Source organism: Vitis vinifera, chromosome 5 (assembly GCF_030704535.1).
Source record: "Vitis vinifera cultivar Pinot Noir 40024 chromosome 5, ASM3070453v1".
Lineage (NCBI taxonomy): Eukaryota > Viridiplantae > Streptophyta > Magnoliopsida > Vitales > Vitaceae > Vitis > Vitis vinifera.
Genome location: NC_081809.1, coordinates 23,734,755 through 23,877,709, shown reverse-complemented (window position 1 = coordinate 23,877,709; position 142,955 = coordinate 23,734,755). Strand labels below are relative to the sequence as shown.

General features: G+C 34.2%; 11 protein-coding genes across 47 annotated transcripts; 6 read left to right on the top strand and 5 right to left on the bottom strand.

The window, feature by feature from the left end:
* The first annotated feature begins 2,240 nt into the window (after positions 1–2,240).
* Positions 2,241–3,481, top strand: LOC100259476 (tetrapyrrole-binding protein, chloroplastic-like). Its single transcript, XM_002265216.4, has one exon. It carries the CDS (start codon positions 2,554–2,556, stop codon positions 3,358–3,360), a length of 807 nt encoding a protein of 268 aa, XP_002265252.1. The 5' UTR covers positions 2,241–2,553; the 3' UTR covers positions 3,361–3,481.
* A 701-nt stretch (positions 3,482–4,182) lies between these two features.
* On the bottom strand, positions 4,183–18,347 carry LOC100254357 (uncharacterized). 2 transcript variants are annotated; one of them, XM_002264767.5, is made up of 12 exons: positions 18,126–18,347; positions 13,505–13,581; positions 12,100–12,175; positions 11,897–11,969; positions 11,733–11,784; positions 11,317–11,378; positions 10,840–10,903; positions 7,796–7,856; positions 7,613–7,699; positions 6,211–6,304; positions 4,950–5,054; positions 4,183–4,388 (listed from the first exon to the last, which is right to left on the bottom strand). In XM_002264767.5, exons 1-11 carry the CDS (start codon positions 18,224–18,226, stop codon positions 4,962–4,964), a joined length of 840 nt encoding a protein of 279 aa, XP_002264803.2. In that variant the 5' UTR covers positions 18,227–18,347; the 3' UTR covers positions 4,183–4,388; positions 4,950–4,961. The 2 variants fall into 2 exon arrangements, with proteins under 2 accessions (XP_002264803.2, XP_010650559.1); XM_010652257.3 differs by having other exon boundaries at positions 4,183–4,399; positions 18,126–18,337.
* An 8,143-nt stretch (positions 18,348–26,490) lies between these two features.
* On the top strand, positions 26,491–27,174 carry LOC100264652 (uncharacterized). The gene has a single exon (XM_002265016.4). It carries the CDS (start codon positions 26,586–26,588, stop codon positions 26,955–26,957), a length of 372 nt encoding a protein of 123 aa, XP_002265052.1. The 5' UTR covers positions 26,491–26,585; the 3' UTR covers positions 26,958–27,174.
* A 16,172-nt stretch (positions 27,175–43,346) lies between these two features.
* Positions 43,347–58,547, top strand: LOC100264644 (protein SEMI-ROLLED LEAF 2). 6 transcript variants are annotated; one of them, XM_059737132.1, is made up of 23 exons: positions 43,347–43,466; positions 43,610–43,671; positions 43,767–43,830; positions 44,033–44,192; positions 44,657–44,731; positions 45,246–45,361; positions 47,337–47,451; positions 48,012–48,140; positions 48,521–48,568; positions 48,728–48,936; positions 49,040–49,236; positions 49,356–49,648; positions 51,018–51,167; positions 51,246–51,602; positions 51,716–51,865; positions 52,877–52,952; positions 53,465–53,592; positions 54,166–54,363; positions 55,359–55,499; positions 55,594–55,722; positions 56,781–56,981; positions 57,689–57,865; positions 58,193–58,547. In XM_059737132.1, exons 4-22 carry the CDS (start codon positions 44,058–44,060, stop codon positions 57,842–57,844), a joined length of 3,003 nt encoding a protein of 1,000 aa, XP_059593115.1. In that variant the 5' UTR covers positions 43,347–43,466; positions 43,610–43,671; positions 43,767–43,830; positions 44,033–44,057; the 3' UTR covers positions 57,845–57,865; positions 58,193–58,547. The 6 variants fall into 6 exon arrangements, with proteins under 6 accessions (XP_059593115.1, XP_010650557.1, XP_010650556.1 ...); XM_010652255.3 differs by lacking the exon at positions 43,767–43,830; XM_010652254.3 differs by lacking the exon at positions 43,767–43,830 and having other exon boundaries at positions 43,610–43,679.
* Positions 58,548–59,819: 1,272 nt separating this feature from the next.
* On the top strand, positions 59,820–71,930 carry LOC100242365 (ATPase family AAA domain-containing protein At1g05910). 20 transcript variants are annotated; one of them, XM_010652248.2, is made up of 14 exons: positions 59,867–60,017; positions 60,656–60,709; positions 61,021–61,144; positions 61,261–61,285; positions 62,425–62,707; positions 63,372–63,476; positions 63,614–65,452; positions 65,538–65,726; positions 65,809–65,954; positions 66,709–66,951; positions 67,679–67,865; positions 68,767–68,832; positions 68,909–69,158; positions 71,424–71,930. In XM_010652248.2, the coding sequence occupies exons 5-14, from the start codon at positions 62,483–62,485 to the stop codon at positions 71,828–71,830; spliced, it is 3,657 nt and encodes a 1,218-aa protein (XP_010650550.1). In that variant the 5' UTR covers positions 59,867–60,017; positions 60,656–60,709; positions 61,021–61,144; positions 61,261–61,285; positions 62,425–62,482; the 3' UTR covers positions 71,831–71,930. The 20 variants fall into 20 exon arrangements, with proteins under 20 accessions (XP_010650552.1, XP_010650555.1, XP_010650550.1 ...); XM_010652243.2 differs by having other exon boundaries at positions 60,612–60,709; XM_019219992.2 differs by having other exon boundaries at positions 59,871–59,993.
* A 573-nt stretch (positions 71,931–72,503) lies between these two features.
* On the bottom strand, positions 72,504–97,488 carry LOC104879453 (uncharacterized). Of its 11 annotated transcripts, none has more exons than XM_010652236.3 (13): positions 96,777–97,488; positions 95,495–95,673; positions 94,083–94,599; positions 87,730–87,880; positions 87,159–87,269; positions 85,682–85,841; positions 85,425–85,589; positions 85,224–85,340; positions 78,380–78,631; positions 77,571–77,640; positions 74,401–74,573; positions 73,696–73,762; positions 72,504–72,804 (listed from the first exon to the last, which is right to left on the bottom strand). In XM_010652236.3, the coding sequence occupies exons 2-13, from the start codon at positions 95,630–95,632 to the stop codon at positions 72,647–72,649; spliced, it is 2,079 nt and encodes a 692-aa protein (XP_010650538.1). In that variant the 5' UTR covers positions 95,633–95,673; positions 96,777–97,488; the 3' UTR covers positions 72,504–72,646. The 11 variants fall into 11 exon arrangements, with proteins under 11 accessions (XP_010650538.1, XP_059593112.1, XP_010650537.1 ...); XM_059737129.1 differs by having other exon boundaries at positions 78,380–78,628; XM_010652235.3 differs by having other exon boundaries at positions 97,056–97,483.
* A 1,185-nt stretch (positions 97,489–98,673) lies between these two features.
* LOC100268015 (endonuclease III homolog 1, chloroplastic) lies at positions 98,674–106,183 on the top strand. Of its 2 annotated transcripts, XM_002264439.5 has the most exons (11): positions 98,674–98,835; positions 98,963–99,087; positions 100,165–100,228; positions 101,548–101,616; positions 102,095–102,213; positions 102,400–102,466; positions 103,539–103,630; positions 103,851–103,988; positions 104,083–104,187; positions 104,951–105,034; positions 105,844–106,183. In XM_002264439.5, exons 1-11 carry the CDS (start codon positions 98,712–98,714, stop codon positions 105,985–105,987), a joined length of 1,131 nt encoding a protein of 376 aa, XP_002264475.3. In that variant the 5' UTR covers positions 98,674–98,711; the 3' UTR covers positions 105,988–106,183. The 2 variants fall into 2 exon arrangements, with proteins under 2 accessions (XP_002264475.3, XP_010650536.1); XM_010652234.2 differs by lacking the exon at positions 98,674–98,835 and having other exon boundaries at positions 98,975–99,087; positions 100,151–100,228.
* On the bottom strand, positions 106,138–112,090 carry LOC100247502 (protein farnesyltransferase/geranylgeranyltransferase type-1 subunit alpha). Its single transcript, XM_002264351.5, has 5 exons — positions 111,718–112,090; positions 109,173–109,282; positions 107,768–107,888; positions 107,510–107,605; positions 106,138–106,825 (listed from the first exon to the last, which is right to left on the bottom strand). The coding sequence occupies exons 1-5, from the start codon at positions 111,949–111,951 to the stop codon at positions 106,391–106,393; spliced, it is 996 nt and encodes a 331-aa protein (XP_002264387.1). The 5' UTR covers positions 111,952–112,090; the 3' UTR covers positions 106,138–106,390.
* A 57-nt stretch (positions 112,091–112,147) lies between these two features.
* On the top strand, positions 112,148–124,036 carry LOC100252610 (gamma-secretase subunit APH1-like). Its single transcript, XM_002264270.4, has 6 exons — positions 112,148–112,413; positions 113,658–113,813; positions 115,130–115,215; positions 116,678–116,803; positions 117,077–117,204; positions 123,624–124,036. Exons 1-6 carry the CDS (start codon positions 112,301–112,303, stop codon positions 123,762–123,764), a joined length of 750 nt encoding a protein of 249 aa, XP_002264306.1. The 5' UTR covers positions 112,148–112,300; the 3' UTR covers positions 123,765–124,036.
* A 534-nt stretch (positions 124,037–124,570) lies between these two features.
* LOC100257747 (uncharacterized) lies at positions 124,571–130,112 on the bottom strand. Its single transcript, XM_002264192.5, has 8 exons — positions 129,898–130,112; positions 128,812–128,990; positions 128,550–128,612; positions 127,703–127,769; positions 127,455–127,555; positions 126,364–126,408; positions 125,459–125,929; positions 124,571–124,994 (listed from the first exon to the last, which is right to left on the bottom strand). Exons 2-8 carry the CDS (start codon positions 128,944–128,946, stop codon positions 124,824–124,826), a joined length of 1,053 nt encoding a protein of 350 aa, XP_002264228.1. The 5' UTR covers positions 128,947–128,990; positions 129,898–130,112; the 3' UTR covers positions 124,571–124,823.
* A 2,376-nt stretch (positions 130,113–132,488) lies between these two features.
* On the bottom strand, positions 132,489–134,810 carry LOC104879452 (uncharacterized). Its single transcript, XM_019219786.2, has one exon. The coding sequence runs from the start codon at positions 134,001–134,003 to the stop codon at positions 132,699–132,701; it is 1,305 nt and encodes a 434-aa protein (XP_019075331.1). The 5' UTR covers positions 134,004–134,810; the 3' UTR covers positions 132,489–132,698.
* Positions 134,811–142,955: the final 8,145 nt, after the last annotated feature.

Sequence of the window (142,955 nt, the reverse complement as noted above, 5' to 3'; positions counted from 1 at the left end):
ATTGCTGGAAAATTTAAGGAAATATGTGAGAGAAAGAAAATAAGGTGAAAAAGTGAAAGGAAATAATAGGTAAAGAAAAAAAATGAAAAATAGATTTAAAATCGAATAAATTATAATTTTTATATTTCTTCAAACCCATATTACTTATTTTCATCTATTATATAAATATTAAATAATTTTAAAATGTATAAATTTATAACTAATTTTAATTAGATTTATTTTTTTCGTATTTTTTATATTGAAACCAAACAAAAAAAAAAATCATTTTCCTTAATTATTTTTTATTTTTTTTTAGTATTTTTCGGAACCAAAAGTAGCCTTAAAATTTTACATATAAAAAATAATAACAAACTTTACAATAATGATAATAAAAATATATCATTGTCAAATAAATTTTTCTCTCATGGTTGTAATTCTTATTTTGATTTTAAAGTTTGGGATGACAACAAGGCAAGTTCAGGACAAGTCGCCTCTATCCCAACCTTACTCATTGAAAAAATTAAATAGGGTAGACTCCACCCCACGTGTTTAACCTTTTTTTGAATTTTTTTTAAAAATATTTTTAAATTATTTTAATTATATCAAAATAAATATACTTTATAAATAATTAAAATATTATAATTTTTTATAACTTTATTTTATTAAAAATTATTTTATTTTTATTTATTTATATATTAAAATATAAAAATAAAATTTGAATTAAATTTAATTGATTTTATAAATAATGGGTGCGAGGTAGGATAAAGTAATACTAATATTCAAGCTCATTTCAGATTTTAAAAAAAAAAAATCAAATTTATCCCTAACTCGTTTATTTTAATTTCACATCAAGAAGAGATGAGGTAGATACCCGAAAAAATCTGCCTCATTGTCATTCCTACTTGAAGCTTTGAGAATGTTTAACATATCGAAGAAAGTTTGAAAATTTAAAGACAAGTGTCTATCCATAAAAAAAAACAAAGTTCTAGAGCCTCTATTTAAGGGTGTCTTGTGTTGTCATAGTTAGCAGGTATCAGTTTGGGCTTAGTTTAACCCTCGGCCCATTGAATATAACTAAAAAATTTAACACGTATGGGTTGATTCTGCTTATTTTGACTCCTGGCCCATTACACACAAACTTCAAAATATTTCATGTTGGGCTAACTGGGCAGTCTGGGCTTGTCCACATCATCAAATTTTCATTTTTTTTCTCTCATAATTACTCTAATAATAAGGGGGAAGTGTGTTTTGACACACACTTTTGGAGGAAATTTTGGAAAAAAAAAAGCCCATCATTTTTAAAACTCCAAATGTAATGCATTGAATTTCGAATAATTAGGCTTTCATATAAAGATGATACGGAGATACTACATTTCAATGATATACATACTACATTTTATTTGAATAAGTATCATCTTTTACTAAAAATAACATAAAATTTGAATTATTTTTTAGAGTTTTCCTTTTTGCTATTTCTTTTAAGTATATATATCAAAACACTATTTTCCTTAATATTAATCAAATGGTAAGAGTTATACATTATAAGAGTGTGTTTAAGAGTATTTCTACTCAAAATGTTTTTAGTGGAAGTATTTTTAGGAGAATCATCTATTAAATGTTTATCTGAAAAACATTATAAATGGTTTTTTAGCATTACAATGATTTTAAAAATTTTTAAAAGTGTTTTTTAAATTTTAAAGTCAATTTAAGTAATTAAGTAACAAGTATTAAGATTTATTAAACACCCTCTTAAAATCAACTTTAAGTTATTAACTAATAAGGATTAGTTTTTACCGAAGCAGTATTAGAGATTTCTTAAACTAGATAAAATAAATAAATATATAACTTATGTAATTACGAGATAAGAACTCATATCATCCATATGTTTGTCACATGGGTATTTTCTCTATTAATTTGTGACAAAAAATTCTAATAGAAAGGTTGCAATATGAAGTTCATATGATATAAAAACATCTTTTATCTAATTGCTTCCATAACCAAAATTTAGTCAAACCAAAATCAATTTGATATGACTCAACCATTGCCACTTCTAGTTGGAAACACTAGCACTTACAAAAAGAAAGGGATCACTCATGACATGGTATCTAAAGAGGCCCCATTTGGAGATTTTTTTTAATTTTTTTAATTTTTAAAGAAATATTTTATTTGCTTTCAAAATATTATTAAATTGAAAGAGAAACCTCTGTGGTCACAAGCCAAATAAGTTGTGCCACTTGTGTTTCTTAGCTGGAGAAACTAAATAGTGGTAGAGAACTTCATTTATTTTTCTGCATGTTTTGGATCTAGTGGGCCAAAGCAAGATGGAAAATGAGGTGAGAAAAATGAAGGAAATCAGAGGAAAATCTGGCCTCACCCACACCCACCCAATCAACATCCTATATGGCAAGGATCTGCTGAGCCTCACCCACGCTTGGCCAATCAAAATCCCTCGTTGTAATCTTGTCGATGAACCCCACTTTCCCTCTTCACCCATTTCTTATCTCCCAAACAACCCCCATCTCCCTTTGCACTCAAATAATGCCCTCCTAAACTCACCACCATCTCCACTCACAAATGGCAACCAACTCACTCCAATCCCTCAGCAACCACCACCACCTCCTCAAGCACTACCACCACCACTCCATTGAGTCACACCCATCGACATTCTCTTCACTCTTCCTCAAACCCACCACCAATACAAACACAACCAACCTGTCTCACACACTCACAACCCCACCAACAGCCACAACAACAACCCCTTTTGCTCTTTCTTCCACCACCTCCTCCACAACACCCTCAACCTCCCAAGCCATTTCCTATGATGTGCTCCAACAACACCTCTCCTCCAAGAATTATAGGCAAGCAGATGAAGAAACCAGGAGGCTGCTGATAGTGTTGGCAGGCGAGGCAGCAGTGAAGAGAGGGTATGTGTTCTTCTCTGAGGTGCAGTTCATACCAGAGGCTGATCTCAAGGCCATTGATGAGCTGTGGAGGCAGCACAGCAACAACAAGTTTGGGTACAGTGTGCAGAGGAGAATATGGGAGAAGGTGAACAAGGACTTCAGCAGGTTTTTCCTCAAGGTTGGGTGGATGAAGAAGCTTGATACAGAAGTTGAGCAGTACAACTACAGGGCCTTTCCCACTGAGTTCATGTGGGAGCTCACTGATGACACCCCTGAGGGTCACTTGCCATTGACAAATGCACTTAGGGGGACACAACTACTCAACTGCCTTCTCGGCCACCCAGCCTTTCAGGGAAATGAGGAGGAAGAAGAGGAAGTTGCAGAAGAGAAAGGTAGTGTTAATGGTGGGTTGGGGGTTTTAAGAGATGGGTCAAAGCCATTGAGCAAGAGTGTCTTCAAGCCAGACTACAGCTTTTAAATATTGGCATATAAAGCATACACAGAGCTGGATTGGAATGTTTGCTTCCTTATCAATTACATGTATTGAAAACTTGAAGGTGGTTAATTGATTGGAATAGTTTTTCATTTTTCCCTTACAAGTTCTTGCCCCTTTTGCATTGGATTCCATTCCATTTTCATTTCCCAAATGTTAAACTGTTTTCCCTTTAAACAATTTTTTTTTCAAAACAAAAGAGAGAGAATGTGAGAAAGGTCTCTACCATAAGCAGGGAAAAGCCTCACCTTTTGTCTTTTTGATTGTCTTACATGCCATTTCATGCTTTCGGCTTGCTGGGAATCTGAATGGAATAATGCTAATTAATGGCAATTTGGAGGCATTCAAATGACTTGTTTTGTCAATACTGTTTGGCTTCATACCAAAAAGATCGCTGGGTATATTCAGTGATTTTTTAATGACAATGACCACTGCTCTGAAACCCATCATTTTCCCCAGCCTTTCCTCTCCAAGCAGATGAAGAGTTCAGAAAGTGTAGATTATTAGTCAAAATAAATGAGTTCTGAATATGAAACTCTTTGGGATTCCCATTTGGCTCAACCTTTCAAGTGTTTTGGTTTTTCCAAAAAGTTCTATTATAATTGAAACATTAAAAGTAAAAAATTTGACATTTGAGGCTCTTTTCAATGAGAATTTTCAGGACAGTTTAGAGTTTAATTTTTTTCTTTTAACTTATTAATTGAAAACCTTGCTCTACAGTATCTTTTCAAAGAATCACTTCACAAAAAGTTAACAATTACCTAATCTAAAAAAGGGTATTCTATACTGAAATGGAAATTCTCATCATTCAGGAGCATTGAAACAAAATTAATTACATAAGCACGAGTCCATGTAACATTTCTGCCTGTTTCAGTGCAGTATTAACAAAACTAATTACATAAGAGTTCATGTAACATTCTCCTCTGTTTTGTTATTGTTTCGTCAGTGACTATGTCAACAAGAGCCGATTACGAAAAACCTCCATGGCTGTCCATGCCTGTTGGTGGCATTTCCTGCACATAAACTAAATGTTAGATAGGTATGGTCCCTGTTTTAAGGGTTCAGGGCACACACAAGGAGCTAAAGTATATGCTTGGCTGTCATTCTCAAACAAAGGCCAAATAGATACAGATGTGTGAGCATTGCATGGAATACAATATATTGGTCATTGTAGAAATCTAAAGATCCTCCAACTTTAATGGCTTCATTATGCTGACAGTATTGGTTATTGAGGAAGCCACCCATAAGTTAAATAGCATGATTCCAAGGAAACAGTAAGTTGAAAGCTATGGCTGGCATGAAATGCTAATAACAGCAGATAAAAACCAAGTCATTTTAAATCAATGTGATTCATGAAAAGAAAAAGGATCTTAGATCTAATGACGTTTTGAATTTTTGGTCTTGACTATGTTAGGAAAAAGAAGAGGCCCATGGAATTCTATTTGCAAGATGTATTAATAGAATGTATATCACAAAAGTTCCAAAAGTTGACATGGGGGTTTCTTGAGATTTTCATCTTGACTTTTACCTTTTGAGACTGAACTTGGAACCCATGTTAAGAATGAAAAACTCACCAAGTTAATAAACTATGCACAGGGGCATAGTCTCCTTGTATGTTGATGTGAACCATCACAAGAAAGAATTGTCTGTGTTCGAGTGTACAAGCATGCTCCAGGATTCTGAAAAGCATAAGGCAAACAAATCATACACAAAGTTGAATGAAAATTTTCCTCAAAACATTAAGACGAAAATTGATATGGAAGCATTGCCCACATTTGATCAATTACAATTTATCTTCTTGATTCTAAAAAAGTTAAATATGGTAATGCTCTGGTTTATTGTCTCATTTACATTTGCTTCCTTGGGGACAAAGTTAGGAAAAGAAATGCATCCATGCTGTTCCATGTCATTGTTAAAATAATAATGGGAAACTATAAAAACAAGGAATTTGTTCAACATTAGTTTTACCCAAAAAAAACATAAAAAAAAGTGGTATTACCTAATCCACGTATCATCATTTTGCAAATGTAGAATTCTCATCAAAAGCTACCTACATCAATGTACTGCCAACAATTTCCCCGGGGTTCCCAACTATCATTTCCAGCACCTATGTTTCTCAAATATCAAAAGCCTAAGTTTTATGCTTATGCTCCTGGATTCTTAAAACAAAGGTTCAAAAAGATACCGCTAAAATTGTGCATGTAGGAGCTACTTCTAAAAATATGATATCATCATTTGTCCCTCAATTCCATGAAACTTCTCTAAGATAGAAAATAGAAGAGTCAGCAAATCTCCATGCTGGAGAATGTGTTCTATAGTCACTCTCTGATTAGTAACACTGTCCAAAGACCATTCTCTGTCAATAGATCTAATTAGTTTGCAGTATAATCCTTGGTTTGATGCATATATGATGCCCTGATTTGTGCATGATAATAACCATTTCTTCCATACACATTGGTATTGCACAAGTTAAAACACCATAGCGTTCCTATACAGTTTCAGCATAGTCTCAATTTACTAGTAACTTCATTTTTTTTCCATGTATAAGATCATAAATTAAAAAGAATAAGAAGAGAACGATAAAACCTGTCATTTGCAGTCCAAAAAAAGAAGAAAAAAAAAATCCTCCTGGCAATACTAGATTTCTTTAATGGTGAAAATACCACCATAGTGTGACTAAGCCTTTGACAGTAATGCTCAGAGGCACTACTTAATTTCAACAAGCTATTGCAACTTATAATTTTATTTTCATGAACCACCCAAGGACCAGTAAGATAAATTCCAAAGAACAGGTGTTGACAACAAAAAAACAAATGCACAAGCAAGCAAGCATACCAGATGTCTAGGGGCATCATCAACGACTTCAGCAGGTTGATCAGCTCCAATGCTTGCCAAACATGCTCCTTTGCAGCTCATATATTTCTGCATACTATATATGATACAAGGAATTTTAAAATTTGTAAAAGAATATGATGTTGTGAGAAGTAAGAAGAATAATCTCAAAAAATTCAAATGCAAGTTATATCACAATATCTCCATGATGAAATTTCCAAATAAGCGATCCTGCAATGTCTCCAAAAACTTTTCAGCAATGAATATTGTATTATTCACAGGTAAGTACTGCCACTTGAGAACCATTGCTCTTAATCTCCCATATATCCCTACATTAAGAGAATGTATAGATCTTTTAAATGGTTCTCTGACAGACTTACAAGCATATTATTTGATTTTGTAAATCAAAGGCATTATGTGATGTCTATTGTTGGAGAGTTTGTTTGGTGAAGCAGTTCAGCAAATGCAGCATTGCTTCTCCAACTGCCCCCAACCTCCAGCCCTCTCCACCCCGAGAAAAGGGGAAATAAGGAAAGAAAAAAGTGTGTGATGGGGGAAAGCCTTTTAAAGTTTATTCAAGGAAGAAAGTGAAGACCTAAGTAAACTTTAAGTAGGATTACTATTAATTAGAATTGAATTGGGATTGGTATTTGTTGGAGTCTAATTAGGATTAGCTAGTTGAGTTATAATATAATTAGAATTTGAAGAGTCCTAATAGACTTTGGATGTTATAATTAGAATTAGAATCATAATAGGTTATTAGAGTCCTAGTAGACTTTGGATTTCTTAGAGAAGCCTATAAATAGGCTAATCAATGTAAATCAAAGGGATGAATTTGATAAATAATATTATACTTTCTTTCATTGCAAGGTTGCAATGAGACTCCATTGATTTTCTTCTAGGTGAGACTCCTAGAAGGCCTTAGTGAGACTCTAAGGTTTTCCATCTTTTCTTCATTGTTTCTTTTTTCTCTCTATTTCTTATCTTATAATTTTCTCTACCATCAAATTTATTCTTTGTTCCTCTCCTTACACCCTAAAAGTAAAACCCTAGCCCACCTACCCTTGAGTGTAGGCAACCATCCTAGGGTTGTCCTACATCAGTGTGCTCCCAAGCTAAGCATATCCAGAACTCAGAAAGCAAGCATGCATCTGTTAGCAATTAAATTGCATGGAAAGCAGCAAAAAATTGCCTAATTTACAGCATAAACCCAGCACAAGTATGCTTCCAGAGAACTTGTTAACTTTTCATCAAGAAGATAAATAACCTAATTCCAAATAATTGCATGAAGCCTATTAAAAAGAAAAATATTTTACTAAGGAGATATTTCAATTACAAACTACAAAAGAAATATGATTAAATAAATAAAGACAAGAAAATATAGTGTCTAAAAAATCGAGCTCACATTTCGCATTGATTAAGCACCGAGAGCTTGCTTGGAACACATGATTGCCCATTTGATTTGCAAACGGAGTCACATGACTCTCCTTGCCTGTTTCCCATGTATAAGAAGTTGAGAAAATAACCAACTGCCAGAAGTTTAAAATATAAAAGTGACAAAACAGAAAAGATTTCCATGATAACTCACCTTCCAACAACAACATGAATGCCATTCAATCTTAATTCTGGGTTTCTATCAACACCCCCAGCTGTAGCAGATATTTAAACATGCAAAATTAGTGTCATTTATAATACTGAACTGAATCCAATCAGACACAAATCCTTATGTCCAAAATTAGAGTGAGACTTTGTAAAGAGCAGCAGAATGAAATATAGAAATGCTATCTACATGGTAATGGCACTGCATTTCCGAGGACTTCCTTGTGGAGCACATACCATCTTTGGCATAACCCTCTCATGCTTGATAGGATGATATGGGTCACATGGAATAACATCTCAGCCTTGCAAGTAATCAGAGACCCAATTATATAATGAATCTGAGAATGCGGACAACATCACAGTGTGATAGGTACTTCATCAACTTAAATAAACCCCATACTTTCACAATTTCAGACCTACCCTTAGGCATGATTTGATTTAGTGATTTTCAGATCCTTTTGAGGATTGTAATTCAAGTACTGAATCTCAAAGGTTGCTAAAACAGATAGGAAGATGATTTTCATTTTAATTTCCAATTGCTTCTAGAGTTTAACAAAGCATTAATAAAGGTAAAGTGAAATCAAAGAATTAATAAATAAGAAAATAGGTTCTCCGTGTGACTAAGTTTCTTTTATTTTTCAATTAATCAGAAACAAACATTTTCACTCATCAATCAATTGATAAAGACAAGAAAGATAACCAATCCTTCAAAGGTGTAAAAAACTATGGAAGAAAGTAACACAGAATTAGAACCACAAAAACTAGCCCCTTCTCATAAAAACCCACATATATACAGGAGAACAATCATTGGACACTCAAGGGGGAAGGAAATCTCCAACAAAGGAGGTCATATGCTGTGCTCCTCCAATAGTTCAGTATCTAATGGATCTTTCTGTTCTAATACTCCATCCAAGAGTTATCAGTATTTATCAAATTTGTTCCTATCTAACGCAAGACTATTGTATCAAATGACAAAGAGATGGCTTTTCCTAGATGAAATGAAAATTGGATTCATGTAACAGGATAATTTCTCACACCTTAGCCAAAAAGATATGTGGCCATGAAATAGGGATTAAGTGGAACAGAACTGTCAGTGTGGTAGAGCCGTGGAAACACTTGTTTCTTCCATATTTTGGACCTTAGCTCTATGGAACAATATGCTACTGCTGAAACATGGAAGAATTGAAACTTTAGATCAAAACACTATGTATGGTATGAATTGCCTAAACAAGAATTCTTGAACAACAAACAACCATAGCTATTACTACTCACTATATCAAAAAATTTCCATTAATGATCTGCAACCTGGCTAACATCTGCAACCTGGTTAGCCAAACGAGGAATCCAAGAAAAAGAACAACCCTACTCATTTACAGTATCTATGATTCTGCACATCCAGTTGTCAAACTTCCATGAACCCTTTTCCTTTTTATTCACCCAAGATATTGCAATGGCAGAATCTCCCTCTACAATTAGAAGATGCAAGTGTGACTAAATTTCTTCTTGCTTTTGAAGATGCAAATTCCACCAGGTCTTAGTCTGGTTTGTAGCTTGTTCATTTTATTGCCTCAATCTCTCTGAAATTTACATGGAGTGAGGTAATTTTATGAACCATCTTATTTTCTTTATCTCTCTTAAACTTGCATGGAGTGAGGTAATTTTCTGAACCAAACCCATCACTATCAGTTCAGTTCAGCAACACCTATCATCATTGGTTTGACAATGCAAAATAGAGTTTTTGTCCTGTCAACAGGAGGGGGCACCTATGAATAAATAGAGAAGTGAACCCATCTGTAACAAATATATTTTCATTCAAAGTCCGAGAAAGGGTACTAGAAACTACATCAGACACACCAAAAAACCCCAAAGGTGCAGAAAGCTCTCCCCGGTCAGCTCCACAAGTTATTCCCCAGTCATCTCATCAATAAAATCCCAAAAAAAGCCATAAGGACATGGATCCAAACAGAACAGGTGTCAAGATAATTTCGTTGGAGTTCTTCCCAAGGACTTCAACAGCCTCAAAGGTTTGTCTATTTTTTGCTCATGCCATAATCCCAGGCTATGAATAAAGGAACTGCTGACTATGCATTCCTTCTCTTCCTCCCCCACAAACTTACCATGCATGCTAGCCATCAATTGCTTCACTATCTTCAGAAAAAGCCCATTCCAAGAGTTAGGAATCAAAGACCATGCCTCCCCTGTCATCAGACAATGAATCAAAAGATGGTCCACACTATCCCCATTCCTTTCCACATGTGACATTTTGCCCAACTTGCTTTCCACACAAACAATGGCACCATAATAGGAACTCTGGAATCCAAATTATTTGGCTGGGAAACCAATTTGGCTGAGAAATTTTTTCCTGTTGATAGTAACCAAACTGGAACATCATCCCTACTTGAATACAGCTCCAACCCTCTAAATATAATCCAAAAGGAGTAGAACCCACCAAACCAAGGAATTCTGACAAATCCATGATGCCATCATTCCATTGTATTCACTTGGATCCAGTGACCCACCATTTAAGCTTCACTATTCTCTCTGGCCAAATAAACCCAAAAAACTCTCTAGATTTTAGAGACCAAATCACCCCCTACCACATCCCCCCCCCCCCCAAAAAAAAAAAAACAATCCAATGGGAAGAGAGAGAGCAAAAGAAAAAGAAAAAAGGAAAAAAAAAAAAAAACCACCATAGCTATAAATACTCAAGTTACATTGTTTCTTAATATAATAATTTTAATGTGTCTTGTTTAACATGTCTTTTATGGGCATCACACTAACAAAGCAGTACACTGTAGTTATATAATGTGAATCTGTAACTAATAAAAATAGGTAGTGAACATGATCTTAGTGGATTAACTGACATGGTTCAAAAGGAGTCAACATTGCATAACAGTGGTTACTAATGTAAGTTTGTGACTAAAAAAGAAAAAAAAAATTAGCCAGTCACCAATATCTCAGTGGATTAACTAATAATGGTTCAAATCAAGCAGTCAACATATTTTCTAAGTACCATGATATATCTGGACACACCTGTAGAATTTGATGGCAGAGAAAAGCAGTGATGGAAATCGCTAAGATAAGCATTTTCATGTACCTGAAAGGTTCAAACTTAGTTCAGATGATAATGCACAAAACATAACAAACTGATTTGCAACATAATCAGTGTGCTACATATTATTAGCATTATTATTGTTGTTGTTAGTGGTGGTGGTAGTGATGGTGCTGGTATTTTTTTGTTCATGATTATGTTTCAAAGGACCAGGGGTTGATGTTTAAAAGAAAGAGGGCCAAGGCCCATGCTCCTTCATATACCATGTAAAACGGGAATCTAAATTAGGTTTAAGATCCCAAATTTCTCCATTCATGACCCTCAGCATGCCCAAAATTTGTTCATACACAATTCAAATTATAGCATGAAATAAAATTTATTGAGCACAAGTTGCAGACAGTCATTAACCACCTTCACTGATGAACAAATACAACAGGAACAATGGGATGATTACATACCACACTCTCAGAATTATGACGGCACCTCCCAGTACAGAAATCAAAAACACTTGCATAAGCCCCTGCCAGAAGAATGATGGATGTGTCATCCATAAAAAGTTCCATCTGCAGGAAAAAAATATACTATAGAGGCAGCCTAGGCTTCCCACTTCACTTATTTCATACTCAAACACATACAGGCAATAAACAGCCATCATTGAAGATTAACATTACCATCCAAATTCTCAACATCACTTGGAAAATGTCAAATTTTCACTGGCTTGTTCAGGTAGGAACATGATCTAATCCGGTTAAATTTTACCTCAAAGATACCCTCTATGAGATCTACAATGACAGTTACAAACCCACAAATGGATGACTTTACAAATGTGTCTTTACTAAACATGCAAGGTTTCTACTACAAAGTAAAATTTTACCTGCAGTTACTGGCTTGGCCATCTTCACCTTAAGTGCTAATTCCTTTTGAGTCTATTCCATCATGAAAGCACATTTCAAATTTTATCATTCTGAGTAAGAAGGGTGTGTGTGTGTGAGAGAGAGAGAGAGAGAGAGTGAAAGAAATTGATCCATAATGAAATACCCGTGCTGGATTCAGGCAGCATGAAACACAAAATTCATAAGAATTGCAACACTGTGAAATGAGGTTGCATCCACTGCAAGGAAGAAAAAAGACTGTTAACAACTATCAAATATTTCTGCACAAAGCGAGAACTCAGGAGCACCCATTTAAAGATTTTTTATTTTTTATTTATTTTATCAGAATCCATTTTAGAGATAACTCACTGACAAGAGAATTGCTCTCTCTTTCCAAAGCAGCATCCAGACTGTGGGTCCATCGATAGAGCATCACACACATGGCCTACAATAGGAAAAACTAGTTCTGGAAGCAGTATAAATGGAAAGAAATGGAGCCTTCCATAGATATAGGCACAGTAGCAAACTCTGGCAGTGTTGGCATGTATTTATATATAATAAAGAACTTCCAGCACAACTCAAACCAGAAGGTGTACTCAATTGGATGGCCAAATCCCAAAGTTCAAAGTCAGAAGCCAATTGCAACCATAATAAACACAAGGAAAAGGGATTTCATTTTCAAAATCTGAGGGAGGTGGCATTAATATCAATTGGTAAAACATTACAAAATATCCTATTGATAAGTTATAGTCTGATAGATGCAGAGGATGAAAGGGCCTATATTTCCTAAGTGGATCACCAGAAACCTAATCCACCTTAAGTTCACTCACATATGTATAACTCTCATATCTACGTCTAACCCAAGTTGTGGATTATCTGTATATAAAGGAAGAGCAAACCAAAAATCCCATCAGCAGTATTGTGAAGGTATTCCCTAGAAAACATCAGTGAGCCGACCAGGGAATGATATTCACAGGTGAGACCCATTGAACTTCACTGCCTATAGTATTGAGATTTTAAACTCAACACCGTGTTATGCCTAAGCAAATGAGCAAACTGAGGCCTCAAAATTTCTATCTTTCAGCTGCATTATTATTATTATTATTTTTTTTATAGGAAACGACAAAGGAATATATTGATAAAAAGGTCTATCTTTTAGCTGCATTATAATAGTTATTATGATTTTCTCACTTACGACTGATATTAAACCATGTTTCAAATTCAAGCTATGATTTTCAAATTTCTATTCAAACTATTCCTGAATCTATTCTTAAATTTGCCAAGGCACTTAGAGATGGGCTGTGATCTTTAAGCTTGAAAACCAATAAACTAGATATTATTGCAGAATTTCATAAAAATAAAAATAAAAAGATTATTTCTTTTAAGTAGATGAGGATGATTTAAACATGTGAAAGGATTCAGCTTAAGGTTCTGGAACTCATGAGCTTGGCAATGCCAGTAAAAGATGCAGTAAATGCAAATATTCTGCTTGTAAAGATTTCCCCTAGTTCCTTTATTTACATTTTCTGTTTTTTTTTAATAGATAATCACAAATATATTAAAGGGCAAAGGCCACAAAGCATACAGGGAGTATACAAATCAGCCTAAAACAAGAACACAAAAAACAAGCACCCTCACCCACCCTTAAGTGGCCGCTAACCACTCCAAGAAGCCTAAGAGCGAAAAGGACTCCTCTTCTGTTGCACCCAGTGAAAATAATATAAAGCATACATGGGCAACAAGAGATCAAAAACTTGAGGAAAGAAACACATACCATTATCATCAGTTCGAAGGTATCTTCCTTGGACTGTAGTTCTGCAAATTCGTTTCTCTAGAAGGTTGGGATCTTTCCTGCATTGCAAGAGAGAAATCAAAATAAAAAAATTAAAAAAAGGAAAGAAAAGAACCTAAAATACAAAATTACCACATAACGGGAAGAAAAAGTTCAGAGACATTTATAAAAACCGAAGCAGAAGCTACATTAGAAATTCGAAAACAGCATTTGTGTATGAAAATAAAAAAGGTGCAGTTTCTAGCTAACAAAAGCACCAAATTAAAAGAAAACACTTAATGAGATTAAATAAAACATGTGCTAGATTATAATACAGTGGATTCACTTTCATTATTTTACAATACCCTGAAACAAGAAAATTGGTGACTCTACTAGCAGTGGCCAAATATGAAAAAGAGCACCTTTCAAGCACAGCCTTGTACATGCCAGCCCCTAAAAATAGATAAAATTTTTAAATTCATGCCACTTTCCTTCCCTGGTTATGTTTCTTTGTCCCAACTCTAGCCTCAATATTAAATTTTAGATCTGATGGTATTCAACAATCTAAATACACAGCGAAAGTCAAGACTGAGGAGTATGGGAACCAAAATAATCAAAAACATAAACTCATGCAGTACCATCAGAAAGCAAAAGCAACAGGCTTGGACAGTAGAAATATAATTTAAATTATATAACTTTGGATATGTAGCTATCCTGGTTAATAGTTGTTTTACAGGGACTCAAGGCACCAGCCAGGTCCTAGTTGTATCTAAGTGTCACTCAGATTTGTTTATTCCTTAGAACTTAGCACAAGGAGATACAACAAAATAATTTAATTTCCATTTTTTCTTTAATTTCTGGTTCTATTCTCTGAGCCCAATTAGAGTGAATAACTAAGACAGACGTCAAACATGAGTCCAATTTGAATTTATCTTCTTTTTCTTTGTTGAACACCTCCAGTACATATTTTACCAATAGGCATGTCAAACACATATGTTGATAGAGTGGATAACTAAACCCTTGTCATGTAATTTCCAACCCAAGTTCTTCAAATACCTAAAAATGTCTACGTAACACATGTTGATAGAGTTTCAAAATATGGGATATAAAGCAAGTTATTTCAGTCCACCCCATACAACTAGTTGCAAGGTCCACCACAATGGATTCTTTTACTTGCTTTTGGAAGAGATTTGAGCTAGTATAATATATTTTACACAAAAATTCTCAATTTAGTGCTTAGTAACTACAATTTTGAATGATGTGACAAAACTATAGTCACCAACTATGGTTTTAAATATAACCCTAAAACCATAGTCACTAACTATGGTTTTGACTTTTGTTTAAAACCATATTGCTGACTTTTTTTCTCTTTTGATAGGTAAAACTATATTGCTGACTATGGTTTTGGGCTTATTTAAAATCCAAACTTAAAACTTACACTGCAGTTTTTTTGACTTTTTATTTTTATATAAATTTTTTGTTGTGTTATGCGAAATTATTTTAACTTATTTTTGTTCATATAAATTTAGTATAATGAATTTATGACATTAATTGTTTATTTTGCATTTATTAATATGCCAGTGGTTACTAATTTATGTGATAATTTTTTATTTTTTTATTTTTAATATATGAACTTAAATGATTTGCTTCATGTATATTATAATATGTAATCATATTTATCATATAATTTTTGAAGTGTGATTTCCAGACTTTTTAGTTCTTTATAAGATTTTGCTTGTATTTTAAAAAAGTTTGGGTACTTTTTATTTTATGTAAAAATATTTTCGTTTATTTTTGTAAAAAAAAAATTGGCATTATAAATTTATTACATTAACTATTTATCTTTTTTTTTTTTTGATAAATAAAGAGATTGTATTAAAAAAACCACCAAATCAATGGCTAAAAATACATTAACTATTTATCTTTTATATACTATAATGTAACTGGTGTATAATATCCAAATATATAAGTTCAATTTAAGTTTAAAATTTATAATATTTTCATGTGGCACATATGGATTCCCTTTCATAGAAGGAACTTACACATAATTATAATTAAAAACTATGGTTTAAATCTTAAGCTTTGATTTTAAATAGGTCTAAAATCATAGGCATCAACTACAGTTATAAGCTTGAATTCAAAACCATAGTTGGTGACTGCGATTTTGTGACCAAAAAAAGAAAACAAAAAAATCTCAAGCCACATGGATGTCCACATGATTAAGAAGCACTATTTCTCAGCCACTAGTTTGAGAATTTTTTTTATTGAGGAATCTACTTTGTGGATTTTTTATTTAAAATATATCATATCTATTCCATACTCCTTTTGGAAATTAAATATTCATTGTAGGGTTAGGTTATCTAGTAAAAGTCTTTTTTCTCTTAACCAGGGCTCTAATTGGTAAATGGTCATTGGTAAAAAGCCATTTTAGGGAAATATGAGGAAGCAGAGGGTAGGCAATGCTCTAAGAATGGTTCTAAGAAAATGGAATTAACCTTTGGAAAGCAATTACAAGATGGTAGGTTTCCTCCCATCTAGGACTAGCATTTCTTTCAGGCATGGGCATAAACATGGTCCAGAGTCATACCATCAGTCGTTCACTTGGAAAGTCCTAAGGTGAATTAGTCTCAACATATCGAATCAATATAGGGTGAAGATGTAATATGCTAATTAAAACACTCAAAAAAATCTTCAAAAAAAATTGAAAGAATCCAAGAATATCATTAGAATTAGATTGACTCACCAAACTAATAACAAAAGCATCTATTACATTTGACATTGTTTAAATAGTTAAGCACAAGCATGGGTTGGTCTATAATAGTATTATTAATTGAAAACTCTTACATATTACCATACTTATTTTTGTACTCAATACTAATGTTCAATGATTTTTATTTCAAAAAATAAAAAATGTGATTCATAACAAATTAATAATTATTTCAAACTAAGTTATTTTGAATTTTTGTTCCTAGTCATGGACTAAGAGCTTTTTCTTGATCGATGTAAGGAATCTTTGAAAAAAAGCAAAGCTTTTTTTTTTTTTCCCATTTTCATCGTATTTGAGTTGCAATATTGTGACTCTGGGTCATCTAGCAAGTCAATAATTCAAGAGAATCCTATCTAATTAGGGGTTAAATTGTTTCTAAACCCCATAATACTCAACTTGAGTCTAGGGCTTATCTCGACCAAAGTCAAGATGGTCGAGTCATATCAGTCTCAACCGACATTTCAAGTCCACAATGTCTTAGAATGATGCTTGGTGTAGGATGACCCTTTCAAGATAATCTTTTCTTTACTTGTTTACTATTGCTTTTAATAGAGACCCTAAGTTAGTGGACCTCTAGGTAAGGGAGAGTGTTCAAGCCTCAGGGTCATTGGAATTCTTTCTTCTTGAGGAGGTTTCATGAGTAAGAGCTGAAGGTGGAGGTGGTGCTTCTTAATCACATTATGCCAAGGTGTATTAGGGCTGATGTGGAGCATTCTCATCTTGAAGGTTGCAAAGCATGAATATTTCTCAACTGAGTCATTTTGTAATTCTATCAAGACAGGTGTTTATGGCTCTTTTTCTAAAAAAAGGAGATTTTGTTCTTATTAGCCCCTCCAAAAGTTACCACCCTTTTTTGGGAGGCGGCCTGGAAGATCCTCACTACCACTTAGCTAATGAGGCATAGTTAGTCTTTACTCTTTAGTCAACAAGCACTGTTTATAAAGAAAGACAATGAACTGACTAGTCATATCTTAATCCATAGCAAGATGGATAGCTCTTTGTGATTGGTGCTCTCTTTGTTTGGGATTTCCTAGATGCTTCTCTTGTAAAGTCAAAGTGAAGTTGTGAAGGAGGTATGATATTTTTGTAGCTCAGAGACAAAGGACAGCGTGAAGCATTGTCCCTCTTATTCGATTTTGGTGTTTGTGAAGCGCCAGATCAGCGGACTTTTATGGTTCAGAGAACTCATTCATTTCGGTCAAATATCTTTTCATGAAATCCTTCTTGTCAGTCTCATTACACGTCAGGGTCAGCTGCATTCCTTCCTTAGATTTCCTTGATAATTTGGATAGTTCTTATATTCTATCTTGGCACTCTAGATATACTTCTCATGTGCTAGGGTTGTGGCCCCTTCTGGTTAGGGCTTTAGATATTAACATATTTTATCTTGCCTGTCAGAAAAAAATGATTTTCTAAATGATTTTAAACAGATAGACGTCTACAAATTCTTTCCATGGTCCTTCCATTGAAAGTTGGGAAATTTGAGTGGTTGAATTCTTATAAAAAGGGAAAGTTCTTCAATGAATTATTAAATGCAGAGAGGCTACCAAAAAAATAACCCTAAAACTATAAGATTACAGCGAGATTAGATAATTGTCAATCCTACAAATGCCCAAAAACATTTTTCTTACAATGCAAACAAATTATGATGTTCGGTTGCAGAGAAAGTGTGTGATCATGAAAAAACAAAAAATCTATACATTACGAATTAATTTTTCGGATTCACTAAGGTAAGCAGTTCCCGTTACAAAGACCCAATAAACCAAACAACAAGAAACATCACAATCTGAAAAAAAAAATTCCTGCTTTTCTAAATTTTCTGATGAACCAAACAAAATCGAGAGAGAATATTCATACCTGATAGCTGAAACTCTGGATAGAATTTGAATGATGAGAATAAACCGGAATAACAATGACAGAATTAACCGGGAATTAGACATTCTCGTCCCGAATAACATCAATGCTTGCGATTCTAGGGTTTTGTTAACAGACTGTAGATGCCACAGAGCCACATTTGTTTGAGAATTGCAACTTGGGCCATTGGGTGGCCCTAAAGCTCAACCCAAGTTCAACAAATATGGCCATTTTTTTCCTCCAAAAATAAATATATGGAATAAATTTTAGTTTAAAGAATTTTTTTTTTTTTTTGAAAGTATGTGAAAATTGAATTCTAAAATCATTGTGTAATTTTTGGAAAATTAAAGAAGATTACTAATGTTTAAAATATCCTATAAAACAATTTATACGATAAAAAAATAATTATTTTCTATTTTTAAGAAAAAATATTAAAAAACAAAGTTTAACTCTTAAAAAATATTATACATAATATATTTTAATTATTTTCAATTCTTTTTTTTAAACTTGTTTTGAAAAAACAAGAACGAGACAGGATATTCTACAACCATGTTGAACTTTATTTTAGAATTTTGTATTATATTCATAAAACTAATGACTCATATAATTGATATTTTTATAAAATTAACAATCAAATAATTAAAGATAAATTTTTAGTTTATTTAGTTTATGTCATAATACATTTTAATAAGGAAAAAAAGTTAAAGAAAATAGTTTTCTCATATTTAATTTTATTATGAAAAATATAAAAAAATCATTATAAGTAAAATTTGTTAAAATTTTATATATTTTAAAATTATTTCATCTTTATTTAAAAGAGTTAAAATAATTAAAATAAATTTGAAGTAATATATAAAAATAATTTATTGATAGTTTTTATTCATATAAAAAAAATTTATTTACATTAAATCCATTTTTTATCTTCTTTTGATTTTTATTTAGTTCTATTTTTTTTTTTTATTCCTCACAGAGAACAAAATTTAGCCTTTTATTTCTTTAAAAAAAAAAATTAAGAATTTTTTTAATATTAAGTCTCCAAAAATTCTTAATTCTTTAATAGAAGTTACCACCATATTTGATTTTAAAAACATAAAACAAAAAGTGTATTCAAATTGACACTTAATTTATTTGATTTTTATATAAATAAATAATATTTTATAATTTATTATTGTTTTTAAATATAATTTTTAATTTAATGTGAAAGTGTGAAAAGTTTGTAAAAAAAAAATAAAACAAATAAAAAAATAAAATTAAAAAAAAAAGTCAAAAGTCATGAATAGTAGTGAATAGTAGAATTTGTCTACTTTTGTTTACTACTTTACTTTGCAAGCAATGTGGAGAATGGGAAAGCAAAGAGAATTTTTTCTCTTCTCAAGTCTCTTACAAGGAAAATAAAAAATATTCTCCATCTACAGACTTCATTGCTACAACTGTCTCTACACATGGTGGATTTCAAAATTTTCAAGATTGAAGATTCAACATAGATTCAAGTCCGACTTCATCATCTATAAATAGAATCATATCTCTCTTCATCAGGCAGAGGGCAAAAGAGGCAAGAGAGCTTGAAGAAGTGAAAAAAATAGAGCTTGAGATAGTGAGAAATTGAGAGTTCAAAAAATTTTCTCGCTTGTAATTTTCCTCCTTCACTCTGTTGTATTCATCAATCTAAGTCATCCTTCTGCTGTCAGCCAGCTTTTATTCATCAACTCTTTGTAATCAAGGTATATTTTCAATAAACAATATTTTCATATTCAAATATCTATGTTTTTATATTTAAATTTCTGCAATAAATTAGACAGAATTAGACATTAAATACAGTTCATGCACGCAATAATTAATTATGTCTAATGACCTCCAAGCATAAAAACGGAAATGTTTAATGTCTAATTCTATCTAATTTATTGTAAAAATTTAAACATAAAAACACAAATTTTTGAATATAAAAATATTGTTTATTAAAAATATACCTTGATTACAAAGAGTTGATGAATACAAGCTGGTTGACAGCAAATGGATGACTCAGATTGATGAATACAACAGACTGAAGGAGGAAAATTACAAGAGAGAAAATTTTTAAACTCTTAATTTCTCACTATCTCAAGCTCTCTTTTTTTTCACTACTTCAAGCTTTCTTGCCTCTTTTGCACTCTGCCTGATGAAGAGGGATGTGGCTCTATTTATAGATGATGAAGTCAGACTTGAATCTATCTTGAATCTTCAATCTTGAAATTTTTGAAATCCATCACGTGTAGAGACAGCTGTAGCAACGAAGTCTGGAGAGGGAGAATATTTTTTCTTTTCTTTGTCAAAGACTTGAGAAGAGAAAAAATTCTCTTTGCTTTCCCATTCTCCATGTTGCTTGCAAAGTAAAGTAGTAGTCAAATTCTACTATTCATTACTATTCATTAGTTTTGACTTTTTTTTAAAAATTTTTTTTTACAAACTTTTCACACTTTCAGACTTTACATTTTTTTTTTTACTGGATAAATACAAATGTACAAAAGATTCTTAATATCTCTTAACTGAGCATTTCTAAGAGATATTTTTCAAAAGTTCGTCGAGCTTCTTATTCAAGAACATATTCCTTTTTGTACTTATCAACAAGATAAGTAAATTGAGTCTGGAAAAGAAGAAGGACTTCTGGAAGATTAGTTGAAGAAATGATTTTTTGAATGTTATCTTCAACAATGAGATTATAGTTAGAAGAACTATAAATCTCAGAATCAAGATCTATTGAAATCATTTTTGACCTCCAATGATTTGTTTTTTGAGGCTGAATTTAGTACAAGGCCAAGGGCTCTCTGTACCAAACAACTGATGTTTTCTTTGATTGGCTTTGAGAAGGATGAGGTGTTGAGCAAGGTAAACTCCTCCATCATTCAACCATTCAAGAGGTTTGCTTTCTATAATGAGTTCAACTGATTTAAAATCTCTGATGAAGGCATTTAAAACACAAACTGCTAATTTTATTCCAAATCCATCGGTTTGATCAGGATGAGAGAAAATTAATTGACAAAGAATTCCATAATCCATGAGAAGAGAAGGAGTTAGTTTTATTGACTCATTGTTGAACTTAATGATTATTGGTTTGTAGTTGTCTAGGTCAATATTGGCTTTGCAAATATTGTAACTAAGAGCATACTTACAGTCATGCCTTTCTAATGGAATTTCCTTACAAAGGGATCGATCTTTGGACAATTATTGTAAGTGTTGTCATAATGAGAAATCCAAGTGAAGCTCATACCTTGAATAGTAATTCCAAAAGTGCTACAGTCAGCAAGAAATTGCATGATATGTTCTTGCTTTGCTTCCCCTGTAGCTTGAGCCTTTACACTATAGCAAGAAATTGCACGATCCAAAATATTTTGCTTGAAAAATGAAAATCTAGAAATTTGAAATTCTTAGCTTTCCTCAGAAAGTTTTGGAACTTCATTTTGATTTGAAAATTCCTTTTGAAAAGATTTTGAAAATGTAGCTTTATATTCTTTTGCTTTTTTCCTGCAAATGAAATTTTCAAGATATGTATCCATTGGGATGCAATGTATATCAGAAGTTGAAGTGTTAGAAAAACTTTCTAATTTATCATTTAACTGTTTAAAATGAAAAGATAAGGCATTTAAAGCTTCCAACTTTTGAATATCACTTTTTGTATTTCAGAGGTTGTCTAAAATGCATTTTTGTGATATGTCTACTCCTTCTATATCTTTATGAATCCTGAATGACAGATTACTTTTAGGAATTACTGGAAGATTAAATTTCCCAAATGTAATCCTTTCTTGCTCCATCTGTAGAGAAAATTCAAATTTTAGTATCTCTTTTAAAAAACAAAACAAATATTTAATGTTTTTGTCTTTATCATACCAAATTTGAAAATATATTGAGTTTATGAGAGACACATAATTTCGAATAATGAGATTAAAAGAAGATTTTGAATATTTTGAAATCACATTTATTGATTTATATGAGCATGCACAAATACCATCACAATCTTTTTGATTATTTGATTCTTCTTCTAGACTCGACTCTTCACTTGATATTTCTTGTGTTATTAGTATTTGATTATCTTCTTCTGAGTCATAATTTTCACTTGATTTTTCATTTTCTTTATCAATCATTAATCCTATCATTAAATTTTTAAGTTTATCACTTATTTCTAATGAATTGATCTCGTTTTCTAATTGATAATCTTTAGAGTAATGTCCTACTTTTCCACATTTATAACATGTGGGTGTTTTCTTTTTTAAAGTTGCTTTATTTGAAGATTTTGATTTATTAGGAGTAGATTTTACAAATTTCTTTTGAAATTTTGAATCTGTGTATGGTTTTTTACCTTTTATTTTATTTTGTTTATTTTTTCTTTTTGAATGAGCAACTATTGTATCATAACCATAATATGAACAAAATTTTCCTAATTCTTTTTTACTGTTTTTTTTTTTTTCATTTGATTATTTAATTTGAGATCTGTACAAAGAGCTAAACCTTCATTATTGACAAAAGTAATTAGTTCTCCATATGTTAATGACTCATAAGGAATTCCACCATTATGAATATTTCTTATTATTTGTCTAACTTTTTCTGCAAATAAAGTAGGTAAACCAGATATAAATTTTTCTTTCCAATAATGACTTCCACAATCATGTCTTGTCATAACTTTGACCAAAAACATATCTTTATACCACTTGAAATCTTAAATTGTTGGGCATCTAAGATTATTAAGGATTTCAGAAGTTCTTTTTTGAAAATAAACTGGATCTTCTATAAAATGTTTTGTTATTGCAAATATTAATGTATTGACAGCATCTTCTTCATAAGATTGGACTGACATTCCTTCTTATTTGACTATTGTCTTTTTTGCATTTAATATATATTCTCTATCACTTTGACTCAAATAATGATCCCACCAACCTTTAAGTAAACCAGTGAATCCTATTACTAAGGCACCCGCAGCATGAAAGTCAGAGTTACTAGTCTTGATTCTATAAGCATTAGCAGTCATCATCATTTCATGAAGTAAATTAATTATTTGATGTTCACTCATTCCATCTATATTCCATTCATAAAAAACTATTTCCATCATAACTAACAGCTAATTGATAATTTCTTTCTTCTAATTGAACATCAGGAAAAGAGGGTTTTGAATAATAATTTTTTCTACTTACAAAATTATTAGAAATTGCATTGACTGTTGCAGGGGGTTTTTCTATTGAATCAAGAGACATTTTGAATTGTTCTACTATTTTATTTATTTCTGATTTTCCTTTTGTTATAGTTTGAATTTGATTTTTATTTTGATTAATACCGTTAATATTGAGTTTATTTAATCTAATTTGTAATTCTTTTAACATTGTTTCTGTTGGTGTGACTAATTGAATATTTGATTTTGCAGCATTTATAGGAATAATAAAAGGTTGTTCTAAAGATTTGGAAGATGATGATGATGATGATAAAGTTGAGGAAATTTTTTAGGATTTTGATGTTAGTATTTCTGTTTCTCCTATCTTCCCTCCCAGGGCAGAAGAAAACAAAAATTTATAAATTTTTGTTGTTTGTTGACTTAAATGTTGAAGAGAATGATTTGTATAATTTAATTGTTGTTGAACTTGTCTAATATCCTTGTAAATTATGAGACTTTGTTCATCTTTGGTTCTTGGAATTTTGAAGGGTGATGCAGAAATTGAATTATTATCAAAATTAAATTGATGATTATTTAAGGGTGGTTATGAACCTAATTCTGAAGTTATTGTTAAAATCCTTTTTTGAACATTTTCTGAGTGTTTTATTGCTAATTGGTGTCCTTCTTTATATCTTAAAGTTATAATTTGTTTTCTTTGTTTTTAAAGTTTGAAAAACCAATAGAAAAAAGGAATAGTAATTTTCTTTTGATTCATATATTTTTCATATTGTTTTCTTAATGCGTTTCTAGTTTGAGGAGGAAATGTTTGAAAATAAGCTCTTTTAGTATTATTATAAGGGGCAAAATAATCTGATTTTATCCATTCTACATTAGGAGTAAAATGAGTCTTTTTATAATTTTTATTGTGAATAATATTGACTTGATTAGGATACATAGCCGAATGAGTAGGTGACGCAGGAGGAGATTCTTGTTGTTGATATACAAGAATAAGAATTTTTTGAGTAAAATTAACACCATTTAGACTAGGATTTGAAGTAGAATGTCTTGTATATATAAAATCTTGATTAAATGAATATCTAGAAGTTGGACTAAATTCTATTTGAATAGTACCATCTGTATGTTGTATAATATTTGAAGGAGTTGTTGAATGTTTAATTGGTTTTGGAAAAGTTAAATCTTTTAATTCCCATTAACCTCCTTGAGTAATTTCATTTCATTTTAATTTTTTAGGAACAAAAGCTTAAGTATTATTAGGATTATATTGTAATAATAATGTTTCATCTTTGATGACATATAGCTCTAGGATTTAATTGGGTTGTCATGACTTTATAATATATCCTATAAATTATTGTTATAATTTGAGCTTCTTCTACAAAATTCATATTTTTGGTTTTAATGTTTAAGGTTAAACTTAAAAGAATACTTAGGTCATTTATATTCATGGAAAAGTTTGGAAAACAATTAAAATAAACAGGACCATTGACAAGGTTTGAATCAATCATGCTAAGGACAGAATCAGTAAATCTTGTTGACCTAGCGTCTCTTAAACAAACAAAAATAGGAATATCTAGACCTAAACGAAACAAAGGTTTTATGGCAACTTGAACTAATCCTATATGAATATAATTAAATTTCTTCCTATGATGATTAATAGTGTTTTGACTCAATAATTGAAGACTTTCTAAATTTTGATTAAGAAATATAGTTTTTTCTTCAATTTTTATTGAATAATTTTGACTAATTTCAAAATTTCCTTGTTGATATATTGTATTAATTTTCATGTGAGGAATTGACCAATTATTTAATTGATTTTCTATTTGTGTTATATTTATTTCTTGACTATTAACAATATTTTGTGCAAGTGATATATATGCAGAATTATCTGATGAAGATGCAGAACTATCATTAGACCTAAGAGATCTGGAAGAACTACCTCTACTTAATCTCCTTATAATATTACTCATTGTAACATAAAATAATTACAATTTTATCCTTAATCAATTCAGATAATTTCCTGAACAGGGACCATCACAAGTGGATCAACACGAGACTTATGCTCCTTCTGTCCTTAAACACCGCTATCATAGACTGACCAATCCATTCATAGGAAATTCAACCCGAACTAACTCAGGACTAAATTTGTGATTAATTACTGTTCCAACTCGTAACACCACTCGGTTCTCAAGTATTATTTAATCTTTATTTAAAAGAGTTAAAATAAATTTGAAGTAATATATAAAAATAATTTATTGATATTTTTTATTCATATAAAAAAAAATTATTTACATTAAATCCATTTTTTATCTTCTTTTGATTTTTATTTAGTTCTAATTTTTTTTTATTCCTCACAGAGAACAAAATTTAGCCTTTTATTTCTTTAAAAAAAATTAAATTTAAGAAATTTTTTAATATGAAGTCTCTAAAAATTCTTAATTCTTTAATAGAAATTATCACCATATTTGATTTTAAAAACATAAAACAAAAAGTGTATTCAAATTGACACTTAATTTATTTGATTTTTATATAAATAAATAATATTTTATAATTTATTATTATTTTTAAATATAATTTTTAATTTAATGTTTGATATTCTACATTCAATCTATCATTAAATATAGAAAAATTTGAAACTAATATAAAATTAGGTTAAAAAAATTGTATTTTATTATGCTCAAAACTATTTTTAATTTGTAAACCAATTGAATCCTTCAATTTTTTATTTTGTAAAACATATTTTAAAATTTATCTTAAAACAAAAACAAATTTATTTATTTTTGTTTTCAAAAATTGATTTAGGAAACTATTTATCTTTATTATTATAAATATCCATTTTACAGTAATTTTAGGAAGCAAATTAGGATAAAAAGTGTTTATATTGTAAAAACACTTTTTAAAATTATTGTCACAATATATTTAGAAAACATTACAAATGATTTTTTTAATACTATAAAGTGATTTTTAAAATTTTTAAAAGTGTTTTCGTAAATTTTACCAAATATGTAATGTTTTTTAAAAAACACTTTTTATGCTAAAAGCATTTTTTAAATTACACCATAAAAAAGCGTTTATGAATTATTGATTCTATAAAATGTTTTTAATATTTTTAATACTTAAATAATAAAAAATTTCATGTATTAGAAATATTAAAAACGCTTTTAAAATCACCGCCAAACAAATTCGAAGACTTTAACAATGTTTTATTTTTATTTATTTATTTAAGACTATGAATTTAACCAATAATAAATTTGAAATTGCTAAATCAGCCTTCTAGAATTCTACAAAGGAATGAACATTACATCAACTGACCCAAGCGACATGTGCTCCGCAAAATGGAGGGTCAGCATCACCATCTCCTCCGCCTAGTGCTCTCCTGCAGAAAACTTACAGCGCAGGTCACCAGCCCCAGAACCGACTCCATCGTGGCCATGGCCTCCTCCTCCGAGAACGAGTTCCTCGCCCAGTACCGCGCCAAGCTCCACCGCTTCCCCAGATCGCACAACTTCTGGGACGCCAAAATCGCCTCCCGCATCGGGGAAAAGCTGGGCCTCCGCCTCCGCGACATCGGTGTCTCCGACGTAGAGATCGACATCCACGAGGAGCTCTCCCGCCCCATCCATCACCGCAGAATGGTCATGCCCCTTTTCGAATCGGTCCGCCGCGTCGGCATCTCCGTCTCCGGCGCTGAGAAGTTGGAGTCTTAGGGTTTCGCAAACGAACGGCCAGGATTTGTTGGGTATACAATTTTTCTTCTGCCCGATTTTACTTGAGCAATAATGGGAAAGGTCATATGAATTTTTTGTTATGACCAAAACTGTAATTTTAATAATTTTAATTCTCTTATTTTGAGTAATAATCCCCTATATTTATTTGTAGAATTTTTCCTTGATAAAACATTTCATAATTTTTCCTCGCGTTAAATATATTTTAATCCCTTTTAGCCAGTTTAGTTGTAATGGACAACAAGTTTCCATCAGAAATTACTGGTTGTCAGAAGTGGTTCTACTTGAAATGTTTTTAATGAGAATGTTTTTTATCCTATGAAGTGTTTTTCTAGAAAATATGTGATTTTTTAATATTATAAATGATTTTTAAAATTTTTAAAAATGTTTTATAAATTTTACCAAACATTTAAACTTATTTAACATTTTATGAAGTGTTATTAGAGTCAATTTGAAAGTGATTTTAAAAAATGTTACCAATATTTTTAGCACTTAAATTTTTTTTATCATTTAGTGTTATAAATATTATGAACTTTTTTAAGAAATGTTTATAGCATTTTTAAGTATTAAAAAAATTAAAAATACTTTTTAAAAACACTTCTTAAAATCATTGTCAAGCAGATTCTTTATGAAGTTTTTTTTACAGTGATTCTATAAAGTGTTTGAGTTTAAAAAGTATTTTAAGTCAATAAAATTTAAGAAATATTTTAAAAATTATGAAAAAATCATTTATAGTGTATGAAAAATTATCATGTTTCTTGATAATAATTTTTTTTAAAACACTTTTAAAGAAAATACTTTCAAAAGTAAAAACACTTAAAACCCATAAATAAAGCAATTAATGTTATTCCATTGTGAATATTTATTGCATCTACTCATCATAATCATTACTATAGCAGAAAATTAATTAAAAAAATATTTTAAAAAATAAAGATATAAAAGGGAAAGGAAAATATATTGAAGGCCACTTTTGTTATGGGCCTTGATCCTCATCTAAAAAATATTGCAAAAGCATTTATAAAATTAAATTAATTTTCATCTTACATAAATTAAGTTGGATTGAAAAAGTTTAATACTTACCCAACTTGAATATTAAAAATGATTAGAAGGAAGAAATTATGTCAATATAAAACTATTTCCTCCACTAATTTCGTCATTAAAAAGGATCAAAAAATAATATTTTTAAAACAAAAAACATCACTCTTGTAGATGTGAAAATGTGTTGAATCAATCTTTTCAAATTATTCATGACCTTTAGTGGAAATAAGAATTTAGTTTAATTAAAATGATTTATTTTCTTTATTTTTATAGACATTAGTTTTTTTAATAAATTAAATTATCTCAAAATTGGTATTAAAAATTGTCATTTCCCACTTTAATAAATTTTTGGTTGGATGAGAGATGGCTCACGTACATTTGATATGTGACATGTATTTAAAAGATAATATATGACGAAATTTGAAAGAGTACAAAATTTAATTTTGTAAATAAAATCAACTCTTTCGGTTGAGTAAAAAAAGAATTAATAAATAAATATTCTCTTGTATCGGTTATTACTAGCAAATTTAGTTTTGCTATCATTGTCCCCCGTTTGTTTGTTTTTTTTTTTTAAGGTTAAAAATAAAACCCTTTAATTAATTTATAAAAGTTAATTATCTTTCAAATATATGGGCAATTAATTTTAACATACTTTCATTTGGGAAATCTCCTACTTCTAAATTAGAATTCAAAACATTACAATAAATAAATAACTATACATACATACATACATATATATATATGTTAAGGGCATGTTTGATAACTGTTTTCGATAACAGATTTATATTATCCAAAAAAAAAAGAGAAAAATATGTTTGACAATCAAAATAACATCTTTTAGTTGTTTTATATTGTTTTCACTTATTTTCTGATAATTGTTTTATAAACTATTTATACAAATGTGTAGAATGATTAAAAATAAAATACTAGACATCAAAATTATTTTTAAAACTAGTTAAAACATTTTAAGTTTTCAAACAAACTTTTGTTGTGCAAAACATCATAAAATGGTTTTAAAAAATTATTGTAAATTTGTTTTTCATAACTATTGTAAAAAACAATTATCAAACATGTTATGAAAGAGTGAAGTTTAAAAAAAATCACAAAAATATATTTTAATTAGAGTAATTAAATGTAGGATTTGCTTTATATATCACAAAAAATCACTCTCCTATTTTGGTTGATGTTTTAATTTAGTTTTCATTTTTTTCTTCAATATTCATCATAAATTATATTCAAATATCTAATAAACCATTATATTATATTATATTATATTATATATATATATAGATCATTTTTTTTGTTAAAAAAAATAGTGAAAGTTTTTAGTTGAAGCAGTTTTTGTCATTTAGATGTTTTCATCTATTTTCTGTTGTTTTCTCGTGATCACCCAAAACAAAAACTAGACATATAAATATAACATAGAAAAACATGCCTTCTTTTCAACAGATTGGCAACAAACCCGAGTCCATTTTTTTTTGTGTTGAATAAGGTATGAATCTTCTAGAGCAATAGAGGGAAACCACCATTTCTGTAATCTCTTCGGTGATGGGAAGCGGAAGAGAACGTTTCTTGTCTATTCAAAATTACAATAATCAATAGACACCAACCTTATGAATTCCTTATATCCTCTATGCCTTATGGACCATTCCCTTTGAATATTGGGTCATATGTGTCTTAGGCCCATCATCTGAGACACATATGGTATTGGGCTCTAACATGAGGTGGCCCATACTTTAGAACAAACAGAAATTAAATATATATATGCGAATAGCTTAATCATAAACTATGCTCCATATGTGAGTCCATAGTTATTCTAACAATCTCCCACTTGAACCACATATACTACCGAACAATGTTCATGATAGTACTTTATTGAGCTCATCTTTGTTATTTTATCTAAATATCATTAAACAATCCGGTCTACTAATTATGCTAACACAGGATTAAAGCGACCTTCATTAATCATAATTATAACTAAACCCATCAATGATCACAACATTAACAAAATTAGCAACATGGATCAAGTATGGATGTGTAGCATGGAAATTACATAGAATGTGATCTTTAATATGTCTATTTCCAATTGGTCCTACTTTATGACTAAAAATAGTCAAATTCCACTTTCAACACTTGATGCTAAATTGCTTCTGAAAGTTATCATTTCAATTCAGAGTATTCAAACATGATAGTCTTTAAAACCAAGGTTTGTACAGATAACACAAACATAACAATACATCAAGAAAACAAACACAAAAACTAAATACAAACTCCCAATATACTATCACATCATTAATATGTACAACACCCATATGTGTGACATGCTCATGATATACTTTGGGTGGCAAACCCTTAGTGAGCGGATCCGCAATCATGGAGTTTGTGCTTATGTGTTCAATTGATACTTGAAGACCCTAAACTCTTTATTTCACAACCAAGGATTTCATGTCAACGTGTTTAGACTTTGACGAACTTCGGTTGTTCTTAGAATATAATTTTGCGGCCTTATTATCACAGTTGATTCTCAATGGTTTTTCAATCCCATCAACAATTCGCAATTGAGTGATAAAATTTCTCAGCCATATCCCATGGTTTGATGCCTCGTAGCAGGCTATGAATTCTGTCTCAATGGTGGAAGAAACAATAAGTGTTTGTTTAACACTTTTCCATGAAACTACTCCTCCAGCCAACATGAAGATCTAGCCTGAAGTCGATCTCCTACTGTCAAGACATCCCACGAAATTGGAGTCCGAATATCCCATGATCTCTAAATGACTAGATCTTTGATATGTGAGCATATAATCTTTAGTTCTTTGTAAATACCGCATAACCCGTTTTGCCTTTTTCCAGTGATCCATACCTGGGTTACTCAAATATCTGCCCAACATTCCAACAATGTACGTAATATCTGGACCCGTACAAACTTGTGCATACATGAAACTTCCTACTGCCGAGGCATAGGGAAACCTCCCCATATCCTTCTTCTCAAGTTCATTTTACGGACATTGGTACAAACTAAATTTATCGCCTTTTGCTACAGACGTGTCTCCTGGTGCACAATTACTCATGCCAAACCTACTTAATACCTTATCGATGTAGGAATTTTGTGATAGCCCAAGTATACCTCTTGAACAATCCCTATAGATCTATATACCCAGCACAAAAAATGCATTACCAAGATCCTTCATGTCAAATTTATTGGATAGAAATCGCTTGGTTTCATGCAAAAGTTTCACATCACTACTTGCAAGTAGAATATCATCTACATATAGCACCAAGATAATGAATTTGTTCCCACTGAACTTGAGATATATGCATTGATCAACGGTGTTCTCCTTAAAACCAAATGAAGTAATCACCTGATCAAATTTTCGGTACCATTGTCGAGATGTCTGCTTTAAACTATATATAGACCTTTTTAATCTGCATACAAGTTGCTTTGAATGATTAGACTCAAAGTTCTCCGATTGCACCATGCATATTGTCTCATCAATGTTGCCATTAAGAAACGCAGTTTTAACGTCCATTTGATGTAGCTCTAAATCATAATGAGCCACAAGTGCCATGAAAATTCTAAAGGAGTCCTTTGACGAAACCGGCGGAAAGGTCTCCTTATAATCAATGTTTTCCCTTTGAGTAAAACCTTTTGCGACTAGGCGTGCCTTATACCTAACAATGTTGCCTTTTGAATCCCATTTGGTCTTAAAAATCCATTTACAACCAATCAGTTTTATACCTTCAGGCAACTCTACTAGGTCTCAAACATCATTGTCTTTCATTGATTTCATCTCATCCTTCATGGCTTCTATCCACTTTTTAGAGTCAGAACTTTGTTTGAATTGACTAACTGAAATGGGATCATCTTCTAGACCCATGTCAAACTCATGTTCTTGGAGATATACAACATAACATCTGAAATTGTACTTCTCATTTCTCTAGTGGATCTCCTCAGTGTCACTTGTTCTTAAGGTTCTTGAGGTTGTTAAGTTACCTCTTCATGAATTTGAACTGGTTCCTCAACTTGAGTAGGAGGAATTTCAGGTGTGTCTTCAATCTCTGTTATTGGTTGTACATTCTGGATAGTGTCATCAAACATAATATGACCATGTCCAGTTGCAATAATAGGAATACTAACAAATTCCTCTTCAAAGACCACCTTTTTTAATGATTCTTTCCCACTTAACTCAACATCCTCAGTGAACTTGGCATTGCCCGTTTCAAAGAAAGATCTAGTTAAATGGTCATAAATCTTGAAACCTCTCGACCTTTCAGAATACCCTACAAAGTAGCAGCTCACTATTCTGGAGTCCAATTTCTTTTCATTTGGTTTGTAAGGCCTAGCCTCAACTGGACAACCCCATACATGCAAATGCCTAATACTAGGTTTCTTGCTAGTCCATAACTTATATGGGGTTTTGGCTACTGCTTTGCTTGGGACTCTGTTTAAAATGTAAACTGCAGTTTTGATAGCTTCGGCCCAAAGTGATTCTAGTAAGGTGGAATGACCGATCATACTTCTTACCATATCCTTAAGAGTACAGTTTTGCCTCTCTGCTACACCATTTTGGCTTGGAGTCCCCAGCATGGTGTACTAAGGAATGATACCACACTCCATCAAATATTTGGCGAATGGCTCTAGACGTTGTTCACTGGATCCGTCATATTTACCATAATATTCACCTCCACGGTAAGATCTAACGACCTTTATTTTCTTGCTTAGTTGATTCTCAACTTAAGCTTTAAAATTCTTGAACACATCCAATGACTGAGACTTCTCATAAATAAAATAAAGATAGTCATAGCGTGAGTAATCGTCAATGAAAGTGATAAAATATTGTTGTCCATTCCAATAAGGGGTAGGAAATGGACCACAAATGTCCATATGTATCAATTCCAAGACGTCACCGTACCTATTGGCATCCTTTTTCCTCATATTTCTTTGTTTACCCTTAATACACTCTATACAGACTTGAAAGTTTAAGAAATCAAGTGGATCAAGAATTCTTTCTAACACAAGCCTTTGAATACATTGCTTTGAAATATGACCTAAATGCATGTTCCATAACATTGATGAATTCTCATTTGTTAATTTTCGCTTAATGCCATAATTACTTGAATGCAAGGTTTCATTACCATTAGAGGCTTTTATGTTCAATTTGTATAATTTGTCTGTTTGACTACTGCTACCAATAACATTTGAATTTAGATAAAGACTAACAATTCAATTTCTAAATAAACAATAATATCCACATTTGTCCAAACATGAAACATAAATTAAATTTTGTCTAAACGACGGTACTACAAAAGTCTCTTCCAAATCCAAAGTAGATCTAGAGTCTAATTGTAACCTAAAAAGACCAATAACCTTCACTGCAACCTTGTTGCCATTTCCCACATAGATGTATCTTTCACCATCAATTGACATTCAACTCCTTAGGCAACCCTGCATCGTGACACTTATGTGAGTAGTTGCACCCGTATCTATCCACCAAGTGTCAATAGGCACTATAACTAAATTAATTCCTAAACAAACAAGGTTAAGAAGTGTACTTTTCTTTTTTCGTCAAGCGACGTATTTGGAACATGTCTTCTTCATATGACCAGCCTTCTTGCAAAATAAACAAGTGGTCTCCTTATCTTGTTTCTTCTGCACCTTTTGCTTAGATGTCCTAGAAAATAAAGTTTTTTTTCCTTTATTGTCCCTCTTTCTTTTCTTGCTGGTACCAAATCCCTGAGATATGGAATCCAAGTGAGCACTTTCTATCTTTTCTTGTTTCAATCTCTTATCCTCTTGTACACACTGAGCAATAAGCTCATTCAGAGTCCATTTTTCCTTTTGTGTGTTGTAACTGATATTGAATGGACTAAATTGTGTAGGCAGAGAGATCAAGACAAAGTGCACGAGTATGTCTTCTGACAACTCTAACTTTAGTGTCTTAGGTCTAGTCACAAGATTGGACATTTTCATTATGTATTCCTTTATATTCTCTTTCCCTTTGTACCGCATAGAGACAAGCATACTAAGAATAGTGTTTATCTCAACCTTTTCGTTTGCAGCGAATCGTTTGCTATCTGGTCTAAGAATGTCTTGGCTCGGGTCTCCTCAGGTATTGCACCCTTTATAGCTTCTGGAATTGAGTGTTTCATTATCATTTGACTCATGCGATTGGATCGCTCCCATTTTTCCATAACAGCCCTTTGCTCAGCAGTGCTGGCACTAGTAAGGTCTAGAGAGCGATCATGTCTTTATGCATAGTCCAAATCCATGCACTTGAGCACAATTATAACGTACTCCTTCCATTTCTTGAAGTTTGTGTCATTAAGCACAGGAATGTTATTAACATTAGCAGATATAGAAGATGTTGAATTCATAACATTAAAGCTCACAATCAGTCACAAAAAAATATCATACATATATGAATAAATAAATAACAAATTAACATATATATATGTATGTATGTGGGCCTATTACAATATATCTAGTACAAACATTAATATTCAATCTTTGGACAAAAATATCAACTTGTAATTGGTATCCTTTTTACAAAGTTAATTCATAAATATTGACAATAAAACCAAAGCAATATGTTTGTTTTTGAACTGACATACAACAAGTAAGGTAAACTTTATATGTCACATATTTATGACTACTTTATTTATTATTATATTAAAATAACCTTCCTTTGGGTTGATTGTTTTATACAATAATAACATGTTTACATATTTTAAAATAAATGGAATTTATATAATATAAGTTACTTTGGAAACAAATATACATAACTCATTTATTTTAAAATATTAAACACAAACGTAACAAGAAATGGTAAATTCGTATATTTAATGTGGTATGGAAAAGAGAATACAAAAATTTATCAAAATCATAATTTTATTGGTACAAAATCATAAACAAACATAAGGGTCCTGTAGCTCAGTTGGTTGAGCGTAAGGCTCTCAACCTTGCCCCATAGTGGGCATTTTTATTTATTTATTTATTATTATTATTATCTCTATTTTTATTATTATCATTACAAAATGGGCCTCATGGCCCAGACTTGCCCACAAACTCATATTGAGGTGCAGACCCAACAACGGGTAAGGCCTTGGTTTGAAACCCATGGGCTGAGCTTCATTTCCCGATTCAAACTAAAGTCCTATTGAGTGCTAACATGGGTTAGGATTGGGCCTGATTGAATTAAAATTAAGGACCTTTTACAAGCCCATCATTGGGCCATATAGGGTTGGGCTTGGAATGGTTGGGTAGCAAGGGTGGCCTCAGTGGTGTGGGTGTTGGCTTGTCCGTTCCAAGAGGAGTGGTTCCTAGAGCGAGGAGGGCACTGCCAAATGACGCCAAAAGATGCCAGCAGCAGCACCAAAACGATGCTAGAACGATCCTTAAACGACGCTTGGATGGTGTCGCCGATTGTAGGAGACTATGCCGGCAGCGGAGCCCACACTGAAGCAACGCCGATAGTGGCGCCGAAAATCCAGAGACGCCAAACAACACCAAAGCGTCTTTACGATCCCCTAAAACGGCACCACAATAACGCTCTTCCAGGCGGCGTCGCGGGGAATGCCTGTAGCAGTGCCAAAACGATGTTTTTTTTATTGCCAAGCGACGCGTTGCAGCGGCGTAGGGGGAACGACGCCTGCAGCGCCTTCTCTGACCACAAGACAGACGCTAAAACGGAGGGAATGCCACGCCAAACGATCGGCGAAAGACGTCGACAGCTGCGCCCACATCAAATTAGCATCGACAGTGGCGCCACAACGCTCTTCTCCGATCGGTGAGTGCCAACGCCAAACACAAATGGTCTCTGTTTTGTTTCGATTTTCTGTTGTTTCCCTCCGCACGCTCTGGTTCTTTTGTTTGTGTTTTAAAATGTGTTTTCTGAGAAGTGCGTGTGGGTTCACACCCCACAGCCAGCACCATGTCCGATTATTGGCGGATCTGTGCCCTCCCTGGACCCGTGATGTCAATCTTTATTAATTTATTATTGACTGGTTGAATATATTTAGGTCCTTCAAAAGGGTCTTGGATTTGTTTGATTCCCAATGAGAAAGGGAATAACCAGAATACAGGTTTTGGGGAAAATGCGAACCTTCATTAATGCAACAAGGCTCTGATACCAATTGTTGTTTTCTCATGATCACCCAAAACAAAAACTAGATATATAAATCAAACATAGAAAAACATGCCTTCTTTTCAACAGATTGGGAACAAACTTGAGTCCATTTTTCTGTGTTGAATAAGGTATGGATCTTTTAAGGCGATAGGAAGAAACCACCCTTTCTGTAATTTCTCTGATGGGAAACGAGAGAGAACGTTTCTTGTCTATTCAAAATTACAATAATCAACATACACCAACCTTATGAATCCATCATATGTATATATATGAATTCCTTATATTCTCTATGCCTTAGGGACCATTCCCTTTGAATATTGGGTCATATGTGTCTTAGGTCCATCATCTGAGACACATATGGTGTTGGGCTCTACACATGATGTGGCCCATATTTTAGAACAAACAGAAATTAAATATGTATATGCGAATAGCTTAATCATAAACTATGCTCCATATGTGAGTCCATAGTTATTCTAACATTTTCATCATAAATTTTTAATAGAATGATGTGTTGTTATTAGATATTTTTAGGATTGACATTATTGTAAACAAAGGTTTAAGACTAAATTGGAAGGGAAATAAAATGTGCAAATATGATTTTTAGGATTGCTGGAATGTTTTGAAAAGTTATTTTCAAATAACAGTTTTTAAAAATAAATTTTGAAAAATAGTTTAATGATATTTTATATAATTAATTAGTTAAGAGAGATGAAATAATCCACATGTTTATGAATTTAACCTCTTTTATGTTTTTTTTTTAAGTAACAAATTTTTGACATAAATATCATTCACTATTTCAAATATTTACAAGCAAATTTTAAAAGAAATTATTATTTTTATAAGAAAATAATGAGAATATTTTTATTAAAATGTGGCAAAAAGCGATGAAGGGTTAGAGTTTTAAAATTGGGTTTCCAATGGCATTTTTAATAAAAAAAAAAAATCCTATTTTATAAAATCAAAGTATATTTTGAAACTTGAAATGTTTTAACTTGTTTTCTATGTTTTCAAATATTTTTTAAAAATAAATTTTTATATATTAAATGTTTTATTTTCAATTATTTTGTACATTTTTCTCTTTATTTTTTTAAATAATTATAAAAAACAAGTAAAAAATAGTTTAAAATAATTAAAATATCGTATTTTTATTTTTAAAAATAAAACATTATTTTTATGAATTTTTGAAAAATAGTTAACCAAGATGCCCATATAGTTTCCCTCTATGATACAAATGTGTTTTTAGTGGCTTCAATATGGAAACAATTTGGAGGTTCCAAGGAGGAAAAGGATATACACATCTACCTTATGATGTTGGCCATGGTTGGGTTTTCCACCATCATTTCACAAAGCAATAAATGAATAAATAAAGGAGAGAAAATAATAAATAAATAAATAAATAAATAAGGAGGGAAAGAGAGAGGAATCAATGGGGGATACACTAGTATTAAATTTGGCACTTTTTGTTGTTGAAGACAAAATCAACCTCCAACTCCTGCAGACATTAACGTAGAGGGTCTAAGATAATAAACAACTTCACCTAACTTCTAGCCTTCATGTGGGGTTCAACCAAAATAAAAGAACTACATTTTGACAATGACCATTATGTCCTTTTTCTCATTGTATTCATTTTTCAAATAATTTGTAAAAATATTATTTTATGTAATCATAATATCTATCATAGATTTCTTTTGTAATAATTTTTGTATGTTAATTTTTTTTTTCTATCTGATGTGAGAAATCACTCTCAATGCAAATATGACATCCTTATCATGCCATATGGGACAACTTATAATGACTCGTTCTTAACCATATTTAATTTTTTTTTTTTAAATTAGATATTTTAATATATTATATTTAAAAGGCAATTTTAAAGCTTGAAGTTGTTTTAATTTTTAGGTTATATTTGGTTTTCAAGAAGGTAAAAAATGTCAAGAAAATTATTTTCTTATACTTGGTTTTTCTATGGAAAATGTAAAAGATAGTCGAATATAATTAAAATTTTTAAGAAATTTGTATATTTTAAAATTATTTAATTTTTATATAGAAGAGTTAAATAAGTTTAAAAAATTTAAAATAGTTGTGAATTTTCTATACTCATCTCATTCCATTAATTATTTTATTTTTTCGACTAGATATAAATAAATGGAAGAAGTTGGAATGGAGATGACCCATCGGAACGTGTTATGTTGCCATCCAAAAACCACTTGACCAATTAGTAAATATGGAAATCATAAAGGAAGTGATGGATACATGGAAGTAGTTTATTTCCATTTTTGGCTTCTTTTGATTATGAGAAGACAATATGAATCAACCCCATCACCTCCCCCACACATTAATGGGGAGGCTTTTAGAGTTACTACTGCACCTAACTCTTCAAGCTTCCTTATGAGGATCACCAAAAATTAAAAAATTAAAAAATTAAAAAAAATTAAAAAAAAATTTTGACCAAAATACATTATGGGGTATCACATTTTCAAAATAACCCAATTCTCCTTTTTTTTTTTCTTCTCAAAATTAAATAATCTATGAAAGAAAACCATATGGGCATCACATTTTCAAAATGACCAATTTCTCCTTTTTGTCAAAAACATTTAATTAAAAAAACAAAAAACAAAAATATGTTTTCTTGTTTTTGACTCATGTGGGACAATAAAAAATCTTGTATGATGTGTATCAAAAGGATAGAATCAAGCATAAAGCTCTTTCCTCCTAGATGACAACATAGGGATAAAACAAAGAAGGAAACATCCAACTCTCATATTTAATTTGATCACAAATGTGATTTTAAGGTGATTGAAGTGATTGAAGACAAACCCATGTGAATTAGAGTGATAATAACAACAATAAACATCTATTTTATTAAGTGAAGCATCAATTATGGTTATTTAAAAATGAAATACCCAAGTGTCAATGTCCTCTTGACTTGCATCTTTAGTCATATAAATTATTAAAATTTATAAAAAAAAATAGGTGAATTTACAAACACGGATGAGAAAGAATTGTTGGCCGACAAACCAAGTCATGATACATATTGAATAATTGATTTTCCTAAAAGTTTAAGTTTTGTTGGGTAACTATTTTTGAAAATGATTATGAAAAATAATTTTTGAGAACAATTTTTAAAACTATTATCCGATGTTTTGTAAAATAAAAGTATGCTTGGAACCTAAAATATTTTTAAACAATTTTTAATATTTTTAAATATATTTTAAAAATAATATTTATATCGAATGTTTTATTTTTAATCATTCTACATGTTTATATAATTATTTTTTAAAACAACCCTAAAAAATAACAAAAATAAGTTATATGAAAACATTATATTTTATATTATTAAGAATATAAAACATAAAACAGTTTTTTATTATCAAACATGTTTTTATGTTTTTTTGTTTTGAAAAATAAAAAATTGTTATAAAAAACAGTGCCAAACAAATCTTTAAACTTGTAGGATTTTAACTCGATATGTTTATTATGATGCTTAACATGATGAACTTTTGATCAATTATTTTTTTGAGAAAAATTTTGAGAACAAAATTGAGGTAGTTATTAGTTTTTTTTTTTTTTTTTTTTTTTTTTGTGGAGTATTATGAAAAATAATAGAATGCATTGGTGATATATATGAGATTTTATAGAGAATAAGATCAAAAAACTATTTTTTTTAAATAATATGCTTCTAGTGTAGACCTTAAAACATGATGATAATAAATTATACAAACATAAATTATTTATGGTGGCACCCACCATGCAAATGAATGAAGAGTGCAATAAAAATATTATTTTTTTAAGATTCAAGGTTAAGACAAAGACAATGAATTAAAAAATAACAAAAATAAAATAAAATAAAATAAGGAAAAAGGAAAAGAACATGAGAGCTTGTACACTTTAGATAAAGTGTCATTATGGTTTGGAGTCCTTTTCCAATTCTATATGGATAAAGTTGGTTCAGGGTAAAGAAATTGGTTAAAGGATAGAAAATTTTTGCCCACTTGTTTTTCAACAAAGAAAGTAACATAACAACATTATTAATTTTTCTTATATCATTAATTAATTTATATGAACAATAAAAGGAAAAAATATATCATTTTTAAATTATATTATAATATGATTTTTATTTATTTTTAATTTAAAATAAGCTAATAATCATGGGGTGTTTAGTAAGATTCAATATTTATTACTTAATGATTTGATTTTAAGTTAAATTATATTTAAATTGTTAATTTTAAACTTATTACTTGATTCTCACTTTAAATATTACGGTTGTTTGATAAATTTAACTTAAAATATATTTTAAATAATTAAATTGACATATTTATTCTCATAAATTATAACTATGACAAAGGAGGTTCAATAACAGTGAAAGTTGTGAAGTAGCAAAAGAAATTGTGAAGATAATTAGGGTAAATGAGGGTAAAAATGTCAAATAAAGATATGAATTTAAGAATAAGTTAATTATTTTTACTTATTGCTTAAAATTGTTTTTGAATTTAAGTTGTTATATTAAATTATTTTACCACACATACTTAATATATTTAATGGCTTAAATTAAATTATTAAGTTAGGTTAATTTATTAAGTTAGCTTACCAAACACTCAGTAAGACTTAGCTCGAGAGAATAGTTATTAAAAACTATTTTTAAAATTTGTTTAATAATATTTTATAGAACAAAAGTTTATATAGGAATTAAAATTATTATTAATTTATTTTCTATTTTTAAAATTAAATTTGATTTATAATGTTTTATTTTCAATCATTTTTTCATATTTGCATTTTCAAAAAGGGGTTTAGAAAACTAGTGAAAATAACTAAAATAACTAGAGCACATTTTTAGAAAACACTACGAGCTTGTTTGGTAATTATTTTTTAAAACAATTTTTTAATATTTAGAAAATAAATCATAAAAACACATGTGACAAAAAAAAATTATTTTATGTTTTATGTTTAAATAAATATTTTAATTGTTTTATATCGTTTTCACTTTTTTTTATGATATTCTTAAAAAATAATAATTATACACATGTATAATGATTAAAAATAAAATATAAAATATATAAAATATTTTAAAATATTAAAAGCATTTTAGTTTTTAAACAAACTTTTGTTTTACAAAATATCACAAAATAATTTTTAAAAAATGTTTTCTAAAACTGTTTTGGAAAATGGTTACAAAACAGATTCTATAATTTATTTTTTATTTTATAGTTGTTAAACTCGTTTTTTCAGTTTTTTCTTAAAAACATAAAACTGTTTTTGCAAACAGCCTTCAACACATAGGCTAAAATTCTCAAATTTATTTAAAAAAGTAATTGTATCAATATAAAAAATAAAATATTATATATAAAAATTATTTTTAAGAAACATTTGAAAACATAAAAAAAAAAAAAAAAAAAGTTAATAATATTACAAATTTTTTAAGCAGATATTTATTTTAGAAAACATAGTAAAAATTGTTTTTAAAAACTATTTTTAAAAATATTTTCAAATAATTCTTAACCTATAACCGACACAGAATTTATGTTAGGGGACACTATTAATATAGATGGATTTGACAAAACCTAGTCTTCTAAAATGTCCAATCGGACCAACCTGCGAAATATTTTTATTTTACAAGAATTAAAAAAATAAATGAAAAACATAAAGTATAAAAAAGTTAAAAAGCAAAAGTCTAAGGGTACTTTCGTCATAAAAAAATATGTAGTAGAGCACCCCCTGAAATCTCGGGACCGTTGGGTCTTTTGGCATTATTAGCGCAGTTCTCTTAAGCAAACGTTCCACTTTTTTAAAGCGCTAGAGTGACAGCCATCTTCACTTCTTTTCTGTCACAGCCCCATCTCAATCCTCCATTCCAAAATACACAAAGCTCCCATGATGAACCCCTCGTAAAAATCAATGAAGAATTATAGACAAAATGATAAAATGAAAATATTTTACGCAAAATCTATAAAACCCATAATTAAAAAATGAAATGAATTAAAAAACATATATAAAATAATATTGGTATAACAAAGATTTTCTTAAATATAAAATTATCTTTTTGGTAAGTGAAAATGAATTTTTTTATAAAAATAATATATATATATATATATATATATATATATATATATATATATTTTATGGCTGCAAGCATGCAACTTGGGCAGATTGATTAGCAACCCGAACCCAACCTAAATTAATAAATAATAAATCCAAACTCCACTCAATCCAAACTTTAATCCCATGTACATAATCCAAACCCAACATTTTTATAAGTTTTGATTAAGTTCAAATTGTTTAGGTTAGACTTAAGTTAATCGGGTTAGTCGGGTTGCATAGTTTAAAATCTATGTATGACATTATTTTAATGTATTTATATAAATATTTAAATAATACATAAGAAAAAATTTTGAGATAGCAATAAAAGAATAAACATAAATTTATATATTTTCTAAAAACAATAAAAAGAAACATATGATATAATATAATTTGATATTTTTATACAAATAAAAAATAATATTATTATATAAAGTAAGATCTATTATAAATATTATAAAAACATTAAATTGGGCGGGTTAAATTTGGGTTGTTTGAACTTTAAAGTTAACTTAAAGTAAATTGGTTTTAATTGAAAATCCTTAACTGGAGTATTAAAAATGATTGTCCAAAGTTGGACAAATATTGAATTGGGTTCAATTTGAATCAGGTCAACCAATTCAAGTTATACCCCTTATTTTTTTAAGCATATTTACTCAAATATCTTAAAATATCATAATTATCTTAAAATTTAATTAAAAAAATCACTTCATATAAGATAAAATTCACTCACAATAATATTAATAACTACTTTTAATCATTTATTTTCCCTCGTGACATCTTAATAATAAAATTATCTGATCATGTTATGGAAAGTCGATTTAGTTAAGATATTTAGAAGGAAAATGATGAGAGTAGACTATAAAATTATATAAATGTATTATATCATGTTAGACATATTTTATTAATTTATTTATAAAAATGAATGAAAATATAAAAATAAAAATATTATAATAGAATATATATATATATATATATATATATATAAAATTTATAATCCTAAGGGCCCACAAAAATTGGCTGTGGTCAGTGATCACAAGATGTTAGGTGAAAGCCAGCTGTGACACAAGAAATTCCTTTTATTTTCCCTTTTTCATTAATTTTATTGGCATTATTTTAATTTGTTGGAGTGATAATTAACATTATTGAGAAATTATAATTCTAACAAAAAATTTCTGAATATTTATTCTGACAGAGATACAGAGAGGAAAAGCCTGGGAGAGTCTGAGATTGAAGCCTCTCCCATTCTCTGTAATCCGAGGTTAAATTCAATGCCAGTTTCATCACTTTTCCAGATTTGATCCTTTTTTTTTATATATATAAGAAAAGAAAATTTGGTTTGTTTTGTTGTTCAAAGTTTCCTCTGTTTTTGAGCCAATTTTTGTCCCAATCTTTGGATTTCAGGCTAATCCAGATCCCACCCAAAGGGCTAGATTTTGCTGGAACGCAAGTTTTCTGCAATTCTGGTTAGTGGGTATGTCCCAATTTTCGAAAATTTTGCTTCAGTTTCAGAGAATCAATGTACTTTCTTGTTTGTTTTCTGGAATTTTGGTGTACCCAGTTGTTGAAGCCGCGTAGAAACGAGTTTCCTGGAAAATTTTGTGAAATTCTATTGGTTCGGTGAGGTGGGTCAATGAGTTTCTACTGAATTGGCGGCTGGATTTTGACTCGACTTAATCAAAAGGGTCTGAATTTTGTTGTATCCAATCGATGAAACGCCGTAGGAATGGGTTTTTAGGGAAAATTTTTGTAAAATTGTGTGGTTTTTATGAGGTTTATCAATGACCTTTCGGTGAATTGATGTCCGAAATTTGACTTGATTTTCAGCAACGGGTCTGAATTTCCTTGGACAATGGGGGTTATGTCAAGGCGGGTTGTGCCTGCCTGCGGTAACCTCTGTTTCTTCTGTCCATCACTCCGGGCGAGGTCTAGGCAGCCGGTGAAACGGTATAAGAAGCTTCTTGCAGATATATTTCCTCGATCTCAGGTAAATTTCTAGCTTACATTACTTGAGATGTTCATATTCAAATGGAATGTCATTGAGTTTTGTTATTTTGGAGTGAAATTGTGTTGACTTCACAATTCTCTGACAATGCTGATTAATTAGCGGTTGTTCTTGAATTGTTCTGTACTGATTTTATGAGAAACATTGTAGCTTTGGTCATTCAAGTACTGATCCCAGTTAGATCCTGTAGTACTGAGCTTAAGTTTGGGTTCGTATCTTCAGTTGATTATTATTGATTTAATTGTTTTTGAGATGTTGTTTACAAAGCACATGAAGTTAGTTTCCTAGTGCTGACATGTCCAAAGTTTTCAATATTGTTGTTATTATCACTAGATTCAGTTTAGGAAGTTCGTATTATTAATATCCGAGGATCGCTATTCTGTTTGTGTTCTTTAAGCCCCTTGAAGGCTTCTGATTTGCTTTTGCTTTTCCATAATGTTTGGCAGGATGCAGAACCAAATGAAAGGAAAATCGGGAAGCTTTGTGAATATGCCTCAAAAAATGCATTACGAATTCCAAAGGTAATGTTTTAAAACTAAGAAATTGTTGGTCTGCAAACTAAGGGTAGTATTTGTTGATTTCATGGTCTCTTTTCCAAACCCTGATGCAAATAGTTCAAAATTATGAACTATTCATTTGATGAGATTTTTGGCAAATAGGGAAAAAAAAATCAAATTAGGCATATGAATTTTCTGTGCTTGCCATCGCCAGCACCAATCCATTTACTTCTGCAAACCTCTAATTATGTTTGCCACCTCCGAGGATATATAATATTTCATCATTATTTAGATTCCATTTGTTTTCCAGAGGTGTTTTGATTGCTTCTGCGGTCTTTTAGGTGGAGATGTCCCATCGGCTGCCTTTAGTGACTGTGGAAGTGACAAAACATCTTGGTAATACCAATGTCCAAGTTTATCACATAATTGAAGGTTGAACTTTTTTAATTGCTCAAATACATAGCAAAACATTAAGTTTTGTCTACGTGGTATGCCTAGTAATGTCCTTATTACATCTTGCAATACTTTTCTTTTACAGATTACTGATTACCTAGAGCAGAGATGTTACAAGGATTTGAGGAATGGGCACTTTGGATCTGCAAAAGTTGTGTTGTGCATTTATAGGAAATTGCTATCTTCATGTAAGGAGCAGATGTAAGTTTGATGGGGTTTAGAATATTTTGTTTGATCTTATGGTTTCCACAGTTACTCTTCCCCTGTTGCGTTTCAAACATGAAACAGTATGAAGATAACTTTAACAGCAGCAAACATAAACACAGACCAGTGATTATAATATTTATTTTGGTTGTATATGGTGTTGTATCCTAAAGAAAGAGTCCACCTCTTCTGTCAACTTGCCTTTATATACTTCTCCATGCCACGTGGCACTTAAGAGGTTAATTCTAAAGTTCATTCTTGAGGCCTTGAACTAAAGTCTCATTCTCTTTAGAAGATGACGTTCTTATCCCTGTGTTCATGAGAACACGGGTCTTAAACCTGGTTCCTTCATACAGGATTCTTAAAGATAAATTATTTGATGAGGTTTAGGTACAATTTACTAGTTGGTTTTTATTAATAGACTAATAAATATGACTAGAATTATATAAGATGGCAAATACCTCTAAATATCCTTTCTTTTTATCTGAAACAAGGACAATACTCTTAATACTTTATTTGTATCATTGTATGCTTTGTCTTGTGTTAATATTACTTGAATTATACAAGTTCATTTGATCAAAGATATATAAATTATTATTGAGATGACATCAATTTTCTAATAGTTGAAACTGCACACTCAAAATGTTGCTAAAATTTGAAGTTATTTTAAATCAAACCCATGCTTTCTTTACCTTTAAAATGATTAGCTCATGAAAAGGGGAGAGCATAAAAATGAAAAGGGTAATATCTGCAAACAAATGTGCCATTTGAGTTCTAAGAATGTTTCTTGCTTGCTATTCTTTTCTAAAACATCCAAGCTATATCATGAGGTGGTTTGTTGGGTAATGTATAATACAATGTATCGTTTTTAGCCTGATTTGGTTGGTGTTTCATTAGAGAATATTGGTGAACATTTTTTTATATACAAAAATAACCATTTCTGTTTTCTCTCTTCTTTATTTAAACCTAATTTAGGTTAATGCTAATGCAATTTTTTTAATCGACAGTTAATGTTATTGAGCTTTCCTATTTTAGAACATTAATCATCAAGATATTTTCCTTTGAATAATGGAAATGTCATGCAGTAAGCAGTTGAGGAGTATATGATCATTATTAAGATTGGAGTTTTTGACTTTACTAGCTATGCCAACTTTACATGTTTCATGTGTGTTATGAAAAATCGTGTGAAGCATGAAAGTTGATATTTGATACCATGTCTTCTTCTTTGTCTTAAAAAAATGCATCAAATCATCAGATACTTGGAAAATCATCAAGATTACAGGAATAAAGTTCAATCAGGTTGTGATTGCTTCATCACTGAAAAGAAAATTGTGAATGAGCGGTTGCCATTACCAATGAAATGCTGGAAACCCTGCAGAATAAATGATGTCTGGCTTGGGCAGGTTGTTTGTAGAAGTTTGAAATTTATGGGTGCCTTTAATACTTAAGTTCTACCAAGGAAGATTGAGTAAAATGGAACATTGGAAAACTAGAACATGTCTATGTAGAAGAGTGAGGGGAGATTTTTCAGAATGGGCTACAGTTAGGAACTGAGGGCAGCATCTGGATGAAAGATATACTATGACTAATCAAACCGTATGAGGAGTGCTGCTGTCTCTTATTTTATGTAGATATCAAAGATGGCTACAGGTTACATCTTACGGATGTACAAAATGAGGCATCTGGCAGAGATTACATACATGGATCACACTATTTTAGTATCTACTGTGGCACAAGTTGTAATAAGTACAGCAATAACTTTTCCCATTCATATTTTATACTGATTCAAACCGGATCTCTGACTTTCCTAATAACATTTTCCTGTTTATTTTGTCTCCTTGGTTTCTGAAAATGAGAAATAGCTTAAGTAGGTTTGCTTTGTGGTCCGCTTCTGATATTTTATTGTTTTTATTACAAACGCAAACTATTTACGTTTGTAATAATATTCACCATAGCCATACAATGCTTGCAGGCCTTTTTATGCTAGTAGTTTGTTGGGGATGGTTCGGATTCTTTTGGAACAAACTCGACATGATGAGATGCGGATTTTGGGTTGCAGTACTCTTGTTGACTTTATAAATAGCCAGGTAAACACTACAGTTACAGATAGGAAATCAAACTTTGAGTTCCCTCTTTTCTACTTTTTGCTTGTTTTACATGTATATGACCTATATACTCTTGCACTCTTCTTGCGTTTTTTTTATTGCAATTTCTTACTTATCAAAAAAAAAAAAGAAGGAAATCAAACTCTGAGTTGCAAGTCTTTCTTAAGCAACCATACATGCGATGGCATGCATGACTATACAACATGGAATGGTAAGCACTATGTCAGTGGGCTCCACCAGAATGTTCGTTTCTCCATTAATGAACTTTGGTGGTGTTGGAAATGGAAAATCCATAAATTTTTGTGGACAACAATGAGAGAAAGGGAAAGCTTTCAGAAGATTTTCTAATTGTGATTCTGTAGATACTATGTTGTGGACCTGTTCAATGCTTGTTTCTACTTTAGATTATATGCATGTCAAGTATACGAGCAGTACTGTCAGCAGGCTTTACTTAAATTACCTTGGGCAGGATATTGTGCAGTGCTCCACATATTTGGCTTTCTTATTTGTGAATTGATTCTAACCTTTTGAAGTAAAAGTAGATGGATGGTACATACATGTTCAACTTAGAAGGCCTCATTCCTAAGCTTTGTCAACTGGCTCAAGAGCCTGGAGAAGATGAAAGAGCTCTATCTTTACGGTCAGCCGGACTGCAGGCTCTAGCCTTCATGGTATGAGTTCCTCCTTTTCATCTCATAATATGCACACAAGCACAATATGTGAGACTTGCATAATGTACTACTTAGTTATGCTTTTCTGGTCTTATCAAAAAACAGATGCAAGCTAAATTTGTAGCTTCCTATTTAAAGTGGATATTCTAGGCTATTAGTGATATTAAAATATTTTATCATTCCTAACCTGCCCATGGGTCCCCTAAATATTTCGTTGTTTTTTATTCTACTCTTCAGATTCATTTATCATTTCCTTTTAAGATTTTGTACACCAATATATTAAAATTTCATTTACCTTAATTTTTTTTAATACCCCTACTGTTCCCTAAGTCATTTTCTAATGCATCTCCTCCCTCCTCAACCCAATTATTTTGTGCCAGGTATGGTTCATGGGCGAGCACTCCCATATTTCAATGGACTTTGACAATGTAAGTTACACTTTCTTCTTGTAGTCTTCTTGTAAAGAATTATGTGGTTTACATAGAGAAACTAGATGTTGGAAGCTTATGATCATTAGCATTCTTGAATGGATTTGATTAGGCAGTTACTGATGTCAATTTGAGAATATTTCTTTTGTTCTGAAATAGATTATATCAGTGACTTTGGAGAATTATATGGATACCCAAATGAAAGCAGAAACCACAGATGAAGACAAACATCATTCTCAAAATCAGGACCAGTGGGTTCAAGGAATTCTTAAAACAGAGGAAAATGGCTCCTCCTTCCCAGATATCAGTAAGAAGGTTCCTTCCTTACCGAACCACATTAAAGCCAAACCTGAATTGGACTCCACAGCGTAAGGCTGCAAATTTACTGGTGTTTGTAACATATTCAATTTTTATGAATTCATTTCTGTTCTTAACAGTTAACATCCTTGGTTGTTTTCACCTCTTTGACAGGGATACTTCCAAAAGCCCCTGTTACTGGTCTAGGGTTTGCCTGCATAATATGGCCATATTGTCCAAGGAAGCTACGACAGTGCGGCGTGTTCTTGAACCTTTTTTTCATAATTTTGATGCTGAAAACTATTGGTCCTCTGAAAAAGGGCTTGCCTATTCTGTGTTAATGTATTTGCAATCGCTGTTGGAGGAATCAGGTTTTATTTGGGACTCCAGTGCTCTATCTTTTCTCAACCAAACAGATACTTGTCAAATAATTTTTTTGCGGTTGTAACTGATATTTGCTTTGTTTTTCTCCTTGTTCTTTTCACACCAGGAGATAACTCCCATCTTTTATTATCTATTTTGGTCAAGCACTTGGATCACAAGAATGTTGTCAAACAGCCTCATATACAGACAGATATTGTTAATGTAACCACACAACTTGCCCAGAATGCAAAACAACAAACCTCCCTTGCAATGGTTGGTGCAATAACTGACCTGATGAAACATTTACGTAAATGCATGCAATATTCAGCTGAAGCATCGAGCTCCACAGATGTTACCGATCAAAGCAACATGGCTCTACAGTCTGCTTTAGAGATTTGCATCTCACAGCTCTCAAATAAGGTTTGTAATTGCTTTTCCATCTTGTTTCGAACTTCACATTTGAATTATAAATTTGGAAATTCCAATTCATTTTTTCAAGGTCACTGAATTTGGAGCCAAAACTTCAGTATTAGCATGTGACTTTGGCACTTCGTTCACTTGTAGAGGAGAATTAATTTGATGCAACTTTATGGAAAACGAAACTATGCTTAGATAGTTCACACTTTGTTGCTCATAAAAAGGATTGGTTGGGCCTTGTTATCCTAGGTCCTAAAATGCATATTTCTATCATTGAATTACTAAGCCACTTCTGGGTTTGTCCCACGTCCTAAAAAGAGTATGTAAATTTTAGCAATTATTTGTAATTCTAAATTGAGGGCAATGGGCAGCCTCACAGTTTTTAGGAATAATCTAGTGGTGGAGAGTACTATGGTTGTCCATTTTATATTATTTTTTTATGGCCAGTCAAGCAGGCCACATTATACTTAAATGTTACAAATAAATAAATTGATGTGCCATTAATATAGATTTCTTACACAAACATAAGTTCTTAGGATAGCCTACCTATGTTTTTATGCTTTTACAGGTTTTGGATATTTCAGAATATCATTCAAATAAAAGTCCGTTTTCAATCCAATTGGTGTGCGTTGAATTTATTACGGATCTTCAAGATTTAATTTTAAAGTCTTCTTATATTGTCGTCTCCATATTAGTTTGTTTTGGATAGCTCTTACATGAGCTTCTAGTTTTTTGTCAGCTAAACAAATCTTGTTTCACAATTGCTCAATAAGGACTCCTATACTTGTAAACCCTTGGTAGTGCCACTATACTTACATGGGCTCCTAGTTTAAAAGGTTTTGATCATTTGTTTATGGTGTATAGTAATAGAAGTACTGGTAATTACAGATGATGGTAGTAATGACCATAACAACTATTAAGTGATTTTCTTCATCAGTTTTTGGTAGTAACAGTAACATTAGTAATTCTTTAATCATTATATTCAACAAACATCACCATTAGTGTTGCAATTTTGTCTGTTGGTTCAGTTCTCAGCAGCGTACGGAGCCCCGGTCTTCTGCTGTACCTACTGTTTTCTTTAACAACTTTGTTGTACCATTAAGAAATAACAGACTTTTCTTTAATACATCCAAACTGTGCTGCTATTATTGGACCTTATCTAATGTTTCCATACCTTATTATTTTATTCTCCTATATTTCCTAGTGGTAATTGCTGCATACTCTCTTTGACGTGCTTAAGAATAAAATAAAATTAAGCATCAGTCAAACTCAATTAATGTGTTTGGGAAGCAATTTTTTCGTCACTATTCTTACCTGAATCCCAACTTTTCCAATTGATTTTACTGTTCATAATACTCGTCAAATCTAACAGGTTGGGGATGTGGGACCCATTCTTGACATGATGGCTGTGGTGCTAGAGAACATCCCGACTAATACCATTGTAGCAAAAACAACAATTTCTGCTGTTTATCGAACAGCACAAATCATCTCTTCAGTCCCCAACATATCATATCACAAAAAGGTAAGTATACTTAATACATATCTACATCTTCATATCATGTGAAGTTGTCTCACTGTGAAAGTTTATGATCTGTTTCAGGCCTTTCCTGAAGCCCTGTTTCACCAGTTGCTCTTAGCAATGGCCCACCCAGATCATGAAACACGAGTTGGGGCACACCATGTTTTCTCAACTGTTCTTATGCCATCTCTGGCTTGTCCTTGGGTAGATCAAAATGGAATATCTTCAGAAGCTTTTTCAGGGTTTTCTGCAGTCAATACATTGCAGAAAGTAAGCAGCCAAAGTTTCTCCATTCAGGTTGGTAAAAACGATACGGAATCCACAGATGGAGAACTGAGGGAAGAACGAAGTCAAATTGCTGATGTGAAACAATCTACACTTTCTCCATCATATGCTCAATCATATAGTTTTAAGCATGCTATGACTGATGGGAAAATGGTATTAAACTCCGAGCTCTATGACTTATCATTTAATCTTTCAATTTAGTTCTGAAGAGGGGTTATTTCCTCTAAATCTTGTACCGTTGCCTTACCTATCTTAGAATTCTGCAGGAGTATACATCACTTCGATTGAGTAGTCACCAAGTGAGTCTTTTACTTTCATCAATCTGGGTTCAGGCAACATCTCCAGAAAATACCCCTGCTAATTTTGAAGCTATGGCCCATACTTACAACATTGCTTTGTTGTTTACCCGATCCAAGGTAAGGTCCTTCCCCTATTGTATGCTATTATCGCTATTGTATGCTATTATCGATTGCAATGACTATTATTTCCCTGCTTCCTTCTTTCTTCATTTTGGTCATGTTAATCCTCCTTTTAAACCTTTTTTCTTATGTGTTGTGTCTGGAAAAATGTAATAATACTGGGGAAAATTGCATCTGCATTATTCATTGTGCGCCCCACCACAGTGTGCTTGGGAGACACCTTCTGGTTAGATATCATGAAAACCTAGGAATTAGTTACCTGTGTGTTTGGCCTTTTTGTATGTGTTAGGATTCACTTCTAGGTGACTTGCATTATCCATCTATTTTGTTGGTAAACTGAGGTTCGAACTGTATTTAGTGCTGAGCTACCATTCAATCAGTAGACTGACTATGAATAGGAGAAATTGACATCAACTTTAGAAAGAATAGTTTCCAGGGTAGAGTGCATTTGGTTATTGATTTAATGACTTGATATAGCTTAATAATTTAAGTCATAAAGCTTGTTAGTTATGTTTGGTAAAACAAATTAAAAAAATTATTTTTTCAAACCCAAAATAGTTGGGCGCGCTCATTGTCATCAACTCTCTACTGCAATTACCAGCCCTTTACTCAGTTATTTCTTTCTCAGAAGCCTAGTCCTTATTGTTAATTAGGGTACATACACCAAATTTGATAGTTTCAAAAAACCAATAGTAAGTTTTAAGTAAAAAAATTCAGCAAAATCCAAATTAAGTTATTTTAAGTCATTAAGTATTAAATTTTCAGTATTACCAGATGCCACTTTACTCTATCATTTAATACTAGCTTTGATGGCATGCCAAAAATGGCATAAAGTTTCCATCAAAGTCTTTTTAATGTACTGTGTTCTTTGAGTGTTAAATTTTTGTTACTACTGTTTAACTAGTCTCACTTATCTGTTGGATATTGCAAATCAAATTATCTATATTTTGTACTTGATAACATCTCTGTGCTCATTCATAATGATTCATCTTGCTTGTATTGTTACAGACATCCAGTCACGTGGCTCTAGTTCGGTGTTTCCAGCTGGCATTCTCCCTTAGGAGCATATCTCTAGATCAAGAAGGTAAGTTGATTTTGTTATCGGATGACATGTTTACCTTCATGTTATTTAAAAGAAAAAAGAAAGAACTAAAGTCTCAAGTGGGTGGTTGAGAGCACTGTCTAACTGCATTGCATTATTGCACACATGCACTCAGAAGGGCGCTGCCATGAGATGGTTTCAGAAGCTAACAAAATGCTTTTCTAAATTATCCATCTCTTTTTTCTTTCTGATTATCTTCTAGAATGTTGCTTCACTGATTATTCCTCCTCTTTTCTTTCTGCTTTGGCATTGAGAGAAAGCAGGTTGAATAGCAAGGATCATTTTTTCTGTCTAGCATATGTTCTGGGTGAATTCTGTCAAAGTATCATCAGCTGTTTTATATCTTCAATATATATATATATATATATATTTTAAGAACTGAAACCTATTTATTGAAATTATACATAGAACTGAAACCTATTTATTGAAATTTGTTATTATTATTTCTTTGATAAGAAATTCTTCTCATTTATTTTTCTTGCTTGAATATGAAGGAGGTCTGCATGCATCACGGCGGAGGTCTCTCTTTACCTTGGCATCTTACATGCTTATATTTTCAGCCAGGGCGGGCAATCTTCCAGAGCTAATTCCTATTGTTAAAGCATCCTTGACAGAAACAATAGTAAACATCTGCAGCTTATCCTTGAGGCTTCTTCCACCTTAAACTTTTAGGAAAAATTAGTTTAACCTTTTCCAAGGTTCAATGAAACTACAAGGACCTCTGATCATAGTTGAAACAAGATTCCTAGCTCCTTTTAAGTTTGATGAAATTACATTGATCTCCCTTTAGTTTGACATGGATGTGCTACTATTCTGAAATTACAATGATTGTCCTTCCATTTGATGTCCGCATGCCAAAATTCTTTCCAAAGAATATCTGTTTTACCCTATGGAAATAAAAAATAAATAAAAAGAAGAAGACCCAATTTGGCCCTTTAAAGAGTCATGAGCCACTGATAAAAATGAGTCATGAAGCCATGAAATACTTGTGTTTAAGAGTTAAATTGGTATTTTCTTCTTCTTTTTGCTTCAATAATGTATGTCAAAATTTTGGACTACATATCTCAAAGATAAGGGAAATCACTGTAATTTTGTATAACCTTAGGAGAGGGCTACATCTTATTATCTCTTAATCTATTTTAATAAATTTGGATTAATCCTTAGATTAGATTTATGAAATTAGTCCTGCTGACAGGTTGATCCTTATCTCGAATTAGTCAAAGACATCAGGCTGAAGGCTGTTTGTATAGAATCCAATGAGAAAGTGGTATATGGATCACAACAAGATGAATTATCTGCATTGAAGTCTCTTTCAGCAATAGAACTGGATGATCGACAGTTGAAAGAAACTGTGATATCCCACTTCATGACTAAATACGGAAAATTGTCGGAGGTAATTTATCTAATGCTCCTTCCTCTACATTTTTACCTATTAAAGGTTCTTGGTACATCAGTGTTTTGATTAAACATTCTTCAAATGGTCATCCAAACAAATAAACTCTAGAGGAAACAGTGGCATGGTGGTCATTGTCTGAAGTGATGGTGGTTCTATAATCAATTTCTTGTTCTTGAGCACACAATACATGGTTTACTAACTCTAAAAGATGGTGAATATGTTCATTGACAAATAATAGTTATCAACTCCTAACACTTTGGCTGTTTTTGAGCTGGAAATAATGGTGGTTCAACATTTAGGAAATTATTGTTAGATAGTTGAGACCAGTATGTAATAAATTTTTGTTCGCCACTAAAACACAGCTGATTTGGAAAACGGGATAGAATAAAGAAGCCTGAACTTTGAATGTTGAAACTTTCTTTTTTAAAGAAAAAAGGAAGAAAAGGTAAAGGTTGAATAATGCATAGAGCAAGGATGGAGATCTTGGGGGCACAGTTTACACAGACACAGAGCAAAAGATCATAACTTTATCTTGTGCGAGAGGGTCTCATTTTGAGTTTCCAACATTTAATTCATAAATTCACTTATCAATCTGGTGACAGCATGATCTGACTCACCAGTTGAATTGGAAAAGCTTCATCAACCATCATTTTGCCATGCTTCCCAGTTTTCAATAACTAATACTTAAAACTTTGAGGAGTCTATGCAAGATAAGAAATCCGGCTCATTTAGATATTCCATAATTGAATTCAGGTGATAAAATCTATTATGGTTAGGGGACCCCATCTTAAGATATGACGTCTGGCTATAGATAGAGTCAATCACCTGATGCAGAACACATTCTTTCAGGATAAAGAAATAATATGCGTTATTATTTTGTTGGTGTTCTCTGAGCTCCTTAGTGTGATCTCATTTTGAAGGTGAGGTTCAGCATTTTTCAGGGGTTTATTTCTTAAAAAAATTAGTACCAACTTGGTTTTTTCTCCTTCCAGGATGAGTTATCCGGCATGAAAAAACAACTATTACAGGGATTTTCACCTGATGATGCATATCCATTTGGTGCTCCTTTATTCATGGAGACGCCACGACCATGTTCTCCACTTGCCCAAATAGAGTTCCAGCCTTTCCGAGAGGTAGAAGTTGTTGAAACTATATTTTCATCTTAGGGCACTAGCAAATGGAAAACATTTTTCTTGACAGTTGTGATCATGAGGGTTCTTCTTGCAGGCCATTGCTCCAGATGCCTTGACAGATGAAGAAGCGTTTCCTGAAATAGATGGGAGTCAGTCAGATCGCAAAACATCACTCTCCATCAACACACTTGACATTTTAAGCGTTAACCAGCTTTTAGAATCGGTTAGTTTGGGTGTTTCTTTTTTTTCTTCTATAGTTCTATTTTCCTTGTGATAATGTCTTCAATCAGTTAGACCTTCTAAATATGATGGTCATGGTCATTGCATAACATCAGTTTAGAATCTTAATGCTAGTCAATGTAATTTGTGCCTTTAATGCTTCGGATTTTGTTGCCCAGACATGATTTTTTAGGAACATATTATGACATGAATTTGGGAAATTATCAAAGAGGTGGGATGGTTCAAGGTTAGATGGTTGTTGATCAAGGAAAATGAAAGCCTGAAAAAGGAAGCCAATAGTGATTAAGAAGTCTTAATTTGGATGTTACTACGTCTTCTTTGTTATGCTATAACAGTTTGGTTTACTAATTCTGACATAAACGTGTTTCGGTTTTGATGCAAGGACTGATCTAATACAAGTAATATCATAATTATTTACATGCTTTCATCCTCCACCATGCAAGAAACAAACTTCACCTTCCTAAAATTCTGAATTTATGTTTGTTTTTGTCAGGGTGGCACACCCAACTGTATTAGATAAAGATTTGGTTCCCATAAAAAATGAAAGAAAGAAAATAGAGAGAAAAATAGAAGGAAAGAAAAAGTTAAAAAAAAATGAAAAATAGATTTAAAGTTAATAAATTATTTTTATATGTTTCTTCAAACTCATTTCACTTATTTCTTTCTATTATATAAAGATTAAATAATTTAAAAATGCACAAATTTCTAACTAATTTTTATTATATTTTCTTTTCTTTTGTATTTTCTATAATGAAACCAAATATGAGAAAATAATTGTCCTTGACATTTTTTTTCTTTTCTTATTACTTTCTAGGAACCAAACATAGCCTAAATGTCTTTAGATAGAAAATGAAAAGAAGTAATAATGAGGGTTCATTTCATCTATTCTAGCTGCATATCTCAATAAGCCCTTATGTTAATGAATTTGGTTATTTGTCTAATTCATGCAATGCACTGTTTTGTTCTTTCTGTAAGAAACAAAACATCTGTCAATTTCCTGCCACATCCATCGATATTGATATGGATTTATGTTATCAACAGGTTTTGGAAACAGCCCGACAAGTTGCAAGCTTCCCAGTCTCCTCTACACCCATACCGTATGACCAAATGAAGAGTCAATGTGAAGCCCTTGTGACGGGTAAACAACAGAAGATGTCAGTGCTTCAAAGTTTCAAGCAACAAGATACAAAAGCAATTGTTGTCTACGGTGAAAATGAGCAGAGCATCCCCTCTACAAAATCAGTGAGTAGATTTACTATAGGAAAAACAAATCAATTTCTTCATTATTATTAACCTCTTACGGTATTTCAAATCTGAACATCTGAAAGGGTATTAATTCGAGATGCAACAGGCTTGCCACTCCTCTGTTAAAGACATTGCCACTTCAGGATGCAGAAAACACTGTTTTTATCTCATGCTTGAATTTTAACATGATTGAAAATATAAATTTTTTTATGGAAAAACCATAACTTCACATTTGATTCTAAGACATACAACCTGACAATTGAGATCAGTGATGTTTCAGAAACCTCAGAAAAGCTTTCTGATATCTACCCAAAAAGGGAAAAACAAAAAACAAACCCGAGCCTTAAATACTGTGGAAATCAATTTAGCAGTGATATACATACCCAATACTAATGATATTTTTCAAAAAAAAAAGAAAAAAAAAAAGAAAAAAATCTCTTCTATGAAGTTCTTATTGAGATGTGCATTTTTTTGTATTTTGCGTGTTCAACCCAAAACCGCATCCAAGGATACAACTTTAGTGGGGGTGAGGGGACAGGAAGGAGCTCATTTTGAAAATGTGGACTATATGATGAGCTTTTAGCATAAAACCTGTAGCAGCAGGCATGTTAGTCTTGGTTTATTTTAACTATACCACCAGTTTCATCTCCTGCTGATACCAAATGTACTGAGGTTTATACTGCTCTTTATGCCTTCCATCCCAGTTGGATTTTCTAGAAGATGATTTGAAGTTGGTAAACAAAGAGCATGTTCGAGGACGGGATCAGCTTCTCCTATGCTCGCATGAGTATGGACAACAGTCTTTCAGACTTCCCCCTTCAAGCCCTTATGACAAATTCATGAAGGCCGCCGGATGCTAACAGATCTGCTGTCTAATACATGTATGTAGCCACCTACATTATATTTTCTTCATTCCTCTCTCTCCCCTGGCAGCTTGCCCTCCATTCTTTCTTTATTTAGAAACTCAGATTACATAGCATCAACTGTAAATCAGTTTGTGGTTTGTTTATACTTCTACTCTTTCACACCCAGAAGCTTAAGATATCAGGAAACAGACTGCAACCTCCTTAATGTATAAGCTGATGATTACATAAGCAAAAACCTACAAATCTCGATTAAGTTACAGTACTTATAAGATTGATGATTCATTGTCATCATTCTCTCCAAAAAGTTTGATAGTCATTGATAATGTCTATGGTGATATGCAGCGACCAGAAGAGGTGGGTTCTGCTGGATTTCTTGAAGAAAAGATCAAGTTCGTCACCGGTTTTCGAAGTTGCAGTCTTGCAGAGAACTAAGAAGATGAAGTTTTGTGTAGTCCATGATGGGAAAGGAAGATAAAGTACAGAAGATGAGTTGAGTGTTATGTTACAGAGTTTCTATCAGGCTTGAATAATAGTATATATGTTGTTGAGAAGTGGTTGCAAGCAAACCCAACCCCCCACCCCCCCCCAAAAAAATCAAAGTAGGAGGGGAAATGTGAGCGTTATTGATTGCAGAAAATTCATTGATTGAAATTTTAAAATATATATATATAAATAGGGAAATAAGAAAGTTAAGATATTTCATTTGTCTCTATTTATTTTCTTTTTCTTTCTATGAGTATACTCTTTTCCCTTTTGAAGCATATTGCTGTTACATGAATTGGAATTGTGCTAAAAATATTATTTTTATTTAAAGCCATTTCCATATTTTCTTATGATGCACAAAATAAGACCAAAAAATAAAATAAAATGTTACACCTATTAAAGGAGTGGTCCAATCTCAATGTGCCATGTGTCACTGTGCCCTCAAACATGGTGGGTCCAATCCTTTGTGGCAACATGAATTGTTGTTTTTGCTCTTTCCTTCGCTAGATGATAAGACATTTTGCTATCTTAAGAGAGTCATAGTTACTTCTACCATTTATTCATGTTTAATTGAATTTATTTACTTTGACATTTAGAGCACTGGGCAATAATCATATTGTGTGAGCATTTGTAGTGATCATCGCAATGCTTTGTTTCAATTAAACAATCAAATTCCCTTTGTTGATACTAGTTATGAATTGACTGTTTAACACTCGAGGAAGGCCTCTGAGGGAGTCGTTCCCAATCCGTTCCTCGTCAAGGGCGCACTTGACATTATGCAACGTGTAATGCTCTTTCAACCATTAGATTCTACCTTCGACTAAGTTGATTATAGGGTGGGTGGACTATTAAATATAAAATATAACTCTTCCCAAAGTCCTTGACAACACCTTCAGACTCTCTAACATTGTTGTCAGCTACTAATTTACTATTACTTATTTTAAAATTTTCAACTTCAATTGAGTTTTAATGTTACTATTCAATGTTGTGTAATATGATTTTTATTGAGTCACATAAGATTTTATAGTTTATATTATTTTGAGATTCTTGTTATTTAAATAAAAACGGGAAAGACAACATTTATGTAATTTTGGAGTCTCGTAGTTTAGAGTACAAATAAAATGGATATTTGATAAGATATTTTAAAAATGACCTTTTTTGATATTGTATAAAAATAAATCATATTCAAGGAAGTGTTTTTATATTTGCTTTTTAAAACATACGAGTTTCAACAAATTCAAGACAGTCTGTCAGTCTAAAGACAAACGTGTGCATTATTTTTATTTTAAAAATCTAAAATCAAATCTATTTCAGTGTAAAAAGAGTAATAAAAGCTTACGTGGCAATCGCCTAGTAACAAAAAGTGCAAAAATGCCACCTCGTTTACCTATCACGTTTTTTCCTCTTACCACCAGGCAAATATCCACTATTTCCAAAACCTTTCACTCCGTTTTATCCAATCACATACTTCCTCCTTTCCTGGAATTAGTAAATCCCGAATATGCCAATAACACTTTTTCTTTATATTCCATTTACACCAAACCAAAGGGCTCTTGAGGGTTTTAGCCTTCTCTCTGCCTGAACCCTTTCTCTTCGCCGCTGCTTCTCTCCGATTCGATTCTCCGTTCTCCGGCGATTCTGCGGCGAGATCTCCGGCCAGGTGAAACGCCCCTGAAGGAATCTGGTTGTTTTTTCACATTCTCAATTTTTTGTTGTCATTTTTTTTTTTTTTTTGCATCAGTTGAAACCGACAAATCATTCCTATTTTTTTCTGATTTTTTTGTTTGATGAGAACAATATGATTGTTGTGTTTTTGTTGCTTAAATTGATCGGCGATGCTCTTTGTGCATTCTAGGTTTCCAGTGCCAAAGTCTGTGTGTGGATTGCATGTGTGATTTTTGGTCTAATTTGGGCAGTTTGGTTTACTTAGTTTGTGTTTGATTTTAATTTTGGATTCAATGGTTGTTTTTTGCTAGCCTTTTGTGGATATTATCTTAAACAGTTGGATTATTAGCTCGTGTAGGGTTTATCATTGGCTAAATTGCGGAAATTGATCTATTTGTAGGGAAATTTTGCTGGCCATTCTAATTTCCAAAAAAAACTTATGTGATTTTTCCTTTTTCATACTAAGTTGGACTAGCAGCTTGTCTGGGGTTTATCACTTGTCTATGTTGCTGAAGATATATTATTGATAGGAATTGCAGGTATTGAAACTGAGATTAATTGATGTTTTCTTTGGGTCTGAGAAAATGCAATGTGATTCTATTGCTGTTTGCAGGGAACTTCTCCTTATTGACAATTTGACACTTGTTGATGTTCCAGTCATGACAAAAGAGCCCGTATCTGTTTAGTCTAGTTAGGTGCAGAAGAACGAGGGTGAGTTTACTTTAGTGTTGTGTTTATATCTGTAAGTTAACGAACATGTCCTTAGGGAGTGGACATGTTTGATAACTAAGTCCATGTCGGAATGTCACACTTGGATCTGCTGGTAGTTTCTTTGTGTATAAAAAGATAAATTTAACTATCAGATCCATATTCACATCAGTGTGTGTAGAGCCTTGCTATCTCTGGATTTTTATTTTTATTTTTTTATTGGAAGCCTTGCATTCTTCATGTATAGACCCTTGCAATCTAATAGTCAACTCTTGCTACAGTCATTTGAATGTTTGTGGTTGTTATGTGATCAGTGAAAGTTTATGCGGTGATCGTAAGGGTCCACCATCTTCTAAAAGCCAGAATCTTGCTATTTGCATAGCATCTTGCCATCTTTGAGGTTTAAAAGAGGCAATAAAGAGGGTCACTCTTTATTTTGTAAGGGATCCATTCAATTTGATCCATTAGCCTACATGGTTCTCTAGGATTTTTAGAGGTAGATAGCTGGTCTTTCTAGGGCCCTAAAGGCTGGTTTTTCATGATTTCTCTTGCAGGCAAGGCTGGAGTTTCATCTAAGAGGTATCCTCCTATGTCCATTAAATGCCACAGAGTCTTTTTTTTTTTTTTTTCCTTTTTGATAAGCAAAGAAAATATAACAAAAGCACCAAAAGTGGACATAACCCAAGAACATGTTGCTTGTTCACTTCCACATGATAGGAAACAAGAATAAAGAAATAGAAAGCATGTAAAAGAACGATAAGAGAGTGGTTGGATAATTTAATTTCTTATTCAAAGAATACTGTCCTTTGATGTCAATGGCATTATGGCTGAATTAACAGTTGAATTTTTTTTACGTTTTGTAACATTCTTCAGCTCCTACACTGGGAGCATTTTGAGGTATAGTTCTAACCACCTCAACTCCTAATTGGTACAGTTGCGAAGTTATTATTTGAATCTGAATTTGATATTTTTACATTATCAATAAATTAAACTTTGGTCTAGAAGGGGGAAATAATAAATAATAAATGTAAAAATATTTACAACTTAGAGCACAAGGGGAAGAGTACCATTGTTCCCTCTCTTGAGTGAATGCAATTCCAGTTAAATTGTGACTTCTTCTTCTTCCTTTTTACTAATATGATACATCCATTGCATCAAAATCAAAGGTACAAGAAGGATGAGTACAAAGAAAGAAAAGGCCCTTAGGAAAACAATTAAAAGCTGAATGCAAGGAACAAGAAAGCATTCTCAAGGATGTAAAAACTCCCTACAAAGTTCTCTAGCCTAGAAGCACCTGTTCACAGTTGTTAATTGTAATATTTCCAATGGATGTGTGGCAGTTACCCAGATAATGTTTCTGATTGACACAAATTGTCTTCTGATAACTTTAATTGTTTTTAGGACTTGAAAATTTACAAGATATCCTTTTTGTTAACTATTTCTTTCCCTTTGTTCTTTTATACAAACTCTTCATTCTTACTTTTATCTGACACAAGACAAGTATGGTTTCTTGCCCTGCCAATTTGACACCTGGGTTCTTGTTTATTCTTTTCTCTTGTTTTTACCTTTTGATTGCTCTTTTTAACTACATCCAAGTGTTTTCCTGTCCTTTATGTTATGTTTCATTGTTTATTTTTTATAATTCAGAGAGTTAGTGACTCTTTATTGTTGTTGATTTTGAGGCTGGAATTCAAGTTTGCTTGTATGTGAACATGTAGCCAGGTGACATGTCCGATGCTTATCCAAGGATATAATAACAGAAGATAGTAATTATCTATGTATTCAAAACGGTCTGGTCAAGGGGATGGATCTGCTTCAGGACCAGTACGCACAAGTGATAGGCTCAGGAGAAGGCCAAAGATGTATGGTCGCTCATACTTGTATTATAGTCCAACCATTATACGCGGCAAGAAAAGCAAAACTAAGACAAGAACAGCAGCTTCTCAGATTGCCAAGATGTTGCGTCCTGGGAATCGGCCAATGCGGAACTCAAATAGTAATGTATGTGCTCATTTTGTGAATTTATATCATTTTCCCATATTGTCATTGTGCTGATAAGTCAACGGATAAAGGTTTTCTCTCATTGGGGATGGATATATAAGTTCTGTTTTGATAGGCAGTGTAAGGACATTGAGATTTTTATGTTAAAGAACTGCAATCTTAGATTTATTGGCTGATGATAGTTTATACATCTGTTTTTGTTAAGCAGTGGAGATTATGATGCCAGTGAGATTGTAAGGAAGCCACAGTAAAGTTTGTTAGATTTGAATAATTATGAATTGTGAAGTGTCTTTTCCTCTTGCATTGGTATGTCTTTTGCATGATGAGCAGGGTGTGAAGATAGATTTACCTTGGTTGAACTTGTATAATATGATGAAGAGGGTTTTCAGTTAGGTTTTATGATTCCATGAAAACTGTGATTTCAGTCTCATGTGTGAGTACTTGGTTAGGGGAATTATTTTTAGCCAATCAGGTTACTTATTTTTTTTCTCTTACTATGGTTAGGAGAATTGCTTGATTATTGTGCCTCTTCTTCTCACTATATATATATATAATTTCATGTGCCTTTTCTGATGAAGCTAGTTAAACTGAAAGACTAACCTCTGATTTCACAGGAATATTATGCATTTTATGTTCTTATGGTTTTTTGTGCTTTTGTTTTCAGTCAGTTGCGACCAACCTTCGACGTTCTACCAGAAAGAGGAGGATTTCTGTAAATCTTGAAGGTTATACAGATAGTTCTGGGTCAGAGGAAGATGATGACTTGATGGTGAGTTTTCACTCTCTTGTAAGCATGATTTGATTATCAAGGTCATTCATAATCTGACTTCATATGTGATTCAACATTTTCATTGTATAGTATAATATGATTTATCAGGGACTTAATGTTTTGGGGTTTTGTTTCAGAGACCCAAGTATCGACCTTCTAGAAACCGCATTGACAATAGTGCAAGTCAAGATGAGTTATCATCTCCTAAACATAAAAAAATCCTTGATGCTAGACCATTGCCGAGGCGTGAAGGACTTCGTCCCCGTCGCTCAAAAGCAGTTGCAAGAGAACAGTTGAATCTAGAATCTGATGATGAACAAGGTACATCTGAAGAGAAGGTTGGCCATGATGAAACAGAAAATGGGAATGAGGTTGAAGATAATGATGCTGATGCTGATGCTGATGATGGTGAGGATGAAGATGAGGGCGATGGTGACGGTGATGGCGAGGGTGAGGATGATGGAGAGGAAGATGGTGATGATGAAGAGGGTGAAGAAGAACAGGAGGAAGGAAGGAGGCGGTATGATCTTCGTAATCGTGCTGATGTCCGCAGGCTTTCTCTTGAAGAAGGTAAGCAAAGACCAAGATCTCCTCGAAGAGTGTTACATCAAGGGATGGGTACTAAGGTCAGCAGAGATGCAAGGAAGGGTGGATCTCGAGGTCACAAGCGTCATCGCCTAGCAAGAGCCGAAGATTCTGATGACTCTCTTCTTGTGGATGAGCTAGATCAAGGTCCTGCTATTCCTTGGGGGCGTGGTGGGAGCAGATCTGCACCACCTTGGCTTTTTGGCGGACTAGATGTGCCTGGGACATCAGCGTGGGGCTTGAATGTTGCTGCTTCTGGTTGGGGACATCAGAGTGATGCTTTTGCTACCTTGACTTCTGGGATCCAAACAGCTGGACCAAGCTCCAAGGGAGGGGCTGATATTCAACCTTTACAGGTTGATGAGAGTGTAAGTTTTGATGACATAGGTGGGCTTTCTGAATATATTGATGCATTGAAAGAAATGGTTTTCTTCCCCTTGCTATATCCAGATTTCTTTGCTAGTTACCACATCACCCCTCCCAGGGGGGTCTTGTTATGTGGTCCCCCTGGCACTGGGAAAACACTTATTGCAAGAGCATTGGCTTGTGCTGCTTCAAAGGCTGGCCAGAAAGTCAGTTTTTACATGCGGAAGGGTGCTGATGTGCTTAGCAAATGGGTAGGTGAGGCTGAAAGACAATTGAAACTACTTTTTGAAGAAGCTCAAAGGAATCAACCATCTATTATCTTCTTTGATGAAATTGATGGACTTGCCCCTGTTCGCTCTAGCAAACAAGAGCAAATTCACAATTCTATCGTGTCAACTTTGCTTGCATTAATGGATGGTCTTGATTCTCGTGGACAAGTCGTTCTGATTGGAGCAACCAACCGGATTGATGCCATTGATGGAGCCTTACGCCGCCCTGGTCGGTTTGATCGTGAATTCAACTTTCCTCTGCCTGGTTGTGAGGCACGTGCTGAAATATTAGAGATTCATACACGCAAATGGAAGCAGCCTCCTTCAAAGGAACTAAAATTGGAGCTTGCTGCCAGTTGTGTAGGATATTGTGGTGCTGATTTAAAAGCTCTTTGCACTGAAGCTGCAATTCGTGCTTTTCGTGAAAAATATCCTCAGGTTTACACTAGTGATGACAAATTTGTGATAGATGTTGATTCAGTAAAGGTCGAAAAGTATCATTTTGTAGAAGCCATGTCAACAATTACCCCTGCTGCACACAGGGGCTCTATTGTTCACTCTCGACCATTGTCGTTAGTTGTTGCACCATGTCTACAAAGGCATCTCCAGAAGGCTATGAATTATATATCAGATATTTTTCCTGCTCTTGCAATTTCCTCAGAATTAACGAAGCTTTCTATGCTGTCCTATGGTTCTGCAATTCCTCTTGTGTATAGACCTCGGTTTTTGTTATATGGCAGTGAAGATGTGGGGCTGGTAATTACCTTTGAAACTCTTGATATTGACAAATTGGTCACAGTCTGAGCCAAAACTAAATATACTTACTGCTTTAGTTTAACAGGATCATCTTGGGCCAGCTATTTTACATGAGCTGGAGAAATTTCCTGTTCATTCTCTAGGATTTCCAGCTCTTCTTTCAGATCCTAGTGCAAAGACACCAGAAGAGGCATTGGTACATATATTTGGTGAAGCAAGAAGAACAACACCATCCATACTGTATTTACCTCAATTCCATCTTTGGTGGGAGAATGTGAGTGTAAACTTAATTTTGAAAATTTTGTTACGACTGAACATATGCTTGTCCTATCTGATTTTGATATGTCATGTTGCAGGCACATGAGCAGCTTAAGGCTGTTCTGAGAACCCTATTGGAAGAATTGCCTTCTGACTTTCCCATATTATTACTAGGAACATCCTCAACACCCCCATCTGAATTGGAGACTATGGGTGCAACTTCAGTCTTTTCTCACCGTAATATGTATGTTTTATTAATTTCAAACTTAATAATTTTTCGATGTTCTAGCAGTACTGTCTCTAATATTTTTTTCTACAATTTCAGACTCCAGGCAATTTTTTTTTATTGAGGACTTAAATGTTTGGTAATATAAAATGAACATGAATTTTTAGATGAAATAACACAACCATTTATTGCATCCTGCTAGAACAGTGTAACTCATCTTTACACTTTTTGCGTGGTAGATTTGTGGTTGGGATGGTTTGTCGTCTGGTGACGATTGATATTTATTGACAAGTAATCTTATTTTGGGTCTTAGATTTTTGCTTTTAATTTGGTTGTATTGGGCCAAGGGTTTAAGTTGTCATGCTTGGTGTGGTTTGTTACTCCATGATGTATTGATATGTATTGGTGTCTAGGCTTGTATTAGCTCTACAGCTTTTTGGCTTTTAGTTCGGTTGCACTTGGGCCTATGGGTTCTGCCTTGCTTGTAAAGGTTATATTTTTTCTCTTTTTTGTTTGGGTTTCTTAACAGTCTGATGGTATTTCTTTGTTTCCTATGATATGTATGTTGTGTATGTAGTCATTGAAGGCAGGTGACTTAATATTGTAAATAGTGGTTTCATGTTATATAGTTCAACATATTTTGGAGTTGGTGCTTGTAGTATATTTTCTACTCTAGTCTCTACCATTGCCAACAATAAATACAAATTCATGTAGTGGTTTTCTTGCTCAAAATTTAGCATTGTAATATTGTCTGTATACACTTTCCTGACAGCTATGAAGTGGGAAAACCATCAATTGAAGACAGAAATCTGTTTTTTGAGCGTTTGGTTGAAGCTGCTTTGTCAGTGTCATCAGAGGGATCAAAGGGAAAATCCCAAGAACAGGCCCTTCCTGAACTCCCCAAAGCACCAAAAGTAGCAAGTGGCCCAAAAGTCTCCGAGTTAAAAGCCAAGGTAGAAGCTGAACAACATGCACTGCGGCGACTGCGAATGTGTCTTAGAGATGTTTGCAACCGGTATGGTGGTCTTCTGTTATTCCTAGACATTTGCCTAAATATTCATATTTTCTTTGTCTTTTCGCTGCTTAATTTCTTCTGCATTTTTTTAATATCAGTGTTATGTTATGTTTGCATCTATCTTTAAATAGGATTTTTTGCAAAAGATTTAACCAGAAAAAGAGGAGACTGAAATTGGATCCGTGCCAGATTAAGTTGCATATTTTTTTTTCTCCTTAAAGTGTTCTTAATGTTCTTGTTTTATTTTAAATTTTTAAATCAAGGAACTTTTAAGTTATGTTAAATCTAGTTATAAAATTTTGGCTTTAAGATTAGGTTCGTGAGGCTAAAGCATGATAACATTAAATGATCAAAATTAGCCTTTCAATATTGGTGTTTTTGAGGTTTAAATGAAATAGCCTTTTCAAGCATTGGATTATGCCTTATGAAAAGGGTCTGTTAGGCTCATGATGCTCAAGCACAATCAGGTTTACATGAGCCAAACTTTAAATCCAGTGAAGCTGAAGCTTGATCCAGGTTTAAGCAAGCCAAGTTTCAAGTCTGCTACTTGCAAACTAATCTACAAAAGGGAAAAAAAAAAGCCGGTATTCTTATCGGATTGTCTTGGAAGCTTACTCCATACTCAGGGGCCCTAAGCCTGCTCATTTTGACAAAGCGACAACTACATCTCAAAACGCAATTGATCCCCTTTCTTATTTTTTATTTTATTTTATTTTATTTCATGCAGGATTTTGTATGATAAAAGGTTCACTGTCTTCCATTATCCGGTCATGGATGAGGATGCACCAAACTATCGCTCAATCATTCAGAATCCCATGGACATGGCTACTCTTCTGCAGCGTGTGGACTGTGGGCAGTATATTACATGTTCAGTATTCCTGCAAGATATTGATCTTATTGTTAACAATGCGAAGGTGTGTACTCATTATATGGTGGTAGCATGTAGTTGCTTTCTTTCATTTTGGGAATTTTCATTTTGTTTGTCAAATCACTAAAGTGCAAGCTAGATTCTCACAATAAACAGTGTGCAGGGGGATGCTCATAGGGCATGGGTGTTGGCATTTATTTAAACAAGAAATGAGTGGAAGCACAGGCTATGCACATGTATTAAGTTAGAGAATAGTTTCTATATTAAGTAAAACATTGTAAGAGCAATGTCATTATTATTATTAACTGTGAGAGATGATGTTGCTTATATCGATTTTGTTAATTTCAGTTAGGACACATGGTGAAGCCAATGTTTATAATTAAGTTTTCAGGGCCAAATGTTTTCTATTGGAACATGAAACGATGTGCAAGAGCACCTAGCTATCATTGGTTTGTGGGAAAATTTTTGAATTGAATGGACCATTGTGCTCTACATAGGATGAAAAAAGGCAGATTTAATTTTTTATTTGTAGTAGTTAAATGAATCTTTCTTTGATTGCATTGAGTTAAATTTGTGAAGATGTTGATGTCAGTGGGAATGATGGCTTTAATATGAGTCAGGGTTCATCATTGGTTTGTTGACTGTATTCCTTTTCTTTTGTATTGAAGCTTATCTTAGTTTTCTTTTCCTTTATATTTTCAGAGTTCTCATTTCCAATTATTCATGTTTTCTTATCAACTCTCCTATATACAATGGGCTTTGATTATCTGAAGATTTACTAAATGATTCAAGGGGTTATCAGTTCTATGCCATAACATGGTTGCTACATATTCCAACCAAGTTTCAAGTCAGAATACATAGAAAGCTAGCAGACCAATTATGCTTGAATGCTTGGCATGTAATTTGCGAAGCAGTGTTACAGTGCTTTCTGATTTTCCCTATTTCAGGCTTATAATGGAGACGATTACAATGGAGCTAGGATCGTCAGTAGAGCCTACGAGCTTCGAGATGCAGTATGTTTTATTTGTTCTTCAGTTTCACTTTTGGGCTTAGAAACTTGCACTTTATCCTGGGGCAATATTCTTTCAGGTTTATGGAATGCTGTCACAGATGGACCCTGCACTGGTTGCATTCTGTGAAAAGATTGCTGCCCAAGGGGGTCCAGCCCATATGCCAGACGAGCTTGGGGGCTCAGTTTTCACACCCACTCCTGTTGTTCAGATGGCAACTGTTACTAGAGCAAGTGCTCGACTTCGTAATGTGCAGCCAGAGGTTAATCTGGACCAAAGCTATGAAGCATTGAAAAGACCAAAAAAGAATGTTGATGCTGCACCTTCAGGTATTTTCACTTTTGGATACCACTTTTGTTCTTTTGTTCTTTCCCTTTCTTTTAATTGAGTTGGAACTCAATATCAGAAATAAATAAATAGTGCAACCAAGGATGAAAGTATCTTGATTTATTGGTGAAATATCGCTGATATATTGTGTATCGGCAGCCTCCGACATGATAAGTGGAGGAGAAATATCTGCGGTCCAATATTTCCTGAAAAGACAATTTATTGGCAATTTATCCATGAAATACCGATATTTTCCCTATATATCCCATTTTCCTGCTATATCTGGTTTAAGGCTGAAATATCGGTGCAATGTCTGCCAACTTGACTTTGAATTTCAAAATTTTATTGGGCCCATGTGGCCCGCTATGTAGATGTGCTCCCCATTGAGCTTCCCAGCACACTGTGGACTTGTGTTGGTTCACTTGGCATAATCATTTTGGGCGTTCATGCTCAAAAGAGAGATTGAAATGAAGTGCAGGGATGGGAATTGAACCCATGACCTTTAGTTTATAAAATGATATCAGTGGCACCATGCTGGCTATGTTTTTATAATTTAGATGTACATAGTTTATATATAACTAAGTTATAAACATTATATATAAAATCTTAAAATCTTACTTAAATATTTATATTATAAATTATATGTGCATAAATTAATAAATATTTTTTGTATATATAAATATTATAAATTAATTAGAATAAAATTATTATAAATAAATTAATTTTAATTTTCGCGTGTTTTGTAGGATAGTTGTATAAATGTATAAATAAAATTATCAATATTTTAAAATAAAAAATACTTATATGAATCATCATTTCTTTTTTGTCAATGAGTATATCAAAATTAGATAGATGTACATAAAATATGCTTTCAAATTCTGAATGTTATTGTCGAATATTACAAATTATATTATATATATCAATTTATTCAACAAAACAATTTTAAAATGTCTAGTATACTTGTATCATTTCTAAGAGTTTTTCCTACCATTTTTATGAGTTTTAATCAATTTTTGTCTTACCGATATTTTGTCAAAATATCTACCGATATTCTGCGATATATTTGTAAAATCGAGTTACCGATATATACATCGAAATTGATATGTTTATCCTTGAGTGCAACAACATTGATTTTGTGGTAAAACTTTGTATCAAGGAAAGAGTTCTTTTTGGTAGTCATACCCTTTGGCTTGTTAATGGTCTGAGCTGACACTTAAAAGCAATCATTAGAAAGAAACTACTAAGGAATTTGTGAAAAAAGATAGTTGAATTCTGCAATGCATTTTGAACTCAAATTAGACTACAGTTCTCAATAAATATCTCCCTTCCCTAGAAAACTGGGAACATGTCTGATTTCTGTTGGAAATAGTTCCTGCTAACTTTTTCCCTTCTATTTTCTTTTCCTCCAATAAAAAGTCTGCACTCTTTTCCTCCAATGATCTGTAAAGAATTTTTGTTTAATGCCTTCATTGTCCTGTAGGAATTTGCCTAGTATTCCTGAAACAAGCTCTTCATTAATTTGAAATCTCCTCAATGCCTTGTTTAAATTTGATCTCAATATGGTCTAGTGCTTGAAATCTATTGAAGGATCAACTTTTGTGTTGACTGCATGGTGCATGGTATGGAACCTGCCAATGCATGGATACGAAGATAAGAAGAGAGAGCATTTGACACACCACACAAAGCAGAGTTTAACATAAAAACCTTACCCTGTAAAATCTAGGAGCCCAAGCAAACGGACCAGGGCTACCCAATGAGGATATATGCCAATCCCAAGGGTACTTTGATAAGTCATGGAGGGGGAGGAAACATGACTGATCCATGCTCATGAATCATAATCTCTTATTTGTGCTCTCAATTATATTGAAGATCTGAACCAGTTGATCTCAAGATGGTTTCAGAAAATTAGTTTGCTTGAATTTTACAAGGATTATTTACAGGAATCACCTACAACCCTTAGGGATGCTCGCTAAAAAGTTTTGAATGTCTAGCAAGGTGGGCAGCATAGATGCTTGGTTCAGATGGCAGTGTTATGAAGGAGGCTCTCCTCACTCCTTGCCTATAAAAAAAATAAGACCTCCCACTCTGTAATTGACTAGATCTTTGCATATCCTTTGATATGTCACATAGGCACTTTATGGGTGGTTTCCATTGTGTTTGTGTATACATACAGGAAACCAATTGTCCTTTCTACCATTTTTAACTAATTTCCTGAAAAGGATTATCTAACTTCAGTTTTTCATGTTCAAACCTCCTGTGACTCTCAGTGTCAACAGCAGAAGACAAGCCACGGCAACAGGAAGCTGCGCCATCAAAGTCATCACAAGAAAATGAGGCAAATGAGGCAAATGACGCAAGTCCTGAACAGCCAGAGTGCTCTCTTGCTGATAACCATAGACCTGAAACCTCTCAAGAAGCATCAGGTCATACCAGTGCAAGTGGATCCCAAGAAGATGTTATAATGTCAGATGTAGAGATTTTGAGCCAAATGGAATCGGTTAAGCTGCTTTTTGTGGAGCGCACTGAAAACTATGGTATTCCACAGCTGGAAAGGCTTTACACGCGCATTATGAAGGGTGTGTTCGAAGCCAAAGATGGTGGGGTTGGGGAAGATCCAAAGCCTTCAATTTTGAAGTTTTTGTTGAAGTTTGCCAATGATGAGGCAAACTTCTGATTCTAACATCTCCCTTCTCAAATTTTTTTCAACGTTTTTCTTTGAACTCGATAGTTTGTATAAAATCGGATTTTTTTAATGTGAAATTGTTGAGTAATAAGCATGTCTCTCCCCCTGTGAGCTCGAAGGTCTGAACTGAAATAGCTCCAAAGAGAACTTTTAAAGGTTAGAAGATGTCGAAGTGGAGTAGTTGTGGTTGTTAAATGCATTTTTAGGGTAGGTCTCAAATTGTGTCGTTTCTCATTGATTGTCATCATCTTATTAGCTAAATTGTACTTTCGATTCATCAGCCAGGAATTCACTTTTAATAGAGATCTGCATGCTGCATTGGTTTTATGTTCCTACAGTGAGATCTAAGATGTACAGGAAATCTTCCTGCAAAAGCCATGGCGATGCTTTGGGGCAACTCAAGGTTCAAATTCAAACATGTAGCTGTGAGAGCTCATTTATGGGGCTGTTTAGTTTAGTTGGTTAAGTTCGGTCATGTTACTAACACCCTATTTGGGAGTGGTTAGGGTTAAAAACCTTTCATAGTTCTGGGAAATGTTGTCACACAAATCAGATGTTTGATTAAGTTTTGAAAATCATTCTATGATTTTTGTCGTGTTTCTAGTTCATAAAGAATGTTATTTCATGTTTAATGAAACTTTGTTATGTTAGTACCCCAAGCAGATGGAATCAAATTATAGAAGTTATCAAGTAACTTTGGAAACAGTTTACAAGCTCCAAGCTTAAAAACGGTACAAATTCATTACATCACTCTCAACAGAATATTTCTGGGCAGAGAGGAAGCCCCTACACGTGAGCCCACCAAACTCAAAACCTACCTGCTGCTGCGGTCGCCATACTCTGCAGTTTGGCCAGCATTTGTGCAGCGGCCGATTCCCTGGCTTCCCGAGGAGTGTCACACGGCTCCCCTACAACCGAAATCTCGAAATCCACCCCTTTTACACTCACAGTGCCTTCAGATTTGCCTACAAATGCAATAAGAATTAAAAGACATGCATTAGCCCAGTTTTTCTGAATATGTAAATATTGGACTGTCTCTACATACATCCCTGATGTGGGGTTCGGGTGGGGGTTTTAGAGCCCTGTTTGGGAGAGTTTTTTAAATGCTAACAGTGGTGTTTAAAGGTCAATTATAACTTAACTCTCTTCTTCTACTGCTAAATGCATAAGTTAAATGTCAGTCCAAACAAGATCTTGATACATTGTGTCATGCCACAAAATCTAATACATCAAGTACACGTTTTTATATATTTTCATAAATATTCAACATTTATAATGATATATCACATATTAATATCAAATTTAATAATTCCCATAAACTATTGCAAACAAAATTCAAGAAAAACCAAAGTTATCGAGTTCCACTCAATAATTAGATTATTTTGTTTCCTTCCTTATCAGAGAGGGGCTTCGGGCTTCTTGCATTTTTTAGGGGGAGTGAGGGGCGAAGGAAGAATGGAAAGGGGCTCCAGAGGAGTTCAAGCCATCTAGAGGGGTTCGACAGGGTGATCCACCATTGCCTTACATTTTTGTTTGGATATCTGGCATTTCCATTATTAGTAAGCTTTTTGTTTGAAAGATGATGAATTTTTGGTGATGGTAGAGCCCCCTTTACTAGTAAGGCTATGTACTTAATTTTAAACTAGAACCACAGCTTCTAGTTTGAGGCATCCTTCCTTGTGTCCCAAACAAACTCTCACAAGAAACAAAGGGACTCAAATAACCAGTCAGACTGGGTTTGAAGAAATTCTCCTTAAACATTCCTCAGCTACACACACCAATTCAGAAGACAGCACACAGTCAAAAACAAAAGTAACTCAAATTTCCTCTCGTGAATCAAAGTTAGATCATCTTACCATCTAATAGGGATACTCGATATGTTGGTAATATCCAGTTGTTCTCATAACAGATACCATCGAGTTCCTGCTCAATGAACAAAGTGATGAGTCTGTACCATGTAAAATATCATTAATTAGCATGCAGCCCAAGATCACACAACTCATGACACTGATATTCTGAACAAGCTCATAATTGTTATGAATCCTGATGAATATCATTCAGACATAAAATGATACATTATGCTCCATGTTTGGTTGAGTTCATGGGTCTAGAATTTCAGGAGCTCATATAGCTTGTCAGACTTCTGGGTAGCGTTACATAAGACACAACAATCCAAGGTCATAAACAAGTTGCATGATGGATATGGCTCAACTAAAGATCTAGTTTGGGTTGCTTCGAGTATTTGATCCGGTCAGAATAATTAGCTCATTTCTTTCCCGGTGGATACAAGTATGAAAGAAATAACTTGTTATGAACTTTCACGTATCTTGTGGCAAGGGCATTTTCTTCTCTGGAGGAAAATTTCCGTTAATTACAAGAAAACTCATATTTTGTTGTCAAGCTGAAAACCTCCAATTTTGAAGGTCATATGTAGCATCATAAAAAAATTGTTGATAGATCATAATATTTAGAATCCAGAATAATCTAAAGATAATAAGATTTTAAATTCATAAGGAAAAGAATAATATGTAAATGAAAAGAATTATAATGCCACAACTTGCCTGACATGACTTTTGTATATTCAGAATGGCCTCAGACAATCTCTTCCTCTTGATATGTTGAGGCGATTCTTGGTCCTCAAGATGGCGGTAAGTCCTATCTCGAGTTTGAGGGCATGCGTCATTACAAAATTCTAAAATTGATTCTATCTTTAACGCCAAATCATCTTCACCACCTAAGAAAATTCAGAAGAAAAGATAAAATTGTGAGTAGAGAAAGACAAAAATATAAGTTTAGATTCTTTGCATTTATTGATGGCTGCTATGGATCACTGTGGGATGAAGGGTGGGCAGAGATCCAATTTCCAAAAGCTGGACCAAAAATTTCTCATTTCTATCATAAAACTGTCATACTACAAATTTCATTTCTCAGACAATGTTACATAGAAGGTTCGAATAAGATAATGTCCCTAGCATATATAGAAGATGACCAAGGAAAGTGGTTTAGATTGCTTCCAGGCATGTTACAATATCACTTAAGACATTATCCAAACCCACCAATCTTTCCAACTTTAGCTGCTGCCCAAGTGGTCTAGGAATCCAGGATTGATAACAAAGATGACCATGGAATAACATTTGATTTATCAAATCTGATATGAAATCTGCTGCTTCTTCAGCTAAAAGTTTGCTTATAGTTTTACTGATCCAGTTTGAAAAAAAGGGCTCCTTGTTTATAGGATGCCAATTTCATGTTTTACCTTAAGACAACCATGTAAACTCCACACAGACCTGACATATTTAGTCAGGACTTCATGAGATGGGTGCATATCAAGGATTCACATCTGCTCTCCCTTACCCAGGAAATAACGAGCAGTGAGTCCCAGTCTATCAAAAACTAGCTCAAACCTAAAGATTCACTCTCTAAGACCTTCTGATACAGACAAGAACTTTTGCATCTACAGAAGCCCTCCCCGCTTCTCTAAAGTAAAAGCTAAAATGGCCTCTCCTATATGATTCCTGATGATAACCCATTTCTTTCCAACCTGGATTCCCTAAATCATTCAACAATACATTAAGATGGTTATATGGAATTGTCCACCAAGGGAAAGAAATCAGGATTGTAAGTTAATGGTAGAAATGCCACATCCTCCAATATGACATAAGGATACTAAGGGATTCCATAACAATTTTTGGACGACGGAAGCCAAAGAGAGGAAAAGGACTTCTACCAGACACCTCTAAAGATTCTGTCTTATCCTCAGCCCCTAGCATTCCTCTACAATCTTCACCTACACTTCCCCAGTGAATTTCCAGCTTTACTATTATTTTGTTTCAGAGCCAGTCCAAGAGATTTCTGCCTAAGAAAACAGCCTTTTCCACACTGCATGGGAGAAGGGCAATGGATAACTAAGTGATCTACTGATTTTCCACTTGTTTCTTTATGGCCAACTCTCCATCCTCCTTTCAAAAGCACAACAAAGTTCCCAGGAAAGAATTTGCGTCACCTTCTGAATCAACGTTTATAATTGGCATTTACTTTCCTATGGGCTGCCAACCATGATAGTGCTCTGACTTCAGAACATCGCCCTGCAGGAATGAATTTGCAGAAACTGTCATTGGCCCTTACAGGGTTAAAAAAAAAAAAGATATATTAGTAAAAGATCTCTTACTACAAAGAGATTGGCATATCGAGTCATTTGACATGATATCAAATTTAAAATAGTTCTACTTTCAGTTGAGTAGTTAAAGGTTGCCCTCTCTTTCAATTTAACATCAAGAATACTCTCCCCGTGTTGATCTTCAACCCAATAGTGATCTTCAAGAGAAGTTTACAGATCTGGGTCTGGTGCATCCAGGAAAACTGAACACCTAAAAAAGGTGAAATCTCCTATCTTTCTAAGCCAAAAATTCACACTATCCCATTTCCAATCTTTAGCAAAAAAAAAAGGTAGTTACACAGAAAAATCTCCTTTAAAAGGGAAATAAAATCCTGATCTCTAGCACAAATAAAATCAACCAAAAGCATACTAACTTCAGATTTTAGTAAGATAAACAAAATCACCAGTATGATTCATACAAGTATCCTCCACAGTGGCATAGGCCCTCAATTCCCTAAAGAAAACATGTTGTAGAATTAGACTTCCAATGGAAGCATCCATCAAAATTATAAATTATTCTGTAGATCAAGGGAACTGGATATTAATCTTGGAGATCTTTTATGCCAGGAAAACTGGACATTCTCCCACCTTAAAAAATTTCAGACTTCTTTTCATCCAAATGCTGCTAAAAAGTGGAATACCTTTCTTGGCCTTTTGGATAAGATGGAGTGTAAAAAGGTGGAACACCTCCAAATCACCTTGCCTCTACCCTTGCCAAAACTCAGAAGCAACCTTCCAATAAGGAGGAGATATTTAACCATGCCTTTTGTGGGTGCTTCTTCGCCTAATTTCGCTAGCTTGGAGATATGTTTGTCATGCCAATCTTATGCTCCCTTCATCAAATCCAAACCTCCTCTATTCCCATATAAGTTCATGACAAGCATGAACTTCAACTTCTGAGTATTGGTGTTATGAAGCCTAGAAAATCTTTTCTATGTCCTGTCCCTTAAATTAGTAGGAAGAAGAAGAAAAGATTGTACATTAATCAGTTGATCCAAATTATTTTAAAAGAGCCTGCCCATTTCAGAAATGATTGCTTAAAAATGGGTCCAGAAAAAATGGTGGGCCTTGGCTCAGACGCTCAGACACTCAGACAAGGGCTGGCCACAGCAGGTTATAACCCACCCACGTACACACACAAACCAATGTTCCCATCCTGTTTTTCTGCTTTGCTCCCTTGATTCTTATCCCTAACTCTGTGTTATAGTGTCCTACTAAAACTGGTCAGGCTCTGGTTCCAATGGTAACCTAAAAACAAGAAGGAACTTGAACCAGTGTCCTTAAAAAGGAACTAGCAGTAGGCATATGCAGAACCATTTCAACCAACCAATGTTCACCAACATTATTTTCAGGTTTCGTAGTTTCCTACTGAAAAGGAACAGGGTCTTAAGGCTAGGGATACGGCACTGCACCACCAATGCAAGTGACTTGAGTGTGTTCAAGATTATAAGCCAATAAACGCTGTACTAACAGAGTTAATCTGATCTCATAATCCACTTATATTTTAAGCATGACTTGCAAAAATAAAAGCAGAAAATGTTAACAAAATACAAAAGCACCAGAAGAGAGTCATACCATCTAAAATTGTCTGAATATTTTTATCACATTGTGCAATCTCATCTTCTAATTTGCGTTGCTGATGAGACTGAAACACAAGTGCATAACAACTTGATAAGAAACTTTCCTGACTTCGGAAGTAAAAAGCAAAGAATTTTCAAAATAGGACAGCAAACTATAGATGTAAAAGATGATATGATGAACTAAGGGAATAAAGTAATGACACCATCAGATATGTCCATTTAGGTAACCTCTTAGGTCAGAGCCTAAACCAATTAAGAGATCCATACAACATTCTGAAGAATGAAATCGATTGAATACAGGCCACCACCTATTTCCATCTACAGAAGGCATGCAGTCAAATAGACTGCCAATTACAAATCAATTTACAATGTGTTCAGTGAGACAGATGATTCAATTACACCTAGTATAAAACATTGCTATTTTACACCAAATAACTTCACAAGAGACCACTGTTTTCCCAAGTTAAATGCTGGAATAATGCTACTTCTCAGATATCATGCGCACCAAATATCATATTGATCAAAGTACCACCAGCTCATCTATTACTGAACCCAAAATTCAAATAGAGCTCAAATATATAGTTTTATATAGATGGAACAGCAGTTAATCTCCGATCAATATGCTGAGCATGGAGGGCACATGCAATTCAACAGTGGAATAAATGAAACATGAATCCTGCACGAAGTTTCTATTGTTATAAAACTAGCAGTGTTCTGCACCAGGCGCAATTGGATGATGACCACACACATATGCATGAATTCAGAAACAATGCTTATCTTAACTAGTAAAGGAAAGAGGTATACCAGTCTATCCCTTTTTCTGAGAAGAACTTTCAGGGCAGTTTGTGACAATAATTTTTCCTTTGAAGCAATAGTAATTTGAAGTTTGTCAAGATGTTCAGAGTTGGACTCGTAAGTAACCAGCGCCCTATCTTCTATCAGCATTCCATCCTGATCTGGCATGATAAAGTTGCAGATCTCTCCTCCGTTGGCAACCTTCTCACCTCTACAGCTAGTCGTGCATGGTGTCATCACAGAGTTAGCAATCCCCTCCTGCTAAATTCACCAAGAATTAACATAACAGAACAAAGGAAAAAAAAAAAAGAACATTAATGATTATTCCAGATTTACAGTTCAGGATTCTTCTCTACCCTCACGAGAGAGTAAAACACCCATACATGCTCATTAATCTGTAATCTTTAAATGCTGACATAATCATTATCACCAATCAAAACTCCTATAATCCTACACAGCCATTCACCAACCTTCATTTAAGCAAAAGAATATCAACAAAATATGGAAAAATGTGCCTTGAAATCCATGGGGGCTGGTAAACATGTGTCAAAGCAGCCTTATTATGTTTATTAGCATAGGATATTAATAAATTTGTAAAATTTGTTCTCTACTAAGATGAACAAAGTCCAACTGATTAACATCAAGGCCAAGCCTTAGCTTTTTCTATCAAATTCCTTTTCTTCATCTTGGAGCCAGGGATGTCGATTCCCTTCCCTTCAGGCATTATCTGGACTTCTTGGGTCCCAACCAGAGCAAGTTTTTTGTTTAGGAAGCCAGTTGGGGAAAAGTTTTGATGATAGATCAACTCTAAAGAAAAGGGGGGTTACTAGCAAATAAACAATTTCTTTGTAAAGTCGAAGGCAAATCAATTGATCACATTCTTCTTCATATTGTCAAATCAAGGGTTCTATGGAAATTGCTATTCTCTTTATATGGAGTAGTTTGGGTGCTTCTCTCCATAATCAAAGAAACCTTATTAAGTTAACAGGGATCCTTCATAGATAGAAAAATGAAAGAAAGCTTGGAAGGCTGCTCCCCTATGCACTTTTTGGACATTGTGTAAGGAAAGAAATCATTAAGCGTTTGAAACGATGAGACATCAAATCAAAGGTTGAAAAGTTTGTTCCTAAGCAATCTCCTAGCATGGTTAGGGATGCAAAAGAAGGCTCAAAGCCTATGGATTGATTTTGTTGATTTCTTAGGATCTTGGTGAGAGCTTTTTTAGTGTTCTCTCATGTGGCTTTGCCTTGTTGTACCCATTTTTTTTTGATCAGTAAGTGATATATGTATTGATAAAGAGACGCTAAAGAAGCGACTCAAATAGTTACAGTATAGAAAAAACAACTCACCCCCTTACAAAAGAACCCACCCCTCTATGAAAGCACAAAAAACCCTCTTCCTTAATACATGCACACCCAATCTATAAAATTTAATAAGGTCGAAGGACCATCTTTTATCCACACTTTGATTTCCGACCATAGCAAATACACAAAGGAAATTTTCAACTTTTGTATAGATAGCACCCCGTCCTCAAAAGCAATTGAATTTCTAGCCTTCCAAATGACCCAAAACAAGCATAATGGTCCCAAAAGCCACGTCACCTTCCTCTTCTTGCCCATAATGGAACCTCTCCAACCTATTAGAGTTTCCTTAACCGAACGCGGAAAAACCCAAGAGACTCCAAAAAAAGAGAGGAGCAAGGTCCACAACTCCCTTGTTCTTTCACAATGAAGGAGGAGGTGGTCAATTGACTCCCCGCACTTTTGGCAAAGAAAGCACCTATTTGCCAAAGCCCAACCCCTCTTTTGCAGACGGTCCAAAGTTAGGACTCTACCCCACGACGCCTACCACGCAAAGAAGCTTATCTTGGGTTGAGCATAAGACATCCAAATAATCTTTGAAGGAAACCAAGCTGACGACACCGACTGCATTACCCTATACAAGGACTTTACCGAAAAAACCCCATCCTTTGATTCCACCCATCTCACCCTGTCCTCCTCATCCATCCTCACCATCTTTCCTTCCAAACACCCAAGTAACCTTCCCCCTTCTTCCAATTCCCAATCATTAAACGGCCTATTGAAAGTAGGAGTCCAACTTCCACTCCTATCCCCCTCGGCTGTCCACACTTCATTTACCCATGCCTCTTTTGATGTTGCTATGGAAAATAAAGAAGGGAAAGCCTCGCTTAAAGGGCTGGTACCACACCACTTATCTTTCCAAAACCTCACATTCTTACCATCCCCCACCTCATAGCCAAAAAAAGGGGTTACAAATTGTCCCACCTTATTTATAGCTTTCCACAAACCAACCCCATAAGCCTCCCTAATCTCACAAGATCTCCATCCTCCTTTCTCCTCCCCATACTTCCTTCTAATCACCTGATTCCATAAGGCCGTTTTCTCGTTAGCAAAACGCCATGCCCACTTTCCCAGGAGAGCCTTATTGAACAAACCAAGACTCTTTACCCCCAACCCTCCTTTACCTTTATCATCACACACAATTGACCACCTTACTAAGTGAGGTTTCTACTCAAGAGCGCCTCCTCCCCACAGAAAATCTCTTTGTATCTTTTCCAGTCTTATCCTAACCGCCCTTGGAATTTGGAAGATGGACATGAAATAGATTGGCAAGTTGGACAAAGTACTCCGAATTAAGGTAATCCTTCCTCCTTTTGAAATGTACTGTCGCTTCCACATAGCCAATCTCCTTTTGAATCTTTCCTTTATTCCATCCCAAACACCACTAGATTTAAAAGGAGCACCTAAAGGCATTCCTAGGTAGGTGGATGGTAAGTTTCCCACCTTATAACCAAATTCATCAACTAACTCTCCCACATTTTCAACTCTACCAACTGGAATCAATTCACTCTTTTCCATATTCACTTTTAACCCTGATAAAGCCTCAAACCACATTAGCAGCCAGCATAGGTGTGTCAACTGATCCTCTTTAGCTTCACAAAAGACCAACGTGTCATCAGCAAACAACAAATGAGTAAACTGGACCCCTTCGCCCCTTCTTCCCCGAACCAAACAAGGCGTCAAAAAACCACCATCAACTGCTCTTTTCATCAAACAACTGAAAGCCTCCATCACTATTACGAATAAATAAGGCGAGAGGGGGTCTCCTTGCCTTATGCCCCTCGAGCTCTGGAAAAAACCCGTTGGACTGCCATTCACCAGAACTGAAAATCTGACAGTGGATAAGCACCACTTTATCCAATTACACCACCTACCTCCAAATCCCATTTTCCCCATTACCGCTATCAAAAATTTCCAATCCACATGGTCATAAGCTTTCTCTATATCTAATTTGCACATTATTGCCCCTCTATTATTTTTCAGGATGGAATCTATTGCCTCATTAGCGATTAGAACTGCGTCCATAATCTGCCGCCCCTCCACAAAAGCATTTTGAGATAAAGATATCACTTTAGCTAACACTCCTTTTAACCTGTTAGCCAACACCTTAGCTAACCATTTGTAAAGCCCTCCCACCAAACTTATTGGCCTAAAATCCTTTAAGTCCTCAGCCCCCCCTTTCTTGGGAATCAAAACTAAGAAGGTTGCATTCATGCTTCTGACAAATCTCCCCGTCTCATGAAACTGTCTGAACAAATTCAAGACCTCCACCTTCACAAAATCCCAAGCAAACTGCCAAAAGGCCATTGAGAAGCCGTCCGGCCCTGGTGCTTTCTCACCGCAACAGCCTTTCAGCGCTTCAAAGACCTCCTCCTCTGAAAATGGTTGCTCCAGCCTCTCTACCTCCCTCTCTTCCAGCCTCTCAAAGTTTAGCCCTTCAATACTAGGCTTCCAATCACCCGGGTCTGTCAACAGTTCTTGGAAATTTCTGCCAACCTCCTCTTTGATTTCACTCTCCTCAGTAAAACACCTCTCATTCACCTTTATTCTATTCAGTTGCTTCCTCCTTCTATGAGCATTTGCCATTTTATGAAAAAACTTGGTGTTTCTGTCCCCCTCTTTTAGCCAAATTTCCCTAGACTTTTGCCTCCATGATACTTCTTCCAATAGAGCCCACTTCTTATATAACTCCCTTGCCTCCTTCCTAACTTCTTCTTCTTCTATTGATAGAGAACGAACCATTTCTTCCTTGTCCCAATACTCTATTAAGTTCCATGCTTTTTGTTTCTCTAAATCAATCTGTCCAAAAACCTCTTTATTCCAACTTCTTAACAGCGGTTTTAAGGCCTTCAGTTTTTCAGTCAATATGAAACTAGCCGATCCATTCACTTGAATCCCCTCCCATCACTGTCTCATTACCTCTTTAAAGCCCTCACTTTTCAGCCACATGTTCTCAAATCTAAAAGGAGTTGGTCCTCTCCTCATTCCTCCCCCATCCAGAAGAATCGGGGTATGGTCAGAGATAGGCCTAGCCAAGACAGTTTGGATGGCCCCTTGAAAATGAGTTTCCCAATCCTCAGAAATGAAAAATCGATCAATTCTTGATTTTGATCGATTATTGAGACCACCACACCACGTGAACACCCCCCCTTGAAGTGGCAAATCCCTTAATTCTAACTCCTCAACCACCTCTGAAAATCTCCTCATTGCCTGGGTTAAACGGCCTCCTCTGCTCCTCTCAGATGGGAATCTAATCATATTGAAGTCTCCTGCAACGCGCCACGGCTCATTCCATAACCCTTTTATTGCCCCCAGCTCACTCCAAAAATCCTCTCTCCGCTTTTGCTGTGGGCCCATAAACTCCTGTGAAACACCAACAGAACCCATCCTCACAGCTCTTAAAACGACAAGAGACTGTAAATTTGCCCACCTCCATCTCCTCTAATTGCAATACCCTGTTATCCCAAAACACCAACACCCCCCCAGCCGTCCCCCTGGAATTTAAAGACCCCCATTCCAAACATCTTCCAACCCCGAGGCTTTTGACCAACCCATTTGACATCTCCTGGATTTTTGTTTCCTGAATACACACTAGGTCAACCTTCTGTGATTTAATCACATCCTTTATCACCCTTCTCTTTTCCTTGTCGTTTGCCCCCCTTACATTCCACAACAGAATCCTTAGCTTCATCTACCAGACTCTTGATGGCCCCGATCCTCTACAATTCCTTCATAATTCACCGACCACTCAAGTTTCTTTAATTCACGATCAAATCTCGAAAGTCCCTTACCCTTCCTTTTTTTTCCTGTAACCCTCTCAGAACAATCCCTTCTTTCCCTAATTTTATTGAGGAGTTGCAATATCTCCCTTTCAAAGCCTTCCGAAGGCATTCCCAAACACTGACAAAATCTTGCCAGACAACTATACCTCCAACTCTCTTTGTCTTCTCCTTCTTTCTCAACCCCTTCGCCTCTCCCCTCTTCCAACATAAAAGAAACCCCCACTCCCATCTGATCGTCCCTTACTTCCGCCGGACACACTCTCAACGGAGTAAAGTTTAACTTCCCTTCACTTTCCTCCTCCACGGTGTCATTACCGCACCTTTCATCCAACTCAATCACAGCCCCCTTTCCTTTTCTTTTTCCATTGTATACATCCTGTGTACTCAGGTGTACTCTTTTCTTTTTCCATGTATATACATCTTATATTTCCTATAAAAAAGGAAAAAGTCAATAGTATCCTTTCCCCTCTAAGGATGAATAGGAAGTACTTATGGTAAAATTTCTTAGCATTGGAGCTATTATCATATAACAAAGAGACATTATTTGAGATTAATTTAAAAAAAAAAAAAAAGAAGGAAACATTATTTGAGCCTTCTCAAGACTAGTTGGGAGAAGGATGACTAATGAGTTAGAAATCTTATTGTTACTAGAGGCCTTCTGGAACTTGGTAGTGTAAGGGGCTTCAGTGTAGGTTATCTCATGTGTTACCCCGCATAATGGAGTGCTAAGGAAGGCTCTTCAATACTTATTTATGAGCTAAGAAATGTAATAGAAAGGCAGTAAAGGAACAGAACTTTTTAGTACACAAGAAACATATACAGTGTACCTACAACAATACATAGGCAAGCAAAAGGCCCAAATAATCCACAAACCTGAAAACCTCAGCAACCTGTTACTGATGAAGTTCACAAAAGATCATCACACACCACCGCCCAAACCAAACACCCCATCTATCAAGTGTAGAGACCTAGATTGACAACATAGAAGGTATCTTCATTGGCCAAGAGCTCTCTTGTAGGGGATCATCTTAAATCCAATATCAAGTCAGAGTGCCTAATGCAATATGGTGATTGGACTTTGTTTTCTACTTTCTTTTTTTCGCCTTTTCTTTTATTTGCAACCTGTTTCCCTTATTTTTACATCCATGTCTATCAATCAATGATATCACTTTTCATACTCTTATCATAAAAAAATTTATGCAGGGGAGGTAGAGAGCTCTTTTTAAGCCCAAGATTGCATTGGCAAAAAAACAAAGTGAAAATGCATAGAACCATATAAAGGCCAAGAAAAGGAGGGGAAAATCTCAGTGTCATCAAGGACCACAAAGACACTCATATAGCATGTAATCTCCAGTAAATTCCTATAACCTGAGATTGTATTCCTCTAGGGCAATATCATGCACTAAAAATTTTCTTATGCTCAAGGATAGCAACAACATGAACAAAACTATGGAGTATGGACAAACAAATTAAAGGGGCAAGCTTTGAGCTCCATCACCAACATTTCCTAGGTTCCCATATATCTTATATAACCTAACAATTATGCGGAAAGAAAAGGTTGCAATAATGGGAATATGAGCTTTCATATTATTTGTATATCTACAACCAACAAGGAGTTAAGGAACTTTAATGACAAAACTAGAAGGCATAAAATCATAAAAGAAAGTGTTTAATAAAAGGACTTGGTTGAAGAGGATTAATATATCTTACCTTGGCCATAGCACCAGTTGCTGCAGCATTTAGATCCCTGGCTGTAAACAGAGTCATCTCTTTCTGGTGAAGGTTGACTTCGACTGAATTAGGAAGGCTCTTACTTCTGCTTTCATTCTGGAGGCAAAACATTGAAGAATCATTCTCAGTAATATTCCGGGGCTCACATAATGCATTAAAGAAACCAATCACACAACACACATTACTGTATTTCCATCTGGGAGATTCAGTGTCAGTGCCACTTGATTTGTTGCCAAGAACATCTGCTGTGCTCAAGTACCTATCAGATCCAACTCTTTTCTTATTAACTTCTGCATCATCTTCATTTTGGGGGCAAACCATGCAAGGGTTATCTGCATTCATATTCTGGAACCCAGAGAAAGCATGAAGATAAATCAATCACATAACACTCATTGCTGTCTTTCTGCTTCAGATTTTCAGTATTGATCATCACTTGCCTCATTGCCAAGAACATCTACTCTGCCACAGTTACTATGAGACTCATTGCTGTTTCTCTTAACTTCTGCATCCAAAGGTTCTGCTGTCCTCTGAGTGCTGTTTAATTTTTCGTTTCCCAATCCCACCCTTAAATCCTGCAAACTGTTTGAGAATACTCCCCTGTAGAGAAGAATTACAAGCCACAAAGTGAGGAATCAAACATTTTTTATATACCAGCTCCTGCATATAGGTTGGACCATACATAGGCATTGAAGGAGAACGGCTACCCTTCTATCTTGTATAATTTCAAAAACATAATAAAAGAAAAGGATAAGAGTTACTGTTCATAGTTGATACAGAATAACTGAGACACAAATTCCTATACTACATGCAGTCTAGCTAAATAATTTTAAGAAACCTTCAACTTGTGGCCTCTCTTGTATTTACCATAAATAAGCAATCGAAAACAATGAACACAGGTGCTCACTCATGCTTGCCAGGATGGGATGCTAGTAACCATACAATGTGAAAAATTTTCATTCTTCACTTTCACTTTTGGAAAAAGAGGTGTAGGGTGCTCTACAAGGGGCGAGGTTGGAAACATAGATAGCAGGATTTTATAATTGGTGTGCTGGTGCACTTCAGTGTAACACTTTTAATGGGGTTCACATTGCCCATTTCTATGAACCTCAAATTCCTTGCATTTCAATTTTCTTCTAAGTTCATTTTAGACTGGACCCTTCAAATGGTTGTAAATCGTCTCCTGAGTCCACCCTGCCTTTGATTGGAATTGTACATCTCTAATTTTATTAATACAAATGTTCAATTAATTATCAGAAAAGAGAATCTGTAGATTACAATAACACAAGATTAACATTACATAATTTGATTCAAATAGTTAGAGCAGTTGTAATTCATGGCAACAGCAATCTAAATAATCAAGACTAGTGCTTCAACAACAGATGGTAACTTAAAAAAAGGGATGCATTAGGCCATTCAGATCATCCAAGAGGTGACTAATACAGGTTGATGAGCGTTGGTGATAATGCAACAAATAAATACAACTCAAGTAACTACTCATAATACCACCCTTTTTTTGTTTCAGGACAACGCATTTTCCAGTAAAGATAAGGGACCACACTATATACTATTTCGTTCTTCAACCATTTTGAGCAGCAAGTGGGATTACAAAGCTAATGCATAACAGTATAGAACATTCACAAATTTTTTTTGATAAAATAATAAACCCGATATAAAGTGCACCATAAAGTAGGTGAAGCCTAGTACTCATGCAGCATGCACAGATTGCCCCACAGCCTATTTAACATTTACAAGATTATAGAACTGAATCCAGAGATCTGGTGTTCAGGTGAGTCAAAATCTAGCAGATCTACATTCAAAAGGCAAAAGCTTTACCAGCATCCAAGATGAATAACAAATTTTAACATGTAAAGCATACCTGGAAGAAAAAACACATCTGAAGAAAATCAAACAAACCTAGAAAGCCAATCTGATAAAATCCCTTTATATGGAAGCACATGGAAATACTCAACAACTGAGGTCACCGTCCAACTGCAGGAACTGTTCTTAACCAACGGGCCTTGCAAGCTGCTCAAAAAGCAAAGACAGGATGTTTAATCAGGAAAAGGAATAAAACATTATATTAATGTTTTCCAACCACTACAATTATTTTAGGCACCCAGCACCCATCTTTACTGAACTTGACACAAGTGCTGGACTAGAAAAAGTTACAGTCCCCTGACTCTAAGTCAAGTTTCCCAAAGCAACTTACTTGAAGGTACAAAGTTTTCGAAGCTACAAATAAATGATTTGCAATAGCTGAAAGTGTTTTGATTGCAAAGTTGATCTACAGCCCAGTGCTAAACTTAGAATGCATGCAACTACCTTTATCCAAGAGTGCATTTGGTTTGGCATTTGAAATGGGCTACAGATCCCCAAAAGATATAAATTGATTCCTCTGATGCAAAGCCAAATGCTTCTTCACCCACTGACCGAAAACCAGTAATGAAATGTTTACCAGAAGAAACGACAGTGACTAGAACCAAACCTGTCAATCGCCTCGTTAATGGGAATTTGACTGATATCCTCATTGATTGATTGGGTGCACTGCATTATGTAAAAGCGACAAGCTGTCCTTTCTTTGCTTAAAGAATATACAACATGGCTCTCCAAAACCATAAGATCAGCCTGACTGATGCCTGTTCCATGAATTAGAATTATATCCAAACCTAGAAAGCCCTCTCCAAATTTAAAAATCATAAATTGAATAGATGTAATTTAAAGTAGAGACTACTAAGGATTATAAAGTAAAACTCAACGAAAAAAAGATCAGGCCTGCCAAGGTGACACCAGTACATGGTCATCACATTTCATGTTCAAAGCCAGAAAACTCTTTAAGTTTAATTGAGTCATGAATAATCACAGAAACTGATAGATAGTGACTTTTTAGATAAATAAAGAGATTGTATTAAAACCACCGAAGCAGTGGCTAAAAGTACAAGAAGGAGAAAAGAAAAAGAAAGAAAAACACCCCACGCTCCCTAGCAGCCTGCCAAGGAACAAAGAGCCACCCTATCCACACCCTTAATGGGAAGCCACCCACCCGACAAAATCAACTAAGGTCGAGGGACCATCTTTTATAGACCTCTTCGTCTCCGACCAAAGAAAATAAACAAAAGAAGCCTTGAGTCTTTGGATTGACAACTCCTCTTCCTCAAAAGCAACTTTGTTCCTTGTCTTCCAAACCGTCCAAAAAAGGCACAAAGGACTTGCTTTCCAAACACCCTTCCTCTTCTTCCCCATAAAAGACCCATTCCACCCCGAAAGCGTCTCCTTAACCGTGGCAGGCAGCACCCACTGCACCCCGAACATTGAGTAGAGCAGCACCCAAAGAGTTCTAACCTTTTCACAATGAAGAAGAATGTGATCAATTGATTCTTCATGTCTTTGACAAAGATAACATCTGTTCGCTAGAGCCCAACCTCTCCTTTGAAGCTGATCCAAGGTGAGAGCCTTTCCCCACGTTGCTTCCCACCCAAAAAAACTCACTCTAGGCTGCACCGTAACTTTCCAAATAGCCGACGATGGGAAGGAGATTGGATGTCCTGATACTAATGATTTGTAGAGAGACTTAACCGAAAACATCCCACAATTAGTCTCTCTCCAAATCACCCTATCATCCACCCCTTGCTGAATTTGCTTCCTATTTAAGGCCACAAAAAAACTGCACGCCTCTTCCAACTCCCAATCATTAAACGGTCTAGAAAACAATGGGCTCCAACTTCCCCCACCCTCATTGCACCTCCAAACATCCTTAACCCAAGCATCCTTGGAAACAGCCAATGCAAATAGAGAAGGAAAAGAAACACAAAGGGGTTCATCCCCACACCAAATGTCTTTCCAGAATTTTATCCTTTTCCCATTCCCCACAACGAAAACAAGCCTACTTTTCACGACTTCCCATTCTTTTCTAAGAGTTTTCCACAATCCCACACCATGCGTCTCCCCCCTTGCTTCCTTTGAACTCCATCCCCCTTGCTCCTCCCCATATTTTCCCCTAATCACTTGGTTCCAAAAAGCCTCTCTTTCCATAGCAAATCTCCAACTCCATTTACATAAAAGAGCCTTATTGAGGATAGAAAGACTCTTGACCCCCAACCCCCCATTATCCTTCTCAAGACAAACCAGCTCCTACTTAACAAGATGGATCTTCCTCTCAAGGGCCCCACCTCCCCATAAGAACTCCCTCTGAATCCGCTCTAACCTCAGTCTGACTTTTCTAGGCATAGAGAGCATGGACATAAAGTAAATGGGCATATTAGCTAGAGTACTCCGGATCAAAGTAATCCTGCCTCCTTTGGATATGTATTGGCTCTTCCATCTAGCCAATTTTTTCCTCATTCTCTCCTCCACACCGTCCCAAACAGCCCGCGACCTATACTGCGCACCTAAAGGCAAGCCCAGATAAGAGGTTGGGAGACTTCCAACCTTACAACCAATAGCTGCAGCCAACTCCTCCACATTATTCACACAACCCACCGGAATAAGCTCACTTTTGTCAAGATTAATTCTCAAGCCCGACATGGCTTCAAACCACATTAAAATCCAATTTAAATGCAGCAATTGCACCTTGGAAGCTCCACAGAAAACCAAAGTGTCATCAGCAAACAAAAGGTGTGACACATTAACTCCCTCACCACCCCTACTTCTTGCCTTACAAGCAGACACAAAGCCCCCAGCTACTGCCTTCCTTAGGAGACTACTAAAAGCTTCCATCACCAACACAAAAAGATACGGAGAGAGAGGATCCCCTTGCCTTAAACCTCTAGAGCTTTGAAAAAAACCTGAGGAAGACCCATTCACCAAAACGGAGAAGCTAACAGTGGAGATACACCACTTCATCCATCTAATCCATTTTTCCCCAAACCCCATCTTCCTCATGACTGAAAACAAAAAGGACCATTCCACATGGTCATACGCTTTCTCAATGTCCAGCTTACACATCACAGCCTCTTCCTTGTTTTTTAAAACCGAGTCTAAAACCTCATTAGCCACCAAAACAGCATCTAGAATTTGCCTTCCTTGCACGAAGGCATTTAGAGCCTTGGAAACCACCTTCCCCACCACCCTCTTTAATCTATTAGCTAAAACTTTAGCCAACCACTTATACAGACCTCTCACCAAACTGATAGGCCTGAAATCCCTTAAATCTTCTGCCCCTCCTTTCTTTGGAATCAAAACAATAAAGGTGGCATTAAGACTTTTAACAAACCTGCCATGGTTATGGAACTCCCTAAAAAACCCCAAGACCTCCTCTTTCACAAACTCCCAAGAAGATTGCCAAAAGGCCATAGAAAAACCATCAGGCCCGGGAGCTTTATCCCCACAAAAACCTTTAAGCGCCTCCATCACCTCTTGCTCCGAAAATGGCTCCTCCAAACTGGCTGCATCCACCGCCTCCAATCTCTCAAAAGACAATCCCCTTAAGCTGGGTCTCCAACCTCCAGCAGAAGACAGCATAGCTTTAAACTCATTCACCACCCCCTCTTTAACCTCATTCTCCTTTGTTAACCAAACACCATTTATTTTGACCCGGGATAACATGTTCCCCCTCCTGTGAGCGTTAGCCATCTTGTGGAAGAACTTAGTATTCCTGTCCCCCTCTCTCAACCAGACTTCCCTTGATTTTTGTCTTCAAGATATCTCTTCCATCAAAGCCCACTTCTTAAAATCCTCTTTAGCTCCTCTCTTTGCGTCCACCTCCTGAACAGAGAGAGTCCGAGATAACTCCATTTTGTCCCAAAAATCCACCTGACTCAAAGCCAAAGCCTTATTGATCTCCACTTTCCCAAACTCCAGCTTATTCCAATCTCTCAACAGAGACTTCAAAGCTTTCAATTTAGAAACCAACACATAGCTCGCAGACCCACTAAAATTGAGCCCCACCCACCACCCCTGCATTTTTTCTTTGAACCCCTCTTCCTTCAACCACACATTCTCAAACCTGAACGGCATCGGACCACTCCTTACTCCTCCCCCGTCTAGAAGAATTGGAAAATGATCCGAAGTCGGCTTAGGAAGGACATACTGCACAGCTGATAGATAGTGACTTGACTTATAATAAACAAACTAAAACACCCTCAATGATAAAAAAACAAAAAACTCCTTCCCTCCTTTGATTCAAGGATTTCATTGTATTCTTATTGAAAAATTGAGGATCATGTCAACATTAAATAAGAATTTTCATACATTGGCCTACCCATCCTATCTTTCAGAAAGAAATGTATTGGCAGGGAGATACACAGAGAGACCAAAACTGATATATTGAAGATCCATCAACTTCTTGCATGAGAGAATGGCAGATATCCAAATAAAGCAAGGTTCATCCGCTTCTAGATACTTTGATTGTCAAATCAATCCATTTGCCAAAACAGGCTTTGGTTAGCCTCTAACTCTAGCTATCAAATCAAGATCATGAAATCAATCCTAGGATCCTCGGTAATGTCAAGGCTAACTACACCATCAAGATGCACTAAATCAATATTGGACCCCCGCACCCTATTCCTAACTCAGTTAAGCTTATTAGCATTAAGGCACTATATCATGAGTAACACTTTTTTAAAAAGTGTAGGAGATAAATAGGCCATAACTGTTTGAATAAATATTTGCTTTTTATTTCTATTATAGAAGTGAAACAATAATACCTCTCATAGTCACCTTTACCAATGTGGGGCATCCATATTCCATGAGCATAGTACAAGCATAGTCATGCATTGGAACCCAAATGCAAGATACATTGACTAACTTAATAACGGACAACTATCTTTGCCATGTGACACAAAGTCCCAAGACACATGGCCTATGATTGGCCAGGCCACAATGATGCCCATGTGTCACAGGTTGAACATATGGTATACAGCAATCAACTGGACTTTGCAAAACAAGACATCAACATCACCTTACATTGAAATTAGGGCAAAGACGTTTTTCATTAGTAAGGATGGATTGATAGTTCCAAAACTTGTTTCTGATATGATGGTTGTATCCTTTTTAGGGCTTGGTAGGAACCCTAGAGGCATAACCCTACAGAGAGGGGCTATCTTAGCAATTTCTTAGGTAGCCTGGTTAGGAAGGAATGTTATGTCTTCAAGGATAGGAAGAGATCAGTTACTAAATCATGGGAGAATATATACTTTCTTACATTTCTCTAATATTTAAAGTACCAAGAAATTTTTAAGTTTCCCTTAGCATCATTTTCAGATATTGGAGTTCGATCTACCTTTCAAGGAGCAACATAGGTCGAATGTGCATTGGATAGCCATTAGTGACCATAAGATAGGGTCATTTGAGCTTTTCTAAAGAAAGTTGAGTTTCTAAACTGACTCTTGGAACAGAAATACTTTTTTTACTTGAGGGTGTCATAGTGGCTACAAAGTTATGTGTAACCAATTTGCTAGTTGAAAATACTCCTATACAATTTAAAAAAGAAAAAGAAAAATATATACATGCATAAGTACACACACACACACACACACACATTTAAATTCATAAAAATCATGACTACTTTGATTAGGTTTTTTTGACATCCTTCAAACAAAATTTACTATCTATATATACTTCCTCTTTTGAATTTTTTATGAGTCTTCTTCTCTTTTGAATTTTGTTCAATGCTCATCTTGATTAGCACATTTTTTATCTTCTGTAATTTTTTATTTATTTAAATTCCTCTAACAAACTAACACAATCCCACAAAACAACTGTTTTTCCTACATCTTCGTTCACTTAACAAGAATACAATTACATAAAAGCACATTGGAAAATCCATAATACCTGGAAACTCCTCTATTCTGTTTTTCATAGCATGGGAATTTCTTTGTCAAGGTTTAGGTTTTTACAAACTTAGAAACCAGAGCATGGAACTTGAAATTAAACAGTAGATTGATTCTTTATATACATTAGTCCAAAGTGACAAACATGTCCATTTTATTTTTAAGAGTGACACAAATATGCCATTGTGCTTTGCACATATAAAGCTTTCTTTTTCACAACAGAAAACTGAAGATTTATGTAAAAATGCTAGTCTCTATAAAAATAATATGATTGAGATTTAAATTTTAATGTCAAACATCATGAGGAACTATATAACTTAACTATTTAAGGAAATCCTAGTAAATGTTTTTTTTTTTAAATATGACATACCTTTGCACATATTCTTTTTCCAAATTCATGTAAAAAAATAAGCTTATCTCACTTACTAAAAAATAGGATATATGACACAAGAGAGAGAGATAACAATACTCCATGGGTGTAAAGATGATTTTAATGCGTCAAGTCATGTGTAGATGTATTTTGCAAAGAAGAATAATAAACCAAAATATATTAAATAACTAGCTCTTAAAACCACCCCCCTCCCCAAATAATAAACCAAAATAGATTGGATAACTAGCTCTTAAAACTACCCCCCTCCCAACTAATAAACCAAAATAGATTGGATAAATAGCTCCCCCCTTCCCACCCAACCAAAAAAAAAAAAACATTAATAAGAAGACATTCGGGTTACCAAAACAGAGTGTTTCCCAACATAAGATCAGGTGATTGGCATTAAAGATGAATCAACCTAAATCATAAGTTGTTTCACTTGTTTGGTAAGACCCATGCTAATATACCTTCTGTTTTCCTATCAATAAATAAATAAAAATCTATACTAGTACATGTCTGGGAATTTACTTGAAGCAACTGCCATAACATCAAAATGTTATTTCCTTATCTGCAATATTTATGAACCATTCAAATTAAAATTTTAATAAAATATCAGTTCAAATACAGAAAACAAATGGAATAAAATAGACACCTTACTACATAAAATGGGTATACAAAACCTCAAATCTGAAGATAGCATACCTGCTGCTTTCTTAACAGCAGAAAATGCAAGTTGCTGCAAGCTAGCTTCATCACTGCCTGTTTCATCTCTTGTAGATTTTTTAGTGGTCCGTTTCTTTCTGTATATCTGTTTCACACCTTCCAAACTGTGATTAGTGGCATCAACATCCTTCTCAATAACTGACCAAACCCCTTGGGTAACAGAACTGAATAGCAGCACACAGTTCTCCTTCCTAGAATCAACTAGAAAAACTGTGACCTTGGAGATTGGCCATCCCTCTGTGTTAGGAACATCTTTTGATGCATTTAGACTAGTCGATATATCACAAGCATCCATGACCATTTTCTCTGTGGCTGAAAGGTGATTTTCCAGGTCATCCAATTCACCAGTTTTCAAAATCTGCATAAGCTTCATATGTGACAACAGACTCGGTTTTAGAACTACAGCCAACTTGCAAAATGGTTCAAAACCTAGAAACTCCAGCTGCTGGTGTTGTTTCCTGTGGTAGTAGTTGTAGAGTAACACAACAGCATGCACCTGAAGCAGATTGAAAAACACAAGCAGTTAAAAGGAGTGGACAATAATGGCTACACACCCAAATGCAATGCCCAATTTTCATATGTCGATTATATGTGTGCATTTTTGTTTGTATGGATACATGTGCATATACATTAATGTTCGGTTTGCCAATCGAAAAAAGTGCATGTCTGGGTGTTTTTATACGCATACAGAGAGACCAGGTTGGGTGGCCTACAAAGATGGTTAGTCTATCTAGGTTTATCTCAAGGCTCATGCCCATCCAAAAACTAAAATAATGGACTTAAGATTACAGATATCGGCTACCCTGCCTCTCAAGAAAAAAGGGGGTGTTGTCTGAAAATTACTGACAATACACTGAGAGGCCGCTTCTGCGCACACAGACTGTCCAAAGGGACTCCCTTATGTCCTAAGCATCATTCTACTCAACACGCTTGGCACAACTTAAAGAAAAATGGAGAAAGCTGACCCAGTCTAAGCCCTCAGGACACCTCTATCCAATCTCTTGACTGTTTGCTAAACTAAAAAACGATAAGTAACACTGAGTCAGTAACCTCCATCTGGAACCAAAACCCTTCTGAGCAAAGCATTACCCACAAAGATGTGGATGTATACTTTTCCTTCCCAAAATCAGTTTTTAATGCTACCCTTTCCTCTCCCAAGGATAGTTTTTCATCCACTATTAACATTGAATCAAGGATTTGTCTTCCTTAGACAACACAACAAAAAAAAAGCAAAACTCTACATGAAAAGACAATATAGCTAAATAAAGCAAAAAAAAATTACAACTTCGAGTAACCAATAAACACCAGAATTTTTTAGGTAAGAATCCCAGAGGCAAGGCCCTAAAGCAACAAAATTCAAAACACGGCCCAAAAGGTGGAAAGAAAAACACCTGCTTTGCAACTGACTGCTGCTGAGAAAGTGATGGAGTACTCCGGGAAGAAGATTTTGCTGGTAGCAAAGGATCAACCAAATACTCTAATAATGCACGAACAACATCCTCGACTGAACCCACATCTGGTGAAACCATCGCCTCTGAACTCTCAAGCTCTTAAAAAGCACTACCTGTCCCTAAACCATCAAATGATGATAGCAAAAGATGAAATTAGTGTCATCAGCTTACAGGAGAGTAAAGAGGTTTACAAAATACAATCTAAGTGTTTCAGATATCCAATATAAAAGTTCCACACACATGCATTTTAAGGGGTACCCTTGCAGACAACTCAGTGTCTGGCAACTGATTCTCAAAATATCACGTTGTAGCACAAACCTCATGCTTTAGAAACTCAAACCCTATCTAACCACCTTAGCTCTGTTCAGATGTTGGGAAAATTTAGAAAATTAAAGGAGAAAATAAGTTAAATCATAGGTTTTTTTCATTGTTCCTATCATCAATCTCCACTCCACTAAGCCCAATACAACTTAGTTGAGCTCAATTAAAAGATGAATTCAAAAGTTTGGTTTTCTTTCCTTTTCCATCATTTTTTCAGCAACCAAATGACAAGTTACTACCGAGTCCTTCCAGTCTTCGTGTGCTTGCTATAAATATCTTCTGGGAAATTTTTCTGCAAGGTTATCTCTTCAATCCTAGTTTGTTCCACAGAAATTTTTCTCTGGAGAAGATTTCATTTCATTTGCAAAGGAGATTTTTTTCCCCCGCAGTTTAGTGAAGATTCATGGTAAATACCCCTCGAGCATCACAGGAGAATACTCAAGGAGGAAAATGGAGCCTTAAAAAAAAAAAAAAAATCTGGAAACTATTTCCATTAAAACCAATATACACAGCACCCACAAATAAGGATCTATCTACAGACACTAAGTTGGAGAAACTTATGGCCTCTCCAAAATTTTCCCTTTACTCAAAAAGACTTGTTTTCTTTTTTGGAAATATTTTCCATCAAAACAAACAAAACCTTAAAGCTCCATTTATCATCATTTTATTAGAAAAACGACTAAATTACACAGAAACACCCACACTCATTTTCTCCACAACAAAGACTCCATGTACGGATGCTAAACCGGAGCTCTAAATTTTCCCTATTCTCCAAAAAATAAAGAAAAAAAAAAACTTGGAAAGATTTTCCATTAAAACAAACAAAACCTTATAACCCAATTTGCCATCATTCATCCTATAAAAAAAACACTGAATTACACAAACAGCTACTCCAGCTTGCCTTCTCCATTCCATGCAGTGGCATCCCGTGTAATTTCAAGCATGATCAAGGGCATTTATCGTATTAATTTAGAGTAAGCGTATGAAGAAACTGCTCCTGTTCAGTCACACGACTTTTCTTTTTATGTATAAATTTCACTAAAATGGTTCAATGGTGCACAATGTAATTTTCCATAAAACAAGGGCCTTATTCGGCAAACCCAATAAAATATTTTCCTCCAAAACAAACACACTTCAAAAAATTACTTTTCCCAGAGGTGGCCGGACAGAAAAGCTTTACCTGACCGGAACTGTCTCCGGAAATCTACCTGCAAACGGAAAGAAACCAAAAAGCTGCAAACTTTAACAAGAGTTGCGCTGAAACCGATTGAGAAAACAAAAACCCAGAACCCTACAGAAGTGATAAAACCGAGAACGCAAGAGACCGATGCTGGTTTCCCAAAAAGAATACAACTTTAGGGTTTGATCAAAATATAGTAGCAACACGGGAAAATAAAAATAAAAAAATTGAATAGCAAGACACGAAAATGATCAAAAGATAGCTTTTACACGCATTGCCAAATCCCGAATGAGAGAGAGGAAAAGTTGAAGAAGATAAAGAGAGAAATAAAAAGAGGGTTTTGAATAGGGTTAGGGTTTAGATTGATTGAATCGAGAGCGAAGGCACCAACACCAGTTTTGAGCTGTATGGCTAATGGCTCTATAGCAGTTATAGCACACTGTTATTCCGTACTCCACTATCATTTCTTTTTTTTTTTTCTTTTTCTTTTTCTTTTTTATAAATATATATATATATATATATAATTTTTAAGAATAATTTTAAAATAAAAATAAAAATAATTAAAATATATTATAAAAAATCATTATCTTTCAGTAGCAAATTTTTTTGAAAACTATTTTTATTAAAATTTTGTCAATTACACTTTTAATTTTGAAAAACAACTTTTTAAATGTATGAACATATCATTTTTTCACATTAATGAGATTTAAAGCTAATTTATATTTTTTAAATTAAGTTATTTAATCAAATATAAAAAAACTTGTTAAATTCAAATTCAAATTCAACTTACTTACAAGACAACAACAAAACTTTAAAATACTTATAAATCTGAAATCAAATTTATTTAGGTGGTGTTTGTTTTTTTACTTAATTCAAAATAAAATTTAATGGTTAATAGTGTTAAATATTAGGTTGTTTATTTTTGTAGTATTTTATTTTTATTAAGTATTTAAAAAATAAAAAAATCAATATTTTATTTTTTTTATTTAAAAAAAACTAAATATTTTAACCTTTTTTTATTTAATAAACAATTTATAATAAATTATGAAAAAATAAAAAAACAAACAACCTAAAACTTTAAAAACAAATCACTTTTAATAAAAAACCAAAAAAAGAAACACTCTCTTAATCTTCCATTAAAACAACATTTGGATATTCAACATGATACAAAAAATCCACCAAACCCTTGTTACAATGTTAAAAATGATATATATTTTTCATGGTTAAGTCAAAATTAATCAATCAATGGAATGTATTAAGAAAAATTAATTTAATGGATTGAGCTTTTTTGGATTAGATGATTGAGAAGAATTGTGAATGGAAAAAGTAAGATGAATGAAATCTAGTGCAATTAATATTGGTTATTATTAAATTAAATTTAAGGCAATTAATATAAGTTATTATTTAATGTTTGCCATGACCAATCGGACTATTCTTATGCGATTTTAGATGAAAAAATTTAATTTAAATTAAATTAATCATGAAATAATAAAAAATAAATATTATTAATTAATTTAAATGATGAACCATGTGAACTAGTAATATCATAATTATAAAAATTAATTGATAAAAAAATCTAAATGAAAAATCAGAATAAAAAAATAGAATAATTAATTGTATGAACAATCCACTCTCCTGAGTCCTTCCAAATCCCAGATGTCTCACATTCTCCTCAAAAGTTGCACCCTTGCATTGGCTTCTGTCCGCATTACCTGGCCCATGTCCAGAGCAACCTCTTCTTCCAAACCCCTTCTTCCAGCCCTTCAATCCAAAACTTCAGGTGAGGCAAAAATTTCAACCTTTTTTTGAGGTTAAATTTTTGACCCATTTGCGTAAATTATCTATCTTTTGGTATCCCATTTGAATATTTTGACCCACTTTGGTTCTTCCCTTACTCTTGTTTTCAGCTCATGAAGAAACCCCCAATGGCGTTTCTGGGTCCGAGGTTCGTGTTTTTGTTAGGAAAAAGAGAGTGAAAATGGCTGTTGAAACCCCAGAAAAGGAGATTAAAGCTGAACCTCAACAGCAGAAAGTGAGAATTTTTACTTTCATTTATTGTTATTAATTTTTTTTCATCGCAGAAGACCCTTTTTTTTTTCTTTGATTTTTTATTATCATGTGTTTCTGGGGTTTTCTTGTACCAAGTTTGGAAACAGAAATTGGAGTGAGAGGAACTGGGGTTTGTTTTCCTTGTGTTGCTTGGTAATGGGAAAAGTCTAAATGTGAAATTTTTGTTAGGATTTGGTCTTTTTTTCCCTTCCCTTTCTCTACAAATTCAGACCCCCTTTTTTTTTAATCAGAGAGAGAGAGTAGGGACTGTGAGGCACTCCTCTATAAAACTTGTATTTTTCACCTTTTTTTTTTCTGTATTCATTTTAGTGTGCTTTGGTTCGTCTCCCTTTGTGTGTCTCTATATATAAAAACTTATGACATTTTGTCCATTGTATTTCCAACCATATGACATGTGTTTGATATAAGAAACTTACGGTTAAACTCTAGGCATGATGGGGGAATGCCATTGCAGGCAGAGGGTGCAAAATGGAAGGGAATCACTTTTTGAAGTGCTTGCCATTGCTTACAAGTGTTATGGTTCAAGTTGAAGGTGTTTCGAGAATGAGAAGGCCACCTTGAAAATAGTGTTTTTGTCGTGAGAAAATGCCAGATGTTCCATGGTTTCAAAGAATGTCTCTAGATAGTATGGGGTCTGGATTAAAGAATTCATCTAGTTGTTTCCAGATTGTTGCTATAAGGCTGAGATATGTCATTTCAAGTATAAGAATTAATGCTCTGTTTGAGAGATCCATCATAACTGTTTGGAAATTGATTAATGGATGTGACAAACTTTTAGTGATTTATATGAATTTCATCAAATGCTTTTTCTTTTTAAATTAAAATGCATGCAAGAAAGAGGGGCTGCAACCCCAGTACCAGAGACTTCTTCAGTATCTGCTTTGCTAGTGGTTAATAAGAATACGTTCTTTACATGATTTTTAAACCTTTCAACCAATTTGAATTGGAGTTGAAGTTTCAAATCTTGGTTACAGGTAACATATTATTCTATAAATAAAAAAAGAAGTCATTTACATCTTGATCAGTTTACTCTATGCAGATCTGTGAACTACCTGACATTGAAGAGTTCACTTACAGAAAGGGCAAAAGATCTACCCATTTAAGTGAGTCCTTCCTTTCACAGCACCATGTTTTCATGTGTGGTTATTTTGGGACATATTTAAATATTAGAAGGGAGATTTCCTACTGCCAAAGTGGCATGAGCTCCTGCTAACCGGTGAATCTAGTAGATTGCTAGCAGCTAGAAATGGGCACAAATGTCATCAGATAGAAATAATTTTCATAGATAGGTTATTATGGCAATTGGATGATTTGCTAGACTAATAGGCTATACTGCCACTGCCAGCAGGACAAGCTGGGATTCATTGCTGGATTTATATTGCTGGCGATGAATGTTTGGATTTTTACCATCTCTCAAATGTCTATGAGGCAAAATCCCCTCTTGCTTTGTGTCTCACTTGTTGGATAATGAAAATTAAAATTGAGCAGTAAATTATCATATTTTTCTCATTACCTTCTTTCACCTGTCTAAACATTCCAAAGAGCCCTTGAACCCTTTGAAAATTTTCTTTCTTGTAACCCAACAGGGTTCCTAGGAGATCTTTCTTGGAGCTTGTGATGGACATGATCTGCTGATGTTCTAATTTCTTTCCTTTTCTAGTTCTTTTCTTCTTGGGGTGTATTTTATATACTTCTGATGCACTCATCATGCCCTTTTTGTGCCTTCCTTATGATATATATATATATGGCTTGTAATATAAGTATGTTCTATTCTTAGCATGATTCTAAACAATTACTTAGGATAATGGGGGATATGACCCAAAATAGAGTTGAATAGCAACATGGGATGGGATTCATGTAACCTACCCCCAAGTGGTTGGTATTAAGGGTTTCTTGAGTTGAATACACAATTCTAAACAGATTGAGACAAGCACTTATCTAGAGGGAACTTTTACCCCCTTGAGGTTTAGATTGGGTTGCATAGGCATTTGGTTCCTTGCTTCTACAGTCTTCTTTTTCATGTTGCCTTTCTCTTACAGGACACCTAATCTCTTTTGAGGTCTAGGTGAACTTAGTGAAGTTTAATGTATTATAAATTCACATATCTGTGCTGTTTTTGAATGTATTGGTTTTGATTACTCTATGCAACCGTGGCTAGCAATTTTATTATATTTTTCATTCTGCATGTTATTGTTACTGTTCTCATGTCCTGATCTATTTCTCACACATGTGCACACACACACACATGGTTGCAAATACTCGCAGACACATACAAATTTTACACAACCAAGTATTTTTCTTCATTTGTATTGTAAATTACAGTTAAGTAGCTCCTTATATTTTTTGTTTCTTTTAAAAGAAGAGAACTAGCTGTTATAACTTTTGTTCTGACTTCTTTTTCCTTGTGTGATTGGCTCTGCAGGGAAGTCAAAACCCACCTCTGACGTGCCTCCAGGAGGAACTGAAATTACTTCTTCCATTAGGCCAGCAGGTATATGGAGAAATGCTATGATTCCTGAAAATAGCAGATTATAATTACGAAAGAGGGGGAGTTAGGTCTCATCAACCAATAACCATCAACAAATGGGGCATTGGAAATTGATGCTTTAAAAGTTGAGAAGGAACTTTCGTGACAAACCCTAATGTCATTATAAAATTTTTGCTGTTAACATTCCCATCTAGTTCATGAACTGTTTGGGTATTCTGTTGCCTGATATAGGTTTTTTGCTACCTTTTGGGGCTTTTCTTATTTGTTTGGACTTTTTTTATTGTCATTTTTTTAAATTTTTATAAAAGTTATGTTTGTTTGCTTCATGCTCTTTGGTTGAAAACATTAAGGTTTCATTTGGAATTTGGAAAATTTAAGGGAAAGTATGGGAGAAAGAAAATAGGGAAAAGTTGGAACAAAAGAAAAAGTTTGTAGTCCAAGACATAGAGGAAGTCTTAGGCATTTTTTCTCTTTGATACAGCTGAACTACCTGCCAATTGGGAAAAGATCCTTGAAGGGATTCGTAAAATGAGGTCTTCTGAAGATGCACCAGTAGATTCAATGGGTTGTGAGAAAGCTGGCAGCTCTCTTCCTCCAAGGGTAAATCTTCTTCAATCTGATGGTGGGAGGAGATACATTAGTAGCATTCTTTAATTAGGGTCCTTTTTTTTGGCAAACCATTCACGCTCACGATAAACCATGAATCGTATCTAATTTTACAGGATTTTATTTTTTAGGTGAAGCATGGTTCTCATGAATTATCTTTTATATTAATCTTATTATCAGGAAAGAAGATTTGCTGTCTTGGTGTCTTCACTTCTATCAAGCCAAACCAAGGATAATGTTACTCATGGCAAGTTCTGTTATCATCAGTTTGTTTAGTTATTTTGTAGAAGATTTTTCTATTTGTCAATTATTTTTCCTCCTGTAGAGACTCCATACTTTGAACACTGCACATTACAAGTACTATCAGCAATTGAATACCAGGTCACTGACATGCTGTGCATATCGGTCGAAATCTGGATTCCATCGTGGACCATCACCAGATTTATATAGTCTTAACTTAATCAAAGTGCATGATGGATGAGATTCTCTATTATCCAATCCCTTGTGGTTAATTCAACATTTTGGAATTGTTTAGTGTTAAGAGTAATTTGGTTTGCAGAGTTTATGGGAAGAACTTTGTGAAAAAAATCAGCATGCTAATAAAAAAATGAATATCAATGTCGAACAAGTGGAGTAAAATCTTCGCATTTGCATGTTATACAACACATGGATTTGGAGTTGTTTCTGAAATTCTTTCTGAATCATGCTAGAATTTCTCAAATAATTTGGAAATAATTCATGATAAGTGTGACATTTTAAGTTTCTAGCTGGGGGAAACTATTGTCAGAAGTGTTTGGTTGCCTACACATCGTATTGTTCTTTGGACTCACCAAAAAGCCTAATTAGAAATTTTATTTTCTGCTAAGTAGCAGAAATTGTTATTGTTTGGGAATTATTCCTTGCTGAGAATAACTCATTCAGAGTGTACTGAAAAGAACTCTGTTAAAAACCCAGGTTATTTAAAAAAGAAAAAGAAATCAACATTGAGAAAGTCAAGTAAAAGCATTGCATGTTAGATAAAAACACTCACAGTTTCTGAATGGGGATGGACAGACTATTGCTAAACAGTTTCGGTTGTTTCCAGTAACGTGAAACAGTATCATGTTGCCCTTCAAAGTTAAATGACTTGCATATCACTTGATAATTGGGATATGAGAGATTGTGTATGATTTATAGGCAATGGGTGATGGGTACTAAAGCTGCATGTGCCCCATTTGCCTATGTGAAGAAAGTACTTGGTATTTCCTCTACATAATATTTAGATTATTTGTTTGTTATCCTTTACATAGCTTACATACTGTTATCTACTAGGAGTGCAGGAGCAATACAGCGGCTCCTTCAAAATGGTCTGCTTGTTGCTGATGCCATTGACAAGGCTGATGAAGCAACTGTCAAGAGCTTGATTTACCCGGTATGTTCTCTCTCAAGTAACTTGATCTGACTCAGGCTATAGAAAAGCTTGTCCAGTTGTCCTGATATAACTTCAGCCTGGGCCATACTGAAAGGGTGTTTTGGCCTTATACAAGCATTAAATATTCCAATAATTTGATGTTTTAGTGCAAAAGTTCTTTCAATGACTCGGTTTGTTTCCTTAATTTAGGAAGTTTCTGTGACATCTCTGCTTTAATTAGGTTGGATTTTACTCGAGGAAAGCTGGTAACCTTAAAAAAATTGCAAAAATCTGTCTCATGAAATATGATGGAGATATACCAAGTTCATTGGAAGAGTTGCTCTTACTTCCAGGGATAGGTCCAAAGATGGCTCATTTGGTAGGGCTCAATTACACTACTGCCTGTTCTTTTTCTTTTTGCATCAGTATATTGCCTTGGTTGCTTTAAGCTTTTTGAGTCTGTGTTTGTGTAGGTCATGAACGTGGCTTGGAACAATGTCCAAGGGATTTGTGTTGATACTCATGTGCACCGCATTTGTAATAGGCTTGGATGGGTGTCACGGCGAGGAACAAAGCAGGTACTTTCGTTGTACTCTGATGATGAGCTCACAGCAAATGTACCTAACCAAGTTTTTCCATTTTGACAAGCTTGTTTTGAGGTTTCACCTTTTCTTCTATGAACTTTCCAATTGTCAATTGAGTAGGATAAAGCTGGACACACATACGACTGACACCCAATATTGAACACCCATCTCTGAACCTATATAATATAGCTATTTTTTGAAGAACTGAATACATGAATCACACCTAATCCTACCCCTGGGGTGACCTATATTCCAACCTAACACTTGGGTTGCTTGGGATGGCCTTGGGATGGGCAAATGCCCCTGATTTAAGTCATGCCAAGTTATAATAACTTCTTGGTATCAGTTCTTCATGACTCAATAGTGTTATTCTGGACTTTCTGAAGTTGTGCCCTTGCTTCTATGCCCTGAGAAGTAGATTATGAGTAGTGAATCAATCTCTTGGGTTGGAGGTGTTCGTTTTCTCTCTTATCACAGTGTGGAATCATAAATCAAATCACCAAAATGAAATGAAATAGGAATGAGGTAAATTTTTGGACTTCTAAATGGAACTTAAACAGGTGTAAGAAGGCCCTTCAAATACCACGAAAATTACAGTGGTCTCAAGGAATGCTCAATGAATACAATTTTTATGAAAATCGATGGATCACCCCCCCACTCTTAAAAACTCTTTTGAGAAGAAAATATGGGCAAAATCTCCTTTTTATATTCGAGCAATGGCGTTACAGTATTTGCTAATATGTTTGTGCTTTGCTAGAAAACTTCATTGCCTGAGGAAACAAGAGAGTCGTTGCAACTGTGGCTTCCAAAAGAAGAATGGGTTCCAATTAATCCTCTTTTGGTACGTTTTAACTCTTTTCATTCAGATAATACCATTTTATACTTACACGACTTCATATGCATGCTTATTTGAGTTTCTTATAATATGATACACCAGAGCTTAAATTAACCACTGCTGATTTATTTGGTCCCCCATTCTGTTGCCAATCCTATAGAGGTGCCTTCTGATAGACCACTGCCAGTACCCCATTCCTCCGGTGCATGCTATAAAGGTCTTGATTATTCTGATGGATGGCACAACCACATTTCTTTGAACAGTTCCTCTGGAAAATGTGTTGTGGTGGGTTAATCTAAGTGATAAACACTGTAGTACACAGAATATGGATGAATGCATTGGCAAATCCAGTACTGTATATAAGTGAACAAGTAGTCGTGCACTGTGAAAGGAAGGGAATTGGGATAATTGTGAACCAATGAGCTGAGCTCTAGCTCTCTTGGCTCGAGTTTTATGGTATGTAAGAGGTTGCAAAGTTCTAATATATCCTAAAAAAAAGGTCTTATATGCACATAAAACATGGATGGTTATCAAGTAGGACGTTAACATGCAATGGTAATTGGACGGGAGGGATCAAGATTTGCCATCATTTAGACTAAATTGGGTATCTTCTGCATAGCAAATACCCGGTGGTAAAAGTTCTAGAAGTGGCCTATAAAACATCTTTATATGCAATTTCCATTTTGGCATCTGCAAGAGGTCTACTGCAATGCCCTCCCTTTTTAAGTAAAATTTTATGGTAATGTGAATCAGAATGTTTGTGCCAATCTAACATCTAACACTGCATTTTGTGTGTTGAAATTTGAACGATATAGGTGGGATTTGGACAGACAATATGCACTCCTCTCAGACCTCGCTGTGGAGTGTGTGGTGTAAGCGATCTCTGCCCATCTGCATTCAAGGAGGCACAGAGCCCATCATCCAAGATGAAGAAGCCTGGTACAGACAAGAAACTTTGATATGTTGGTTTCTTACAATGTGTAAGGAAAGGTCCCATTTTTGTGCTCTCCATCCTTTATTGTTTAGGCGAAAAAGCCATTTCTGTTTTGATGGGAGGGAATAGAAACAATGCAGATTTGGAGAATTTGTTTTGTCAACCAACATTGTAATTAGTAATCGAAAGATCAAAATTAACATTCATTATGATGACAAAAACATGCCCTGGTAAAAATGTGTCAGTAGTTGAAACAAGACTAAACATAAGCTGTTGATGTTCCAGATAGATGGCAATTATTGCTCAGCATGGAGTTGGGTTTGTAAACTCATACAGCATACAGACCACGAGAACTTAGATGGCCAAAACAGCACATCAAGGGATAGGGGAAAATCACAATCACAACACATCCTTTGCCTGCTCTGATCCTAAGCTGTTTGAGCAGGGAGCTTGTTCTTGCGCCATGCCCAATAGTTTACCCTCATTGGATCCATGTGTCCCAAGACTGAACAGACCGCTGTTGCCAAGTTGGAATCAGACTGATCCAAGTCTGGGGTCTTCAGTGCGTCCACGGCATTGATGAAGTCTTGGCTTGGTTGGAAACCATGACACAGAAGATCCAACAGTGTGCTCAGGGCAAACACTGTGTTTCGTTTGGCACTCAAAACCGTCAAACACACAGATGAGACTTGAGGATCATTTACCCAAGATTGGGCGTCGTCTTTATAAAGGCCTCGGAGGTATCTCCATGGGCTTTCATTTTCAGGTTTGGCTATAATGGCGCCAACAGTGTAATTCACTTCAGACTCTCTCATGGCTTCCAGGCCTCCCAGGAAGGGAGATTTTGTTATAACAAAATATCTCTGCAACAGATAATTATTTCAACATCACAAAGAAAGGTTTTATTTGTAGAATGACATAGGACACATCATGCATGTCTACAGCATCTGGGCAAAATTTCATGACTGATTAGAAAGAGAAGCCATTTGATGCAGTGATAAATTTGAACTTCAGGAAATGTTACGAAAATAGTGGAACTTTGGGAAAGAATTTGAAATTATAATTCAGAATCTAGAACTAGGAATTAATTTGTGTATAACAAACCAACATGCCTAACAGAATTGACACAAAAATTCGAGAAATCCTGTGTATACTTCATAATTATTCATAATATTTGTGATACTCATTTGACGAAGTTGTATAGCTGAATGTAAAATGTTCATATAATTCATGAATCTTTAAATCAAACAAGGCATAACAATGTCGAGTAACATCAAAATTGGATCTAATCAGATGATTGCTAACTTTCCATCCATTGACACCTTTTTTACTGCTTGTGTTTCATCCATTGATAAAATGGATATAATCACCTAACAAATCTTTCAATTTTTATTACAAGAGATTGAAAATGAGAGTATAGAAACTTCACCCACAGCATTAATACCTCGGTTTGCCCATCTTATATCGTTTTTAGTCAGAAAACCCCACTTTATCACTGTCATTTTTATTTTTTTTAAGATCTAAAGGCGCACAGTATTGAAACATACCTGATTCCAAGCAGAATTGTTAAAAATGTCATCCTCAAGGAGCTGCTTACAATAGTCAAGTTCATCTTCCCATCCTCCTAGTTCCTGAAGAACCCACTGCATTTGAACACTTGTGTTCAGTTTCCAATTTTGCCTTAAAAAATTAACAGAGGTGGGACAAATGGTGCTGAAAGCAAAATTAGACTTTCTGATGATTAAGAAACAGGAGAGTTGCACAAAAAATTTAGCCTAACAGAGGAGACAGGAGACCAAATATACCTGCCTATGGGACCATGCATGGTAATTTTTAGCATCAAGGGAGAGTATCTTCTTAGTGAAGTCAAGTTCCTTACTCGTAGCATCACTTCCCAATTTCTCAGCAACCCAGCGCCGATGATGCCTACAATATCTATCACCAAGATCAATCCATAGGGTACACTGGGAGAGTAAAAATAGACTGAAAAACACAAAAACTAGGAATCGACTTGAAAGTTGGCCGGAAGCAGTTAAACAGAGAACTCCAGACAACGCCTACGATATCTATCACCAAGATCAATCCATTGGGTAAATTGAGGAGAGTAAAAATAGACTGAAAAACACAAAAACTTGGAATTGACTTGAAAGTTGGCTGCAAGCGGTTAACCAGAGAACTCCAAACAACTCCATTTTGATATATCCTTCTAACTTGAAAAAGGTTGCAAGTAACTTTTTTACCAGAAATAAACAATTTATTGACATAAATTTTCAAATACAAGTGAAGGATGAATAATCCTTCTAAAAATACAAAGGATGGTAAAAAAAGAAAAAAAAAAAAGAAATGGGAGAAATACCATACAACTACAAGAGTAGCAAGGTAGCTATACAGATTAAGGATGAAACAAGAACATGCACAAAATTCAGAAAGAATATACAACTCAAGGGCATACAAAAATCCCTTATTAAATAAACCCTCTGCTCAGCTCACGTTTTGCTAAATAGTCTGTAGCATCGTTAGCCGACTCGGGGCAATTAAAAGAACAGCCCAAGTTACTAGCTGACGAGAACTTTGGCATACCAAACAAGCATGTATGGAAAATGTGCAAAGATGGAATTTGTAGAGATAACAGAAGGAAAAACAAATTCAAAGAATAGTTCTTTCATAAAAAAGGATCAATTAATATACAATAATAATGAAAGAGAAAAAAAATTCTAAAGCTAAAGTTCTAGAATGATGACTTAAGTATCTAATGGAATCATGAAGGCATTACAAAGAGAAACAGAAAGAGTCCTTGAATGGATGATCCATCGACCATAAATAAGACTGGAATTTTATTGGTACCTCAAGCCACACTGAGAAAGATGTAGAAAGTCAGGTGATGAATTTCCAAGGGCATCCATGAGACATAATGGAAGCTAAATTGAAATTTCAGCAGTAACCTCCATGATAGCATGTTTAGTGTTTTAAACTTCTACCATCACCATCTCTAGCTTTCAAGGACAAACTATGGTTTGGATTTCACAGAATCCATTTAACAAAATAATTTCTATAAACAATTGACCTGGTGCAGGATTGTAACATCTCATTTGAGAAGCTCTCATCAAGTAGAAGCTCCTTATTTGTTCCCTCACAAAGCCAGGGGGTGGGGATGTGGAGAGGGAGAATGGAAAATATAAATGACATAGTTGTATTGATACTGCAGCTCACCATATCTGGTAGTTTTTGGGGTTACCATTGGCCACCTTTTTGATGAAATTCAGTTCCTCATGCAAGTCAGCATTAAGTGCCCCAAGTATTAGACGCCTAAAATGCCATACCTACAAATAAGAACAAACGTTTATCAGCCTCAAATCCTTAAAATACAACCAATGAGGCTTTGAAGAAGCTTCTTCTGAACTGAAAACTGACCAAACACTCCCCTATGTCATTAAAGCTGTCTGAGACTAATATACACCAATGCAAATGTTCATGGTTTTTTTTTTTTTGATAAATAAATTCTATTAATTTCCTATCAAAAAAATAGGAAAAAAATTATATATATATATATATATATATATGGTTTACTTTTAACCATAAATTTCCTTGTACAATTCATATATAAAAATATCTCTAGCTTCTTGCACCTATAAGGCTTTCACATCTAAGTGTTAAACAAAATCTAGCTGTCTTTTGGAGAATTCCAAAGTTGCTGCAAGTATGAGCTAAAACACCAGAAGGAAGCCTCATATCTAATTTCTAAAAATGTTCTTCATATTATTCGAAAATGATGAAGATGAAATCGGTATGTGAGTTAATAAACCCCAATTCTTGACAAATAATTTATCTAAACACACATCAATCATTTAATATTTCAAGAACTCTTATTTAAGTACTCAAAGAAGCTGAAATTTAAATAATTTTAATTACACAATTAAAATAATATGCTACTTTATATGCACAAACATTTGTGTGCATGTACATAAAAACCAGAAGTTAACAACACCAACTCTGAGAAGAATGCCATATTACAAAAAGGAGTATGCAAGACATAGTTATCCAATTACAAGCCGAGTGTCAATCAACTCGATCTATATTGTTGTTCTATTACCCATCATCTTAAGCTTTTGGATTAATTGGTATTTCAACGTAGTATCGAAGCTTTGGTTCTTGGAGATCATAGCTTAAAACCACTCTGTCCTGTTACTAACCCCCCACCCCACCTATTTACCAAGCCCATTTGTGAGGGAGGAAGGTCGTAAATGAGGCAAGGTGTTGGGTATTTGTCAGGTTGAGATGTATTGTTCGCCAACCTTATAATCTAATCATTTGGGTTAATTGTCAAGTTGAGATATATTGTTTCGCCAACCTTATAATCTAATCATTTGGGCTTATTGATGATCGCTTAAGATTAATTGCCTACTCATGAAGCCAAAACTCACATTACTAGGACATGAAAAGTACATGGATGACAATAGGGATGAGTTTCCAAGCAACTCACCCCATCCCTCCCTTCTGCTACTAATATGGTTTGGGAACATTATAATCAGGGAAGGGGCAGATTATAAATTTTTCTAAAACCATCAGGGTCAAGCCGACATAGGATTTTATCAGCCCCACCCTGCTCTGTTCTGGATAGGAAGTAAATCTATAGCTTGACTTTATTTGTTCAATCAATAACAGTATTATTTTAACCATTCACAAATCACAACCTTAACACTCAACAAAAGGCATCTCCTCATCATCCCAAAACCAGCAATTTCATCACTTGAAAACAAACCACTTTGCAGGGTGCCATCTGTCATATGCTACATGAAATTGCAGGCCATTTCTTTCTCCCTAAACAAAAAAATCCATTCATACTGCTATCATCTGCCATATTTCTCAACAGCAACACAAAAGCCTCTACAAATGTAGTCAAGATAATTTTGGTTAGTAGTGTGTAGTTCCAACGGTGTGGGTTAGCAAGGAGAGTTTGCTTTTGTAATTACCTTATGGTTTATGGTTTTTGGTATTTCTTATGTCTAGTTCTTGTTTGTAGGAGGATTTTTCATCCTCTTATTGTAGTTCTTATTTACAAAATTAATATATCACTTTGTTGTTTCTCATAAAAAAAAAAAAAAAAATCTAGTCCAGATAATTTTAATACAGGTGATGGAGCATGTGGATGAAGTAAATGAATCCAGAAATGGCTCGGAAGCTTCAACAACTTCTAATCCAAGCTTCTTTCTAGCACCAACCCTAACCTTTTCCGAGGGCATTAACAATTTTGAGCATGCAATGAAGGAGATGCACCCACCCCACTACTATGATCCCATCCCTTGCCCCATTGCTAAGATCCTATTCTCATTGTGGCTTTTAGGATCCATCCTTGCCCTGGCCTGATCTGACATGCATGCCAGGATCTCATCCCTGCTCAGCCCTATACTGGTTGGTCTGAGGATGTATAGCAGGCTTTAGAGCGGAGTTACAACAAAGTAATTCTGCGAATGAGGAAAACACTTGGTACTTGGTGCCCCAGTCAGCTCGCCGAACTGATTTGCCGACACTCACAGTAACAAGATCACGAATGGGCATTCATGTTATGTGAGTGTTCGGCAAATCAATTCCGATGAGCGGATTGAGAGTTCAGCATGATTCCAACCAATATCACCTCTAATTCCTCAAAAATTTACACCCACACCACCGCTTCTACTCGAGAAGCAATTCTTCCAATTGCTTCATTTTCCAAAAATAAATTTTCCGCGAAATCAAAATCAAGGTTTGAGAGAGTTACCGTGTAATTGCCGGCGTTCATGTGGATGGCTTCGGCGGTAACGTGAAGAGAACGGAGAGATCGTTCGTCAGCAAAGTAGACGGCTCGGAAGTAGTCCATGGTTTCAGTGAAGTCGTCCTTGTAGGCGATGGGGACTACCGGATTCGGACCGTCGTCTTGCGGGACCGGAGTGACGTCCGACCATTCCGGCCGCTGGCTGAGAGGACGTTCCTCGCCTTCCTCCTTCCACTCCATCTTCGATTCGAGGTCTCTAGGTGAAGCTTCAGAACTTTAACACTGAAGACGACCCTACAAGGCCGAATCTTCGATCCAGTGCGGTTCTCAGTTTACAATCTCTGACTTGGTTTATTTATTTTATTTATTTTTATTTTTTTCAAAATGATTTTTTATTTTTATTTATTTATTTTTTATAAATGAGAACTCTATTTTGAATGCGCTGAGTCACGTGACTTGTGGGTTGACCCAAACCCTTACGCTTTTATCAAAGCAGTGATCCAAGGAGAGTTCATATAAAAGTTTCCATTTTCGGTGTTTGATTGGTGGGAAAATCACCTCCAGTTTTCCCACCCCTGAGAAAATCCACATGACAGTCACAGCAGGGATCGGCTACGCCTTGATTGCCCTAGGGCCTTCCTTCTCCCTCTTCGTCTCTGTCATCTCCAAAAAGCCCTTTTTGATCCTCACCGTTCTCTCAAGGTACTTCAACTTTATTGCTGAATGTTTTCCAGGGAAATGTTAGGGGAGATGAGAAAGTAAAAGTATTTTGTAAGAAAGTTTCCTTGGTTGTGACAGAGAATGGAAAAACCTCCATTTTGATTGAGCTCAATAGGAGTACTGGGTTTGGGTTCTACTTTTGGAAGCCAAAAAACTAGAGAAGAAATAGTTCAAATGTTTTCTTTTATTTTCTGCAATTTTCTCGCAGCCAAGCGGAATTTTGCTCAAAGGGACGTGGGTTTTTCTCATTTAAGCGAAATGTGAAGTTTATGCGTTTAATTTTGTTCATTGCTGGATATTAGAGGAAATAAATGGTATGTTGTTTGGTTTCATATGGTCTGTTTGGTTGGTTGGAAAATTTTTATAGAGGAAAATAAATTTGAATCTTTTCGAATTCTTTGTGATCCGAGATTTGGACTGAACTAGCCCTAATACAACTATTTGATTATAACTTTGTTTTCTGGTTTTTGATTTAGTTTTCTCAGAAACCAAACAAAAGGGGGTAATGGATTGTATTGAAAGCTTAGCTGATAATGAGAAGAAAGGAAATATGTAATTGTTTTCGTTATTGTTCAACCTGTACTTGAGAGAACTTTGTTGACCATCATGCTTTGCTAAACAGTAGAGAGCAATGACTTTTTTTTTTTTTTTCAATGGTTTGTTGTATTGTTGAGAAACTGAAGTGAAGAGAAGGAAAAGAAATGTGAAGTTTTTCACCTTTTGATATTTAGTTCCTGAGAACTGAAGCTTTCCACTTAAGTCGAACAAATAACATACAAGACTTGTTTGTTATTATTATCATTTTTTTTTTTTTGCCATGTTTTGTTGGAAATCAAAGCAATGAAAAATGTAATAATTCAATCTTTCTATCTCTTTTTCTTTTTCTCCTCTTCAGTTTCTCAGCTGTAAAGGAGCATTGTGTTTCCATTGGCATTACTTGATCACATTGGGGAAAAACTTCAAGTTGTTCAAAAACTCAGAAAAGCTTTTTATTTATTTATTCTTAATTTAGGTGAACTTTTGTATGAATTGTTATCACGTGGACTGTGTGAAAATTGTTCCTGTTGGATGAGTATTGATTTTTATTATGTGGGCTCACATTAGTTTTTGTCTAAAATCTTTAAAGCCAGTCAAAATGACTCATGTTGAAAAAGTGAAGATTTCAAATTTTGCTATATTCCATATTTTATTGGTTCTCATGGGTTTTCTTAATGAATGCAATGTAGCACACTGTTGTGGCTCATTAGTCTGATCGTTCTATCTGGAGTATGGAGGGCTTTTCTTCCTTTGAAAACAACAGCATGGTGGCCATATGCAATTCTTATAATCACATCCATTGCTTTTCAAGAAGGGCTCCGGATTCTTTTCTGGAAAGTGTACAAGTATGTTGAGGTCGTGGTATTTCCTTCAAAGTCACTTATATGTTTCTATGCCATGTGATTGTTATTCCAAGCGAAACATTACCCCTATAAGATGACTTAAACCTTGAATTGCACTCCTCTTAATGTCGGATGCACTTTTCTTGACTACTTTTTATCCATTGTACTTATTGGGTGTGAAATGTCTCTTCCAATAACCCTTGTTTATCAATCATGGTGAATATTCTTTTACTGTGCATCTTGGATGTTTTATGGTCTGAATATTCTCTGGAGTATGTGAAGTGATTCAGGATCTGGGAAATCTTTGGTACCGAAGCAAAATTCAGAATCTGGGAGTTTCTTGAAGAAATAATTACGAGATTCTAGAATTTTGTGCAAGATTGAATTTGGGAGTGAGAATAGCAGTGTGTTAGAAAAAAAGGAAGCATATATAGTCACTGTATTAATGAGATAGCTTTATGAACTTTGCAAATCGATTTGGAATTACCATTTTCTCAGCAAAGAACTTCTGAATCTTTGATTCTTATGAAATGAATTCAGATTCCATATTCTTGATGAAAAATCAGGTGTTATTTTGGGAGTTTCTGAGAATTTCAGTAACTGGTTATTTTTATAAGTATGCTGGACTAGTAAACAATGATGTTTTTGATTGTGAAACTTTCAGCATGCTGATGGACTGTATCCCCCTTCTATTCACCTGCATTTTACTTGATTTCCAAGTGTAAATGTTATGGAATTGATTAGAATGACCGCGTTTTTTGTCATATGACTATTTAAGGTACATCTTGACCGAATGTTACGATCGCTGCAATTTCATCAAGGATGCCAAGGAAGCATTCAACTTCATGTTAACATTTGATTTCAATTATGCATCATTAATTTGCATCCTCTCACATCTGACCTAGTAATAGTCATTTTGCTAAATCTTTTAAATCTTTTTTTTCCTGCAACTTTTATTACATGGAAACTTTCTTCTAGATTTCTTTTACCCAAATCAACTTGATCGTCACTAAAAACCTCCAATTCGTAACTAACACTGTTGGTTCCAACCTTACCTTCCATCTATGCAGGCTTACAATTCTTTTTATGTGATGAAGATGTCACGGTCCATTTAATAGGAAGAATATTCCGCTTTTTGCATGACAGTTCCTGTAGTTCTTTAATTTTAGTACTCTTTTGAATTTGACTTTTGGTAGGGAAAGCTTGATGCTAATGTCAGCAAAGGATAATTTCCTTGGAACATCTTATGATAAAGAAACTATATTATTATAAAAGTTATTTTGCTTCTCATAACATTTCTTTTGGGGGATTTATTTTAGGAGGTTGGAAGATATATTGGATGCTTTTGCTGATAGGGTCTCAAAGCCTCGCTTATTTCTGACAGATAAGATGCAAATTGCTCTGGGTAAGCTTTGAAGAAGCTTTTACATTCATTCTCATGTGCCATACCCAAACAGGCTCATGGTGACCCATTTAAATTTAAAGTGTGCTATAAAATTGATCTTGTAATGGTTTTGCCTGTATTTCAGCCAATGCTATCTAATCATCATTATTGGTTGCTGACTTCTTTAAGATTTAATTCATAACCTCCTGATGGCTCAAATATTTTTTTATGGTTTCCTACTTCTTATCTCATTGTAACCTATCTCTCTGTTTACAACAAAGCACTGAAGTAGTTAATAGTTAAACATGTAAAATCATGGGGTGGTGGTAATTCTGACCATGCCCGAGGAGGTCATAGAATGATTGTGTCATAAAACAATTATAGTATTTTTTTTTTCTGTACCCATCCTTACTAGCACCTCCAATTCAGCTGCACTAATTTCTTGGACAGTGAGAACATGTCCAAAAATGCGTGCAGCTGAAATGAGGTGGTTCAGATGGATAAGTGGCAAAAGAAGAAAAAGATGTAAGGAATGAATACAGTTGTAGGAGAATACATATGGTACAATTGAGTAAAAGATGAGACTGGATTGTCCAAACTAGTCTAGACATGTGCACTGGATAGCAATATACAAGCCTTGCTCTTTAGAAGTAATTCGATTCAAGTTGAAGGTGATAAAAGGAAGAGCAAAGAGCAAAAGGGTCGAGGTAGTTTTTAAAACAGAGAGAGAGAAGTGGGGGATTGGTGCTCAGCAGTTGAATATCTTTTATTGCTTAAACTGTGTTGTCATCAGAGTCTGTCGAGGAAAAAAACTGAGGGAAGAAGCAACTGTGCTTTTTGCAGAGAGCAGTTGCCTGACTCAGGATTCAGATGGTTAGAGGAGCCACAAAGAAGACCTTATATTGAAGTTAACTGGTTTTCATCATTGTCATCCATACTCTTTGAATATTACAAAGCTTTTAACTGGTTTTCATCATCGTCATCCATACTCTTTGAATATTACAAAGCTATCACCTTGATTTAGCAATCATTGCCTGTTAATGTGAAAACTAGCCTTTGACTACTGTACTCTACACTCTATGGAGGGGTGGAAATCCAGCTCCCAATCAGTCCATCCTAGTGAATCTTTGACAATCAAGTTTGACCTTCTTGGGTAATTCACTATGAATGCAATTTATTTCATGTTTTTGGTCCTATCAGCCTTGGGTTGGAGTGCAATCATGTCTTACTGAACATTACTTTCCAACTCGGCTTTGAAACCATGTTTATGTCACAGATAGTTTGCTCGGGATTTGTAGCAAAGCTATCAACTTTCTTATTCCTCTGTGATAAATTATGTAGTAGTGGCAGAAAGTGGCATTGCATGCTGTGGGTTTTCATGAAGATTAACATGGAAAATTATAATTCTGTACCTTATGTCTTAAACATATTGTTCTCTAATCCAAGTTGTGTATCTTTTTCATTTCAAATCAATTGCATACAGCCGGTGGTTTGGGCCATGGCGGTGCCCATGCTGTCTTTTTCTGTCTTAGCCTCTTGACACCTGCATTTGGGCGAGCAACGTTTTTTGTTGATAGGTGCTCCCGGATACCATTTTTTCTTATTTCTGGTGAGTCAATCTTTCTTACAAGGTTTTGGTAGACCTATTTATCTGAATATTATTTAACTTAAATGTTTAAAGCATATTTGTTCATACCAACCTATTCTATTTTATTTGATGGAATCTGTGGATTAGGGTAGGCTAAAGAATTTTCGTGAATATGTCCAATATTTTAAGAGCTTTGTATAAGTAAATATTCATGGTAAATTGCCTGTTGTTGGCAAGTATTTGGACAATTAGCCTGGTCAGAAGATTCTTTGTCTAACCATTTTTGCCTGGCAGCACTTATCGCTCTTGCATTTGTCACAATCCACACATTCTCGATGGTCATTGCGTTTAACGGATATGCAGAAGGGAACAAGGTGGACCAGCTTTTTGTTCCTGTAGTTCATATGGTTGCAGGAATGGTGGTAAGTATACATGCTTTTACTCTGTAATTTTGTATTTTGTAAGTTCTGAAGTCTAATCTGTAATTGGCAAAATGGGTATGCAAATTAGTCTGTTCCTGCATTGTCTGAGCAACCTATGATCAGGCGTAGTGTACAATCTCAAATATCTACAAGACCCAGAAGTTGAGAAACCCAGAAAAGGAAAATAGCTGTTAATGTCTCATTTGGTGTTGAAATGCTATCAAACATTAGTGGTTTGGATATCATTAGTTGTTACAATGACATTTGTGTTGTTTTTAAAACCTATTCATTTTAACTTCCTTTAGAAAGGTTTCACTTTCTTGTTTGTATATTGTTGGAAGATTTGTGAATTAATAGGTCCGAAACCCATCCTTTCCAGCAACCAAAGAAGTGTACTTCAGTTTACATGGTCTTACGCCTTCTCAATATCTAGCTTGCAAAGGATGCCGCCACCCCCGCCTTTCTGCATTGAATCAATAGACTCATTAGCAATCAACGAGGCATCCAGGATTTGCCTCCCCTGCACAAAAGCATTTTGGGACTTGGAAACTGCTTTTCCCATCACCTTCTTAAGCCTATTAGTTAGCACCTTTGCTAACAACTTGTAAAGGCTACCCACCAAGTTTATAGGCCTAAAGTCCTTGAGATCTTCAGCTCCCCCTTTCTTAGGAATTAAAACCAGAAAAGAGGCATTAATGCTCTTCACAAACCTGCCATGTTCATGAAAATCCTTAGAGAACCCCATTACTTCTTCAGAAAACTGCAGTTGAACTACCAAAGCACCATTGAGAAGTCATCAGGACCAGGAGCTTTATCACCATTGAGGTCCCAAAGAACACCAAAAACCTCTTCCTCAGAAAAAGGGACCTCTAACAATGCTGCATCTTCACCTCCAAGGACCCCAACCTGCAGCTTGTTGCATTTGGGCCTCCACTCCTCTGAATCAGACAAAAGAGAGTGGAAAACCTGAACCACCCTATCTTTGATGTCTCTCTCTTTTGTTGCCCAAGTCCCATGTATCTTGATCTTCACTGTAGAGTTACCTCTCTTATGAGCAGTAGCCATTTTGTGAAAAAAGTTGGCATTTCTATCTCCCTCCCTCAACCATATCTCCCTAGATTTTTGCCTCCAAAAGGTCTCTTCCATCAACACTCACTTCTTGTACTTCAAAGCCTGCTTCCTGAGACTTTGTTCTTTTGCAGACAATGCCCTGTCTTGTACAGAATCCCAAAACACCAAATGCTTCAAGGTTGACTCCTTTCTAGCAGAGGTATTTCCAAACACTTCTTTGTTTCAAGTCTTTAAGCTAGCCTAAAGTGCTTTTAGTTTTTTGGACAGGATGAAATTGAAAGACCCTCTGAACTGGAAACCCATCCACCAACTCCATAGAAAATCCTTAAAACCATCTTCCTTCAATTACATATTCTCGAATCTGAATGGGGAAGGTCCTTTCCTCACGCCTCCACCGTCCAACAAGATTTGGGCAGTGGTAAAAAACGGGTCTGGGAAGAAGACATTGAACTGCCCCATTGAAATAGCATTCCCAATCCCCGAAAACTAGAAATCTATTCAATCCACCCCTCCATGTGAAAGAACCCCCTTGTAGAGGGAGATCCCACAATTCCAATTCCTTAATGACCTCCGAGAATCTTCTCATTGCTGAAGATGGTCTTGAGTCTCTGTTCCGTTCTCTCAAGAATCTGACAACATTAAAATATCCTCCTAAACCCTTCATAGTCCCTAACTCCTCCCATAATTCTTCTCTAAGCCTCCCAACAGAAGGGCCATACATCGTGTAAAAACCCAATAGAAACCATCCTCCACATTCTTAAATCGACAAGAAATCGAAAAGTCTCCAATTTCCATTCCAGTAAGCTAACACCCTACTATCCCAAAAGACTACAATCCCCCCCGGGGGCCATACCCCAAGAATTAAGAGCACCCCACTCTGAGAACCTGCCTACCCCCAAAGACTGAACCAAACTCCTCGATAAACTTTGGAACTTAGTTTCTTGAAGACAAACCAAATCCCCTTGATCACGGATTTTTTGATATTTCTTTTGTCACCATCATTTACCCCTCTCACATTCTAAGAGAGAATTCTTAGATTCATTTACCCACATAAACTAAACCCTCGTTCTCTCAGGAGAGAACTCTTCCACAGCCTAAGCCTTTAAAGTTAATGGAACACTTCAACCTTCTAAGTTCCTTTTCAAACCTTGAGGATTCAACCTTTGCCCTTTTAGACCCAAACCACTGAGCCTTTTGATTTTTCCTCAATTTTCCATTTCTTGAGCAAAGCTAGAATTTCCTCCTCAAATTCTATAGTTGGCATGCCTAGAAAGTCACTAGACTAGGCAAGACAACTTGATTTCCACTCAGTTGACTCTGCTCCACACTCAAGCCACCCCATTGTATTGTCCCTTTTCTCCAGGCTCGCCTCCTCTACCACAACCAAAGCCCTTTCCTCCCTAGAAGAGATCACAACAGAACTCCCATAAGCCAAAATCACATTTAGAGGACGAAGACTTGCATCCGCTTCAACAATCTCCACATCCAAGCCACAAACAAAATTGCAATCCCCTTTCAAAACCCTTTTCCGATAAGAAGGAGAAGAAGAAGAGAACTCCTGCACCCCCTAAAGCACCAAAGAAGAAGAGGAATAAGAGGTGCACCTTGTCGCTTCAGCCTGGAGAGCCTCGTCGGTGATAGAAATCCAAGATGAAGGTGATGCGATCATCTTCGACTGGAAAGTCTCTGTAGCATGATCTCCCCCAACGAGAAGCCCTAAAGGGCTAACCACCCCCACAAAATTCTCCTCCCTATTAAAGAAAAGGCCACACCCCTGGGCCTAGCCTAATCCACCATCTTCTCCAACATCCAACCCACTCACCTTGTGGGCCTTTCACAACGACGATGGGCTTTCCCACATAGGCCCACTTTCCTCCTCTAAGCCCACTTTCCTCCTCCAAATAGTCCTTTTTGCCAATTGAGCACTCCCTGCTGTTTTTCGTAGGGGCGGGAGTGGGAGATCTCTCACTTGTTGTTCGTAGATGATACCTTAGTCTTCTGCGAGCCTTCTCTAGATCAGATGATCTACTTGAGTTGGCTTCTTTTATGGTTTGAAGCCATGTCGAGGTTGAGGGTAAATTTGGACAAAAGTGAGCTCATTCCGGTGGGGAGAGTGGAGAATGTAGAGGAGTTGACTCATGAGTTTGGTTGCAAGTTTAGCACGCTCCCGTCTTCTTACTTAGGTCTTCCTTTGGGTGCTCGTTTCAAGGATGTGGCAGTTAGGGATGGTGTAGAGGAGAGGTTGAGGAAAAGATTTTTCAATTTGGAAAGACAGTATATTTCCAAAGGGGGTAGGCTTACCTTGATCTAGAGCACTTTGTCCAATATGCCTATCTATTGTATATCCCTATTCTATATGCAAAGAAGAGTGAGAATGAGGTTGGAGCGGATCCAAAGGGATTTTCTATGGGGAGGTGGGGTCCTTGAGAGGAAGCTCTATTTAGTATATTGGTCTATTATTTGTTCAAATAAAAAAAAGAAAAAAGAAAAAGGTGGTTTGGGTGTGAGGAATTTGGTGTTGTTGGCTAAGGCTCTTCTATGCAAATGGAGTTGGCGTTTTGTGGTGGAGAGGGAGGCTTTGTGGAGGCAAGTTATCTGTGGGAAGTATGGGGAAGAAGAGGGCGGACGGTGGTCTTGTGAAGTGAGAGGAAGTTTTGGGGTTGGTTTGTGGAAAGCCATCAAGAGAGATTGGGATGCGATGGGCATCAATAAGGTTTATTTTGTGGGGAATGGGAGGAGGGTTAGATTTTGGAAGGATAGGTGGTGTGGAGACAATCCTTTGTGTACTTCTTTTCCCTCCTTATTTGCTATTTCCTTGTCTAAGGAGGTTTGGGTGGAGGATGTGTGGAGCCACTCTGGAGGGGGAGTGTGGGTTCCTCGGTTCTCTAGGCGACTTAACGATTGGGAGGTGTTCAATGTGGAGCGTTTACTCTTGAGACTGCAAGGGAGGAGGGTGTGTAGTGATGTGGAAGATCAAGTAGTTTGGACAACGTCACAGGATGGTAGATTTTTTGTCAAGTCTTTCTTTAAGGCTTTGGAACTGGAAAGACAAGGGGATTTTCCTGCAAGAGTAATTTGGAACTCTTGGATGCTGTCGTGGGTGAGTTTTTTTGCTTAGAATAGAAGGCTACGTGGAAAAAGGTCTTAACCTTGGATTTGATTCAGAGGAGAGGATGACCTTTGGCTAACGGATGTTACTTGTGTCTTCAAAGGAAGAGTCTATTGATCACATTCTCTTGCATTGTGAGTTGGCAAGGAGCTTATGGAACTTGTTTTCTTTGTTTGGGGTGTCGTGGGTGCTTCCATCCTCAGTTAGAGAGGCGTTATTGGGGTGGCTTGGGTCTTGTGTGGGAAAGAAGAGGAAGAAAGTGTGGCTATCAGCCCCCTTATGCCTTTTGGATAGTTTGGAAGGAAAGAAACAATAGGGCTTTTGAAAATGAGGGTCATTTGGTTCAAGGGTGTAAATCTTTTCCTTTGTAATTTGTGGGCGTGGGCTAAGGGGTTTTTAGTCTCCAATTCCACTTCTATTGTTGATTTTGTAGATTGGTTGAGCTCTAATTGAGGGGGTGCTGTTTTTTGTTGATCCCCTGTTTTGAGGCGTTCTTTAGCCTCCTTTGTATACCTCCCGTGTACTTTGGGGCACTTCCTTTATGTGCCTTTTATTTTTGATATATTGCTGTTTATTCATCAAAAGATAGGGTCCAATTACACACTTCTTTCTATAATTAGTCTTGTATGTACATGTAATAGCTATCTATATAATTGTCTAATTTCTAGAAATTAGGATTGCAATTAGGCTGGGGATGTTCTTTCCTTATTTTTCAATTTTTTCTCAACTCTTTTGTATTTCAAGTAGCCCTGTGCAGACCATGATGGATATATAGAAGAAACGTTTTTCTTCACTGCATTCATATATCTTACTGTTTTATGTGATCTGTTAGATGGCCTAATGGTTGTTTTTCAAAGAACCTCCAACGAGGCCTGAAGATTAAGCTTTCCAAACTGGGTTTTGAAATGCACTAATATGCTTGCATGTGTTCAAATTTTCTAAAGCATGAGAGTTGGTGATCATTGAGTGAAAGAAAAGAAAGACTCTCACAGCATTGACTCTCTCAGCATTGGACATGGATGAAAGACACTACTTGTATTCTTTCAACCATATGAGAGAGTGATGCCATGGTATTGTGCTTCTTATGTCACTGTTAAAGCTCAGAAGAGATATTGTGTTTGTGAAGCGCTCACTTGTTGGTTATGTGGCAGTGTTAACAAAAAGGCTCTTACCTCTGGTTTTTCATGAAGTTGGTGATGATAATTAGGCTGCAGGTATCTGCATTAGCAGCAGATTATAGTTGCAGGTATGGCTGCTGGGCTGTGAGTTCAGAAATAAAAAAAAATCATAAACTGGTTTAATGATACTAACACGTTAAGAATATAAGGAGTTACTGGAAAAGAAGCAAGAATAAAATGATGCATTGAAGTTAAGTGGTTTCTTTAATGATGCATGGGAAGCTGTTTGGGGGACAATCCCAATCATAGATATCCTTGTGAGAAGAAGGTGGACGATGTTAATAGATGTAGCCTTTGCAAAAACAGCGATTTAACACAAAGTCATATTTTAATTTACTGTAACAGGACTAAAAAGCTGTGGAATCTTACCTTAGCAATCTTCGGGTTGAAATGGGTGTTTTCCAGACATTAGTGAAAAACCTTCTCCTAGTGTGGAAGGCTAAGGGGATGGAGAGAAAAGGCTAGGAAGGTCTGGCACATGGTTCCCTTGTGTTTATTTTGGTGAATTTAGAAAGAGTGTAATAGAAGGATATTGTGTGAGTAAGAGATGCCAAATCAAAGTCTGAAGGAAGCTTTTTTGAAATCCTTGTTGGAGTGGTCTCAGGATGCAATGGGATGGAGATTGCCACAATGTTGGATTTTTTTTATAGCCTAAACTGTCAATGGATGGGTTGTTTTGTGAGCTATCTTGTTCAGTAGCTTTTCTGTATTTTTTTTAAGTATTTTGTATACTACTGGTGTACATTGGGGCCACCCTCTCTTTGATAGCGCCATTCTATGATTATATTTTCTATTTGCCTATAAAAAAGGTGGTTTCTTTAATTATAATAGAATTCTTCAAATTAATTCAGATTTCCAAATGATTATTGAATGTCATGATTCAGATTCAGATTACATGTATACCAAACTCAGGGACTTCTAATTAAATTCGAGACATGTTATCATAGTGCTCTCTGAGTTGATTGTTCCTCCTGCATTTAAGTGCTTTCATTTACTTCTGTGCTTCCCTTCTCGTACATTCATTAATCACTGCTCTTATCGCTCGTGTCTTGCCTTCTCAGACATTGATCAATCTTGCATCTGGGGGTTGCGTCATTGGGATTCCTCTTCTCTATTTCTTGGCAGTATTGACCATGATGCACTGTGGGAAGATGGTATGGAGAAGATTAACAGAAACCCAAAGCAGAGAACGCAGTTCATAGTTGCCAGTCACTCCTGTAAAGTCTACTGCACCGGTTTCGTGCAGTTCCCTCATGTATGTGTGGAAGTAGGATCATTCAAAAAAGCACTTGGATGCTTCTACAGCTGGAATAAGTAATGTGATCATGTTAAAATTCATAACCATATCCAGGAATTCTTCTCTTAACTCTGGATCAAGTAGTTATAGATTTCTTTTTGTATCTTTTTTTATGCATCAAATACTCTTAATATGACTTGCCAAGGCATTTGATCCATCTGATATTGATGTTCTTCACTTGTGCCCTTCTTCATGGACCCCTCTGAACAATTGCTTTGCCGTGTTAATAGGACTGATTAGGCCTAAGAGAATGGAAATCTGCTGACCAATCTGGAGATGATCTTGCTGTATGAATGCTCAGATACAGTTGAATCAAACAAACCCACCCAGCTTTCCAACATATTTATTCATTCAATTTGCAGCAGTAAACAAAACTTAGCCAACCTAGATGCATCCAAAGGATTATTATTCATATGCCTCAAATCACCCAACTGAACAAGACAGCTTTCCATAAACATTTTACATGCCGCCCAACGACCATAGACCATCACAAACAGACTCGATACCGCTAAAACTGAAATTCAGAACAAGATGTGTGCTGCTCAACGCATTTTTTCATGCCCATCGGAATCTGACAATCTATGAAAATATGCCAGTTCTCAGGTTCCCAGCTTGTCCAAGAAAACATATTTAATAAGAACACACTTTCAAGCTCAAATAATGACTCCCAAATCTAGTGAAAATGCTGCCAAGAATGTCATGAATTTGAAATTTGAACAGAAATTTCAACCTTAAATTTACTGAATCATTTGATTTACAATTACAAATGGAATTCATACAAAAAATAAACAGATGAGACACGCGGGATGACAACAAAATAGAATCCCAACTCTAGATTTTCGACTCCTGACTCCATTATTACTAACCAAAAGAAAAAAAGAGGCTTGTGAAATTATACAGATAGAAACATGTTGAATAAATGACAATTTTTAATAGTGTAGCGTGTTTTGCAGGGTTCTAATATTCACTTGAGAAAGAACTTCCATACATCTCTATCAGACATCTCTTTAACTAAATGTACTCCAAAAAAACCTTCCTCATCTACCAGATTTCTCAAAACTCGTGCTCCATTGTTGAAGCCGACGTAGTTCTTCTTTGTGGCCAAGTATATTACTCCATAAGGAGGCCTCAAACACTGGTTATAGAAAAACAAAGGGGGAAGTATCAGATATGAGATGGTAAAAATAGTTAGAACTAAACAAATGCTGCATTGGAATAATAAGAAAAAAAAAAATCTAACACAAGCAATTTCATCCCATGAGAAAGCAAAAGTGTGGAACATGGTCCTTCAGTATCATAAGGCATCAGCTCCAACCATGTGACCCTAAACACACTCATCTATGATGATATGATAAGGTTGTGCAGGAGCATGTGAAAAAGTTCTCAAAAAATTCAGAAGGTTCTTTGTGCAACCTAATTATTTTGTCAAGCATGCATGGAGAATTCACAAACCATTCAAAATTATCCCCAAAAAATGGAAATAGTTATGACCTTAAGCATGTTAATATGATCAGGGGTTGTTAGTTAAATGGATGTTGCATTAGCAATGCATCTTCTTAGATTAGGAGCAAAGAGATTGAAAAAAATCAAGAAACTAACCTTTTTTATCAGTGCATACAACTTCTTCAGTGAGGTCACCGAGTATGGGATCTCAGTCATCAGAATAACATCATAGCCACCTTCACCAGAATCCATCTCACTAGCCCTCTCCCATGCTCTGCTTCCAGAGAGCTTCCTTGATCGCCTTGAGGAAAATTCATGTCCTGTAAGGCTACCATCATGGCTGCTGCACCCATCCATGAAATCCTCCTCAGAGAAGCTCAGGTTCATCCCAGTTGGCACTTCCGACCCTTCAGTCCTCACAATGGATAAAACTGTGGGGAGTTCTTCCCAGTCTCCAGCATAAAAATGCACCACTGGGGCCAGAGTTTGCCTTGATGGAGTCAGGGGACTCTCTGGCTGTCGGCTTTGCTTGTCCCGAGCCTGCTCCAGATTTGCCAGGACATTTGGAATAGTTGTGCATCTAATTGCTTCTGCATTCAGGTCTTGAAAGTGCACTGTAGAAGCTCCCTGTAAATTGGTTTAAAAAACTGAATGAGATAAACGACTTGTTGATTTTCTCTAAAACATATTTTACTTTTGACCATTACAAATATTTTATAAATAGTATTATATACCAATAACATATTATACTTAAAACTCTTAATGAGACAAAATATGTAATTCATCTTCCAAAGATTTTAAGAAATGTATATAACTCAAAGTTCCAGCATGAATGCATCAGAATGTGGGGTTTATTCCAAAATTTGGAAAAATATAAATAGGTATACAGAAATTTCCCTTTGCAGTAGTATACAAATCGTGATAATGAAACATCCAACCCCATGGAGGGCCAAAAAAAGAACCCACCTAAATTAGGTCTGTTATTCCTAGTTTGAAATTCAAGTAAATAACACAATAATGAAAACTAAGATGGAAAGACCAGATCAATTAGCAGAATATACCTTTAGGCAAGCAAAAATTCCAGGAAGTCCATAGGTGCAACCAAGCTGTAAGAATCAACAAATAGAAAGAAATATTAGCTCTCATTTTCCATTGCAAATAATCATAAATAAAGAGATTACTATCAACTATTAATGCAGTAAGGAAAACAGAGGAGGCTATAAAAGCAAGGAGGCTCCCATTATCCAATGACTTGAGGTACAAGGGTTCACAACATGATTACATTCAAAACAGTGGCTTAGTTAGAAACTTGAAAAATGGACAAGAAGTCCTTTAAGAAAGATCCATTTCGAAATTGAATGGAGCCCACCCATTCAGCAAATACCAAACATTCTGTAACCCATAAATTGGTGCTTGCTTTATTAGAAAAGAAGCAATTTGGAAAAAAAGAAAAAAGATTAAAAAGAAGAAAAAAAAAATGTAAATATGGCACTACTTGTAAACAGAAGAAGCATTTTCAAGTTGCTCTTTGATTGGATGATGCTGGTCAATCTTTGATTTTTTTTCTCTTCCCCAGTAGTTTGAAAAGATATACATTTACATTAAAATAAAATAAAATAAAATAAAATATTATCCTATTTAATCAACAGCAGACAAACATTCCTTAGGAAGGAGCAGTTTTTTGAAATATCCACGAAATCATGAGTTCTAAACTCTACAAACAAAAACATGACTATCCAAAACAAAAAAGGAATTTTTCATTTTGAAGGTTTGGACAGACCTAGATGTGTCATTTTTATACCTTCTGTAGGAGGAAATACTAAGAAGCACTTGTTCTGGGAAGTCCTTTTGCTTTATTTACAGGTTGGACATTTTCCATTATAAATGAAGGATGGAACATTGGGATTCAAGCTTGGATGAGCAGAGCAAGTTCATTTATAGGACAATTGTATCAATTTTAAGGAAAATGTAAAGATGTAAATAGACAACATAAAAATTCAGGTAACCAGACAATGGAAAACCCAGCAGAATCATAATGCATGAACCCATATTGTTCAAGGTAAGAAACCTTAAAATCAAATGAATATATTGAAGATAATCTGATTGAATAAAGCATGAAAAGGGAAAATATTTTTCCTCTAAAATGAATTACCTCAAGTACCCTTTTGCCTCTAAAGCTCAATTGTCCATCACGAATCTCATGCTTAAGAACATTAACAAGATCAATAGAGCTGTCCCAAGATTTCAGTGATCCTGCAGAAAATGAAACAACATGATATTTTTCCAATTATGAAGCTGACTATTTGATGAAGGCTCAACAGTACTATTCACATATTTCACAACATGTCAACATAAAAATCAAATTTAAAAGACTTAAAATCTAGATTTAAATGTACCTACCTTCAGGTTTGGAGGATATCATTTCTGAACCATTGAACCCAATAATGTCAGCAACACTGACTCTCCCCTGAAAGAGGAAGAGAAAGGACTTCATCAAGCTTGTGATTTGGGGTGTGATACAAATAACATATACTAACACAAAATAGAAGCCCCAAGTTTCCAATCATGATATTCTGAATCTACAAGACACATGCATTACTTTTGAAACTTAAGCATAGCTAAAGCACTCTGCATCAAGAAATATGTTACGCATGCAAAACCTAAGCTGCCTCTGAAAAGCTCATGACAGTGTAATAGTTCTAAAACAGAATTTTAAAATAGCAAACTCAAGTTCCACTTTATTTCTGCCCTTCCAAAGAAAGGCAGAAACTGCTCATGAACCAACTTTCTCCCAACAACAACCCACCGCTGCCCTACAGTCCCCTCAACACATACTCCCACCCCCACAAAGAAGGCTCTCTGTGTTTAAGTGTCGGTTTCTATATGAATTAACTGATGAACAAACCATTTGTTAAGTTGGGCCATTAACTGATTTCAGAAAGTTCTGTCTTTTAACTTTTAAGTGCAAGTTTCATGTGGTGGGAATGTGTTACCTTTTTTTTCCTCCTATCTTGACCTACATCTTGTGCCCATGTTGATGTGCTTATCACATAAATGAATTTTGAACACCACTTAATTAATCTTGCTCTGATGTTCCAGATGAAAATTGACGGATGAACAAACCATTTGCTTAGTTAACCACTATCATAACAAATTCCCTATGAAGAACTTAACTTGTCTGAACAAGATAGGAAAAGAATGCCCACTGCTGATCAATGCATTATCACAGAACCGACATTTGACATACCTTGAAAACATGTAGCCCTTGCAAGTCTACATTCTCTCCGGCATACTTATATGGGTGAGCCATCTGAAACACAAAAAATGAGAGTTAGAATTTGTTTGCTTTTTTTTTTTTTTTTATCAGAGGCAAGGATTAGAATTTGAATTGCAGAAGTAACAAATAATATTTCTTTTTTCTTTTTTTGATACTGTTGCAATTAAAGTGGGGAGATGATATGATACAGATGTTTCATATTTTTTTTTTTAAATGGAGGTTGGAGCAATACCTTTGAAGGGAGAATCTCGACAGCTGGAGAACAAAGATGCACATCTCTCTCAGAGATGGAGGACATGCTGTGGCTTCCCTTGTCATGGGCCACCAAGCCAGGCAAGCACTGTGCCAGCAGTGATGGTGCACGCATTGTGGCTTGATCCTTTGGTGTCTCAAGGTCTTGAGAAATAATTACTGCAACCCAACACTTGAACATAAGTGCATAAACAAAAAAAAAGAAAAAAAAGAAAAAGAAAAAAGAAAACCTATTAAGTGTTTAGATAATCTCTGAAGAAATCGAAAATCCTAACAACAGACATCTTAAAACACCATGACAATAACCGATCTATTTCCATACTTCAAACTCATGATGCCTTACAGATGCAAAAATCATTACAAGAAACCTACTGAATTAAAAAATTTAAACAATCAAGTGTCGACATTGAGATTACCTATAAGCTGATCCGATTATGAAAAATAAAAACAAGCTATTGCACTCTGAAAAGAAAGCTAATTGGACTTATTCAGAAATTGATAATTCAACTAGTATGAAAAAAGATGTAGAATTTTAAACTACCACTCAAAAAAAAAAAAAAAAAAAAGTCAAAACAATCCCCCCCAATTCTTTCAACAAACATCAAGAAAAATACAAGAAACATTTAGTTGAGTTACAAAATATAATAATAAAAGGAATGATTCTACATTTATAATTTTTTTTTTCCTTTTAATAGAAAAAACCAGTCGCCTAAAAAGGACAAAATTCTTGAAATCTTACACAAACAAACAACACTTCAAAACAAACTTCAGTTCATAAAAGGCTCTAAATATAACCTAACAGTTGGAAAACTCGACAATTTCATCAAAACAAGACTAATCCACGTCTTCAACCACATCAAGGATCAAAACTCGGAAACAAAAATCAAATACAACAGACACAGACATTAAACCCCAAGAAAAAGGTTGAAACAACCCAAAAATTTCATCAACACAAACACTAACCCACATCTCCAATCACATCAAAAAGCAAAACCCAGAAGCCAAAAACCTCCAACACACCATTATCAGATACCACCAATACTGGAATCAGAAGAAGAAACCTCACCAGAGAAACGACAGAAGCGATGATTCAGCAGAAACCCAAATCGAAATTTGAATTGAACGAAGAAAACCCAGAGAATACTTCTTATAAAAGAAATAATCAACGAAAATCAGCGATCAAAGGGAAAGCAATTTCAGAGAAATGAGAATCGTCCCCGCAAAGTCAAAACTACACCAAAACCAAAGTTCTCTGTAAGAAGCTTCGGCTCGATTTCGATTTAGATTGAGAATTTCCCAAAATGCCCTTGCCTATGGGATTAATGTCGAATGTGACAATTTTGGAATATTCCTTCAATTATTCTAATTATTTTTTTTATTCTTTACATTAATTATATATATATATAAATCCCTTAGTATAAATAAATTGACCTTTTTAAAAATATATATATTTTAAAATTGAGAAAAAATAAAAGAAAGAAGAAAATAGAGAAAGGAGTGAAAAAAAATAAAAAATATATTTAAAATTAATAAATTATTTTTAAATTATGAAAAAAATTATTTCATATTTAATTAAATTAATACAAAAATTGCTTTTTTAAAATTATGATTTTAACTTGAGCTTCTTTTATTAACTAACAAATACGGATTTAATTTTGACAATGGAGGGGGGGGGGTAATTTTGTAAATAGAAGAAGAGGAGAGGGTGTTTTGACAAGACCCGGGTTTGGTGGGAGAATGGGCGTGGAAAAAACGGCGGGCATCGGTGGCGGGTGGAAGTCGTCCCGTTGGTCTTTCCCGTGTGACACGGAGTCGTTTAATTCTTACCCACGTGGCTGACCAGTTTTCCCATCTCATCTCCCTTCCTGCCACCTCATTTGTTGGTACACTTTGAAATCTTATTCACACCCCTGACGTGGCTAATCCCTACCATTTATTATAAAAAATGATATCTTCAACATTAAACAATAATATTTTAAAATAAAATAATCCCACGGCTAATCCCTAACATTTATTATAAAAAATGATATCTTCAACATTAAACAATAATATTTTAAAATAAAATAATCCCACATTTTCAATATGATTTTACCCACGTTTTAGAATTTTTGTCATATCAAAATTATTCTTTATTTTTAATAAAAATAATTCTTAAAATACATTTTTGACTTCATTTTAAAATACATTTAAAACATATTTAACAAATTTTTGACAAAAAAAAATGATTTTTTGAAAATTTATTTTGTCTTTTCAATTATTTTAATAATGAATAAAAATGTGAAAAATATTTTTAAAACTTCTACATTATCCGTATATGCATAGTATTTTCACTTAGAATATTATATCCATATTTGAGTTTAGAAACGAAATTTATTCTTAGAAACAATTGAGTTCTATTCTTTTAAGTTTTAAACATTGTTTTTTAAAAACATTCTCTATGAATCTTCGTAAAGTCTTCGAGCTGTGTGGTAACATTTTCAAAACTAGTTTTGAAAAATAATTTTTGAAATTGTTTTTTAATATTTTGTAAAACAAAAATATATTTGAAAACCTAAAATATTTTTAACTTATTTTTAATATTTTTAAATATCTTAAAAATAATTTTTATGTATATTATTTTATTTTTAATCATTGTATATGTTTATATAATTATTTTTTAAAATATTCACCAAAAAAATAAATGAAAAATAATAGAAAATAATTAAAAGATGTTGTTTAAAAACATTTTATTTTTTGTTTTCAAGAATAGAAAATAGAAATTAATTTTTTATTGTCAAACGTGTTTTCTTGTTTTTATGTTTTGAAGAATAAAAAAGTATTCTCGAAAATAATTACTAAACAGGACTAGAGATCATCATTAGAAATAGACCAAGAATGAGGATATATTCAAAGACTTTTACAAAAATTCTTAATAGAATTGAGACTAAAGTTTTTCATTCTTCATTGATTTGTTGGATTTGAGAGGAAATCATTTGAGTTTTTGACATTCTGGTATCTCCTCTTTCCCATGGCAGTGTATCTCCCCCTTGGGGCATTCACATGTTTCCGGATTTAATCACTTGTGTTCTTCACCATCCTCATGACCTCAACACTCACCTTCTTCTTCCAAAACTAAGCTCTCAATGCAGCTGTTCCTTTTCACAGCCCCTTGCTGGTTGTTTTCTTGGTTAGCAGCATTCCAACTGCTGTTTTCTTGCTGCTTTATAAGCTTCCTGGGGTTGAATCTTCACTGGTTGTTCTTGTTATAGAAGTTGCAGCATTCGTAATGGCAACATACAGATAGTTTTATAGACATATATTTTGTTTTCCTTGTTGGGTTTTTGAGATTTTTTTTCGGGTTTTCATCAGTTTGTGTTAATTTGCAGATCCTCTGGAAAGGATGTGTCGGTTTTTCCCAACTGACGATGCCCTGAAATGGCTGACATCCCCCTATGTAACAGTTGAAGTTCTTGAAGGAGAAGAGAGACAGTATGATTCTGGCCGGCAGCATAGGGATGAATTGTGAAGGTCCCTTAGGAAGAAGTTCTTGCAATGAAGGGCAATGCTCAGAGCTTCATCAGATTCAAGATGACCATTGTTACCATCTCTGTTTAATATGATATTTTCCGGGATTCTTAGGGGTTTCCATGGCTCTTTTTCCACAAACTAAGAAAAGAATAGCCTAAAAACTTGAAAAACACTTCATATCAGCAAAATTTAACTTTTGATACAAATTTTCATAGCAATATGAGTAAACTAAAGGTTTGTGTATTGTTCGTCTGTGCCTATTTAACTTGGGTTCTTGCCCTACCGGAAAATTTTCGGCTCTATAAATACACAGCTCTATAGAATGAGAAGTCTTACAACCATTCTCCTCCATGGAAATGCTCAGGGAGCTTGGTCGAGGAAGAAATCATCTTTGTTGAATTCCAAATCGACCCCCTCATGGCCATCAAACTCATCAAGGCCTAACAATGTCTCAATAGGAAGTTCTTCATTTGATGCAAACTCCTCCAGGAAAATCTGATTGAGAACTTTTTCTTCTGTTGGCTCTATAATATTGTTGTCTGAATCTGAAGGCACTGTTTCCTCGGAAGTTTTGGCTGGTTTGCTCAAACTTGAAGGCGTGGTGCTGGTCCTCCAGACACCCTTCTTGTTGCTTCTTTGCTTCCATTCCAGGATCTTTGAAGCTGTTGATCCTGAAGTGAACACAAGTCTTCTGCTCACTTCATTTGGGTCGGTTTTCCTGTTGTGGGGTCCTGATGCAGCATTTGTCAGGTAGCTGTTCTTGCGCGGAGACATGGAGAAGCAATCCCAGTTTCCAGAACTCCAATCGGGTTTCTGTTCGAATGGCCAGAAAAGCAGCTCATCCGTGTTGAAATCCTCCAAGTCCTCAGCTGCTGAACCACCAGAACTCGATATGGTCTTGTAGGATGGGCTAGGAAAATCAGATGATTGGAGTGAATCCAAAACTGACCCTGAATCTGAAATCCACTTGAAATCCTCCTCATCTAGATCCACTAATGACACCCAAAAGCCTGTTCTGTCCGAATCCAAACCCCGAAAACTTGGTTTTAGATGGGTGATGAGAGGGGTTGAAGGACTTTCAGAACCTGCAGATTCCTCAAAGGAAGACACAGAACTCTCAGAATAGATTACAGAGGAAGAATCAGCTACATCATTTTCTGTTGAGCTCAGCAGCCAAGTGACTACCTCTTCTTCTTCCAAATCTTCCTGCAAAATTTTTTCTGCGTCCGGTAAGCTTTTCTCAAGAACCAAACAAGCCTCTTCTATAGGATTTATCCTAGACCCATCAAAGAAACCGATGCCTTTCCCCGAAGAAAACCAGAGCTGCCTTGATACTTGTAGCCATGAAATCATCCATTCATCAAAAGATAAGGGAGGCCAATCATACAATCTATACTCAGAAAAAAAGGATGCTGGTGAGTAGCAATCCGAAGACAACCACAAACTCTCATTTTCACCATTGCAGCTCTCCTCATCAAGCCGCTTACCAAGATCACAGTCATCTTCTATCACTTCTGATTCAGGGAAAACAGCAGCTGCCTCAGGACCCATCCGATCAGCTCGTACTCTGGTTTGACAACATGTGTTCTTCTTCTTCTTTTTTGCAGATGAAGAGGAACCTTCATTCACAGAATCAAAAAAGCCCTCTCTTCCAATGAGCCCCATTCTGTTGGAGTTTGTTGGTCAAGATCACAGTTACATTGGGTTAACCATCAACATAAGGAAACACCAACAGAATTAAAAAAAGGAAGGAACAAAGCTCAAAGAAACCACATTAGACCGGCAACCAGTGAAGAAATCGAAACAGATTAAACAAAGGAAGGAAAATACTTTAAAAAGGAAAAAGACAAAGACTTAGTTGAGTTGATCAACCCAACACCTATAAGAAAAAAACAAAACAGATGATTTTGTGGACTGAAAACTTCAAATCTGAACATAGAATCAGAGATGGAATACCAAGTCAATGGACTGTTAACATCAAAATTCAAACAAAGGGTATGAAGACCAACAACCCAACCACCTAGAAACTATGAGGAATTAGATTAGATTAGGTCAACAAGAAGCTTCTTTTTTCCTGGAAAAAATAAAAAAAGGAAAGTTTAACTTTACCATAGGAAAATAAAAGGCCATCTATGGAATCACAGAGCACCTAATACACAATTGACAGAAAAATACTGAACTGATGTTGATGATCCAAAAGGGTATTCAGCAAAATCTACCAAAATTCAAACCTTAAGGGTGGAAATAGAAAAAAACCCGAAAAATATTTTGACTACAAGGCTTATGCTGAGGCATCCTGAGTAAGCAGATGATCCAAATGAATGAAACACTCAAAAGGGTCCAAACCAGAGTCGCCCTAGCGTAGAAGTTAAGGCAGATTGAAAGAACCACATCCATTCAATTCAGCAACATCCCAATAGAATTAATGGTGTAGACAATGATTCTGATATTTTCGGACTGTAACAACTCAAGAACACAAATTTCGAGTTTGTAATCCATTCTATAAAGATTTCCTCTCAGCCTATAATCATCAAATCGGTTTTAGTTCTTCTACTAAATGAACCTCATTATATAAACATCAAATAGTTGATACCATACGTCAAATTCTATCCACAAAATAGAAAATTCTTGCAGTCAAATATTGTTGTCACCATCTTTTCCTTATCACCATTGTTATTCAAATCCAACAATGATGAAGGGCTAAGAATATCAGTAGAATCCCTTAAAATAATCAATAAATTAAGATAAACAACCACACCAAAGATAAGGAAGAACCAACAATCAGTGGTTTACTTATTGTTATTTCTATCACTCTTAAGAATCAAATCAACAAACGTTTGTAGTGCTACTTCTATTCAGCAAAATGCTTTGCTTATTGAGATATTTTTCGGGTTTCATGAAATTAAGAACATTTATGTTTTTCGTTGAATCATACAAACCCATACAACTAAAAAACAATCGAACCATTCTATAAAGAATAAGAATTAAAAAGTGGGAAAAATTGCAAGTAACTTCAAGAACAAGTCTGCACATTAATCTAAAAAAATTGAAAAATGAAATTAAACCCATGTCAGCTATGGATTAAATACTAAAAAATAAATGATGATGAGATAAAAATACTACTAAAAAAAAAAAAAGAAGAAGAGAAAAATGTCACCTTGGAGGCAGAAACCCTAGAAATTTATGAAATCTAGGATAGGAGAGTGTCATAATGTTGTGTCTAGATGATCAATGTTCATATACATTGGGAAAAAGAGTTAGTTGCCAAAACTGGATTTTCCAGCCTCCAATTGATGTGGGGCTTTGCCCAAATTTGACACCCTTATTTACCTTGGATTCTTTTACCTTAAAAGCACATGTGGCACTCATAAAAAAAAATTATTTTTTGAGAAATATTTTTGTTTTCATTATGAAAGATAAATGAAAATGGATTTAAATCAGTATATTTCACATGCTAGGAATATAAATGAACATGAAGGTAAATTAGAGAGTCATGTAAAAAGAGGAATCAAACTTTTAATAAAAGTGGGTTTTGATTTTCATTGCTCAATGAAAAATATATTATATTTTTCTATATTATTCCATATTCTAATATTCTAATCAAGTCATAAAAATGTTTTAATAGAGGAAACATTGCATGAACACCCTTTGAGATATCTAATAATTACAATTTAGTCATTTGGAATTTTTAAATATTATCGGCACATCCTTCAAAGTTTATTCTCCATGATGGTTAAAAACCTTTAAATATGTTTGATTGATTGAATGTAATATCAATATAACATGAAACATGATAAAATAAGTAATAATATATCCTATTATTGGTGATGGGAAAAGATAAGTTACTATATTTTATATTCAATCAAATATATGATCTTTTATTCAATCAAATATAAGATATGATTGGTGGTAAGAGATATCATTCATCCTTTTTATATCATTTCTTTGAAAAATTTGTTTATTTATTATGGATTTTTTTATATTACTTATTTTATAAAATATGTATTTTTATTATAAAATCAAATTTATGATTAAAAAATAATTAAAAAGATATTTATTTATTTATTTTATAAATTAAATATAAATATAAATATAAATATAAATATAAATATAATATATTCAATTAGATATATTATTATTAGATTTAATATTTAAGGATATTATATTCAATTAGAAATTATATCATAATATAGACATTTTTATGTCTAATTAGATATGATATCTTAACATATATACATTCTATCCTATTTTGCCAATCAAACATGTTATTGTATTTTATTTATTTTTTAACTGTTTATCATATTTGTTTTGAAACCCCACCTAAACTAATTTGACAGTTCCTTTCTTTTAATGTTATTTTCTTTCTTTTCATTTATTTCTTATTGAATATTGTTTAGTAATTTTAATTAACGTTTTATAAAATTAATTAATATTATTCATTTAATTAAAAATTCTATTTAATTAAAATTAATTCCGTTTGGTAATAGGTTTTGTATTAATTAAAACTAATTAGATTTTGTATATAAAAATCTGTACACATTTAATAATAATTAATAAGATGATATGATGAGATTGAATAAGATAAAATATGACTACAAGAGTATTTTAGGAATTTTACATAAAAATTTAAAGAGATATTTTAGGATTTTAAATTTGGGGCTTCAATTTTTTCTATTTGAAAATTTAGGCTTTGATTTCACAAATTGCATATATATATATATATATATATATATCTGGAAATTTGTTTCATTTAGGATGTGCACACAAAAAGATTAAGAAAAATTGAAAAAATAAAATAAAAATAAATTTAGTGATTTTAATTTGTATAATTTGAAGTTAATTAAATTTAATCTATTTAATTAAAGAATATGAGAATTAAAGTTCCTTTACTTAGATAAGGTGGTTTCAAATTTTCAAATTTGCATAAATAGGAAGTTTTCTTATTATAATAGAATTTCTAATTTAGAAAATAAATGTTATAGAAATTTTCTTAGACATAATTTATCTTTAAAGGTTATTATCAAAAGGTCTAGTAATTTGATAGAAATAATTTTTTTTAAATATTTACTAAATAAAACATTTATTAATTGGAATTGTGTGAAAGATTATGAAAATAGATGTTAAAATTTGAGAGTCAAGATTTTATCAAATTTATTTTTGGATAAAATGCTCTCATAGAAATTTTAAATTTTTCATGTTAACATTTTTTTCATGACAATAGGGTTATACTTAGGAAATACATACTTTTGGAAATTCTCAAAGAAAATAAATTTATTTACCAAGGTAATTACTAATATTTTAAAAGTTCTTAATTATTTTAAAATATTGAGTGGGAGAGGACCATTGACAAACCTATAGCCTCCAAGATCAAACTCATCTTGATTTTGGTCATATCATCATTTTAAAGATGAGATGGGATGGTCCAAGGAATTAAGAGATATGAACTATCATGTTGGATGAGACTATATATATTTATAGTAAGAATGACCAATCTTAAAGATAAAACTCTTTACTTGGTAACATTGATGCAAAGAATCTTCGTTACATACTTAACTTAGACATGAAATATTAAAATTGCCTAAAGTGGTCCCACTTGCATAGGCTAAAGGTTAAACATAAAGGTATATTAATCAATGCCTTAGGATAACTTTTAAAGTTTAAGGTGGATTAATTAATTAGAGAATGTATCTAACCTAGTAATAAGCATGACCTACTGATTGGAGCCAAAATATGTGTTCTAATGGCACATATTTGATATGATTTGTGCACCAAAGGATATTCAAATCACTCAACTTGACCTAAATCGATGCTAAGGCCCTAGCCATGAGTTTAATTTATACTTTGGAGACTTATCTCAGGTTCAAGGGAAGAAAATTGTGCAAATTGAATGACTTTAGATTTTGAAAGATCAAGAAAGGGCTAAATGAGGAAATAAGTGAGTCAAGACTCATGGAACGTAAGGAAAGGCAAGATGAGGATATCATGAGTTTGGAAGATGAGAAATGAACATTATGGAGTAAGAAAGAAGGCAAGAAAGCATGGGAAATGAGGCAAGAAACAAGATTCAGCTGCATGGAAATTTAGAACTCAAAAATCTCATGACATTATATACTCTGAATTTGAGGACAAATTTAGAGCATGTTATGGAGTCCATTATATACATACTATATATCATTTCGAAGATCAGGAAGTCAGGAATCTAATGCTTCAAACGGTGTGCAAATCGGAGCTGAAATGAAGAAGTTATGACCATTTGAAGACAACTGCACCAACATGGAGGGTCATTTCGAAATTCAACTTATGAATTCGAAATCCACTTCGAAATGATACCAATTTCGAATTTACCCACTGCCACTTTGATGTTCCGCTTCCTCTACCTCGGGAATTGCATCTATTCAACTTATGAATTCGAAATCCACTTCGAAATGACACCAATTTCGAATTCATCCACTTCCACTTTGATGTTTCACCTCCTCTACCCTAGGAATTGCATCTAGAGCACTCCATCTGCCCTAAGTGGACCCCACATGACTAGAAATCACCATTTTATTATTTTTTAATCATTTTTAGGAAATTATTTTGTAATAAGTGGCCAATGAGAGTGTGCCACATGTTAGGTAATTGATGATATTATAAAAACTCTCTTAATTCTAGGTTTTAGGGATCTTGGATCTTTTTCCGGAGTTTTTGACATTGAAGGTGGAAGAAGATGAGAACTTTGGTTTGTTTATTTTTCTTCTTTATTAAATATATTGTTTTTAGTTTCTTTTGATTCAAATTATGGATTTTTATCCTATTATGGATTGTGAACATGACATCACCCCCATGAGAGGCTAAAAGCCAACTTGGGGCTTGAAGCATGAAAACCTAACGGCTAGGAAACCTATAGGGACAATGGGTATATTATTATAACAGTGAAATTAATTATTGGTTGGGTTACAATTTATCATTTTTTTTATCTTATCTTTGTGAGTTCGTTTTGGGAATGATACGGTAGGTTATTACATGATACTAGTGATTCTTGGTAATTCTTAGTCATTAGTTATCCTCGTCTTCCCTATCGTTATTTGCCCCTAAACAAGGCTATAAGGAGTAGGAAGGGTTAAAAAGTCAAATCTTAAATTGGTAATCAATCTCATTCATTTGATGGTTTTATGAATCTATTTTAAAAAGGAAAAATTAGGTTTCGGATGCAATTTTGAGTTATAGAACTAAACTTGATCGTGAGCGGTCAAGGATCCCAAAACCCTAAGATCATATTACTTAAAAGACCTTTGTTTTCTCTAATTTCTATACCGTAGGTTGGATTGTGGAAAACCCCAAACTTGAATCAATTGAATTTAAAATCAATATTCATTTTTTTATTAATTTAATTTCTTTTACTTAATTTCGCATTATTCACATATTGTTTTTCATTTTAGGATTTAAACAAAAACAATTCATTTATTCTAGTATTGACAATTTTCATAAGCCAGTCCTTGAGGACGATACCTAGAATACTACAAAAGTCGTAGTGACTCTTTCTCTAGTTTTTCTTGACTAGAGTTACTACATAAAAAGGCTAAGTATTTTGGTACAATAGAGAATTTTGGTCACCTACCTAATGTAGGTCTGATCTTAAGGATACCTTGCATAGATAAGTATAGTTTGAGAACACTATAATTTTACTAAACTTTACCACCTACCTTGAATGCTCAGTTCATTCTATTATTGCATGAAATTATTTTATATGTTATGAATATCATATCTTTAACCTAATCACCTTTATTCTTACTTTTCAATTTGGATATTGTTATAGACTAAAAAATAATCAAGATATATTATTAGTTGCATAGAAGCTAATAAAACTTGCTATTTCCTTTGAACAAACCTAGTAGAAAGAAAGAGAGACATATCCAAGATAGCATAAGATGGAACCAAGTGTCTCATACTTGAGTTTTTGGACAATGTGTTGCAAAAGCAACACATGTTTATTGTCATGGTCTATGGTATTCTTTATTAAGTTGCAAGGATTATTTGGTGATAAGGGCAAGTTAATTAAACAAGTTTCCCTTAGGACTATTATGAACATCATAGTTTATATGATCTTAAAGATCTTACGAAATTCCATTAGGATGGATAAGAGGATTCGAAAAAACTGAAGAGTGTTCATATGGAAGTTAGAGGTTTCTCAAGCCCTTTTACCAAAGAGAAGAAGAACAACATCAAATAAGGACAGTTCAAGAAAATGAATGAGAGTATAAGCTCAAGAGCAATAATTTCTTTGTAACCCTTTGAGATATTGAAAAAGGAATGTGCATATTGCCTAAGAGTAGAAAGGTATACATCATAGAGTCATTGTTGAATAATTACAGTGGTGGATTCCTTTTTAGGCCCATAATCTGTAATTAATTACAAGATAATTGATATAGAGAAGGTTTCATGATGGGAATGTACTTATCTTAGCTTCAGTTATAAAGTTATTTGTGCAAGCTAGTGGGAGGAATTACCTTTCTCTTTTTTGTGTGACTCCATTACCACTTTGCTAAGTAATGAGAATTGTTAGCTCTTAATAATGAACCTAGCATTAATCAAACATTTGACTTCTAATGCCTAATTCATATAAATCTAAACAAGATCCAAAGATTGATTAAGTATAAACACTTTGGTTCCAAAGGATCTTCATATTTGTGAATCCTATATAAGTGATAAAATAACCAAGAGACCTTTATTGCAAAAGGATATAGAGCTAATGATTGTTTGGAGTTAGTACATATTGACGTGTATGTAACTTTGGAGTTCATACATGAGGAGGGTATGGGTACTTTATCACTTTTATTATTGAATACTCTAGGTTTGGAGTTCATACCGAGTATACATTGAAACAAAAACAATCAATCTCACTTTTGCATGCCCTCTAAGACGGGTTGTTGGTTTATCATATGTATTCATAAGAAAATCAGACAAAAGTAAGAAAAAATTGTAAAGACCCCAATCTATGATTGAAGGTCACAAATATATGTATATTATAGAGAGAGAGAGAGAGAATGCATTTTGGTTCTATTGTTTGTTTTTGGTTCTATCATTTGTTTTTATTCTTATTCCTTATATACTTTGATCATACTTTTGTATCATTATACAATGATTTAGATTTTATTAGATGCTGTCAATGATTCCATACAAAGCTCAATCCATTCCTGATTCTTATTAGGTAAAGAGGGGTTCGTATGACAAACTTTGTCCCTCTTTGCTCCCATTTCAGTGGAGGGTAGCATGGGTTCAAAATTGTCCATTTGTACAATTTATTTATATATATATATATATTGAAATAAGTTTTTTAGCATTTCATAAAATAGGGTTATTTGGTAAGTTATTTTTTATTTATTTTTTAATTTAAAGATAAAAAACTTATTTGGATGCATTGTTTTTTAAAATTATTATTATTTATTTTGATTTTGTAAAAACATTTGTAAATTAAATTTATATAATATTAATTAAAATTCAATAAAAAAATCAATATATAATATTAATTAAATTTAATAAAATTCTTTTTGAAAATAAAATTAGTTTTGTAATTAAACAATAAATAGTCTTTAGTAAAATAGGAATGGTAATATTATATTACAGTCACAAAATTATATTTTTTTTGTAAAAGTTTTACCATTTTACCCTTTATCATGGAAATATGGATATTGACATCTTTGTAAAAGCATAATTTTTTTTTAATTAAAAATTAATAACAATGTTTTAAAAATAATAATTATTAATAATATTATTTAAAATGAATTTATTATACTATTTTGCTCTTTATTATAGAAATATGGATATTGACATCTTTGTAAAATAATAATTGATTTTTTTATATTAAAAATTAATAATAATATTATAAAAATAAGAATGATTAACAGTATTATTTAAAATAAATAAATTCAACATAAAATATCGTTTGATTTGAAGTTTATTTTTCTAGTGAAAGAAATTATAAAAATATAATTATGTTCATAAATAAATAATAGAATAGATCAATTTTTATCCAAAAATTTATGGTATTAATTTGTTTATAATTTGATTTTTAAATTATTTTTTAAAATTACTTAGACTTGTTAATAAATCCAACACATTAAATTTTATTTAATTTGAAGCTTATTTTTTAGTAAACAAAATTAAAAAATATATATATAAGATTTTATATAGAAAATAAATAATAAAGTTATTATTTTTTTGTTCATAGATTTCTTATATTAATTTGATCACTATTTGAGTTTAACTTATTTTTAAAAATTACTAGATCCGTTAAAGAATCCAATGCACAAGTCTTGCTTGATTTAAAGTTTATTTGCCAAATAAAATTTTTTTACAGAAATATAGTTATATATAAACAAGAAACTAGTGAAGTCATTCAAAATGAATTTTAATTTATGATTTTTTTAATATTATTTTGTTGAATTCCATGATTTTCTATGTTATTCAAATAAAAAAGTACCTTAAATTGATTTTTGAGTTTTAAATTATTTTTAAAAATTAATAATTTGATTTAAAATTTATTTACTTAATAATATGTTTTAGAGAAATTAAGGAAAATTCTAAAAAAAACATGTGCAATTTTAAATATTTTAAAATACAAAGTATTAGTAATGA

Excerpts from the sequence above, each read along its gene's own strand:
- LOC100268015 (XM_002264439.5), top strand. The coding sequence starts at position 98,712 with ATGTCTCACATTCTCCTCAAAAGTTGCACCCTTGCATTGGCTTCTGTC. Across the intron at positions 99,088-100,164 it reads CTGAACCTCAACAGCAGAAA|ATCTGTGAACTACCTGACAT; the intron begins GTGAGAATTTTT and ends TACTCTATGCAG. Across the intron at positions 103,631-103,850 it reads TCAAGAGCTTGATTTACCCG|GTTGGATTTTACTCGAGGAA; the intron begins GTATGTTCTCTC and ends TGCTTTAATTAG.
- LOC100264652 (XM_002265016.4), top strand. The coding sequence starts at position 26,586 with ATGGAGGGTCAGCATCACCATCTCCTCCGCCTAGTGCTCTCCTGCAGA.
- LOC100252610 (XM_002264270.4), top strand. The coding sequence starts at position 112,301 with ATGACAGTCACAGCAGGGATCGGCTACGCCTTGATTGCCCTAGGGCCT. Across the intron at positions 113,814-115,129 it reads CTTTTCTGGAAAGTGTACAA|GAGGTTGGAAGATATATTGG; the intron begins GTATGTTGAGGT and ends GATTTATTTTAG. Across the intron at positions 115,216-116,677 it reads TAAGATGCAAATTGCTCTGG|CCGGTGGTTTGGGCCATGGC; the intron begins GTAAGCTTTGAA and ends AATTGCATACAG.
- LOC100242365 (XM_010652250.2), top strand. The coding sequence starts at position 62,483 with ATGTATTCAAAACGGTCTGGTCAAGGGGATGGATCTGCTTCAGGACCA. Across the intron at positions 62,708-63,371 it reads TGCGGAACTCAAATAGTAAT|TCAGTTGCGACCAACCTTCG; the intron begins GTATGTGCTCAT and ends TTTTGTTTTCAG. Across the intron at positions 69,159-71,423 it reads TGTTGATGCTGCACCTTCAG|TGTCAACAGCAGAAGACAAG; the intron begins GTATTTTCACTT and ends TGTGACTCTCAG.
- LOC104879453 (XM_010652236.3), bottom strand. The coding sequence starts at position 95,632 with ATGGTTTCACCAGATGTGGGTTCAGTCGAGGATGTTGTTCGTGCATTA. Across the intron at positions 87,270-87,729 it reads ATTAACGAGGCGATTGACAG|CTTGCAAGGCCCGTTGGTTA; the intron begins GTTTGGTTCTAG and ends CTTTTTGAGCAG. Across the intron at positions 85,842-87,158 it reads TTATCAGATTGGCTTTCTAG|GGGAGTATTCTCAAACAGTT; the intron begins GTTTGTTTGATT and ends TCTTCTCTACAG.
- LOC100259476 (XM_002265216.4), top strand. The coding sequence starts at position 2,554 with ATGGCAACCAACTCACTCCAATCCCTCAGCAACCACCACCACCTCCTC.
- LOC104879452 (XM_019219786.2), bottom strand. The coding sequence starts at position 134,003 with ATGGGGCTCATTGGAAGAGAGGGCTTTTTTGATTCTGTGAATGAAGGT.
- LOC100247502 (XM_002264351.5), bottom strand. The coding sequence starts at position 111,951 with ATGGAGTGGAAGGAGGAAGGCGAGGAACGTCCTCTCAGCCAGCGGCCG. Across the intron at positions 109,283-111,717 it reads TGAACGCCGGCAATTACACG|GTATGGCATTTTAGGCGTCT; the intron begins GTAACTCTCTCA and ends TCTTATTTGTAG. Across the intron at positions 107,889-109,172 it reads CCCAAAAACTACCAGATATG|GCATCATCGGCGCTGGGTTG; the intron begins GTGAGCTGCAGT and ends TAGATATTGTAG.
- LOC100257747 (XM_002264192.5), bottom strand. The coding sequence starts at position 128,946 with ATGCGTGCACCATCACTGCTGGCACAGTGCTTGCCTGGCTTGGTGGCC. Across the intron at positions 128,613-128,811 it reads TCGAGATTCTCCCTTCAAAG|ATGGCTCACCCATATAAGTA; the intron begins GTATTGCTCCAA and ends TTTGTGTTTCAG. Across the intron at positions 124,995-125,458 it reads TGTATGCACTGATAAAAAAG|TGTTTGAGGCCTCCTTATGG; the intron begins GTTAGTTTCTTG and ends TTCTATAACCAG.
- LOC100254357 (XM_002264767.5), bottom strand. The coding sequence starts at position 18,226 with ATGTTATTCGGGACGAGAATGTCTAATTCCCGGTTAATTCTGTCATTG. Across the intron at positions 13,582-18,125 it reads TCCAGAGTTTCAGCTATCAG|GAAAGATCCCAACCTTCTAG; the intron begins GTATGAATATTC and ends CTTGCAATGCAG. Across the intron at positions 7,700-7,795 it reads ATTCATGTTGTTGTTGGAAG|GCAAGGAGAGTCATGTGACT; the intron begins GTGAGTTATCAT and ends CATGGGAAACAG.
- LOC100264644 (XM_010652255.3), top strand. The coding sequence starts at position 44,058 with ATGGGGGTTATGTCAAGGCGGGTTGTGCCTGCCTGCGGTAACCTCTGT. Across the intron at positions 48,141-48,520 it reads TGCAGGCTCTAGCCTTCATG|GTATGGTTCATGGGCGAGCA; the intron begins GTATGAGTTCCT and ends ATTTTGTGCCAG. Across the intron at positions 51,168-51,245 it reads ACATATCATATCACAAAAAG|GCCTTTCCTGAAGCCCTGTT; the intron begins GTAAGTATACTT and ends GATCTGTTTCAG.